Raw genomic sequence first — 123,412 nt, 5'->3', positions numbered from 1 at the left:
CTTCTTTAAATTTATTATTACTTGTTGTATGTGTATGGGTGGTGTTTGCCTGCATGCATGCACATCACTTTTGCTCATGGTGCAGGTGGAGGCCAGATGAGGGTGCTGGGTCCCCTAGAACTGGAATTACTGAGAGCTGTGAGCCTGTATGTAGGCACTGGGAATTGAACCCTGGTCCTCTGGAAGAACAGCCAGTGCTCTTAATCATGGAGCCACACCCATCTCTCTTCATCATTCCCTCCCCTATAACACTTTTTGAGACAGGGTATCTCTATGTGGCTACCTTGGAACTCCCCTCCCCCCTAACTTGTTTTGGGTCAGTGTTTCATCACACCAGCAGAAGCCAACTGTCCGTTGAGTGACTGACTCCCTCGCTCTTAATAAAGGTTCCCCACAGCTAGTCCTTGGTTTATGAACTATAAACATTAGCAGCTGACTTTTCTCCGGGGACAGTTGAGGATGTGGCTTGCTTAACTTTCATCTTACTCTCTCCTATCATCCCACATAATTATCTCTCCCTTTGCTACAACTTTAGGGAACAAACTTCGTTTTCTGTCTTGTTCCAGCGACTACAGACCACTGCTGTTGTGGAGAAAGAAAATGCCCTGTTCTTCCCCTGAACTCCATTTCTCACTCCCCGTTTCTGTCTTCTGTAGGTTCAGGACCATCATATTTACTTTCTGTCTTGTAGCTGTTACATTTGTTCCCTTTTCCTGGTGATTCTGAAAACTGAAAGTCGACAAGTCATGTTTACATTCTTGTAAATCGAAAGAGGCTTCCCTCAGTGTGGGCCTACTTGGTGGTTGACTGCCTGGGACAGACAGAGCCCAGCAGACAAAATCAGTGTCCTCTGAAAATGATGGACTCACTACGGAGACCCTCTTTTAGATCTGAGGCAGTCTGGTGTGAGGGTAGACGAGAATTTTGGCTTTAACAGGACACAGTGGCACTTGTATGTGATCCCAGCATCTGGAAGTGGAGGCAGGAAGATCCAAAGTTCCATGCCAGCCTGAGCTGTATATAAAAGATATGGTTAGTCAGGCATGGTGGTGCACATCATTATGTCCAGCATTTGGGAGGCACAGGAAGGGGGATCTCTGTGAGTTCAGGGCCAGCCTGGTCTACTGAGTGAGTCTAGAACAGCCAGACCTATCTAGAGAGACCCTGTCTCAAAACAAACAAAAAACAAAAACACCCAAATAAGTAAAAGAATAAAATAAAGGATACTGTTTTTTGTCACTTTCTAGTTGGATTAATTTGAAATTGAAAAATCATGTGTGTCTCTCCTTTTTTTTACCCTTAAAATAGAGATATTAATAGCTACTACCTTCTAGGGTTGTTAGGATTAAAGGGTATTTATAAAATCTTTAGAATAATGACTGATACATTTTAAATGCTTTATAAATTTGAAAAAAGGAATCCTTGGGGGAAAATGAGGAAAGATTAGAAATATTCTTGTTTAAAATACTATTGTGTCTGCTGTCTTCATCACAGAAACAGTCATTGAATGCTGTTGTCTTAAGAGGTTTGATTATGTTAGGACATGAAGATCTGGCTCTTTAGTCTCACTTCCAGTCATTCAAAACTCACCTAAGACTTAGTTAGCCCTAAGACTTTGTTGTGGGGAGGCTGAGGATCAAATCAAGGGCCTTACAAGTGCCTGGCAAGGACTGCTACTGAGCCACCTGGGAGCCAAGATGTCAATCTCAGGCTCTCTTAAAGAGGTGGACAAATGCTAAAAAGATGTCAATCTCAGGCTGTCTTAAAGAGGTGGATAAATGCTAAAATTCCAAGGAAGGTAGTCCCGACTTCCACTTCCTCCTAACCCTTAACCAGGGCTGACTGGACTAGGGACAGCTTTTGACAAAACACAGGTGTAAGTGATTCACCCCTTGCTCTGGCACACTCACAGAGTTTTAGGTCAAAGGGCATTCTCTTGGTAGCTTCAGAGAACCGCCCTGCCTAAAGCAAAGAGAAAAGTGACCTCCGGATGCAGGGCAAAGGGAGGAGCGAGAGAGGGAGTGCAGGGGAGGGATTCCTTATCACATCTTAGGTCTGGGAATGGCCTTAGAAGCCACACTTCGGAAAAACCGAAGATGCATCACTGACCTTTACTTTTCTTGGGACTTCCCTGGCTGTTAGCTGTGATTTTTAGGGACTCAAATGCAAATGTTCCCATTTCCTCTGGAATTGAAAAAAGACTCTGCTTCTCCAAAATGTGTTTTTTTTTTTTCCAGACCTGTTTCCCATCAGGTTCTGAATTTCCAGGCTTTAGAAGGTGGAGCTGAGCTCTGTATTACATAATGCACTGCATATTACGATGCAAACACTTCTACCAGAAAGACCATTCTAGAAAGTCACACATGATTTCATTGACTTATCAAGTTCAGAATTCACTTACTGAAAAATATGATTTTATGGGATTTCCTTGTTTAAATTTATTTATTTATTTTTTACTGAAACACCAAAATGAAAAATGTGGCCATGGAATATGAAAGGAACCCTCCCTGAAACAAAAGAACCAAAGAAATCGTCTTTCCCGTAGGGCTGAAACCTGGGAGGACTCTTCTTCCTTATTCTGCAAACAAACAAATATGTTCGGTGTCTTTATTCTTCTTACATACCCACAAAGAGGACAATTGTTGTTTCCGTCTAACCCAGTTCATTAAGGGCTAATATAAACTCTTCATGTACAGCAGCTTGAAGAGGACAAAGGAGAGAGAAAGATCTTTTTAGGAGCCCATGGTCTAAGAACCAGGAAGCTTGTCCCGGAGAAAAGGAGGCTAGAATATTTAAATAGAAATTAAAGCAACTAGAAAAAAGAGGTGGGGAGAGAGGGAAGGGGAGAGAGGACTATGTTAGTCCAGGTGACGAGAGGCTTTGTTGTAAAATAGTCTTATGTTGTTGAAGACCATTAAACACTCTAATCTACTCGATATTATCACAAGGGCTTGTTTTGGGGCTGGAGAGATGGGCCCGTTGTTGAGAGCACTAGTTCTTGCAGAGGACAAGGATTCGATTCCTAGGACCCAATCTGTAACTCCAGTTCCTGGAGACCTGACATCTTCTGGCCTCTGCAGCACTGCACACATGGTACACAGACACGCATGCCAACAAAACACCTACACAGACTTTTTAAAAAATTGTTTTAGCTACAACAAAGATAACCAAAGGAGCTCCAGCCAACAGGGAATGAAAGTGTACTAATATTCCAATGTAGCATTTTAAAGGTTGTACACCAACATCTATTATGTTAGAGAATCAATTTTATTGCCAAATCAATTTAGAAGATTATACTGGTATTTTAAAAATCAAATATGGTTATGGGAGACTTACAGCAAATATCCCAGGGTATTGATCAGTAAACTCTGCTGCAACTTTTATTTTTGTTTGTGATGGGGTGTGAGGTATTTCTGTGTATACCCATTAGGACATTCACTTTGGAAACAAGAGTGCTGTTGAGAATAAATTCTGGGGAGAAAAAAAAAGAATAAATTCTGGGACTCGATGGCTCGATGCTGTAGGCTCAATCTTAGCTCAATTTCCTATTTGTAACCCAAGGCAAGTTTTATTACTATTTGGTTTTTGCTTCCTCATAAATGAAAGGAAGATATAGTATTAGCTTTATTGTGATGAATAAATGATATATTTACAAACTGCTCAGAGTTATATGACAAGCTGTGTTCATGTGACCAAGAGCCTCAAGCAAAGAATCCTGGGAATTATTCTTCTAGGTGGGTCTGAGTAAACCCCAGTACTTCAGAATTTGAGAAGAACCACTTGGTTGTTCAGTAATCATTTTAGGTTGAAGACATAGTCTATGATATAGCCCTGGCTGTTCAACTCCCCCCTCAAGGAGGGTACAAGGAACAGATATTGAACAAGTGAGGGAAAATGTTTCTGAGGGAAGTTAAATAAAACTCCATCCTCGGGGTTGGGGATTTAGCTCAGTGGTAGAGCGCTTGCCTAGCAAGCGCAAGGCCCTGGGTTCGATCCTCAGCTCCACATACAAAAAAAAAAAAAGAAAGAAAGAAAGAAAAACAAAACAAAACAAAAAACCTTCCATTCTCAAAGAAACAGCTCTGGGAGAGTGAGTGACTTGCCTAAGAAGACACTGCCTCTCAGAAGCAGGGTTAGGATTAGTGCACAGCATTTTCAAAGCGGCTTCTTGAAGTAACAGTTCATATACCATAGCATTGGCTTGTAGAGTATATAGCTCAGCGGATTTTAGAATGCCTTTGGAGTTGTACGATCATTACAAATCAGATTAAATTCCTATCTTCCCACAAAGAAACCTTGGGCACATTAACAGTCAGGCCCCTTTCTCTCATGTCCCCATCCTCAGTGTAACAAGACCATCACTGGTCATTCTTTCTCACTATAGATTGGCTCATTCTGAGTATTTCATACCATGCAATCACACTGTCAATATAAAAACTACTCATAAGGAAATAAGAAAAGAATTTATTTTGACCTGGGAGTACAGAATCAAGTTATGAACTTGATATGTATGGTACTATGTTCCAACTTAGAAGAACTAAATAAATTTGGCAATAGAACAGAACAGGTCATAAGTCAATATATTTACCAATTATGTTGATGGGGCATCAGGCCAGGTGAGCCATGAAGGGGCAAACAATTCTCCTCTATATTTTCCTGATGTTATTGCATTCTTGGCTTTAGGGTTGATGCAAGTTAAAAGTCTTAGACTTAGTGATATGATTCAGAAGGCTTATCTAGACTTCAGGAGGCATAGGTCAGACAGAGGTTGATCATGTAACGTTGGCTCTTGTTCTGAAATATTCCATTTCTTCATCACTGTGCTGTTTAGATAGATTTGGTAGATTGCTCTCAGTCAAATGTGGCTTCTGTAGACAACTTTGGTTCACAACAAAATAACTTGTCTTTTTGTGACTGATTTCTTCCACTTGCCAGAGTTCAAGGCTGTTCCAACCCTCTTCCTTCCTCCCTCTCTCCTCCATTCTTCTCCCTTCCCTGAATATTATTCCACTGAATAGCTACAGCACATTTTGTTTGTTGGCTCATTGAGGAATATTTAGTACATTTATAATGTCTGGCTATTATTAAGAATTGTTTCTACAGGGACAGCACTATGGCTCAGTCGATAAAGGTATGCGGTTCCCCCAGACCTCACAGAAAAGTCAAAGGAGATAACTACCTCTACTAGGATGCCTTTTGACCTCTACATATGTGCCATGTCGCATGTGCCCACATACACAATAAATAATTTTAAAACAATTTTAAGTGATTGTTTAAAAATGCCACTATGAACACTTATGAACAAGCTTTTGTGAGTCTTCAATTTCCTAAGATATACACACATATGTACACACAAACACACACACACAGAGGAATAGAAGTGTAGGCAATATGATAATATGATATCTGTTTAACTCTTTGACTATTTTATATCTCTACCAGCAATGTATGAATGAATTCCTCCACATTATGACTTACATTTGTTATTTTCTGTTTTAAAAATTATTTTTTAATTTTTAATATTAATCCTGAGAAGATGATGTGGTTTTCCATTGTGGTTCTGATTTGTGTTTCTTCAATAAAAAATGATGTTGGATGTAGCAAGCTTTTTCTTTTATGCCACCAGCCAGCTCCCAAATCATAACATGGAGACAAGTTTTGGATGCTTGGCCTTAGTTTAGCTCTTATTTTAATCTGTTTCTCTTTATCTATATTTTGCCTAGGCCTTTTTAACCTTTCTTTCTGTTAATATCTTCCTTTCCTGCTGGCTGGTGGCTGCCTGGCTTCTGGCCCTGGGCTGTCCCTCTCTTTCTCCCCTGTTCTCTTCTCCTTCCTTCTCAAGCCTAAATTTCTCCTTCTACTTATTCTCTCTGCCCAGCAGCCCTGCCTATCCCTCTCATGCCTAGCTATTGGCCATTCAGCTTTTTATTAGACCAATCAGGTGCCTTATGCAGGCAAGGTGAAACAAATACAACACATCTTTGCATAATTAAACAAATGTAGCACCAACAAATGTTGTTGGAGCCCATCTAGGCTTCCTAGTGGCTTTACCCAGCAGGACTGCCTAAGAGGATGACTAGACCACAGGCATGAGTACCAGGTGTTTGGAAGAGTCTACACTGGCTGTATCTAGCAAGGGGGAGGTCCTTTGCCCCTCCCCTTGGCATTGTTATAAAAAGCCCTTTGGAATAAAGTTCTGGGCCGGTGGATAAGGATCCAGGTCCACCCGAGTCTATCCTGCGTTTCTCTCTGTTGTTCTCCCTCTTTATTTCTGTGTAAATTTCTTATCCCTCATTCCTCAAGAGTCCCTGGGGTAAATAAATGTGGGAGCTGGTCTCCCACAAAATGTAACATATCTTTACATCATTAATAAAGGCAGCAGAAACAGATACAACACACCTTCACATAGTTAAATATTCCACAGCATAAACAACTGTTAACACATCTTTGCCCAGTTGAAATAATATTCCACAACATTTTGATATGTTTTCAATATGACATTTTAATGAATTCTTTGAGAATTTTATACATTTATTTTGATATATTCACCCCATTCCTACTCATAAATCCTCTCAGACCCAAGCCTCCCCTCCCACTCCTCTCAGCTTGGAGGACTCCTCTGAATGTTTTTATTGGCCATTTGTATTCTTCTCTGACAAGTGTTGACTCAAGTCCTTTGTTTATTTTAAAAACTGGGTAGTCTTTCAGTTGCCGAGTTTCCAAAACTATTTATATATTCTGGATGCTCATATCTGATATTTACTTTGTGAATATGTTATTCCATTCCATAGGTTAATTTTTTTCCCTTTGTCAGTAGAGTCCTTGGTAGCACTAAAAGTTTTTAAGTTTGGCAAAGTCTAATTTATCTTTTTTTTTTTTTTTTTTTCCTTTCAATCCTCTACTTTGGGTACCACAGTGGCCTAGTAAAGAAGTCATCTTGGCTTTAACTTTTACAAGGAGAGCGACTTGGAAATGATCAGTCTTCTTGTTCTCTTTCTGTTTTGGTCAGCCATTCTATAGACCTTCTTTTCATCCTGGGGATGGAACCCAGGAAATCATTATGCTGCTTATGCTGTGCCTCTGTAATAAATCTCAGATTAGTCAGTATTTTTGTCTATAAAATCAACTGCTTTTGCTTAACTCAACAGAACACTTTCATAAAATGAGATGTCTCCTAAGCCTAGAATTGCACATGAAAGTCAGTTTTAAAATCTGCTCTTACTTTGTCTTTGATACTGTCTTCACTTTGCAGGTGAGGTCAACTATAGAGAAATGAAACATTTCTCTGTGTCCCGTGGCTCAATGTGGGGACCCAGGACTCAGGGACTCTGAAATGTTATGCTCTTCCCTTTGGCCATGAAGAGATTATCAGGTTTTGACAAACTGTTGTAGAGGCTCTTTCCCTGGGGAGACACAAAGAAACAGCTGCCTCCTTTGGAGAACCAATGGCAAATTTCAGGAAGAGTCTGTGGAAGTTCACCTTGGGCAACCAGTGAGGGTACCTGCAGTGCAGGGTGAGGGGGTTACCTACAGCAGCCACATCACCGAGACTTCTCACCCAGCATAGATGACTTCATAGCCGTGTAGGTGGAGTGGCCTTTCAGTTAACCTCACACACACACACACACACACACACACACACACACACACACACTTCAGTGCCTTCCAAGACTACAGAGATTGGGAGCTGCAGTAGGAGGGCTGCAGCTCAGGTAGGGCCTGGAGTCTCTGCATGTACTGGATTCTTCTAGGAAGGAGCATCGTCAGTCAAGAGGCCCGATGTCAACAATGTTTACAAGTAGTCACAGCTACTGTGATGAAAATAATGAAGTGACTGTTTATGCTAGAGGGCAGCTTCTACAACACACTAGGAAAAGAAGGCCCACTTCAAATAGGTAATCTGGCTTCAGAAGGTCAACTTTGGCAGGTGCATAGAATGGCCTTAGAATATTAAGAAAGCATTAACAACAAAACATTCCTCCCCCAACTAACTACAAGAGAGTTACAGAGACAATCAACAGACAAATGTCTAACAAATGGCTGGGGTAACAGTCCATCTGCATGCTAAGTTACATCAAGGCTAACAGGCCAAAGACACAACTTTTATATAGTTTGGCATTAGTATCAACAGCTGGGAATGGTTCCCAGGTAGGCGTCAAGGAGGCTTCCACAGTGCAGTATTTTCAGACCTGTATTTTTGCATCTAAGAAATGATGAGAGAATTCTTTTTGAAACACCGGCATGGATATAATTATTTTTGGTTCATTGAATTAATTTAATGTTTAATTTTTGAGAATTTCACGCATGAGTGCTGTACACACATGCACACACACACACACACACACACACACACACACACGTTTTTTAAGCGAGGTTTCCCCGTGGCCTTTCAAATATCTTTAGTGTTATTTATCTCTTCTGCCTTTCCATCTTTATTACTTCCCCTCTCTTCTCCCAATTAACCCACCCCTTGCCCCATCTCCCACTCCACATTACCTGTCCTGTTATCACCCCCCCCCAAGTTCCTTCTTCTCACAACAGTCCCTTTCTATTTTCCTTGCTCCTAAGGTTACCCCAAGTCGTATACTCAAACCTAAAGTTTGGTAGCTAGGAGCCACAAATGGGAGCAAGTGAACATGTGGCACTTTCTGAATCTGGGCTACCTCACTCGGTATAACAATCTCCAGTTGGGGATATAACTTCAAAAGATTTATTTTTATTTTATTACTATTTGTGTTGTGTAACACAAACACAATGGTGTACACATTCTGCATGGGGCATGTGCAGGTCAGAGGACAATTTTGGAGAGTCAGTTCTCTCTTCACTGTGGGCTCTGGGGAATGAACTCAGGTAATTAAGCCTCCATGGCAGACACTCCTACCTGCTAAGCCATCTTGCCAGCCCAACAGGACTTTTACAAATTTCATGACATATGGTCAAATGATGACTTCCTAGAAAATTAGTAACATATGATCCCATTAAAAAAATTAAAAATAAAGAGTAAAAAAAGGGACTAGTAGAGTGTTTGTCCAACATGCATCAGACCCTAGACTCAATTTCCATAAACAAAGCAAAATAAACAAAAATACATAAATGAATAGATAAAAGCTATGATTTTTTTAATCGTATTGATCATAAGTGATAATGTGCTCAGATCTCTAGAAATGAGATGATCAGGTAAATTACAGTTCACATTCTCATGTATCATTGTAATCAACAATTATAATGTGAACATTCTCACAGATATATCTGTGCTAGTTAGGGTATCTTTTACTGTTATAAAGCCATGACTAAAAGCAACTTGAGGAGGGAAGGTTTATTTCAGTTTACAGTTCTATATCATAGCCCACCACTAGGACAGGAACTCAGCAGGGCAGGAACCTGGAGGTGGGAACTCAACAGGGCAGGAACCTGGAGGCAGGGCAGGCCATGGAGGGGTGCTGCTTACTGGCTTGCTCCTAGTGACTTGCTCAGCCTGCTTTTTCATAGAACCGAGGACCACTTGCCCAAGGGTCCTGGGCTTGCCTTCATCAATAGTCAATCAAGAAAATGCCCCACAGGTTTTCCCACAGGCCAACCTGGTTGGGACATTTTCTCAATTGAGGTTCCTGCTCCCAGGTGAATGTAGCTTGTATGAGGTTGACATAGACTAGTCAGCACAGTATCTTGGCACTGAAGGCTGAGACAGGAGGATCACTAGTTCAAGGTTAGTCTGATCCTGTCTCAAAAAAGCAAGGGTTGGGCATACAGCTAAGTCCCAGAAGGCTCACATAAAATCCTCACACGCACCACATCTCATACAGTCTGCTTTACCATACCATTTTGTATTTTAATTAAAATCCTTAACAAATTTGCATACACAATTTTGACAATTTGTATAGAGAATTACCATCTAAAATATTTAAATGAGTCAGCATGAATGACAGGAGGTCAAATATCAAACACCAGCTTGAACTGAAACACCGATGTTTGACGTGGAGAGGGGGGACGGGGGGTGGGGGGGAGGGGGGAGGAGGAGCGAACAAGGCAGAGAATGGAACTTTATTTCCCACCGCGTAATGAAAAGGTACTGCTATTTAATCTCTATTTTTCCTAACCTTGGGCAAAAATGCTATCTGTGGCTAAAAACCGTAAGCAACAAGCGATCTGAGTTAAAGACCAAGAAAATACCATTGCAGCTTGTTTCTCTTCATATTTTTGCATAAGCTGTACAAACTGGGACATACCAAATAAATCCACTTGATGGCATATAAACCATGAAAGAAAATAAAAAGGCAATGGCGGCTAGTCAATGAGATGCTAATTTGTGAAAAGGTTAGTTTCATCGTGTAATTACAGCTGTTGTTGTTTCTAGGAGACTGCAGGTGGGAGAGAGGGACGAGTGGAGCTAACTGTCTGTGGGGTAGCGTCTTGGGGGTATTTTATATCTGGACGCAGAGAGAGAAATAAACCCACTTTCACTTCGAACTTCCCACAGAGTTAAAAGGAGTCATTCTCACCGTGGGCAAAAGAGACACGTGGCTCCTCTCTCAGCCTATCTATGCCTGTGCTGCTATTAGCATAACAAGGTCTACTCTAGCCTCTAGGCTCCCCCAGCCCCTACTTGCAAGTACCTGTCACAGAGTCGTTCTGACTCTCCACCTCCACCCTAAACCTCTCCAGCCCCTGAGCTTCCCTTCCCCCCAGCTTCTCTGCTTCCCATATAACCCAGCCAGTTTGGCTACACACTTGTGGCTTCTCTGTTGGTTCTTTTGACTCTGCTCCTGGACCTCTCTTCACTGTCTGTTTGTCCTCTCTCCTCTTCCTTTCCTCTCTCTTCCTGTCTCATTTTCCCCTCCTTTCTCATGACCTGGTTCAGCCTAAACCCTTCCGGATGCCTGTGGCTGGGCTCTCCCTCATATCTACCATAAACCTTCTCCTCAACCACACCTAGGAGCAGTTATGCCCTCATTCCCATTCTCTAGCTGGTGTTTAAACATGCTTAGGGCATTAGCATCCATGCTAATTAGCTCCATGCACATTTACTATGCCTCTGGTTTAAGGTTATGGATTATCCAGCAGTCATGGTTCTCTCTTTAGGGGCATCTTTGTTCTACCCTCTGGTATTCTTTAGCCTTCATTGAGAAGCATGTATCTGAGCTTCACAGGATCTCAGCTGTTTGTGGCAAGGGCAGCTTCGCTTATATACTATATACAGTGCATCTCCTCTTAGGCAAACTCTTTGAGAGCTATGTTCTCTCTCTGGCAAGTCTGATGAAAACTCCTCACTGTATTTGTCCTCACACCCTATCATGCCTTAGCTACAGGTGTGTTGACAACATAAGGGAAGGTGCCCACAGGCCACACCTTTCCCTTCATCATCAGCTGCTTCAATGCAGTTTATAGCATAAATTATTAAGGAATTATATTCAACTTGTTTGTGTATGTGAGCATGTGTATATGCTCATCGGTGCACTGGTGCATGCATGTATACAAACACTGTGCACTGGTGTGAAGGCCCAGAGGCCAATCAACCTTAGACGTTGTTCCTCAGGGCAGTTGTCCATCTTGGTTTCAAGACAGGGTCTCTTCCCTGGGACCTGGGACTCACGCATTAGACAAGGTCAGCCCCAAGATTCTTCTTGTCCCAGCCTCCTCAGCCCTGGGATTCAAGCATGGACTACCATGCCCGACTTTTTATGTCAACTCTGAGAATTGACCTCTGGTCCTCATGCTTATGTGGCAAGCACTTTGAAGACTGAGCTGTCTCTTCAATCCTTAACTGTGTTGTTGTTGTTGTTGTTATTATTATTATTATTATTTTACTTTTTTTGGTTGCCCCCCCCACCCTTTTTTTGGTTTTTTAAGACAGGGTCTCTCTGTGTATCCCTGGCTGTCCTGGATCTAGCTCTGTAGACCAGGCTGGCCTCAAACTCACACAGACCTGCCTCTCTGCCTCCTGAGTGCTGGGTTTAGAGGGTTTAGAGGAATGTGCCACCACTGTCTGGCTAACTGTATTTCTTGATAATGAGGCAACAACTAACTTGAGGCAATGAATAACTTGTGGGTAGCACTTTGGAGTATAGCTGAAGTGTCATTCCTCAGGTTCTTTTAAAGTATAGTACATTGTCACTGACCCAATGATCTGTGTTTTAAAGATGGAATCAGAGAAACAGTGATCACATGAGCATACATGTTAAACATTTTGAAGACTAATTCAGCTACAGAATGGTTTCAGAAAACTATGATCAGGTCCTAAGTATGGAAATACTTCCCAAGGACATGCATCGAGAAAAGTAAATTAAATTCCTGGCTGATATCCTACAGCCATGAGGCCAGAACTGAACTAGATATATAAAGATCGAGTGTGACATGAATTTAAATATGGACATCTTATTTAAGAATTCCACTCCACCAGCTGTCCAAACTGTACCTTTTTATTATTTTGTAGTACTGGTACTGGGGTCAGACTACAGGCTTGAGCACGCCAGGGAAGCACTCCACCACTAACTGGGTGTCTTTGTCCAGTGTTTCCGCTCTGCACCAGCACTCATTGCTCTGCCTGTGTAAATGATCCAGTTTCTGTGACTTGCCCTAGGGCAAGCTCTGCATGAGGAGGAGGGGGTTTCCACCTTCTCCATGGTCTCCTCTTGTTATCTTGTTCTTCCTCTTGACTACGGATATTCATTCTAACTTACTTCATATGAGAGCATTTCCACTCAGGGAGGCACAAGAGTAGAGGAAAGGCAAAGGGCTCAATGGCCTCACCGTGTTGCCTGGGGCATTAGTCAACGTTAACGCAATTCCTCTTTCCTGCTCTAGACCTTATCTTTCATGGCACTGAAATCACCTGACACTCAGGAGCCGTTTTCCTTTTAAAGATCACCTTTGTTATTTGTAGCCTTCCAAGCTCCTAAAGACTTATCTGCTTGATTTCCCGAGGGCTTTAGAGAATTGCCAACCCTCTGTCTTTGCCCTTTTTCTCTCCACATTAAATAAGGTGACTTACAGGTGTTAACTCTCTGCCACTGATGACCTGTAATAACCTTTCCAAGTTCACTGCTCTTTGATACATGTGGGGAAGGTGAAGCTCTGTCTCTGAGCTCTCTCTGTTACACAACCATGAAAACATTGCACAATATTATGCATTAGAGGTCAATCTATGCAGGGGAGTATAAATAAGGCAAAAATTATAGTGGACCTCCTTTTTATCTGATTTTATCATTTATGCTTCTATTCATGACCTTGAACTTTCCCAACTATTGTACTGCTTGCTCTCCAGTTTCAGCTTGGAGCCCCCACCTCCACCCACCCACCCTCACTCAGTACCCCAAATCCTCTAGCTCACCCACTTGAATGAGCCTACTGGAGTTTCTGCTTGACTGGCTTTCTCTAATAAAGAGTCACTTCCATGTCCCATCCCCAGACTCCTTCCCTGTTCTCCTGAGTGGACCCAGGCTGGTAGTCCTAAGTGTTCGTGAGGCCCCAGCCATTCTCTCCTATGATCTGCTGCAGCAAGCTGAACACTCCCCATACCAACCCACCCCCTCAGGCACTATGGAGGGAGGAGACCCCAGGCTGCTGGAGGAACTGCTGCCACTCTTCAAACTCCCTGTACTGCCTTTCCCACCCCCACCTCTGATGACATCATGGCCTCTGACAAAAATAGAACTGACCACAAGAAGTCTCCTCATCCCAGCACCAAATCCACCTGATCCTGGGAGCTGTCTCTTCCATTGCTGCCACTGAGAGGCTATATGTCTTGGTGTACACACACACACACACACACACACACACAGAGCGAGAGAGTGAGAGAGACAGAGAGAGAGAGAGAGAGAGAGAGAGAGAGAGAGAGAGAGAGAGAAGAGAGAGAGAGAGAGAGAGAGAGCGAGCACTTTCATTTGTTGGGGTTAGTTTTTGTTTTGTTTTCAAGACAGGGTTTCTCTGTATAGTTTTGGTGCCTGTCCTGGATCTCCCTCTGTAGACCAGGCTGGCCTTGAACTCACAGAGATCCGCCTGCCTCTGCCTCCTGAGTGCTGGGATGAAAGGTGTGCGCCACCACCGCCCAGCTGGAGTTGGTTTTTAAACAGCAGGTGATTTTTTTGTCCTGGAAAGAATCTTTCTTCAGAGCCCAAGGGGTTGGCTGTCAGAGAAAAAAACACTTTATTCTCTAGTGTCCAATATTTGGGGGCCTGTGAATCAAACTGATCAAGGACTACTGGGAGAATATTTTGAATCAGAAGGATGTGATTCAGAGGCAGGGTTAAGGGCACATGGGCACTGGAGGGGGAGGGGCCTGGTGTGCTTTTCTGTTACTGTCATAAACATTAGCCAAAAGCCCCTTGCGGGAGGAAAGACTGACCATCTGACAGAGTTGGGAAGAGCACTTGTAGTTTCCTTAGGCACTAAGTGTTTTAAATAACATGCTGGTCATTGTCACTTGAGTTCCCCTGGTTGGGGACTGGTAGTCTACTAGGCTGTGTAATAGGCCTACAACTGATTTCCAAATAGCAAATATTTCTGTACCATAAAATTCAGAGTTCTCTCCACAGCGACAGGGCCTTTTGCTCTTTACTGTCCACTGGAAGATACCTTACAGCCTCTTATCTGCCACAGATAACTCCTGGGTCAAGAACACATCCTTCAGCACAGGCTGGCTTGACCTAGAACACTGCGTTCCTCTGGGTTGTACTCAAAAGTGGACGTGTTTTGAGGTAAACAATAAATACGCCAAAGCCATTTACCCAATGGTTATCTATATTCACGATATTCAAATCCAAAGAGGCCACAATGTCACCTATTCTCAGTAGAACATGATAGAAAGAGCAACACTGTACATCTACCTTCAAGGGATGCCTCAGATAGTTGGCCCTCTATACATTTCATAGAAGCAACAGGTGTTCAGATTCCAATGGAGTTTAATCTCCATTTTCTGGTACTTGTATGTTTCATTAGCGCATCCGGATCACAAGCTGTTTGCTGACCACAGAGTCCACGAAAATTGATGTTAACAGCATGAGCCAGAATAGTACTCTGCAGAATGTCATTTTATGTAAGGCCTCAATGAGCTCTATTTGTGGAAGACAGCTGAAAGGTTTACAAAGCCCTAGAATGTGTCTGCCCTTTGTGAAAGGAAACTACTTCCCACTTCTTAAAATGACCAGTAGTGGAAAGAAAACATGCACCAGGTCATTAGTGCCATTAGGACACCGAGTGCCGCAGATGGAGTAAGATTGGCACCACAGTGGAAGAGCTCTTCAGACTGGAGCTTCTGTCTGATTAACTGACTGAGAGTCTACCAGCATTCATCACATGCACCTGATGTGGAAAATGGAACTGAGGAGAGAGAGATTCTAATGGAGGTATCACCCCTATACTATAGCATCTCCTGATAGTGGTGCTGATCTTTGCTTACTAAATGAGATTACCTCTGACTCACTTGGCCCTTCTTTTCCCAGTGCCCCTTCCAAAGATCAGGTATGGAAGTATTCCTATCCCAATTTCTATTGGTGATCAAGGGAATAACTATAGGGTGGGCTCAGAGAGCCAAAAGATCTGCTGTGTCTTGAATGTAGGTCAAGATTCCATTTATCACTTGGTGTTAGTTGAGTGTCTAGCAGAGAGGCCATGATAGCATTCCAGCTTCCTTGATGAGTGTCAGTGCAAATATTACAAAGTCTGGATATTACCTTTTGCCTAGTCTACAATTGCTCTGTTGAATAGTCATAAACATATTTAGAAAAGTAATGGAGGAATATGTTATCTGTATTTTTGTGGTGTCAGTATAGCACTCCCCTTTGGATAGTGACTCTGGATCAAAGAACAGGTTCATGTTGACAAACTGGGTGAGAGGTCATGATTATCTATTAGGGCTTGTCAACCCAGCTTTATGTGGGAGTTGGGAACCTGAATTCCTGTCCTCAGCTTGTGCAGCAAGCCACCTGCCCATCCTCCCTTTCTGGACTCCTTTCAATGTTTTTATGCTGGCCCCTCACTTATTGCTTTTCACCCTTCTCCCCCTGTTCCACAGAAACATCCGATTCCTCTAGATTTCTTTTCTCTGCTAGCTGAAACAAGCTAAGCCTCATTAAGGGAGAACACGGCTAAGTTACATGAGGAAAAGAATGAATTCCTAATCCTGACTTCTTTCCTTCAGGTTCCCGAAGCTCATCCCCCTCTACTGTACCTGTTTCCTGCACGGCACAGGGGCCAGCTGCCAGAAGCTAGAACATTCACTGTCAACCCTAGGGAAGAACTACCCACTGAAGAGACTTTTCTGCTGGCCTAGCTGGTCTACTCTCCACAAGACTCAAGGGGTAACCTCCAGACGTTTCTGTAGGTGGACAAAGATGGATAACTTATCTTTCAGTAAACCACAGCTACCACCCTCTTCAACAAGACCTCCATCTTTTCCTTGGACATTCTGTCCCTGCTGTATTGGATCTTGCACATTTCTGCTGTACATCCTTCCTTAGAGACCTCCATCTCTCAGTAGCCAATCCTGTATCATGCTGGTCCCCTCTTAGAATTAGTTCATTTTGTTGGTTTTGACTTGTCCCGGAAGTTCTAGGTTCTTTCTTTTACCCTAAAAACCATCTCAGCTCTTGAGATCTTGTTCTTGTTCTACTGGGACCCAAGTTTTGACCTCAGACACCTAGCAAAACTGCATTCATCTTTAAATTTCCACTACCTTTATAATTAAATCTAAGGCCTGCACTTTAGTTCAAAGTACTACATGGTTCAGTGATAAAAGGTGTTCTTTAAATGGTGATATAAGACTCCTGAATTTGATATCCTAAATTGGATAGATGACTGATTGATTTGTTCTTTTGATTTTTCTTTTTCAAGACATCTAAAACCATTTCTAAACCAGCCAACTTTATTCCTTAGCCTAATGATTTCTCCTATCATTGGAGCCAATGTCTCCCACATGAGGCAATGCTTGCCTTATGTCTCCACAAATGAAGTCTTGGTACACGTCTTACTGTTGCTTTCTGTCAGTTATCTCTCAATTTAACCATTTGCCATGAAGTCCTCATACTGAATCAGGATCCTATCCTTAACATCTCACTGCCAGGCTACTTCTCTTATCAACTTCCACAGCTTAGATGCCAGAAAAGCAGAGCCCAGGACACACATGGAGAGCTTTTTAAGTGATTCTAGAGAAATGAATTTGGGACCTGTGAAACAGTGGAAAAACTAAAACTAATGAATACAAGGGTATGTTATTTATGTGTGATGCTTTAGGAGTTTGAGACTTGTGATTCTGATGAGTCATATGGTACTCAGAATTTTCCATCCAAAGGATGAGAGAGAACTCATCATCTATAGGTTCTTGCTTTCCACTGTTCAATGGGTTGTCTGTAGAATGTCAATTTGCACCAGGAGGGCAGGTGGCCTCCAGTACAGCCGCATAGGATCCTTATGGGCTTATCTTGCAAACTTGGCATCAGAAAAGTCCCATAGCAGATAGAGAGATATGTTGTACAGGTGTTTATACACGAGCAAAACTGACTGTGGCAGCAATAACTGCTTAAAAAATATAAGAGAAAATGGCTGACATAGTGATCAAGGAGGAGACTACTGTCAAGTTCCAAAGCTAAGCAGAAGCCAAACTATGGAAGATCTTGCAAGCTATGGTAATTTGAATTTAATTTTAAAAATTATTATTACTATTATTATTATTATTATTATTATTATTATTATTAGTGTGTGTGTGTATACACCATGGTGCATATGTGGAAGACAACTTTGTGGAGCTGATTCTCTCCTTCCACCTTTACACAGGTTCTGGGGATTGAACTCAGGTTATCAGGCTTGCACACCAAGCACTTTACTCACCAAGCCATCTCATGGGCCACTTTGAATTCTCAGTGCACCTGAAAATCACTGACCGGGGGGGACTGGAAAGATGGCTTAGCTGGCTCTCAGAACCCTCATGGTGGCTTACAAAAAATCCAGGGGATTTGCTGTCCTCTTCTGGCTTCTATGGGCACTGCATGCATATGGTGCACTCATACATGCAAGCAAAACACCTAGCATATACGTAAAAAATTTAAAAAGTGGAGAGACAGAACCATTGAAAAGGTTCTAAATAATACAGTCATGTGTTCTGACTTCAGGTTATAAAAAGACCCATTCTGTGGTCAGTGTGGGAAATTGGCTTCTGGAAGAGAAGGTATAGAAGACAAATAGAAGTGATCATAGAGTACAAGAAAAAGCTGATGGTAGGTTTAGTCAGGGTGACTGAGGTATATAGAGTGGAAACAAATCAGAGGAAGGACTGCTAAGGGCCTACATGTGGAATAGGAGTACTCAAGGATAATTGTCGGGGGCATTCCCACAGGCTATATACTATTCATGGCTTATGGCTCCATTTAACTGTATATACTCAAAATAAACGAAGTGACTCCAGTTTTTTGAGACAGGCCTTTTTGTACAGACTAGCTTTCCTCAGGATCATGATCCTCCTGCTTCGGACTCCTGAGTGCTGGAATTATAGGTGCATATCCCATGTTTGGCTTCAAGAGGTAGTTTTTTATGTGATGTGGAAACTCCTCTAGTTTTATAAATACTAATGTATTGATGGGAGTTTATAGGACACAATAGAGGGAACAAAATTATTAAAAACATAAAATTCATGCATATTTGTTTTCAACTAGCTGCTTATTACACTTATTACACTTATTTCTTTCATGTAATAAATGTTGATAAAAACATTGGAAAATACTTTCAACTCAAAAGCACATTTTCTGAACTCTCTCTCGTAACACATAGCAACACATTTGTAAAAATTGTCCTTGAATGAGTTTGTCTTGCTTGACAACTTATTTGAGAATCAAGACTTATTTTTTTTTTCTCTAATGGCAGAGAGTTTGTCAGGCTCTTTGAACATCCTTAATCATGTCACATCTTAGAACATTGAGTAACTGAGAAAATGCTTGTCTCTTGGCACAACAGACTGTTTCCTTTTTGTTTTCTGCCTCGCTTGAGCAATGTGTAGTACAGGTTTATTAAAATCATCTCAGTTATTTCCTCTGGAGACAATGTTGTGAGGTCTGCTGCAGTGCAAGTTAAAAAGACTCTTGGGGAAAAGGATGTTCCACAGCCACACTGTATTCTTGATGTATTGATCAAAATAACCCTGTAGCTGCCCTAGTAATTTTATTTACATGTGTAGGAGTGTTTTGCCTGTATGTATGTGTGTGTGTGTGTGTACCATGTGCCTGCTTGGTGTCTTAAGAGGCCAGAAGAGGGCTTTGGATTCCTTGGGACTGGAGTTACAGATAGCTGTTTACTACCATGGGAGGGGTGTGTGTGTGTGCCTGGGAATTGAACCCAGGTCCTCTGGAAGAGGAGCCAGTTCTCTTAACCCCTGAGGCATCTCCCCAAGCCTGCCATAGTGGATTCCTTAAGGAATAGAGGGGAAGAGGGGACCTGATTTTCTGAGTATGTAACATGCTGCATCTTCTGCAATAGAGGTGTTTTAAGGCTTTGCTTATTCTCTATGTCCAGTGACCCTTACTCTGCCTTAAGATCTCATATCAAATGCTGCTTCTTAGGGGGGCTTTCCCAGCCTTGACCAGGTCTGCCATCATCCCTATGTAGAACAACCTGACTCTCCAGTCAGTACATAAGTTATACTTGCAGCTTGACATTTATTTGTGTGATTATTATTTTGTTTTTAAACTATCTACCTCCTCAGCTAACCCACAGGTTTGTAAGGGGATAACTCATGGTGATTGTTTCATTCACTTCACACCCACAGTATCTGCCACTGTGCTTAAATAATTCAGGCATTTAATAGTGAACACGTACATGTTCGGTTAGGAAGTGGATTTCACAGTCATTCAGATCTAAATTTGAATCATGATAAAGTAAGCTGAAACATTATTCCCAAAGGTACCTGTAAATAGTAACTAATACAGAAATAAGGCTTTTATAGACGTCATTAAGGGTTTGGAGATGTAGTTCTTATCCTGGATTGTCTGGACTGGCACTAAATTAAATCAAAGAGTGAGGCTAAAACAGAAAAGGTAGAAGGCAACATGACTACAACAGCAGAGACTGGAGTGATGTGACCACAAGCCATGGGATGCTAGGAGTCACAAGGACCTAGAAGGCAGAGAAGGCTAAGAACAGACTCTTGTAGAGCTCTCCGATAGTGTGGTCCTGTTGCCATCTTGACTTTGGAACTATGAAACTAGTTTCTGACTTTTAGAACCATGAGATTAAAAAATTTCTAATTCAAACTATTGATCTGTTACAGCAATGAAAGAAAATGGACACAGTGGGCTGCAAAAACTATTAGATATGTTGTATGAACCTGGACAAGTTACCTAATTTGCAACTTGGTGCTGAGTCTGTACCCCACCCCAGGGAAAACCACAGCAGATACCCTAAAGGATGTGGTAACATGTATAATACAGGACAATTTGTAGAGATTATGTTGTAAGTGCTTGAAAACATTGTTATTATGATGTTTCTTAGGCATTTTATAAACTGTTTTGCTTAGTTCTCATGGACCCATGATGTTGACTATCACATCTCCTCATTTTACAGGCCAGGAAACAGAAGTTAAACCATTTGCTCAAATTGCATGATCAAAATGAAAAAATACCATGGGAATAATTTTTTGAAATATTTTAGATGTGTTTTTAAAAAATATTCTCATATCTTATTGCCGGATGCACTCCATCCACGGAAATAATAGTTCCAGTGTTTCAGAGGGAAGAACAGATAGGTCAGAACAAAGGCGTGACTGTCAGGGGGACTTTCAGTCTCTAGCACAGTCTCTAGCTTGAAAGCCAAGCTTTGTTGAGTGAAGAGTTTTAAAAATTCTTTCATTGCCCCTAACTCATCACAGAAGCAGAACCCGTGGGGCAAAGCTAGAGAACCCAGGAGGCGTGAAGAAAGCCCTCCGTTTGGGAACGGAGAGGGGAGCTAGGTTATAAGACTGAAAGGAGAAATGAGAGTGAGGCCCATCAAGAAGCCAGTCACCACTTCTCACTCCGCTAGGGCTTGGGTTTCTGAATGTCTCCAGGAGGCCCATGTGCTCAAGCCGGGTTTCCAGACTTTAGCACGACTGGGAGATGATGGTGGACCTCTGGGAGGTGGGGCCTCTCAGGAAGAGGTTGGGTCACCGGTGACCAACCTTCAAGGGCCCCAGTCCCGTCTTCTCTCACATTCCGCCCACAAAGTCAACAGCTTGATTGTACTCTGTACAGTGTGCTGCCTGGGCATAAGTCCAAGAGCAACAGGGCCAACCAGCCCTGGGAAACCATGAGCCAAACAGAACCTCACAAGTTCATGTATCTCGAGATAATGGAAAGCTGACGACTGTGTACTCAGGCCACCATAACTCACGATCCCACCATGATAACTCAGAATAAACTTCTGTTTATCCACTTTCAACATGGGTAACGTCTTCTTCCTTTTCTCTTTTTTTTTCTTTGACTGCATCTCACTGTGCAGCCCTCACTGGCCTAGACTTTGCTGTGTAAACCCAGCTGGCCTTAACTCAGGTCTGCCTGCCTCTGCCTCTGCCTCTGCTGGGATTAAAAGCAACACTACTACTCCCAGCCATGTCTCTATTTTGTGAAGACTAAATCCGTGGAGTTTGAATGGCTTCTCACAGCATGGGATCTGGAAAAAACTAGACCAGCAAATGTTTCACTGTCTTGTCAGATTAAAAAAAAAAAAAAAACAAAAAAAAAACCCCATGATTTAGCCAATTGGAGATTTGTTTTCCAGCTGGGCAGTGGTGGTGCACACCTTTCATCCCACCACTTGGAAGGCAGAGGCAGGAGGATCTCTGTGAGTTCCAGGACAGCAAGAGCTCAACAGTGAAACTTTGTCTCAAAAAAGGAAAGAAAGAAGTGTTTTCCTGCATTCTGAAGCAGCTTGTCCAGGCTTGATGCAAATATTCAGGACCCACTGAAGCTCCAGTCTCCTTCTTGTACTCTACTTGGCACAGTGTCTGACAGGGCAGCCTCCAGTTTTAGGAGAGCTGCCCTCCCTCCTTCCCAGCAGGGACAAAGTGAAGGTGGAATGGACGTGCGGAGCGAGTCAGACCCTTTCACCAGGGAGACAGCATGTTCTCACAAGACCCACACGGCAAACTTACACCTTACTCCACTGACCACAGAGGACCACGTGGCTCCTCAACTGCAGGGAGTGCAGAGAAGGTTCCATGTTAGTAGGTGTTTTCCACAGGAACCATGGCGGGAAGAAGGCCAAGCCTCACTGCTCACAGTGCTTCAGTGTGCTGGCCTTCTGCTGTTAGCAGGCAAGCTCTTTCCTTTCCTAGAGTGTACTCAGTTTCCAGTCTTCTAGAGGGACTGTTCTTCTCTTGTGCCGTGGCTAGCAGCTTCCTACCGTCCATCTCTGCTCTACTGAGTCGGGCTCGGGAAAGCCTACTGCACGGGAAAGTGACTCCTTTCTCCAGCAGTGACTCTCCCACAGGAGACCGGTTCCTCCCCCACCCCACCCTTTTCTCCTCCTCCCGCCCTTCCTATCTTTTCCCTTCTCCTTTCTTGAGGCAGCGTAGCCTCTGAACCTTGCTATGTGCCAAGGATGACCTTGAAGTGCTGGTTCTCCTGCCTCCTGAGTGCCAGGATTACAAGATCACCACCACAAGTCCTCAGTGCTCTGGGCATGGTAGGTGCACACTCTAATAACACAGCTACATCCCCAGTCACTGAGCACTGCCCTAGTCAGATGTCACTAGCTTATTACTCATTTCCCTCTACAAGAGGGCAGCCCTTTGGGAGACGGGGTCTCTCTCTATAGCCCAGGCTATCCTAGAACTCTCTATGTAGACCAGGCTAGCCTCAAATTGCAGCGATTCATCTGCCTCTTGAGTGCTAGAATTAAAGGTGTGTACAATGTCCTGTTTGATATATATATACTTTGAGACGAAGTTTTACTATAAAGCCCAGGTTGGCTCTGAACTTCTGATCCTTCTGCCCCAGCTTCCTGAGAGCTGGGATTTTTATTTACAAGCTACTAAGATCTGTTTTCAAGTGCACATTGAACTGAAGTTCCTAGAAAAAAAAAAAGCCACAACTACATCAATATTCTACAAGGTTGGTTAACGGAAGAGGGGCCAATGACTGTGAAGAGTTGGAATGTTGCAGGTCCAGAGCCAAATATTTTTGGGTTATCTATCTAAATAGCTATTTATTGCCCTCACTGTGACTATTATATAAATCCTGTTTTAATGCATAAAGAGATCTCATCCCAAAGAAGTTCACATAACATCTGAGGCCCAAATTAGAGATTTCACTGATGTGCTGTAACTGGGACCTACTTGGTGTTTTATTAACGTATCTAAAGTGTCTTGATTTGGGATTTTCTTTGTTCTATTACAATAGAAACTTAATGAAATTGTTACCACCTCGGAACACGATATTTGGGGTAATCTAAATCTGTGTTCTTGGGGCCATAGGCATTCACATTTTGCTCCAGAAGAAACTCTGAGACCCGTTGAATTGAGAGCTATGCTTTTTATGTCAACTATATTTTAAGAAAAATGCTATCGGAAAGAGCTGTCAAAGATAAATAATGCTTGAGCTACAGAGATGGCTCAGAGTTTAAGAGCACTGGCTGCTCTTCCTGAGGACCTGGGTTCAATTCCTACCACCTACACAGTGGCTTACAACTCTAACTCCAGTCTTGAGGGATCCAAAGCCCTCTTCTGGCCTATGTCGGCACTACACACTTGAGATGCCCAGACTTTCAGGCAAAACACCTATACACATAAGAGCAAATAAATCTTAAAAAGATAAGCCTATATGAGGACATTAGTTAAAGACACAAGGAAAGATTTTATCGATGGCAGCTGCCATAAGACCACACTATGAACTGGATTCTATTTTCATGAAACAAAAGGGTAGAGATTTTTAGAGGTGGGGATGTTGCTGAAAGATCTAGCATGCTGGTGAGTGCTGATGGCTATGATGAGGCCACTTGTCCAGTAGAGAAATAAACTTCTCTCATGACAGGAGGCAGTGGAACAAGCTGAAGTAAGACAACCGTCTCTCAGAGGAAGCGGATCCCAAGGTGAATTATCTTCCTTAAATGCTGGCAACTCAGACGGATGGATGGCTATCAGCTCCAGGAAAATGTTAGGTTGCACTCCAAAGTGCAGAGAAGGAATATATAGTTATAATCTTTATTTCAGGACCTACCTACAAGGAACCAGGTTTGGGCTGGGAGAATAAAAAAAGGAAAGTTCCCATACTTCGAGGGATTTTAAGGGGTGTAGTATAATCACAAAGACAACACCCTACACTGCTGTAATCTGTGTTACATCACAGTCAAGTTCCTTATTGCTGTTCCATCCCAACAGTCCCGCAGTTTCCAGGATATAGCTAAAATCTGATTGACCTGGCTTTAAAAACTGCCAACACCTTATGGTATGTTTCAAAAGTGCAGAGGCCGAAGTTGACTATATACTTAAAACTTACAAACTTGGTCTCATTAACAAATAAAACTATGAATGCCAGGCCGCAAGCTGCTCTACACACCGGGTTTTACCACTTTAAACCTAACTTTTGCCCTTCGTTAATTAGTTTACTATCCCGACCTGTGCCAGTTTCACTGTGTGCTTGTTTTAGGAGGGGTTTGGGATCAAGTGGGCCAGAGGCTGGCTGTCCTTTGGACAAGAGGATTATGGGAAATACTAACACCGTGGAAAGCAGCACGCAGGGAGCTCTAGGGGGCTCAGACCGGACTCCAGGCTTCGGATCCCTCCGAGTAGGTCCCAGAGGGGAGCAGGTCACATGACTGTGCGGACCACGTGACCGCCGGGATGCTCCCAGTTACTGCTCCCAGGCGGTCGCTGAGTCCGCGAGGATCGTACGATTCGAAAAGCGAGTTAGTTTTACTTCTGGAAACCAACCCGCTGTCGTTTCAGGAACCGTCACTGAACCATTCTACGTCTCCTCCTAACCTCGCACTGCTCATGTGACTCTGTATCGCCTTCCTCTCCTGATTCCCTTCCGCTTTGGCCTCGGTTCCTCCGCGCCCAGCCGCTCACCTCCGTGCGCCTGCGCACCCTCTCTCCGCGCCCAGCCGCTCACCTCCGTGCGCCTGCGCAGACGGGGGGCGGGCCCAGGCCTGGCAGAGAGGTTGGTTTGCGGCGTCGTCGTAAAGCGCTGTCGTGCACCCGGTGCGTCGTGGGGCTGCGGGCGCTGCGGGCTGCGGACAGCCAGCTGGGGGGCGGGGGGGGGACGTCGGCGTCCCGCTAGGGGCAAGCGCGGCCGGGTCCTAGTGCCCGCTGGCTACCCGGCGCGGGGCTCGCTGCGGGGCTCGAGCGAGGCCGGGCGGCTTGCAGACCCCTCGCCGGTCCCGCGCCAGGCGCCGATGGCCGGCCGCTCCCTGGGGCAGGCGGTAGCCACCGTGTCGCTCTCAGTGGCCCTCGCGTCCCTGACTGTGCGGTCCTTAGGCTGCCGAGGCATCCCCGCGTCCAGGTACCCCGTTTCTGGGACGGGCTGCGGCTCCCCCAACCTCGGGTGGACTGCGACCCCCACTTGCCCTTCCTGAAGGTTCTGTAGGCTTTGCCCGCGTACTGGATTTTGGGGGAAAAAGAAACAAAACAAAACTATCAGCAAGGACCTTTCTCGATCTCTGATTTTTAAATTTGCCGTCATAGATACGCCGCCACTGTTAATACATAGATCACCAGAGAGTTTAAAGAGCGGTTTTGTTTTTTCTTTTCGTTGCTCTGTGTTAGAGGTAATACTGGATACCTGTAATGGAAACATATATTCTGTTACTGTGAGTAGCAGATACTGCTTGCTGTGCGCAGGAAGGCGATTGACTATTGGCTTTTGGTTCTATTGATAGACTGGAGATCGAATGTATCCTCGCTCTTTCTGCTGGACAAGGTGGCCGCGACTTTCCTAGTGACTTGGGAAGTTTGTAAGCCTGGTTCTGTTAAGTTCTCCCACACCGGTGTCTGTAGCAGGGGTCCTAACCCTCACCTCCTTAAAACACATACACCCACACCTCAAACTTGACTGTATCCAGGAGGTAGACTATCACCAGGCTTCAGTTTCGCAGAGGAAAAGAGGTTAGTTAGTTCCGTGGCCGGCTTATAAGACCAAACTTGACATTTCTGAGGGCTCCGCTTACAGGAGTGACATCTTCCTTCACCTTTTTGAAAATAGAATCACTTCTACTGTAGCTTGTAGGCCTCTTTCATGGTTTCATCCGTTGTCTGTCTTCCTGACAGGTTAAAACCCCTCAATCAGAGTGTCCTCTGCCTGCTGGTGTGAATGAACTTCCTTTTATACATCTAGATGTCTTCAGTGGGGTTTACAGAGGGAAAAACTCAGCTCCCTGGAAGTCACTAATGCCATTTTTGTTGGTTGTTACCAGAACAATGTAAAGCTGCTTGGTGTTTATTCTTTGTTTTAGTAAGATGGGGAAGGGAACTCTAAAAGTAGTGTATCCAGAACCGAAACTGTGTGTTCAGAAGGAAAGCCCAAAGCTGAGTCAGCAAGAATGTGTTGCGTGCCTGCTACTCTAATATTGTAAACCATCTGGGGACAGGCAAGGGCAATGTATCATCAAGAGTTTGTGACTATAGTTTTCTTTAGGGGTGTGGCTGAGCTTAGAGCCTGGATCTGGATTCTGACTCAGCTGAGAATATATGACCTCAGTTGACCTATTAAGGTTCCCGAGTCTTTATTAGACTTATTTCCAAAATAAGGATTTTTGAGAGTCAGATGAGTGGGCAGAATTCCGTTGCTTAGAACAGGGCCTAGCAAGTGCACGTTTATCTCTCATAAGTTATAACGTCGAGATTTTCTTGAGTTCAAAGGAACATGCTGCTATTGAATTTCTCTTATTGCCAGTCTTAGGAACTGGTCTCTTCTTTGTAAGATGCATTCTGTTAGTTTCCTAATTCCTATTTGTTAGGGCAAAAATTTCTTGCCCAGATCTGTTATTCAATAAAAAAGATTTAGGCTCTGTATATGTGTGTGGTAAGTATCTTGTTCTAGTAGTCGTTACTGTCTCACATTGGGGAGCAGATGTAAATGGGGATCCCCCTGACTCTTCCTCCCCTCGCCCCCAGGGGAGGTCACAGGTGTGCGTGGAAACCTGGCTTTTTAGATGCCATGCGTCCTGGGACCCGAAGGCCTGACCTCTAGTACTCAGTGATCGGATAGTGGAAGCGCTGTCTCTCCAGCTCCACCATTTTTCTTACGGAATTCAATTTCCTTAGGAAAGTAAGTAGTCAGGCATGTAAGACCGAGACCAGAGAGCATGTTGACACAGTTCTGCTTACTTAGTCTAAATTGGGGAACAGAGAACCTCAGATTACTTAAATGCTTTTGGTATGTGGTTGGGATAGAATAATGAATTTTTCCCCCCTATTCCCATCCATGTAACTTATTTCTCATTTCAAAGTAGAGAACAGGTCTCTGTTAACTTTTACTTTTTAAAAACATATACCTGGAATCTGGTTAGATAAATACACATTTTTACATTTATGTATTTTTGAGTATGAGCTTTGAATGGTTTTTATTTTTCAGAGGATTCATAACTTGGATTTGCAAATCTTTAGCAGCTGAAGAAAGCATGTCATCAGATAGGAAAATAATGAAAACCCACCAGTTTTATTGGTTTGTGAGGCAGTCTGCTGAGCAGCCTGGCTGGCTTTGACCAGGTGGCCTTCCTAGCTGTCTCCACTGCTCGGGAATTGTACTTGTACTTTGCACAAAGTGAGTCAGGTTATATATTCTCCTACTTTTCACTGGAGCCCAGCCTCCCTGGGGTGGGAACCTCCTCGTTAGTTGGGCATGCCCTGCAGGTTGGGAGTTTGACAGTACCTCATGGATGCAGAGTACTTGCAAAATGAAGTGGTCGTGTTTTGAAAGCCTCTAAATGGGGTGACAGAACACAGCTTGCATTACACTCACAGCTATAGACGCAGACAACGGGGCAGAATAGGACCTACTAAAGTCAGGCGGAACAGACAGTCTGTCGTCACTTTCTTACAAAAACAGTCATCTTGTGTTGGTGTAACTCAGCAGTCACACCACAGGTAACTCATGCCCACAAAAACTTGCACATACCTTTTTACTCGTAAACTCCTGTTTGCATTTTTGCCCATGGCTGATTTCTCGTAACACTCCTGCCCCTCTTCTGAGAGGAAACAAAACTAACATTCTGCTTCTGTTTCCTCAGCTAAAATAAGTGCAGTCAATAGGCAACAATTATAAGATTAACTAGTTTGTGTGTGCATGCTGGTGCGTGTCAGTGTGTGTGTGTGTGTGTGTGTGTGTGTGTGTGTGTCCATATGGGAGCCAGAGGTTGATCCTGGATGTCTTCTTTGGCCCCTGAGATAGGGTCTCTCTCACTGATGCTGGAGCACACCCATAGGCTGGCTGGCTATTGAGCTTTCCCGGCCTGCTTCACCTCTGACGTGGTGGTGACAGTGCTTAGGGGCTCACCTTCTGTGTTGGTGCTCCGGCTCTGACCCGAGGTCCTTGTGCAAGCATTTTACTAACTGAGTTCTCTCTCCAGTCCAGATTCAGCTAATTTTCAAAATCTCAATTTTTGGAAAAGCCCCTTGTGGATGCTACATGTTCTTAACTTGAATTTTTTCTTTTTAATTTAACAGTGTTCATTCTGTGTGTGCATGTGTATGCACAGATGAGTGCGGGTGCCCTCAGGGGTCAGAGGCCTTGGATACTCCAGAGCTGGAGTTGTAGGTGTTTGTGCGCTGTCTGACTTAGGTGTTAGGAATCAAGCTTGGGTCCTCTGGAAGAGCAATATATGCTTTTAACCGCCAAGTCACCAAGCTCTTCAGCCCCAATTTTCTGATTTTTAAGTATTTGAAATTGAAAAATGTTTTGGGAATCTTTGAACTAGGTTCTTTAATTCATATGCTTTTAGAATGTTCATAAGATGCTTTTCTTATTTTCTCCTTAGAAACTCATTTCCATCCTGTGGATTTCACCTTAACGCCAACATCATGTCTGGTTCTAATGGTGCCAAAGACAATTCCCACAACAAGGCTCGGACATCTCCTTACCCAGGTTCAAAAGTTGAACGGAGTCAGGTTCCTAATGAGAAGGTGGGCTGGCTTGTTGAGTGGCAAGACTATAACCCGGTGGAGTACACTGCAGTCTCTGTCTTGGCTGGCCCTAGGTGGGCGGATCCTCAGATCAGGTGAGAAGTGATGTGAGCTGGGTGTAAGATGTCTACAGGTCATGTGTTTTCAGTTATGATTTGTCCCTAGAGAAATCATTTTTATCCATTCTGGGCATTGTTACAAGTCAGTTTCTACGTTTCCTTCAATCTGCCCAAACCAAATAATCCATGTTTGTTTACTCTTTGCTAAGTTTTGCGAGGATCTCTCCTAATAGGCATATCTATTTTGGTTTGAAATACCTGCTGTTTGTTTTGAAATGATAACAGTGGATGGTGTCTGTAGACAGAAGTTTCCCTATGTTCCTCCCGGCCCGCAGCAGCTTATAAAATAGTCTCTCAGAGGCTTAATATTAATTACAAACTCTTTGGTTTATGGCTTAGGCTTCTTGCTAACTAGCTCTTTCATCTTAAATTAACCCATTTCTATTAATCTATATTTTGCCACATGGTTGTGGTATTACCAGTCTGCTGGCATCTTGTTCCTCCTTGGGCAGCTGGATCCTGTCTCCCTGACTCCGCCTCCTTCACCCTGTGTGTCTCTTGGATTTCCCACCTGGCTCTTATCCTGCCTTACCATAGGCCCAAAACAGCTTCTTTATTAACCAATAGTAAGCAACACAAATTCACAGCATACCGAAAGACCATCCCGCAGCAGGTGTCTGTTTTTGCATGTCCTAGTTGGGTTAACAGTTGTACACCTCTGTTGTTTCTAGCAGAGCTAGGCTGGTATTTGAGGTTGTGAAAATGTTCGTCAGACATTTTTACAGATTATCAAAAACAAATGATGAGCGTAATAAAACAGGAAAGGAGAGAGACAAGTGAGGAAGGAGGAGAGGAGAGGCAGAGTGCTTTATGTTCCTGGAAGTGCTGGGTTGGTTCATGTTTCATGGTCATATTCTCTTTTATTCTCTTGCCAGCTTTGCCATGCTATAATCGACAAGAATTATATGTATTTAAATGACTAGCTCAGTGGTTTGTTTCACGAGTACACTGTGAAACGATGACCACAGTAACACCAGGTAACATGCCCATTGCTGTCCTGTATACTTCTTTTTGTGGTGTGGTGAGAACACTGGAGATCTGTCTCCAGCAGTGTTGGCTGTGGTCACTGAGCTGGACAGAAGAGCTCCAGAATTGATCCTCAAACGTAACCAAAACCTCGAGTCCTTGCCACATTATCTCCCCTATGTGCCTGCTATTTATGTTTCCTTCAATGATAAATATAACACAGTAGTAGGACTGTTTGCTTTCAGGAGCTAGACGGAGAGCTCAGTAGTCAAGAGTACTGGTTCGTTGTTCTTATGGAGGACTGGGTTTGGTTCCCAGCACTTACATGGTAGTGCACAGCCTTCATAACTCTAGTTTCAGGGGCGTTCTTATCTCCATGGGCAGCCTGGTGATGTATGTAATAAATGCAGGCAAAACACTCATGCATTTGAAATAAAGTCAATCTAAAAATTATTTTTAAAAGTTACTCATTCATTGGATTTATTTTAATTATTTTATTTCTTTGTTGCTGGTCATTGCTAAGTATCCAAGTGGTCTACCACTAAGGTACATTCTCAGCCTAAGTTTGTATTTCAACTTGTGTATAAAAACATAAGGCTGCACCGATGTTTGGATGCATGTATATATTTGAATCAGCTTAAACATAGCTGTCTCCTCAACCCTCCATTCTTTAAGTTGAAAACATTCCAAATCATTTCTTCTAGCCCTTTGAAATGGTCTGTAATGGCTCTGAAGTCACCGTAGTGTACAATAGCTCCAGAACCCATAATCCTATGTAAGTATACCTCAGAGTAGGTTGTTCTCCAACCCCTTTGTAGCAGTTCTTTCCTGTCAGGGCCGCCAGCTCAAAATCACTACACAGAGACTTAGTATTAATTATGAAAGCTTGGTCATTAGCTTAGGCTTATCTCAGCCAGCTCTTATAACTTAAATTAACCCATTTATATTAATCTACAATTTGCCACTTGGTGTGACCTTCTTCCATCTTGTATCTCCTGTGTCTCCCCATGTCTGAGTGGCGACTCCACCTTTCTTCTTCCCAGAATTCTCTCTCTGCTTGGAATTTCCACCTATACCTCCTGCCTAGCTCTTGGCCATTCAACTTTTTATAACAACAGTTACAGCAATACATCTTCACACAGTGTACAAATACCCTATAACATTTCCCCCTTTTTGTCTAAATAAAAGGGGAAAGTTTTAACTCTGATACAGTATAAATATATACAATAGGAACAATTATCAAATAAGAATTACATTTACAGTGTCCATTTGTATTTGGCAAATTTGGAGAATTTGTGACCGTATGTTGGTCTGACATTTACATCTGTGCTGAGCAAAATGACTTTAGGCTGGAGAGATTGGTGAGTGGTTAAAGTGCTTGCTGTAAGAGCGTTTGGACCTGAGTTTGGTCCCTAGAACCAATGTAAAAAGGCAGGGTTATGGGGGCGGGGGTTGGGGAGGGGGACAGGGGCTGGGTGCAGCATGAGCTTGTAACCCCAGTGCTGGAGAGGCTGGGATCATGGGATCCTTGGAGCCTGCTGGCCAGCAGCCCAGGATATTTGGCCAGTTTCAGACCAGTAAGAGGTTCTGTCTAAGAAACAATGAGTGGATGGCTGCTGAGAATTGATCCCCAAGGTTAACCTCTGGTTTCTACACACATAAACATGCACACGTGCATCCCTACCCCAGCACTTCTAACAGCGAAAATCAAACAAGTTGATTGAGGTCAATATTAGGAGAGGGTAACTAACTACAGGCTAGGAAGTGTAAGTGGGTGATTGGGTAGTCAGCAGCTACCCACACACAGTTCCTTAGGGAGTGAGTGCTGCCATCTTATGGCTCAGCGGGGGTTACCATTCACAATACTATATTTTATATGATTTATATATATAGGAACTAGAAAAGAGAATTTCAAAGTTCCCCATGTAAGGAAGTGGCAAATATGTAAGACGATATAAACGCTAATGACTTAAATTTGGTCATCACATTTTTATAAGTGTACCAGATGGTCACTGTATCCCATGATATGTACAGCGATTATGTATCAATTAAAAAGACAAAAAAAAAAAAAGCGGGTGGGAGTAGTGGCACACGCCTGTAATCCCAACACTCAGGAGGCAGAGGCAGGTGGATCTCTGAGTTCAAGGCCAGCCTGGTCTACAGAGTGACTTCCAGGACAGGTACCGAAACTACACAGAGAAACCCTGTCTCAAAAAAACAAACAAACAAAAAAACCCCCAAAAGCCAAAAAACCAAAAAACAAAACCATTTGCTCTGCTGGTGCCTGCGGTTTAGAACGTACTTTAACTCAGTTGCCTCCCGAGTTTATTCTCCTACACTCTGCTAAACTGCCATCACAGAGCCTCAGAAGGACAAGCCCCAGGCCTCCCTCATACAGAATCTAGCAAGTACTATATGCATATATGTAAACAGTGGACGTGTGGGTGCAGCGTCATCTGAAGAGAACAAGAAAGGCTGCATGTGAGGGCGGGAAGGGCTGAGTGCAAGTGCTGGGCATGATTACGGGAGAGGACATACAGCTAATTGTCATTCTATTCTAACTGATGCCTTCTTTGGTTTGGTGGTGGATAAGTGCATAGGAATATGTTTGATACAAGAAAGTGTAACATGTAATGCAGAACTTCTTGGCCTCTGTTCTGAATGCCCACGTTAACTGTATAGAAGGCCATTGAGTTGTCTGGGTTCTAGGTCTGGTTCATCTTGGTCTTGTTTTAATTTATTTGCAAGATTTTACATACTGTTTATTATAAAATCTTTCTGTTGAGGCGTGACATAAATGCAGTCCAAGTGCATTTCCGAAGTGTGCGGGTGCAGTTTAGTAAACGTGCAGTTCAGGTCATGACCTCCAGCATTTCCAGAGGACTATGACTATTTTTAATATGCATCATATTTACTGTATAATTGAGGGGATGAATTCACCTTTTGCGAATTTTGATGATATGTGGGTATTTGACAGCATTAACCAATATGCATTAATTTAAGGTATAGTCACTTGGAGGCAGTAGAGATGTCATGCTGTTCAGAAGGAACCTTTGGTTGGGAACCCTGTGGAAGCTGGCTGTTGGCGCAGTGTTCCCACAGAAGGTTCTGTGTTGCTGGTGTGATGTGGACATTTTGTTCATGTAGGAGGGGCTCCCTTCCTTCTTTCAAAAGGGTTAATAGGCCTCATACTATGACATCTTTTTCTGCTTTGGCTAAGAGGGTCTTTGCCCACCCCTAGAGCCTATTTTGATTGAATAAGATGATTTAGAAATCAGAACTTACTCTTAAATTTTTTCAAAGATACTGTTTATTATGAAAGCAGTGAGTTAGGTTGTTAAGCTGTAGGTGGTGTTTAATCATCGCCATTCTCATTGCAGTGAAGGCAACTTTTCTCCCAAATTCAATGAAAAGGATGGGCACGTGGAGAGAAAGAGCCAGAATGGCCTGTACGAGATCGAGAATGGAAGACCCAGGTGAGTGCTGGTATGGAGTGACTTAGCCTAAGATCTCAAGGGAGAGGAAGTGTTAGCAGTCTACAGTTAGCGTATCTGTAAGATCCAGGCACAGTATGTGACTACGGACATCTTCACAGAACTCCTCGTGCATTCACATATCTTTAGTTCCATTTAACAGGTTAGGAAAGAATGTTAGCAGTTTGCACACAGCTAGTAAGTGCTGGAGACAGGATTTGAATGTATTGCTTTATTATTTTATCTTGAAGGTTGAAATAAATGATTAAGTATAAAAAGGACTAAAATTTATATTTTCAATGGGTATTTATTAAATGAGCTAATAATGGCTTATAGTAAGAATTTATTCAAACATGTAAGACATGAGAGATAGTAAAACTCTTTGCTGGGTAAAATTGCTCAGTGTATAAAGTCTCCACTACAGGGCTGACCACCTGCCCCAGGGGACTCATGTTGGAAGGAGAGCTTGAGTCCTGTAGCTTGTTCGCGCTCTCTCTCTCTCTCTCTCTCTCTCTCTCTCTCTCTCTCTCACACACACACACACACACACACACACACACACACACACACTAAATAGAATGCAATTTAAAAGACAAGTAAAACGGAGCAATTTAAACATCAAGGCTCTTTTTGCCCATCTCCCGTTCCTGTCCTTCTATGAATTTAAAAAAAAAAAATATATATATATATATATATATATATATATATATATATATATATATATATATATATATATATATATATTTACTTGTCCAGGTGACTTAAAAAAAGTTTGTGAGTTTAGTGCAAAACAATATAAAAATGCATTCAGTTTCAACAGCAGTAATGCAGGTGGGTGTGAGTGCGGATTCGGCGATGATCATGGGGCGTGAGTGCAGATGCGGTGATGCAGATGGGGCATGAGTGGGGATGCACGTAGCTGACATTTTTTTCTGGGCTGTGGATTAGATTAAGAAATTAGTTGGGCTGAGTGATGGTGGCACATACCTTTAATCCCAGCACTCGGAAGGCAGAGGCAGGCAGATCTCTGTTGAGTTCAAGGCCAGCCTTGTCTACAGAGTGAGTTCTAGGATAGCCAGGACTACACAGAGAAACTCTGTCTCAGAAAAACAAACAAAAAGTTATTTGGGGGCTGGGAAGATGGCTCTGTGGATGAAGCTCTTGTTGTATAGGCATACAGACAGGAGTTTGGCCCTCCAGAGCCCCCACAAAAGCCAAGCAGGGGTAATCTCGGGACTCAAGGAAGGGACTGAACAGGATATCGCAGGGGTAACTGGCCAGCTAGGCAACCTCAGACTAGCCGATTGGCCCTCCCTTGATAAACTGGAGAGCTGTTGATGAAGACACCTCAGGCTGGATGTCTACTTCACGCCTCCACACATGTACATGCATACCGCCTGCACACATTCAAACGTGTGTACACACATGCATGTGGTCTCAAGCCAGACTTTAAATAATGAGTGCATTTAATTGATTGTGTGTTGTTTGTGGTCTTGTGTTCTTTTCCCCATAGAAATCCTGCAGGAAGGACAGGACTGGTTGGCAGGGGTCTTTTGGGGAGATGGGGCCCAAATCATGCTGCAGACCCCATTATAACCAGGTAAGGACCAAGTAAGGTGTTTGAGTAGCAGAGAGCTAAGTGATCAGAAAACACACAAATGTCAGCTCTGTGTTCGTGTTTTATGTGTAGGTATAGAACTGTGTTTGTACGTACACGGGACCTCAGGTGACATTGTGGTGTGCGGTGGAAGAACAAAGCTGTGGTTTTATCGAGGTGTTGTGGCTTATGCTTTTAATCCCCGTACTTGGGAGATTGAAGCAGGAGGATTGCCATGGACTTGAGGCCTGCCTGAAAGCCTCAAAATCAGTCAGTCAGTTGATTAAGCTGAGGTTTTATGTGGTAGGTGTACATCAAGCATTATCTACCAGGCATGTTCAACTTATTGCCTGAGAGCTGCATTCTGTGCCCAGTGATGGCTGTGAGTGTGGCCCAGCACAACCCGGGGTGATTTTTTTTTTTTTTTTCCACTCAAGAGCCTGTTTTCTGCAGTGTGGGCCTTGTAAATGACAAAGTCATGTTTTACATTGTCAAAAGCTTGCATATACCAGGCAGACATCTATTGAACATCTGTTTTTTTGTTTTGTTTGTTTTTTTTCTGCATTGAGTATGTACTTTGGAGAGTGTAAGAATTAAGGCTGTGGTCATGGAAGAGCTATAGCTTCATTTGTGAGGTGGGAAATTTAAAATAGAAAAGCATGAAATATGACGAAGTGCGGTCATGGATTGCCCAGCATTGGAGACACATCCTATGAAATACACCACTGTGTGTATTTCCTCACTGTGTGCCTGTCACACACTTGTACAAGCCTAGATGATACAGGCGAGTCACTCATTGTGGCCTCTTGATTCAGGAGACTCACTGGACATAAGATGCATAATATAGCCAGAGTAACATGTTGCAATGCTTTATAGTAAACTCATTTGTCCATAAAAACACTGAGGAAGGCATGATTGATAAAGAGCTTGATGCCATTAAAAAGGATCCAGGAGTTTTCAGTGGAATGGTGTAGGAAAGACCTGGGGGGCATCTCAGAAACAGACAAGTCACTCCTACCCCCTGGCTTCCAACGTCTAAAAGGGTACACTTACTTACAGTCTTACCTTAGAAGCTGTGGAGCACCCTTTCCAGAGGATGGTATCTATGAAAGCCGCACTTTAGTTTCAAATGAATGAGTTTATTAAGTGTAGCAGGTAAAAGGAAAAGGAAAAAATAGCAAGTAGAAGATGGTAACAGCGTTTTATCTGGTCTTTGAGTCATTTTGTTTCTTTAAGTGATCTTCATGCCTCTGTGAAAGTCAGTGAGCTCTCTAAAGTGCTAACAGGCTGTGGCATCGCCATGTTGAGCGGTATCCTCTGGCTCTCTTAAGGACACAGACTTGAGGATCCTGCTGTATGAACATTCACTGGTTTCTTTAGCCTCACACTCCACCTCCCTCTCACTGCTTAGATGTTCATTTTCTTGGACTAGTATTTTATCACTTGGTTATTTCTTATGTTATTTTGGGTTTTGCACTAATTATTTTATTTCTGTTTACTCTGCTCCTCAGTCTGAAACCTTTTCTTTTCTTTTTTCTTTTTTTCCAGAGCTGAGGACCGAACCCAGGTCCTTGCACTTGATAGGCAAGTGCTCTACCACTGAGCTACATCCCCAACCCAACCTTTTCTTATAATGTGCCACTTTGGGGTATAGCCCTACTCCAGAACCATGAGCTCTTTTGGGAGGAATTGTGGGTTAGATGAAACCTGGAGACCCATCTAACACTAGTGTGCTTTCACATTTCTTCTAGAGTGAGGATTCTATCGTAGGCTCTCTCTACCCATTTGTTATTGGAAGTACAAAGTTCTTACCTTTGTCTAGAAGACCAGTTTTAGAAAAAGTCTTGAAATTGGGGCTGTGGATCAGGAAAGGGAGGGGAGGTTTGTCTTCGAAAAAGAGGATGTGGTTAGAAAAATGTTTTCTGAACTGACTATTCCCTAACCACATAATTTAATTCAAGACATAAAATTAAAGTATAGGATGGAGGCTTTCCTCCCTCATAGTCTAAAGGTGGTATAAAGATTAACGAGCACTACTTTACACTCAGCTGAAACTACTTGGTAGCCTGCTTTTCTCATATCCCAGGGTGAGGTGCTCAGTCCAAGAAGTATTGCCAGGCCTTTTTATCACTTCAATTTCTAAAAGGGATCCTTGGTGGAAAATACCTTGCAACACCTTGAGAACCTTCCTTCAAATTATCTTCTGCTTTTAAATGTTTTGTGTTAAGGAGTAAAAATTGTGTGTAATCTAAATATTCCTTACAAAGAATACAGCATCCTCGTGTGAAGTAAACTTCCTTCTGGTTTATAACAGGGCTAAATAGATCATTTTTCTAATAAAAACAGGCTTAAACCGGCTGATTTTGGGTAAACAAGTACTTTGGTATAGAGAAAGCACCTTTATGGTGTTGCCACAGATGTAAGCTGGAATCTTGTCTTCTGTCCCCGCTCACAGGTGGAAAAGGGATGGCAGCGGTAATAAAATCACACATCCTGTCTCCGGGAAATGCATCTTGCAGTTTGTTGCAATAAAAAGGAAAGACTGTGGAGAGTGGGCAATCCCGGGGGTAAGCATGGCCCCGCCCTCTGCTGATGCTGTCACTGTTCATTGCTTAGCTCACTGGGAAGCTCCTGTGTGAGGAGGCCGCTCCTTACTCCCCACCAGTCTCTATACCACCGTGGAGTTTTACTATCACCAGGTTTAGAATGATGTAAGCTTTTAGGATCACGGACAGCTATAGCATCTTTGGAAGAACATGAACTTCGGGCTAGGCCGAGGCTCATGCTCTGCCCTGTGCACTTGCTGTGGGTGATGGAGTCCAGGCCCTCATTGTTAAAGTGAAGGTAGCCCTATTGACTTCAGAGAGATAGCCAATGAATGTTTGACATATGGTTGGCACTCCTATGTAAGGTCCATCTCAGTCCCCTACTCTAAACTCAGTTATATTTCAGTGTTATTGATTGAATTCTTCTTATTTTTAATCATAATGCCACTGGTTACAAACTTTTCCTGAAGTTCCATATCACCATCAGGAAGGGTGTACTTGTAGCCCGTGTTGACTTTGTGCCATTGATATATTTGAATACATTAAAATATGTATCATATGTGTGGTAGAGGCCTTGTAGTTTATGTCTTGCTGTATGAGATGGAGGTAGCTTGAGTGAAGATGAGTTTTTATGAATATACTGCTGTCGGCAAGAATGTGTTTTTCTTTGTAGTATAAAAATGGAATGGAATTATAGACTGTAGCTGACTGATCCAAGCTCAGGCTGATACCATGAACCAGTTCACTCATGCTAAGTGCAATAACACAAGAAAGGTTTTATTGTAGGGCATCACATTTTTGTCGTTATTTGAAATTCTGATCGGGAAGCAGCTGGTGTCACTGATCCGTTTCTGCGTACATCGATACAGTTTGCATCTCCTTCATTGACGACTTCCTGCCTTTGTCAGTTAATATTGTAGACACTGAGACAGAACAGATAGATACCCCTGTCTTCTGTTACATTTCAGTTGTGTAAGAAGGTAGCTGTGTAATAAGATGGATCCGTTAAATCTAAGTTTTATGTCAGAACAAGAAAATCTAGACCAGGACTGGAAGTAAACAGTGATTGAGAAATTGAAATTTTAGTTACAGCTGGAGAAGGCCCTTGGGGAAGGTGACATTTAAATGACATTATGAAGGAAGCGAATGAGTCGTGCCGGCTGTGGAGAGAACCGCCAGCAGGAGCGGCAGCTCTCAGCTGGAGTGTTGCTGGTGCCGTCTGCCAACGGTGCAGTCTGCAAATGCTGAGGAGCCGCTGTGGCTGGCAGGGACTAGTCAGTGCGGGAAGGGTCACTGTGCTGTTTCCTTTCTCCGGGCCTCGTAGTTTGAGTTTGGAAAGTCTGAAGAAATGAGTTTGCCTGGAACAGTCTGCCATAGCCTAACCTTGGACCAGTCACAGTGCACGCGTTGCCTTTCTTGGCTGCTGCTTCTGGAAACGAATGGTTTAGGAAGGGCTGCCCACAGGGGGTGGGGTAACTATGGTGGGGAAACAGTGCTACATGCCTATTGTACCAGTCAGTAAACATGTGTCCAGTAAGCCAAAGCTTAACTTCTTAAACAACGTGACTGTAGGGGATGGTGGACCCCGGGGAGAAGATCAGTGCCACACTGAAGAGGGAGTTTGGTGAGGAAGCCCTGAACTCCTTACAGAAGTCCAGCGCTGAGAAGAGAGAGATTGAGGAGAAGCTGCACACACTCTTCAGCCAGGAGCATCTCGTGGTAAGGGCTCCTGGGAGGCTCAGGCCCGAGTGCCGCAGCCTGTCAGCGGGGCCGTGGGATCTGCTCACAAAGCAGATTGTGCTTAACGTTTATATCCAGGCTTTAGCTCATCTGATCATTCACTACTTTCTACTACTTTCTTCCCTCTGACTTTTCTTCAGCTGAGGACCGAACTCATGTGACAAATAAGCTATTTTCTTACACATTGAGAAGCCATGGAACAGATCTCTCGTTCTCTCTCTCTCTCTCTCTCTCCCTCCCTCCCTCCCTCCCTCCCTCCCTCTCTCTCTCTCTCTCTCTCTCTCTCTCTTGTGTGTGTGTGTGTGTGTGTGTGTGTGTGTGTGTGTGTGTGTGTGTGTAAGGTTGGGGGAGAGAAGACTTTTTCACATGCCATTTACTTTGCTTTTTGAGAGAGAGGTCTCATTTGTTAGCCCCAGTTGGCAGGTCCGCAAGCCCCAGGGATCCATGAGTCTCCTGTGTTTGCCTGGCATTCACCTTACTGACTGAGCTCTCTCCAGCCCCAGGCTGGGTCTCCTAATTCCCTGCCTTGGCCTCCCAAGGGAATTTTCTGTTTGTTACATATGCTGTCTGGATCATGTTACATTTGTGCTGGATGACTAGATCCAATATTTTCTGTTATTAATAAGCTCTAAATTTGTTTTTAGATTTCTGTTTCCTAGGTTTGTCAAGAATAATATACCCTCCAATCTATGAAATTATAATCACAGAAACTTTTAAAACAGAAAAACACATACTATGGATGTGGCCCAAATTGACTCCCATGGTGCTGTTGAACTTGGGTGTCCAGCATACTAATCATATTCTACCACTGAGTTACACCTCTAGCCCCTCTCAGATTCTGTGGTGCTGAGGATTTTGTGAATTTTAAGTCTGCCTCAAAAGAGAGTATTGTACCCCGAAAACATAAGACAAGTCTATGAGGCTATGCTAAAGGTTGTATGTGTTTCCATTTTTTTGTAAGCGTTTTTTTTTTTTTGTTTGTTTGTTTGTTTGTTTTTGTTTTGTTTTTTTGGGGGGTGGGGGAAGTAAAGCCATGTAATATAACATACAACTATATGTGCATCAGGATATTTCCACATATTAACATAGTCTCTCCTGCTCACTCCCATCTCACCCTAGACCATTGTTTTTCTGTCCCCCTTGACAACAGATATATAAGGGGTATGTTGACGATCCTCGGAACACTGATAATGCATGGATGGAGACCGAGGCTGTGAACTACCACGATGAGACAGGTGACTTTAGTCTTAAACATGTTCCATTGGCTAGAGTTGAGGACCAGCTAAAGCCAGGATGTCTGCTAGGATGTCAGTACAGCTAGAGAATCTTAGCTCGTAAACCAGTTAACTGTTGAGTTTAGGGCTGTGCTTTTTGGCAAGTGAAGTTGTTAGTATTAGAATATTTAGAACAAAATCTGCAAAATTCTATCAGTGACTAAAATGTCCTTAATCTGTCGATGGCACATGAAGTTGGATTTGTAGGCTAAAATAATGCGGTTGAGAGCCATCAATTATTTAGTTATTAAACTGCAATTAAATTTGTGTAAACAAAAGCAAAAGCAAGTGGGAATTCGGATAGGGCAATTTGGCGGTGAAGGAAGAGATGACATTTATATTTATCTTGTTGTGTGATGTGTTGCCTTGGGATTGATGGGTCTGTAATAAGTGTGTGGTACATTTCCTCACCTGTGGGTCTTAGGGCTCTGGGAAAGACAGTCTGTTGTTACAGAAGAGAAGGGAACCTGCTGCCTTCAGAATGAATGACTTAGGATGTCTATGCATCAGCTTGCTCCTCAGAACACCCTTTCTTGCTAAGCTGAGTGGTGTTTTTAGCATTTGGTATTCATTCGAGGAGTGAGGAAATAAGCCATGTTCAGAGAACTCCCTGTTCTTCTGGCTCTTTGCTGAGCCACCTGATCTTATGCTGATCACTTGTCCTTGGACCAGCAGCTTAGACGTGGGAGGTCTCCGTTCACTCTGCCTTTGCTTGGCCTTGGAACTCCAGCACCAGTTAATCCCCTTCACAATTCATTGCTTATTTGTCACGTGCAATTGGAGTTTAGAAGGGTTTCTTGTTTAACTGCACACAATGCATTACTTATTTGTGAGGCTAAAAACAAATGACCTTTTTTCCAAAGATTGAAGGTAGATTATGTACCTGATGGGTGGTTGATATTAATTTTTCTGTAAAAAAAACAAACGAAAAAACTCTTTGCTTAAATTCCAAGTCTTTGGCCTATATAGATTGGCCATGGTTTATCTAACAAAAGGAGTTAAGGCAGACAGGCCTGTAGCACTAGGCTCCTCTGTCCCTGGTTTGCTGATTTGCCTTCCTCACACCCTTGGGCATCTCTAAGAGACTCCTTGGTAAGGTCTAAGGTGTGCCCTTCTCTCAGCTGATCCCTTGTTGGTGAAAGAATTGTACCCGAGGGCAGTGAACGGTGTGTTCAGGCTGGTTGCTGTGCCCCTCTCCCTGCTGTGATGGGATTTTCTACCTGAGCATGTGGCAGTGTGGCTCTGAGAACTGTTTTCGTTCGGCTTTCTTCTAATGAGAGTGGGAGAAGTAGCTGCTGAACCCTGTATGTATTTAAATATCAGTGATCAGTAGAAGAAAGTCTAGATATTATTAGTTCAGATAAAACACAGCATGCTAGAGGACTGTCCTGAGGTAACGGGACACTCTTAAATCAGTGGTTCTCCACTTTCCCAGTGCTGTGGCCCTTTAATACACTTCCTCATGTTGTGGTGATCCCCAACCATAAGATTATTTTCGTTGCTACTTCAAAACTGTACTTTTGCTGCTGTTATGAATTGTAGTGTAAATACCCGTGTTTTCTGATGGTCTTAGGGGACCCCTCGGAAGGAAGGGGTCATGACCCACAGGTTGAGAACCACTGCTTTAGCTTTGCACCAGTTGTGCATCTCTGTGAAGGTGTTGGTAGCTGGAGTATGGACAGATGTGGAGCTGGGATGCCAGCACTAGCACTTAGAGCCTGTGGCCACCCGTTGTCCTCTTTAAGAAGGACATCTGCTGTCTTACTGTAATGGTGATTTTGACATAGGTAAAATAGTTGGAACTTAGAGAATAGAATAGTTGACGTAAAGAGGAAAATATAAACCACCACCTTCAATTGCCGGCTTGCCTTAGCTTCTTCCAAACTTGGTGTAGCTTCACAAATAAATAGATAAAAGGTGCTCGGGCTGTGTGTTTTGTTTTGTTGCCTGGCATTTCACTTAAAAGCATATTATGGCCACTTGATAGTATAGCTTAGTCTGGTCACGAACTCATGGGCAGTCTTCCTGCCTTTGACTCCCAGATGCTGGGATTGCAGTCACGGACTACCATTTCAGGCCCATCACCTGCCTGTTTAATGACGTGACACTCCATTGTGTGTCTCTGTCATGCTTAACCTGTGTCACAAGGCGATAAGTTTGATTCTGCCCATTTTTAAGAATGAGAGATGGTGCAAGGGCTCAGCAGTTGAGAGCATTGGCCGCTCTTCCAGAGGGCCTGGGTTCAACTCCCAGTACCCTCACTGTGACTCAGGAGAGCCCATAACTACAGTTCAGGGATCCAGGGCCCTCTTCTGGCCTCTTCCAGCACCTGGCACACACATGGTGCACAGACATTCATGTTGGCAAAACACCCATGCACATTAGAAATAAATAAAGAATGTAGTATATGATGCTAAATGCTTATAGATGTACATAAAACATGCACATATGTTGCCTTGAATAGTTTATTCTCTACTTCCTTTGAATATTTTTTTTTTTTTGGAGACAGAATCTCTCATTATGTAGCCCAGGCTGGCTCTGAACTGATGGCAATACCCCTGCCTCAGTTCCCTGGGGTGCTGGAATTGGAGCACTAAGCCATCACACCTTGTTTAATGTAACTTTTGTTTTCAACATTAAGGATTTTGCCTGGAGATTCATGTATGCTAGGCAGGCACTGACCACTGAGTTGAATCCCAGCTCTCTAAACTCCTTGTACTTCCACCCGGAGCAGAGTCTGATACAGGCATTCTGAAAGTTATTAATTATATGCTCATCAGGGAGAATTCATTTTTTAAAGTACTGGGTAAACATTGGCAATTTATCCTATAGGAAGAGCCATTCACATTTCTAGCAGTGATGGCATTTATACATGTATAAATATAATTATGAATATATTATATTATAGTTTCTGATTTGGCATTCAATTATATAACAAACTACAAAATGAGTTATAAATTTGTTTTTTAGGTTTTCTTATATTTAACTCAGTAATCCTTCTGGAATTTATTTTTGTAAAGGGTTTCATATAGCATGGTATCTCTCTCTCAAGGAGAATAGTCTTTAAAGAGAAAAGTTTTCATCTAATATTTAATCAGTTAGAATTTAGGCATTTTGGAATATTATGGTTTTTAATTCTTTGGCCACCTAGTAACAAGGATTTAATCTTATTTGTAGTAAGACTTTTTGAAAATACAGAATTACATTGATCTTGGTGCGTCTCTTTGGAAACTAGGGGATACCATGGACAGCCTCACCCTGGAGGCCGGGGACGATGCCGGGAAGGTGAAATGGGTTGACATCAGCGATCAGCTCAAGCTTTATGCCAGCCACTCTCAGTTCATCAAACTCGTGGCAGAGAAAAGGGATGCGCACTGGAGTGAGGACCCTGCTGCTGACAACCATGGGCTGTAGCTCATCCGTCCGGTAAGCCAGAGACCATCTGGGAGTGCTGCAGCCGGCAGGGACACAGAACTGACTCCACAGAGGACGCTTGGGAAGGTCTGCAACCAGGTAAAATGAGCAAGTATGGTGAAGAACACTGAACTTTCAGCTTTCTCAAAGGATTAGAGATCGCCAGATTTTGTATGTACTTAAGCATGGCTGAACAAAATTTAAATAACGAGTGGTCTTTAGAGAATTGTAGTTACAATAAAAATTTAAAAACCCAACTGGTGGTGACTCTAGTTCTTACTGTTAACTCCTCCACTGCCCTTGGAGCTGAGTGGTGCCCTGCCGAGCTAGCCTTCCTCCGGAGGGTGCCGCTGCACGTGGGCAGTAGTAATGCCTGACCATTGCCTTTCAACTGTTTGCTTTCTGTTTCGTTTCCTGTGCGTGCAGTGCTGCCCGGGGAGGGCAGACCGGGCGTGGGATCCCCCGGAACTAGATTTACAGGTGGTTGTGAGCCTCCATGTGTGTGCTGGGAATTCAACCCCTGTCCTGGAAGAGCAAGCAATGATCTTAACTGCTCAGCCATCTCTCCAGCCTGAGTTACCAATTTTACAATGGAGTTTCAGTTAGTGCATTTATTTATTTATTCATTTTGAGGCAGAGTCTCACTGTATCTCAGTTTTTCTTGTGGTCAAAGATCAAAGTCAATGAATAGAAGGTCTCATTTTTGGAATTTTAAATTGTAAGAGTATACCCAGGTAAATTAGTAGTTTATAGAGATGTCACTTTACTGTGACTACTGCATGACAAAGAATAGACACAGAAAGGAATTAATTAGTCAGGATCAGCAGGGAGCCTTTGTGAGTTCAAGTGGTTTTTGGTGGGAGGATAATATTAAGGATTGAAGTAGTTTTTCTGAGAGATGCGGGGTAAATATTATAAATCCCAGATGGAGAGAATGTGTGGGTAGGGTGCCTCCGAAAGAAGAAAGGGAAGTAATCTAATACTATCTCACCTCAGTGAACCCAGGGTGACACATGCTGGCCAGGGCTGTCCTTTGGCAAGTTGAGGATCACTCGAGCTAGAGGGTGAGACAAAGTGGGTGGGGTATATGTTGTCAGGACCCTGTGGTGGTAGATGGGAGTTGAGCTGAGCTGGTTGGAGCCTTTGTAGTGTGACAGAGTCTGCTGAGAAACTCTGAGATGTTTGATTTCAAGATGAACTCTCTTGACATGTTATTTTTAAAAGCCCAGAAATGCCTGGCCCTCGGGTATGTCATGGGCCCTTGGACTTGATGAGGATAATTGCTCAGGAGGCGCTGTGTGAACCTGGAGAGAATGCCACTTCCCAGCACTGAGACCAAACGATTTTCAAAGGCTCTCAAGAAACTTTGAACAGCCACTAAAACACTTGCACTGAAATCCGAACATGTAGTGAAAGTTTTATTTAGAGCAGATGGTCTGTAGGTAGTAGCCTCCCCTGTGTTGTCTGAAGTTTCCCAGAACTTTCTACAGAGAATACAAGATGATAACCCAGTTCCGAGCTGCAGACTCTGGAGCAGGTAACCAGCACCACCTGCAATAGAGAAAACAGTTAAATCTTTAGCTGCTGGCCTTCCTGTCAGGAGTGTCTGCCCCAGGTCACTGGTGGGCCCCCTGTCCTTGCTCATGTCTGCCCCAGGTCACTGGTGGGCCCCCTGTTCTTCTTCATGTCTGCCCCAGGTCACTGGTGGGCCCCCTGTCCTTGCTCATGGTCACTGGTGGTCCCCCTGTTCTTGTTATGTCTGCCCATGGTCACCAGTGGCCCCCCCTGTCCTTGCTCATGTCTCCTCTAGGTCACTGGTGGTCCCCTTGTTCCTGCTCATGCTCACTGGTGGTCCGTCTGTTCTTGTCATGTCTGCACATGGGCACTGGTGGTCCGTCTGTTCTTGTCATGTCTGCCCATGGGCACTGGGTGGCACCCCTGTTCTTGTCATGTCTGCCCATGGGCACTGGTGGCCCCCCTGTTCTTGTTATGTCTGCCCATGGGCACTGGTGGTTCCCCTGTCCTTGCTCATGTCTGCTCATGGTCACTGGTGGCCCTCCTGTCCTTGCTCATGTCTGCCATGGTCACTGGTGGTCCCCTGTTCCTGCTCATGCTCACTGGTGGTCCCCTGTTCCTGCTCATGCTCACTGGTGGTCCCTCTGTTCTTGTCATGTCTGCCCATGGTCACTGGTGGCCCCCTGTCCTTGCTCATGTCTGCCCACGGACACCAGTGGCCCCCCTGTCCTTGTTCCTGTCTGATCACGATCACTGGTGGTCCCCCTGTTCTTGTCATGTCTGCCCATGGGCACTGGTGGCCCCCCTGTTCTTGCTCATGTCTGCCCATGGGCACTGGTGGTCCCCCTGTTCTTGTCATGTCTGCTCCAGGTCACTGGTGGCCCCCCTGTCCTTGCTCATGTCTGCCCATGGGCACTGGTGGTCCCCCCATACTCCCTCGTGTCTGGTATGGGGAGTGCTTTCTTCTCTTAGAGACCTTAGTAGAACCAGTAGGAATACTAGATAATTCACTGCATATTGCTCCATCCTCAGGTATTTTACAAATGGAGCAGTTGGTACTTGGAAAGATTGTTCAAGAGCTTCTCCCCCAAGGGACAGAGCTAGCATTTGATCCCAGTCTCCCTCATCCAAGAGTGTCCTCTTTGTCTGCTGTCTTCCCTCCCAAGGTTCTGCCTCGGACTTGCTCCTGAAGGGGACAGTCATGCACACTGTGTAGTCATCTAAATTCTGTTACAGCGGGACTCACATGAGCCGCGGCAGTGCGTGGGATTTAGGCTCTGTCTGATTGGCGAGTGCTGTTGAAACGTGTGTAATTTTGGGTCAAAGATAGCCTATTTCGTAATTCCTTAGTCTGAGGATAATGGCCATAGTCAGTATTTGTCTGATGCAGGCACTCTAGAGTTTTGGAAAACATTTCAGATGTAAATTTTTATCCTAATTTTACTTAATGTCATAGTTATCTTAAAAGTTAAAAGTATAGTAGATAAGAGGGAACTTGAAAATTCCAGCTATTTTTCAAGACTACCCAGGTTTAAAATGGCAAGTCTTAGTGTATTCAGAACTTCTGTGATACATTTTCTAAGATATTTCTGGAGTTTTACTATATACATTTATATTTGATTACATTGTGGTTCTGCGGATTGGACACAGGGCCTTACACAATGCTAGGCAATCACTCTGTCCCTCCCCTGAGCCACACTCTAGCCCACTTAAGCAATTAGGATCCATTCATTGAGAACCGTACCCTCTGTAGTTAAATTGGTCTTCTGAATTCCTGCTTTTATCATGGCATTAATTTACTAACACAGACACTGTGGTGAAAAACTCTTAAAAAATACATACTAGTTCATGGGAGAGTTCTGAGGATTTTACTCACCGTGTGTGACTTCTGATGTAACAGTGAAAATTATTTCTGTTGAAATAGCCAATACCGTTACAGTTAGTATGTGAGGTATCTTCAGAGTTCCTCCGCCACCTCCACCAGCCTCTCCCATTTCATGGTTATTTTGTTGTTGATGTATTAATATTGGTGTGATTGGGGGAATGGCATGGAAAATCCCGTGCTTTGGTTATATGTAAATGCTGAAAAACAGAATCCTTTATGATCTTGCCTATAACATAGAAGCTTATTTCTTCCACATGGTATGTGGTGGCCTGGGGGAGGGAAGTTGTCACAGTGATAAAAAAATTAAAAAATGCTAGTAATATTCCAGGGCAGCATACTTATTACAAGGAAGCCTAGTGGGTGAAAACCCAATTTTTTTTTTTTTTTTCCTTTCTCAAAATTGGGATTGAAAGTTGCCTTGAGGTCAGGACATAGCTACATTTTACAAAAGGCTTTTCTCATTCTGTTACCATGAATTGTCCATTAGACAGAAGCAAGTCCGAGGTAAAGTACAATTACTTGAAAGTTCGTGACCTAATGTGTTGGTTTCTAAAACCTTAAATTTTGTAAAACCTCCGTGGGAAAGGATACTCACTGTTAGAGATGCAGAAACTTTGATGGAAAGGTCTGGGAACTGAATTCATGAAGCCATGGGTTGTAATGGGCCTAATCCATTGGGTTGATTCTGTCTTATGCTTCTATAGAAGAGTTACTCTTACCTTCCCTGACATTGGATGATGTCACTTTTATCAGTACAATCAGAAATAAAATCTTACCCCAAGGAAGCCCTAAAAATAAGGAAAGAAAAAAGTTAAATGCTAACTCCTGTTTACTAGTGAGTTTGTAGTTTATGGAAAAAAGATTTACCTGCAGTTGGTTCAGAATAGAAGTGATTAGCTGTAAAAGAAGAAAAGGGTAAGTACTATGGGTGGGCCAGACTTATTTACCGTAGTATATGTGTCTGGTAAAACGTTTTGTATATAAATGTTTCGTTGAAAATTATATTCTGTTTATATAAGATTTTAAACTGAAGATATTTAACTGTCTTTGATTTATAAACCAATACTTTCTCTACCTTCTAACTGTATTTCCTGTATGTGAAAGGTAGAGAGTTGTGGAAACTCTTGAAGCAAGTGGCGTTTCGGCCATGGATGTGAACATCCTGTTGAATGAGTTCTTTCAGAACAACTGTGAATGCGTGTTTTGCCCTGAGGATTTGGCTACACAGCTGTGTCACAGGAAGTGTGTTGCTCTGTAGCTTCCTTAAAAACTCAGCAGCTTGTTCAAGAAATTGACTTGGTCTATGTGGTGAACCCATCTATATGTAAAGTCCTAGAACATGTAGGCATGCTGAAGCTGACTGAACACCAGCCAGCCTCCGCAGTTCTGGTGGATAAGCAGGCTCTGGGTTGTGAGTGTTGGAGTGGGGCAAGAAAGGGGGAGAAGAGAGACAGGGGGGCCAGGAAAAGGGAGAGAGGAGAAGCGTGTGGTGGTCTCTGGCTATGTAGGGCAGTTCTCTAAGTATTGTTTGAATTTTTTAAGAAGGCCTCCAGTAACTTGAATGAGTCAGATTCTCTGAAGAGAGAATATTCTCAGGGTCTGGCAGGGTCTGGCAGGGTCTGGCAGGGTCTGTATTTTCCATGCTGGGGGACTTGGCAAAGCCACAAAGCCTGTTCACCTCTATAGGTGAGATTGGGACCCAGCTTCCCTCCACTGGCTGCTCCGTGCACCTGCAGCCAGGCTGGGATGGAAAGGTGCCCGGCTGATTTCGTAATCACTGGCACTTAGTCTGAAGGGGTCCCTGAAGCACGTTTAGTAAAAGCGTGCTTGGAGTATTATAGATTTGATCTTTGGGAATGCACTCTAACATTTAAACAGGGTATGCTGTAGGAAGAGCACCAGTTGCTTGAACTGAAATTTTGACTGTAGGCTTCCTGGTACATGTAAACAGTCTTCAAGGATGACTTGACCCAGTTTGTATTTTAAAATCCTGGGAAAATTTTTGTCACACATAAACTATTATGGACCAACTTTCTAACCTTTAAAAGAATACTGCATGCCCATGTTTCCAAGACACTGTTAACTATGAAAATATTTTATTAATAACTTTTAAAAGGATAACATGCATTTTGTTCTTTGTGAAATATGTTCCCATTTCAGAAATGTTATTGTGTTTTAGACAGAGAAATGGAACTTTTTAGTTTTATCTTTTGTAATTATATTCAAAGTGTTCCTCTGATATTTTCTCAAACTGATACTCTAAAGTACTTACTAATCAATAAACAGTTCATTTAACAGTTGGATTATGTGCAGTTGATTTAAAAACATCTTTTGGGCCAGACATGACCTTTAATCCCAGTACTGTGGAGGCAGAGGCATGTGGATTGCTATGAATTTGAGGCCAGCCTGGTCTACATAGTGAGTTTCAGGCCACCAAGGACTACAGAGAGAGAGACCCTGTCTCAAAAACAAGCAAGCAGGCCTCTTCAGGGGTTTCGATGTGGTAATGTTTCACGTGTTTGTGGCAGCTCATTAGTAATGGAATCTGTTTTATCTTCCTAAAATGCTTTCTCTGTTCCTCTGTTCTGACTCCTCACTCATATCACTCACTTGCATCAATAGTAGAAGACATTGTCTTGACACTTTATATCTCAATGACTGAGTCAAAGGAAAGAACTCTTCTCATATGCTGGGTTGGTTTTGCCTTTGGGTTTAACAGGTGCCTTTACTCTGTGTCGGGATGAACTGAGTGGGTGCAGTGGTTTTCAGAATGAACTGAGAGGGGGCAGTGGTTTTCAGAATGAACTGAGAGGGTGCAGTGGTTTTCAGAATGAGCTGAGTGGGTGCAGTGGTTTTCAGAATGAACTGAGTGGGTGCAGTGGTTTTCAGAATGAACTGAGAGGGTGCAGTGGTTTTCAGAATGAACTGAGAGGGTGCAGTGGTTTTCAGAATGAACTGAGAGGGTGCAGTGGTTTTCAGAATGAACTGAGAGGGTGCAGTGGTTTTCAGAATGAACTGAGTGGGTGCAGTGGTTTTCAGAATGAACTGAGAGGGTGCAGTGGTTTTCAGAATGAACTGAATGAGTGCAGTGGTTTTCAGAATGAGCTGAGTGCAGTGCAGCGCTTTTCAGAATGAGCTGAATGAGTGCAGCGCTTTTCAGAATGAGCTGAATGAGTGCAGTGGTTTTCAGAATGAACTGAGTGGGTGCAGTGGTTTTCAGAATGAACTGAGAGGGTGCAGTGGTTTTCAGAATGAACTGAGAGGGTGCAGTGGTTTTCAGAATGAACTGAATGAGTGCAGTGGTTTCCAGAATGAGCTGAGTGCAGTGCAGTGATTTTCAGAATGAGCTGAGTGCAGTGCAGCGCTTTTCAGAATGAGCTGAATGAGTGCAGTGGTTTCCAGAATGAGCTGAGTGCAGTGCAGTGCTTTTCAGAATGAGCTGAGTGGGTGCAGTGGTTTTCAGAATGAACTGAGTGGGTGCAGTGGTTTTCAGAATGAGCTGATGCAGTGCAGTGGTTTTCAGAATGAGCTGAATGCAGTGCAGTGGTTTCCAGAATGAGCTGAGTGAGTGCAGTGATTTTCAGAATGAATTCACTCTTTTTTTTTTTTTATGGTATTACGTGTTCTCTTCTCAGAGTCCCTATAGATCAACAGAACAAAATTTATTTACCGCTATAAGTTGAGTAGGCGTCAGAACCTTGAATAAAAGAAACAAAATAATCCAAGAGTTATAATTTAGCATTTTAACTTTGAGTTACAATTCTGAATTAGCCTGGTAAATGGAAACATACTTTTAAGGCCCTTAGCATTCCTAAAATTCCATCATTAAATCCGTACCACTGATAGTTTACAAACCCTCCTGCACACTTTTTCAAACCACCTCTGGAAATGTGCACTCCACAGTTTGCTTTGTGGGCTCAGCACAGTAGGGACTTCTTGTGAAGATCACTCACACAGGCTCACCACATTATACTTAGGAGAAGCTCATCATGAGAAAGAGCCAGTGGTTATTTCTTACAATTTCAATAGTATTTAAAAATTGAATTACTGTGGTATAATAAACACACAACTTTGTTTTTGGGTTCTTAGCTGAATCTATCCTCTTGCAAATCATTATCACCTACTTCAAGAAAACCTTGTTAAAAACTACTAGGTGAATACACCTTTTGTGTTCTGACCATAACCTTAAGTAGAGATTCTAGGACAAATTACATCTCATTGAAGTCATATCCCTGTAAATGTAAGCACAACAGCCCACAGATGAGATGAACGTTAGGATCCCCACTGTCCTGATTCCCCACCAAAGGCTTAAAGAGCAGGCTGCATCTGCCTCCAGGCTGTTCTTCAGTTAGTGCTGGGCCGTGCTCCCTCCCCGCCATCACAGCTTGGCTTAGGCGCTTCGGCTTTCAGATAGGTGAGATTGTAATTACATCTTTAAATCAAACAAAACAAGTTTTAATTTTTAGTCAAACATCTTCTTAAAGGAAGTTTTAAATATATTTACCTGATTTGGATCAAAAGGGAAGGGAAAAGGAATTGGAATCTACAAAAAAGAAAAAGAAAAGATGAATTGTGAGTGAAGCCATGCCTGTTTTCTTTTGTGGTTTTCTTTATTCACTCACCATTTTAGCCTTTCAGTGCACGCCTCTGGGGCTGCAGTGGTGATAAACAAGGCTACTTTCCTTACGCAGCTCTGGATTTGATACACTATTTTCCTTTAGGAGTTATAAGTATTTTGACTAATTAGGTAAACATGATGTTCAAGGTTCTCTGTTGGCGGTTCTTGCAATCCCACGGATTTCTCTACTGCAGATATCGGCGCCCTCTCCTGGTGGAGAGATTCCTCTTCCACACTAAGGATTTCCTTCTGTTGCTCTGGACCTGTCTTCTTTGGGGAGTGTTTGACTCACAGCCTAGCTAGCCTGCGATGCCCTTGCCACTGGGAGCATGTCTCAACAAGACCCTGTCATCCACTTAATATTTATCCAGCCCTCACCGAGAGAGTTATAAAAATCCATCTATTAGGAGACACCGAGGGTGTCAGCAAGAAGGGCAACATAACTTTTTGCTTTGACTTTTGAGGAAAAGTTGGAGAAACCTGAGGAGACTTTTAAAGAAAAGAAAGCATCAGAGTGATTTAGTAACAGCAAAAGAAGGCTGTCACAGGCTACTGTCACCTTCACGGAGCTAAGGCTCCTCATGGTCAACGTCGGCAGCACAAGCACCCGTGGACTAGGTGTGGCAGAACATGGGAAGAAGCCACAGTGCCGGAGGCACGTTTCCCAGTCCGCGGCCACTCCTCACTGCAAGCTGTGCTGGGAGAGGACGGCCGGCAGCTTTCTTTTTAGCATGCCATATTCCTGGGGCAAAATTTGGAAAGTTTGATAGCCATCACCCAACTGCTACACTTGAGACTTCCCACGACCTGCTTACCAGAGGCGCCTGGGGGAAGGGAAACTGAGGAAAGAAGGGCAGGATTTGTGGTGGGTAAAAGTTGAATCTCTGTAAAAGGAAGCACAGTGTGAGTCGTTCTGATTATAAACGACAGCTTTGAAATGGTCAACAACATGCTATTGGAATGCACGAGTGTACCTGTTCACTGGAACTTCCTCCAGATTGTCCAAGCTTTAAAAAGAGAGAGAGAGAGAGAAAAGCACCAAGGTGAAGCAGCTGGCGACAGTACCTTATCCAGCACGACGTTTCATTTCATATGAGAACAGTTAAAAAGCCTTGAGCATTATGCCTGTCGGTCATGTAACTTCACCTCTGAAATAAATTACATATTTAACAGGGAGGTGATGCATTGATTTTGTCCAGTGACTTAGAAGGCCGAGCTCTTTTTGGCTTTTACGTTATATCTAAACCATGTTCTTATTTACTCTCTTAAGATTATACTCTGCATTTCTAGTATTGGTGTATTTGGCACCAGGACTGCTCTAGATTAGTTTTCAGTATGTAGACGTTCAAAGGGAGCGTGAGTGTCAGCTTAAATTTTGTAATCTCCCCACAACCTTTGATGAATGGCCTCTCATTCCTTTGAAAGCCCTCTTGTGGCCAAATGTGCGTGGAGAGGCTTTCACGCTTCCCTGGTGCTAGGCACTGTCCACAGTAAACATAAATTGTTCCTACTGTCTCACCTATTACAAGTGTGGGGGACATGATTAGTCAGTGCACAGCAAAAGGTTAGGCTGCTGGTGGTGGGGTGTCACTGTGCTTGACATCTTCTAAGGTGGTGTCATAAAATGCATCATTATTTCACAGATCACCTGCAGAGCAAATGCTCCTGTCAAATGGACACAGTGCATTACCACCCCCTGGCCGAAACACATACTCAGTTCAGAGCTGCTAACTAAAATCAGGGAGATAATGTGTAATGCAGTAGTTTCATCACCATGGTGTTCCTACAGAGACAGGTGGTGTATCTTGTTTGGGACTTTAGACAGTCGTGTGTGTTCGGGCTGGGGATGTGACTGGATGGAAGAGCATTTGCCTTGCCTGTGCAGCACCCTGGGTTTGAGCCTCAGCACTACCAAGAACACATCACAACAACAGTTCTTGTTAATGTTGCAAGAAGAGACTGACCCAATGCAACAGACTGGTTTGTTATTCAGGCATGCTGCACCTGGGCATAGGTTGCTATCCAAATCTTGTTTTCCAAAACGGAGCAGTAAAGACATCCATGTATAATATTTCAATGATCGGTCACACTCCTGAACTGCGTATTTCAGACATAAGTTTTTAATATTAGCTTAGAACTAGTGTGGGTCATCTTAAATCTTCCTCTCAGTAAAACCAAGTTTATCAGGCATCAGTCGGTGTCAGAGCATCTTTGAGAGGAGCCTTTTAAGAAAACTCCAGGTGATGTAGGGCACTGTATAAATGAAGCTCAAGTCAGCTGCTCACTTTTGACCTGGGTCCCTGTAGAGTGCTTGGTTTATATTGCTAAGTTTGCCAAGAGCTCTCTGTTGCAAGTAGGAAGTTAAGTGTTTTAGAACCATTTCTAGACATTTTTACACTGCAGTTGTTCTTACTCGGTTGACAGAGCATGAGTTAGTAGTTCTTTGCCCAAAGTCACCCTCTAGCTAAGGTCTTCAGAAGCAGCTTTGTGACACACAGAACCTGAGACCCAGGAAGATTTCTGGTCCTGATGCACTCATGGACTCCACTTTCCTCTTCTGTAAAGATGTGAGATGCTTTCTAGCCCAGAAACATGAAGACTCACAGTGGTGATTGACAGAGCAGCTGAGGAAGTACTCACAGGGATGGGCAGAGAAGTGGCAGTGCTCAGCAGGGCGGCCAGGAGGAAAACCTTCATTCTGCAGGGAGAGTCTGGAGTGAAGGATGAGGTGATTGATCTCCACATCCTGTTTCCATGGTGAACAGATGGTTGAAGTAGACGTGCTGACAGGGGCCAGGCTAAATCTTGCCTCTAGATTCACATTTATTTTTTAAAGCTTGGAAAACCTTTAAAAAGCTTTAAATGCCCCTAGACCAGTCATTCTCTGACTTGGTACATTGCCTGCCACCCCCACACTCCTGCATAGTGAGAGTGTGATCTCTGTGCATAGATCTCTTGTCTGTAGTGTTACAATGGGGGAGTGATCATCACCAGCTAATAGTAGAGAAAAGCTTTTACAGAATGTACAGATAAAGCTAGTGCTGCATGAGACTGACCAGTCCATATGCCCTGGATGCAGTTGTTGAGAATTACAGTTCCTTAGAAAGGAAATTACATGAGAAAAGTTTTCAAGGCATCATGGGTTGATAAGAATAAGCACAATGTGAATAAATTCAGGAAAGCAACTCAACAAGGTCTGCGTTGCCCTGCTGGTTCTGAAGTAAACCTTCATTGTAAGGTCACATTCACATAGAACTTACTTACCCTCTGCATTTAAAACTACACCATTGTACTATGGAGTCTGGCTGAGAGAACAGCCTCACCATATTTTCATGAACACTTGCCCCCAACATTTGAGGCAGATTCTGTCTATGAATCATCTGCCAGCTACTGCAATGTACTTAAATTCAACTCTGCTTGAGTTTGTATCACTTTGCTTGAACAGAGACTTCTTTTCATCCTTTCTTTTTCATAGTTTTCCTTTCTATATTTTCTGGATTCAAACTCTAAAAATTCTTTCCTATTTTGATAAGTGGACATAGTAGAAATCATTCAATTACCCAACCCAAGAATGTTCCACATCCTTTGAGAAGTAGAAATTATATCGCGTTAATTACCTGTGCTTCAAACGGTCCTTGGAGCGACAGCTTCAGGAAGCAGTGTGGACGGACATCCCTGCACCTGGCTAGTATTTAAGCTGTGTTACTAATGTCTACATGGTCATGGGCAATGTGACTCACAAATTCATGCCTACACTGAGCAATGGACTTGAGACCAGGAACCCCCGTCGTTAGGAGATCACAATTACCGAGACTGGCTTAAAGACTGATTCTGAAAACACAACTTCATTGCCTTGGCTGGGATTAGAGTGATCTTTATCACAACCAACTGGTCATTAAGAACTAACCATCAAGAACATGGAAGTGCTTCTGTGATCTCTTTCCCAGGGGCCTTAGACCTGTGGTAAGATTTGAATGCCTCCATTCTTAGTATTTTCATTTCAAAATGAAAATGATTTTCAAATAAAAATTTTTAGTAAGTGTTTAGATGGCATCCTTAATATTAAAGTCAGTTTTCCGTATTTTAAAGCATTGTTATGAAGTTCCCTTAGAGTAAAATAAAATTTTAGGCCTAATTGACACCTGCTAGTGTAATTATAAAATATGGTTTCTAAAATCTAACTTCTAAAAATTGGTTTCTAATTAAAACAATTGTGGTATACATAAACATATTCTGAAGTTTAGAATAATTTTGAAAATTAATTTCCTATTTGATAAAAATAAATAATTAGAGTTGGTTTGGTAAAATTCAATCTAATTATCTAGAGAGGATATGATTTAATGTGGTTTTAATTAAAGAAAAAGGGACTTGCTGACCTCATAAAAGATAAAAACAATTGAAGATAATTGTGTCAATAGCTTCTATTTCAATAGAAAACTACATAACCTCCCATTTTTTTCAAATACTATAAAATTGGAATAAAATGAATGCCAGAAACTTTTGGTGCCTCACTTCAGACGTTGGAAAACAGTGTGGTATCCTTTATACTTTTATGCCCCAGTTTTTTCGCCTTGCAGAAAAGCCCAACTGGAAACACAAATTTTCTGAGACACAATCAGGCCACAGGAGTAGTGCTGATCTCTCACAGCATTGGCCATCGTGGCAGCCCATGGCTCATCATCTGCCGTGTTGAGAAATGAAACACACAGAGATCTTTCAGACCTCTTTCTCTCCAATACACAAGGGCTGTTGTACAGAAGTTGGAATAGGTTGATAAAGCAGTGTAGAATCACCCACATTTTTAAGCTGCACTTGGCTAAAGAGCAATTGAATTCCACTTCCCCACTTCCAGTGAAACTTACGTAGTGATGAAGGATGCTGGAGATTAGCTTGTTACAATTTGTTTACTACAGAACACACTCAATCTTTGCTTTAAGTGCACTTTTTATTTTGAGCAGTAAGCAAGCACAATTCCATTTTGATCTCTAGTGTAAGCCCTGGGTTGGTCTTTTACTTTTAATTGTTTAAATAAATAACTGGAAATAAACTTGAGCAGGCATTTGATACTTTATTGGCTCTTTATTAGACATTAAGATAATGAAAATGAGGCACATTAACCACAAAATGCAATATCTCACCTCTTTAACATGCATAAGGTGTTATTCACAATACAATACGAAGACATTTTTTTTCATGTTTTATAATTATCAATTATAAAATTAGATGCAGAGTGACATTATTATGAGTTAAAGTGTTCCCAGACAGTAGAGTCTTTTGTAGACATTGAGTCTACTTAATTTTAAAGTTTTATTTCCGAAGGGAATGTTAAAGCCTAGCACATATCTATATCACCATCAAGCAGTTACTATCATTGTCTTCTCTTACATGCAAACAAACATTTTGCTAAATATGAATCTACAGTGTCATGGCTGCATGTATTCAGAAGTGGTTAACGCAGAAGGAGCCGATGGGAAGTTTCGATTCTTTCACATCTTAATTCAAAACAGGAGGTTTTCATCTATGTCTTCTGTAAAAATAAATGAATGAATGAATAAATAAATAAATACATAAATAGATACATTCTTAGAAAGTCACCTGGAAAGCCACACAACCAAGGAAGGTTAGAGCTGTGGATGTGCAAAACCATCTAAAAAATAATTGGAAGTGATTCTCGACATGGTTTGAACTTTTGAAAATGTCGGTAGGCTTCACCTCTGGAATCAGAATCCCTGGTGGTGGACAGCTATCATGTGGACACCTAGGCAGTTCTTCTGGAATTCTTTGTACAGTTTGAGAAACACCAAAGGAGGACCAGGGCAAGAAGTGCCAAGGATGAAGGAAGGCCGAAGTGCCGTAGGAAGGGTAAACATCTGGCACAGCTCATTCAGCTCTGAACTGAGTCCTCTGCAGACATGCCTGTTGCTGCTGGGATGGCAGACATGGCCTCCTCTGGTGTACATAGACCACTCTGGACCAGGGTAGCCTTGCCAGGACTGCCTGGACATCTCTATTTCCACATCCATGGACCTGTGAACTTTTCTGCCTTTGATTGTCCTTGTCAGCATAGTCCCTTCCCATTGGGACACCTTCAACACGGAACTTTCCTTCATTCTTTCCCTTTAGAGGCACTGCTCATTCCCTCTCTACACCCTTATCCAGGATATGTTGTCTACATGTGTTATTCCTTGGTGTTCAATCCTAGACCTTTGCCCTATAACTTGATAAAGTTTCTTTGTCATAATAATTCTCTTCCTTAATGTTGATTATTCCCTATATGCCCAATCTCTCTCTTTCTCTTGCTGTGGATAAACTCAGGTCCATGCATATTGGAGGTAAGAATTCTACCATTGAATTATATCCATAACTCTCCAAATGTATATTTCAATGTCCAAACTCTCTTCAACTTATGACTCCTATATTGAGCCATGGATCATATTTGTCTTATAAGTAATTAAAAATTCAGCTTGTCCCATTGGAATTTGTCATTGCCCCAAATTCACTCCTGTCATTATGTTTCCTACCTCAGAGGAAAAGTGCCTCTAATTATCTTGCCTGGCCCAAGGCAGGAATGGGGACACGACATGCTTTCTCCACATTCTCTCAGTTGTCTGCTCCCTGCCTAGTATTTCCCCCTAGCCATTGCCTCCTTACACCCCAAACCTGCACCGTGTGAGTATGCTTCTATTTTAAGATGTCTTGACTGCATCACTTATTTCCCCACAATCACTTCTGAGTCAGGTTCTTATCAGCTCTTGGACTTACCACAGCATCCTCAACCATTCTTTACTCACTCTACAGTGTAACCACAGGATTCTTGTCGGATGACACCCCGACACTCCTAAAGTCTTTCAAGGGCTCAGGAGACCCTGTGTGGTCCGACTTATCCCAGTAGTTTCACTTGGAAGGTTTTTTCCTAAGAGTCATGTGAGTAGATGCAAGAGGTGATGTATTGGTTGGGTTTTCATCAGCCAACACAGGCTGGAGTTATCTGAGAAGAAGGAACCTCAGTTGAGAAAGTGGTCCCATCAGATTAGCCTGAAGACAAACCTGTGGGGCATTTTCTGGATTGATAATGGATGTGAAAGGACCCTGCCCACTGTGAGTGGTGGTCCCCACACCCGGGCAGGTGGTCCTGGGTTCTATAAGAAAGCCAGCTGAGAAAACCATGGGGAGCAAGCAGTGAGCAGCATTCCCCCATGGCCTTAGCTTCAGTTTCCGCCTCCAGGTTCCTGTCCTGACTTCCCTCAGTGATGACTGTGACCTGAGAGTTGTGAGGTGAAATAAACCCTTTTCTCTCCATGTTGCTTCTGGTGGTGGTGGTGATCGTATTAATAGAAACCATGACTGAGACAGACGATGTGTCATCATCACAAAGACCCTCCCTCTGCTTTTCTGAGCTTCGTTGTTACAATTAAAGATGCGATTGAGGTGCCGGAGTGATGGCTTAGTGGTTAAGAACACCAACTGCTCTTCTAGAGGTCTTGAGTTCAATTCCCAGCACCCACATGGTGGCTCACAACCATCTGTAATGAGATCTGGCACCCTCTTCTGTATACATAATAAATAAATAAATCTTTGAAAAAAAAGATGAGATTGAGATGCGTGGCATGCCCAGAGCTGGCCAATGGCGGGGCTGTGCCGTTTGAACATCGCTAGTTTAGCTCACGGCAGCTGAAAGTCAGGAAAATGCTGGCGAGAGTTTACCTTCTCCTGTGCTCTTGTTAATGTTCTCAGGGAAGAAAGTACATTTGTAAGGAGATGTCATGCTTTCTTTGCCTTGCCCTGCTGTTTCCCAAAGTGATAACTTGTTTACTTATTCTAACTGAACATTTAATGACTGCCTTATGGGCTTAGTATGTGATAAGTCTTTCCCAACCTCAAAATAGGGCAAGGCCAGCCAGACCACAGTGACAGACAAGACCATTAGTAGCTTTGCAAACACTGGGCTTGGGCCTGTCTTATCTTCCAGTCAGTCCAGACAGGCTGACTGAGGAAGAGCTGCCAGATGTTTTGTAAAGGAAACAGAAGAAAAACTCTTTTCCTTAAGTAGTTACCTTTATTTAAATTTGCCTTTTTATCAGGTCTTTAAAATCCCAACCAAGTCCTGTAAGAGGACGTAAATGAAAATGTCTGGCCTAGCTGAGCTCCTCATATTGATAATAGTGGGCTTCAGCGGCACTTGGGGATGTCCTCTCTTTTCAGCAGGGAGTTGAAAAGACAGGTTTAACCATTTGTGGGGATATATTTGAACTTGTATAAATACTCTGCTTGGAGAGTAGGTGTTAGAAGGGAATTGATCCCTTTGTATCAGTCTGGGTCTCATAGCTTGTTCATTTCTTTTGAGTACTAATGAAGTCCCGTTTCCAAAATGGCTTCCAATGATTCCTGCTTGGCCCATGTTCCCCACATGAGAGCAGGATGTCATCATGTGTGACCACCAGAACATGGCAGAGTGATGTGGACTTCAACCTGACGTTACTATGGGTAGGTGGCTACCACATGGTGGGGTCCTGAAGCCACCTTTAAACAACCAGGTGACTAGAAGTGGATGCTGCAGGTAACCTCTACACTAGCTAACAGATTGGTCACATGACACTAAGCCAGAACTTCCTGACCCTGGCAAACAATCTGGGGGTGATTTGTTATGTAGTATAGCAACTAATGCAGAAGAGGAGGTGTTCACAGAACAGGCTCTCACTGGTGTTTATCTGCAGAGTACCATTGAGAGCAGCAGGGTTGTTCTTCTACTGAACACTAAATGACTCAGTGCTGACACTCTCAGGTCTTGCTAATTCCAAGCCTTGAACACCGGCATGAAGAATTTCAAGGTGAAGGTCCCACATATAACCTCTGAGGGAAATTCCGACTTTTGACGGCCTGTCTTTTCTTGCTGCTTGACTGTATGTTCATGTGTGTGTATTTTTAGACATATCCATAATACATCTGGTGTGTGTGTGTGTGTGTGTGTGTGTGTGTGTGTGTGTGTGTGTGTATACACCTGCATAGTGTGCCTGGAGGCAAGAAGACAACCCCAGCATTGTTACTCAGGCTTATCCTACATTGTTATTATTATAATTGTCGTTTTGAGACAAGGTTTTTCTATGTAGCCATGGCTGTCCTGGAACTCACTATGTACACCAGGCTGGCCTGAAACACATAGAGATCTACCTGCTTATGCCTCCTGAGTTCTGAGAATAAAGGACTGTGTGTGTGCATGGATACACACACACACACACACACACACACACACACACACACACACACACACACCCCTAATAGCAATCTTGCTATTAGGCCACAGGACTCAGCATTTATCTGAAGAAGTAGGCATTGTTTTTTGATAACGAATTTACCTTCTTTAATCCCAAAGCAGTGACCCCATTCCTTCAAGGTGATGTGCTTGTCCTTGTTGGGGTCACACTCCTCAAAGAAGCGTGTTATGCAGTGCTCCATGGGCACCAGGGAAGCTCGCAGAGGGGCAAGTTCGGAATGTGTCAAGATTCTGCAAGAGGACAGTGACCGCCTGTTAACTGCATGCCTTGTGCATGAGGACTTAAGTCTCGATCACCAAGGGCATTTCCTTCCACAGGGTCACTGTGTATGCCAAGTGAACTGTACACAGTGAAAAGCCACAGGCAAGAACGGGTCATGGTGCCCAAAGCTTGCCTCTTGCTGAGAATTGTGTACCCACCAATCCAGGTCTCTAGATGTGCACCCGAAGTCGGGCAGTGTGAGCTGGCTCTCACTCACTGGCTGGCCTGGGATTGTCCCAGAGGGGACCTGAGTTGAGCCAATGAGATCACCTTGTGGATTTAATTCAAGAATGAGAATAGAAGGCATCTCTGTGGGAAACACAGAGATTTAATAAGTAAACTCAGTATGGTAATTCAGAAGCTGTACTGTTGATATCTTCAGTTATTTCCTAAGTGATTTTTAATTAGATTCCTAACCACAATGGTTTGTACTCAGTGTTTGAAAATGAAGCTGGAAGTATCTCCAGTGGTGTCTGGAGTTCTGTTTCACATAGACATCATCACCAGGGAGTGTCCCGGGCTGGGAGGTGGTCTCTACCTGTCTGCAGGATGTTGGTCCAGTTCATTGAACTGCCAGTGCACAGGATACACATACATGTGGTAGTTTTTCTTGAAGTCCCTCAGGAGAAGTTCAATGGAGTGGTCTCCAGCCAGGAGTCTCTTCTCGTCCAGGTAGATTTTCTTGACCTGGGATTAAGAAGATGGAAGGCTGTCAGAGGACCAGGAATGTGTCTCCGAATTGTTAAATCTGGATGGAAGGGTGAGAGCGTGAAAGATGAAAACCTGTCCAGGATGTGAGCCCGACTCAGGTGAGACGGATTCTGATCAATACAAGCAGCCTCTGCTTTCCTTCCCTTCCCCTTCCCTCCCTCCCTCCTTCATTCCCTCCTTCCCTCCCTCCCTCCTTCATTCCCTCCTTCCCTTCTTCCCTCCCTCCCTCCCTCCTTCCCTTCTTCCCTCCCTCCCTCCCTCCTTCCCTTCCCCTCCCTCCCTCCTTCCCTTCCCCTTCCCTTCCCCTCCCTCCCTCCTCCCTCCCTCCTTCCTTCCCTCCCTCCCTCCCTCCTTCCTTCCCTTCTTCCCTCCCTCCCTCCCTCCTTCCCTTCCCCTTCCCTTCCCCTCCCTCCCTCCTTCCCTTCCCCTTCCCTTCCCCTCCCTCCCTCCTCCCTCCCTCCTTCCTTCCCTCCCTCCCTCCTTCCTTCCCTCCTTCCCTCCCTCCCTCCCTCCTTCTTCCCTCCTCCCTCCCTCCTTCCCTTCCTTCCCTCCCTCCCTCCTTCCCTTCCTTCCCTCCCTCCCTCCCTCCTTCCCTTCCCCTTCCCTTCCCCTCCCTCCCTCCTCCCTCCCTCCTTCCTTCCCTCCCTCCCTCCCCCTCCCCTCCTCCCTCCCTCCCTCCCTCCCTCCCTCCCTCCCTCCCTCCTTCCCTCCATTTCTCATTCTTTTTGTTTGAAAACAACTCGGCAAAATAAAATTTCAGTTTGTTGCCAGGCATTTCACACATACGAACTTACTTCTGTATAGTAATCTGTCTCTTTGCCTTGAGTGTAAACTTGTTAAGGTGTAAGTTTTATGTCTGCTACTGTATCTCTAGAATGTGGGTCAATTATGGTACCTGGGATACATTCAATAACTACCTGATGAAAGAATCTTCTTTTAAAACTTTTGGGATCAGTGTTCTGTACTTACAAATCTTAATGTGTGCTGGCATAATGAGAAATTTCCCTTATAGCAGAACCTGTGCCTGGCCTATGAGGCAAAAAATGTTAGATTTAAGCATGTTGGGTCTGCTTTATCACAGATACAGTGTCCTCTAAAGGCCTATGAGTTGGAGGCTTGGTCCCGAGCCCTCGGCACTAATGGGAAATGGTGTAACTGTTCAGAGGTAGGGCTTAGTTGGAAGTTTCCTGTCATATGGGGTCATCCCCTTGAGCATGCCCTTGAAGGCGATTTGAGGAGCCCATAACCTCCTCTTTTGCACTTTGTTCCTTGGTCCACTGTGAAGTGAATATTCCCTGCCACAATGTGCTTATCTCAACACAGGCCCAAAGCAACACAGTCGACATTGGTCACCGACTAGAACTTTCAAAACTGTGAGCCAAATCTTTCTTCTTTAGTCATGTTATCTGAGGTATTTCTTTCAGTCAGGGAAAGCTGATCAGAAAGCTGAATTTGTTAACTTTGCTTGGTCATAGAAACTTACAGAACACTTTCCAGGCTACTGCCCCGTGAGCAGAAGGCAGGAGGTTGGTTATGTTATGGAAGCTGTGGCATGGATGGTGACCATGATAGAATGTTAATGCATGCAGGCTAAGCAGATGCAGAAAATGGGGCAGACTCTGCTACTGTGTAAGGCAGTGAGCTCTCACCACACATACACCCCTCGGGTCCTGCAGACATGCCAGGCAGTAAGCTCTCACCACACATACACCCCTCGGGTCCTGCAGACATGCCAGGCAGTGAGCTCTCACCACACATGCGCCCCCACTCGGGTCCTGCAGACAGGCACTCAGGTAGCAGAGCATGGCACTTACTTTGCTTCTCTGCTTTTCATTTAAATAACCATCATGTTTGGGATTTGGTTCGTAAAGCTGCATGAGGATGTTTTTGAGCCAGTCTCTCATCCGCAGGGGAAACTGAGCCACTTCAAAGTCGGTACAAGCAGGAATAGCTGGAAGATGTAGAAAACACGAGATGACCGTACTCCAAACAAGAAGTCCTCCTCATCACCGGAGGCTCAACACCTGCTTCCGCCTTACTGGTGGCACAGTAGAATCTCCTGGGACGTCTTAAAAACATCCCAATCAAATGCCAGAGTTTTGGGGGTATTTTTTGTGATCCCCCTGCCTCAGTTTCCCAGGTGCCAAGTGATAGACTCACATTACTATGCCTAGTAGACGACAGTTACTATGGAAAGAAGATCTTGATGATTTTGTGGTGGGACTTGGGCATCAGGATGTCTTAGAAGACCCCCAAATAATTCTGACATGCAGTAAAGGGCTGAGAATTAGTGCTGTAGAACCAGGGACCAGGTATCTGGAAGTGGAGGGCATACAGGCTGTTGATTAGCAGCAGAGGAAAAAGCCGAGAGGAGCCCCCTCTGCAGCAGCAAATCACGTGACATCTCTGCACTCAGAGAAGCCCACGCTTGTTTCCAGGCGGCCCCACATCGGACACTGGCTGCCGAGAGGGCTCAGCTCATCACCGTCTCCCTGGATCTCGAGGCTGTGGCTACTGCCTCAGTGCAAAGCTGCAGAGTGTGGGGACAGGCCGAGGGAACACAGTAACATCCCAGCCTATCTTCATGGGCTTCTGCCCAGAATGCACCTGGATGATTTTGTCCAGCTCAGTGGACAGAGCAAGTCAAACAATAACACTTAATATCTTGTGTTTGGAGAAACTGAGGAGAAGCAGAAACACGCCTGGGCTGTACTAGTGTGGAACTACTGACGTACCAAACACACCTGAGGATATCCTCGGGCAGGAAGATAGTGCTAAACAACCTCTGGAAGAATCCACTGCAATAAAAGTCTTGACAAAGACTTAAGTGAAATTGGAAGGAAAGTGAGAAATTCAGAAAACCCCAGTCTTTCAAGTCTTTTTTAAGTGCACATCACATTGGTGCCTCTGAACTCAGTGGGGAGAATTGGAATTGTTTAGGTTTCTTGAAAAACAAAACTCTAGTTCCGACATAACCTCATGGGTTCAGAATCTCCCATGATGAAGGCCTGGGAATTCCTGAGTTGGTGTTAGTTTCATACTGATTTCATAACTATGTAAACTCTTTTGTTTGTATAGATAGAATTTAGAGAGGCACACAAATCACCCGGAAATGATGTTTGGCAGTAGTGGTCTGTGTCTTACATTTGCAAGCTCCAAAATAATCCAGCTGTAGTTGGTGTCCCTTTTTGGTCCCTTCCAGCCTGCACTTGGTGGCAAAGAGGTGACAGGAGCTGGCATAGGTCTGGTTGTCAGTGCCACAAACCTAGGGAAGGGAAATAAGAAGTGACGGAACCCAGTACCCCCGGAGAACACTTCCCTGGGACTCACGGGATGTCTGGTAAGTGTGCTGGGCCGAAGATGTGCTTAGGTAGAGTCTATTAAAATAACAAATTTCTGATCTGGCACCAAGAAAAAAAAACTACTAAGTTAAAACCATGATGATAATTTAGCTCCAGATAGATCTCTGTAGAACTGTAATTGTGAATGTCCCCAAGACAGAATGAATTTGAAAGTTTGCCTGCTATCTTTTAAAATTAAATTTTAAATAGTTTATGTGCTATGGTGTAGTCTGTGTTTTTTTTTGTGTGTACCAGTTATGCATGTACATGTATGTGTGTGTGTTGGGGGGGCACTGATGCCAGGTCATCTCTGACCTCTCCTCACCGTATTGTTGAGGTGGCATCTCCCAATTGAACCCAGAGCTCATCTACACCACTAGTCTTGCTAGTCAGCTTGTTCCAGCAGGCCCCACCTCTGTCTCCTGAGTGTCCTGGAGTTACAAGGACACCCCACTCTCACCTACCATCTATGTGGGTGCTGGATCCGAATTCCCCGTCCTTAGACCTGCACAGACCCGCTGAGCCATCTCCTCAGCGCCATTTAATTTGTTATGCCCTAACTGAAACACTTTGATTTCTCTGGTATCTGTTCCCACGCAATAATGCTTCAAATTAGATATCAATTAGATAACCTATGTACCCACTTAAAAATAGATTAAATTGCAAACTATTTCCACTCAGGAAACTAGAGTTTTGGTGTATGTTGAGGACTATTGTGCAGAACACTTACTTGGTCAAGGATTTTTGCAGGGGGACAAGTCTCTGGATCTTGGCAAACGCAGTGGGGTTTCCCCTGCTGATCTACTTCGCAAGTGTGTCCCCTCTTACATGGGAAGTTCGTGCAAGAACCTAACAGGAGAGAGTGAAAAGGGAACACAGACACAGAGAAATTGTTATTATTAAACATGACGTCATCCAGACGGTTAGCTTCTTTTTCACGCATCAGACAGGAAAACCAGATTCTGAAAACGTGAAAGCAGGAAGATGCTGGAAAGCACCTTAATGACGAGCTCATCTGCAGATGGACTCTGGCCTCTGGCCTCAGACATGTGCCTAGGGCTTCAGCAGTCTTCTTACAGCAGACTGCAGGGTGCTGGAAGAGGACAGCAGTCCCCTTTGACCTGCCTAAGACAGAATCTGAAGTGCACAAAACGATGTGCAGAAGCCAGAAGCTAAGCCAGGGGAATTTAATTTTGTTGATATTAAAAATGTTTGTGGTTGGGGTAGGATGGATTTGAGAGTAAGCAACAGAGTCAGCCCTTCTCAGAACTGAAATCAGTGTTAGGACTCTGGGGAGGATAAAGATAGCTTTCTGTAACATCTCAACAGGACTTTCAGTATGTAAGCACATTGACCCACAGCCTATCAAACACACACAAGAAATACCAACACTTTATGGAATATTTCCTTGGGGAGATCGGGGATATGGCTTTCTGGGTCAGAATGGAGGGGGAGTGCTAACTTAAACAGCAGATTCCACCCTTCCCTGGACCTGTTGCGGCTTGCATAAACGTCCACTCACCAGCACTGCGTGCCCTCAAGTTGCCTTCCTCTGAAGGTTCAACATTCGGTGAGCTCTCTGCTTTCTTGGCCTTTGAAAACAAGAGCAGAATTTCAATGAGATAAAGAGATCAGTGATTTGCTTTCTGTCTTACTGTGGGTACTGCCACTGAGCTGTGCATACTGCCACTGAGCTGTGCATACTGCCACTGAGATGTGCATGCTGCCACTGAGATGTGCATGCTGCCACTGAGCCGTGCATGCTGCCACTGAGCTGCGCATGCTAAGATCTCAACAGGGAAACCCCTGCAACTGCAGAGGGAGACAGTAACTCTTGGAGACTAAGAGTCGTTCTGTGTGAGGAGGATCACCCCTTTGGAGTTGGGTCCAAAGCACTGTCCCTATACATTGTCTTGGGATTCTGTCATGAGGATGGAGGTCCATCAGTGACCTCTGTGGAGGTGTTGGTAAAACTTTCTTAGCAGGGTTTGAGGGGTAAGAAATTTCCTACCTCAGAATGGCAGGTGAAGTCTTGGGACTTGAGATTACCTGCCACTCCAAACGGGGTCAGTTCCTCTTGTTTGGGGGGCCAGATGGGGTCAATTCCTCCAGGGTAGGGGGAGGGCAGGCAGTGTGCTGGGAATTTGCCTGAAAGTCCCAGGTTATTAAGCAGCCAGATCAAAACAGAATTCCCTCTTTCTCCCAACTGCAATTTCCATATTTTCATGTGGGCATGTGTTTGTATTTTAAAGGAGTCCTTCAATTTTTATGGTTAATTCAACAAACATACTGGCTTTGATCATGCTGGAGGCATTCTGACAGACAGTGGTTCGGCTGGGCCAATGTAACGCCAGCTTTAAAGACAGCAAAATTGCAGCTGCCGCTGTCTCCCATCTTCAGGTCTGTCAGAATTTTCCAGCCAGCTGCAGCGGATTTCAACTCCCCTCTCTGCATTTCTAAGCCCCCAAGCCATAGAAATCTACTTGGCTTATTTAAAGGACAGACTGGATGTGTTGGGGGAATTGTTACCTCTCTAGCAAGTCTCAGGCAAAATAAATGTCCCAGCTCCCTTACTCCCAAATGGAATAATCCTTGGGAGTTTTTTTTCCTAGTGAATTTAATTTTAATGAATTTAGTTTGTTAGCTTCTTTTCCTTCCCTATGTATTTTTTTATTGTTTCTTGTACTCCTATAATAACTGTCATTCAGATTGAAGGTCTGCTTCTAATAGGAGCCCAAATAAAACATGTTCTCAGTCTAATGATGGAGACAGGCAGACAAATACATAATTGAGCAAGGTGAGCATCCATAATCTGAAACTTGAATATATTCTCCAAAATCCAAATACTGTTTAAGCACTGACCCAGCCCCAAAAGTAGAGATTTAACACACAGAACTCACGCGACAGGTCACAGTTAAAATACAGACACATTAAAAATATTGTATAAAATTATGCTTAAGCTGTAAACACACATAGAGAGTGTTTGTGAAATTAATGAATTTTGTGCTTAAACATGGATACTATTTTCAAGATATCTCATTATGCATAAGCACAGAGTCTGAAACAAAACTGCAATGCTTTTGGTCTGTCACTTCAAGCTCAGCCTGCCCTGTATTTTAGGGACATACTGCCAGAAGCACACACAGTAGAGTGTCTGTTTCTTGGCTGATTGATTGGACAAGCATCATTGTAAATAATCTCACCCCTTGGTCGTCTCCAGCCTCACTTCTATCTACATTCTCATCCTCATCTGTTGCTTTCTCAACATGTTTGACGTGATAGTCAAGGGAAGCCGTGTCTCCAGCCTCTAGGAATTCCTGGCTCGGGATGAAATAGTCGTCACTTGTACCGTGCTTAGAATCCTCACTGCCCACATTGTCACTGGCTCCATGATTCCTGGTTGTGATGACACCGTCATCGGTAGGTTCTGTGGAAACTGTCTTTTCATCCATGTCCTTTTGGTTACCAATAGCTTCAAGGCCAGCCTTTCCTTCCTGGCCCTGCCACTCCATGTGCTGAATATGCTTCCTGCTGCCTGCTGCCCTGTCAGCCTCCCCTTGTGCATTGGAGTTACCCTCCTGCCCTGGGTTTCCTTGCTCAGGTCCATTCTTCTGCATCTTGCTTATCTGAGTTGGTTCACTGGACTCTTCTAAGGTGCCGTCAGTCTGGTCACTGTTCTCCTCCTGCTTGCTGGCAGGCTGCTCCTCGGGAAGTTCTTTTTCCCTTTCCTGGTTCTCGCTGGGAGCACCAATGTCTCCTGGCTCTTCTTCCTCGTCTTCATCGGGAGCTTCTTGTTCCTGGCTTTCTTCATCCGGTAAGTCTTGGTTATGCTCGCTGCTCTTGTTCAGCTGTTGGTTCGTGTCACCTACAGGCTGCTCTTGGCTTTCCTCCCACTTTGTGATGTCTTCATGTTGGTTAGAATCCACAGAGGAAGTTGAAGCAATAGCAGGGATTTCGGTGTTCTCTAGGAGCTTTTTCTGGCCAGGCTCACTTGTTCCTTCTTGTACATCCATCGTTCCTTCCGTGGGTGAATATTCCAAGTTCACACTTAAATCACCATTACTGTCCTCCTCATCCTTCAGGTCCATCTCATGGCTGTAGGCTTCGTCCTGTTCTGTTGACTGCTCGTGGGGTTCCTCTTCTGACTTCAGTGCTGAAGGTTTTTCAACCTTAAGAGAACAAAAGTTTATTCTTGAAATAAATGACATGATATTCCTATTTACCACTACAAAGCTAGCATTGAACATTCTTCCTTCTTTTTCTCCATACATTATCATGTAAATATATTTGTGTTGTTCTTCACATTCCAAAGCACAGGTTTATCCTGAATTTGAATTTTGTAAAATGAAATGTTTTATATAGAGGTTCACTACAGGGAGTACACTCATTAGTCACTATAATGTCTAGTGTTTAGAGATAGTTCACGTGATTATTGTACTTACAAAATTAAACTGAGAAATGAATATATTAAGCTTTAAGCATGCCTTGATACTGAAGTCTCTGGAGAAATAAAAAGATGACCCTCATATAACAATTCTTTTACCTTATCATTAGCATGGTTTTCTGTATCTGCCGCAGCTTCAACCCCGATACTGGGGGCCACAGCATCATCGGGTGTCACGAGTGTTGAAGTAGTTGGGTTGGAATGATCAGAGAGAAACCTTGCATTTGTCTGAAAAAAATGAAGACTTTGTGTTACTAATATACAGATGCCAGCTTAAAAAATATGAATTATTTTTGTCATTATCACCACTACTGCGATCTTTTTATTTTTATTTTTAATTTTAATTTAATTTAATTTTATTTATTTTTTTTGCCAGAGCTGAGGACTGAATCCAGGGCCTTGCGCTTGCTAGGCAAGCGATCTACCACTGAGCTAAATCCCCAGCCCCCACTACTGAGATCTTTAGTGATAACATTAATGAACGATAGTCTCTAGAATTTTCTAGGCTACAAGCAAAAGCCTGCAATATACTGTTACCTGAAAGAATTATGGTCACATTTATGTATATATACAAAGACTGGCTGAAAATAAAACAGAAGACATTTCAATAAAGATTATCCTTGACTTTTGGAATTCTCAAACGTTGACACAAAGCTGGTTGTATCCTTGAACACAGAGAGATCCTGCCTTGCTCTGCCTCCCAAGTCCTGGGATTAAAGGCATGCACCACCACCGCCCAGCTTCTGCTATGGCTTGCTCTGACCCCAAGGCAACTTTATTAATATACAAATAAAATCAAATTTCAGTACAAATAAAATATCACCACACCTCCTTGCTCCTCCTACCTCCAAGGAGTGAACACTGGTATGGCAGAAGTATCTGGTAATTGAAATCTAGCTCATCATCATGCCCATATCTATGTTTATTTCTCGTGCCGTCTTGAGAGTCTGCTTGGAATCTCTCGGCCACATAGAAACTATTAGCTGCTAAAGACGTCAACCAGGACTGGAAAATGCTGCAGGATTTTACAGTGGCCAGTCCTTTGAGAAGATACTTAGGTTTTCAGAATTTGACTGGGTCTGCTTATAATAACTTGCCCCAGAAAAGAAACATCTGGCTTATGTCTATATGTGGGAGTGTCACCAGACATTTGGTTCAAAGGCTCTGGATGTCTGTTTACAAAGCTGAAACCATGACCATTCCAAAGGGAAAACGTATTTTCAGGAAAAAGCAAAAATTTTGTGGGAAATCAGTTCTATGCTAGTTTGTCCCACTCTTGTAATTTCTGTGTAACGTCAACTGCCCTACTTCACACGAGTTCATTTACAGCATGATTCTTGGTGTTGTCATAAACTCTTTCTTTCTATGAACTGCTGGATCTGGGTGGCATGGAGTTTGTTTTTGCCAATACAGCTGTCTGGAACTAGCTCCCTTCACCTAAAAGGAATCACAGAATCTTGGGCTAGTGTAGAGGGGGCAATGTGGTCTATTTAAAGGAGTTTGGTTCTTCCATTGGGTGAAGAAAAACAGTTGGCACAATAGTGTCATGAAAGATGACACAGGTCATTTGTGGAACATCAGAAGTGATCACAAGGCCATGGATCTGTTTTAAAAGGAAATCTTCCGACAGTGTTGAGGCTGCTGACATGTCCTCCGGGAATATGACTTGCACTCAGTGGTTTTATTACTTGTAGATGGTGGTGGGGTGAGCGCGCCTGACTGTGAAGTAGAGGGAGCCCTTGTCAAGCCTGCTTGGAGCATACTCTCTTGGACAGCCTGGAGATGAGGTGGCAGCCATTGATTAACATAGCCATTTATGGTCCTACTACACTGATTCCTGTTTTTATTATTGTAGAGTATTTGGAGAGAGTCTCAATCTGAGAAATCAGATAGCATGCGTTTGGTCTTGAAGAAAATAATGGAGGAGAATGGTTATGCAGTACACGTTAAATTCTTTATTTTATTTTTTTTTTTTACAGATCTACAAGCTAATTTATTTCTCCATGGCCATTTCTTTGGGTACACTCTGTCAAATAAGACGATAGTCAACATTTTCTGCTACATACTTATTTTACCTTATTGTTTGGAAAAATATATTTAAAGTATATTATATTGGTTTTCTTCCTTTTACTTATTCATTTATTTCTTGGACAATAAGGAATGTAATTGGAATTAAGAAAGATCCAAAGAATTATTCTTGGTGGGAGTGTCTTTGTTTGGGAGTGTTTTTTTTTTTTCTTTCTTGTATTAGTTATAAGCTTTTTTAAATTTAAGACAAAAACAGGGGAAATGTGGTGGTATTGTGTTCCCCCAAATATTGTGCAGGCTAATAAACTTATCTGGGGTCAGAGAACAGGATGGCCACAATATTAAACATGAGGATAGGCAGTGGTAGCACAAGCCTTTAATCCTAGCATTCCAGAGACAGAAGTACCTCTGGATCTCTGAGTTCAAGGCCATATTAGAAACAGCTAGGCATGGTGACACTTGCTTTTAACCCCAGGGAGTGATGGCAGAAAGTAGAAAGATATATAAGACCAGAAACTAGAAGCATTAGGCTGGTTAAACTTATAGGCTTTGGAGCAGCACAGTTCAGCTGAGATCCATTCTGGATGAGGACTCAGAAGCTTTCAGTCTGAGGAAACAAGACCAGCTGAGGAACTGGCGAGGTGAAGAAGCTGTGGCTTGTTCTGCTTCTCTGATCTTCCAGCATTTACCCCAATAACTGGCCTCAGGTTTGATATTATTAATAAGACTTTTAAGATTCTTGCTACATTTTTTTTTTTTTTTTTTAGCTGAGGATTGAACCCAGGGCCTTGTGCTTACCAGGCAAGCGCTCTACCACTGAGCTAAAACCCCAACCCTACATTTTTTTTTTTTTTTAATACTCAGCTGGAATTGACATGGATCTTCCTGCTTCAACACTTCAAGTCAAGAACATTTTCTTCTAAATACAGAGTCAAGAGGTGGAGACATAACACAGAAGAGACATAATACAGAATTTACCGGGATTGCAGCTGCAGTCCCCAAGAGGTACAGGAAGAAAAGCGCAGTTACCATTTTGTCTGGACCTGTGAATCAAGGAGACAGTGTCAGTGATTGTGGGGGCTTCCTTCAGGAGGATTACCACGTAATTTTACAAATACTAGTTGGCTATTATCCACTCTAGAAGTGACTGTCATTTTACCAGTCTCGCACATCTGAATGGACAGACTTATTTCAGTTCTTACCTCGTCTTAGTCCTATAAAAACAGAGCTTTCATTTGTTTCCATTTACAATGAGAAAAGTCACAAGCTGCCAGGGCACCTCCAGCTCTGCTCCAACTGTAGTGTTTTACCATGAAACCAAAAGTAACCCTATACATTTCACAACCCCCCAGATGCTCTTTTCTCCAAAATATATTTTGACTCAAATATCAAAAATAAATATTTAACTAGGAGGAGGAGAAACAGAAGAGGAAGAGAAAGAGGTGGAAATGATATAAATATAGTTAGTACTCATATGTGAAATTCCCAAAGCATAAAAATTTAAATAAAATGTTTCATATCTGGAATTAAGAGCAAAAATAACACAAATTTCAAGTAAATAAACAGTAAATTTAGAGGGAATTCAGATTTGATGATAATCCAAAAATATTTTATTCTCTCAGTGAGTGCTAATTGTAAAGAACCATTGAAAAATGCATTTTCCTTTTTCCTTATTTCAAAATTTTATGTTTAATACGATGCAAAAATTGCCTGAGATAACATACTGCTAGTAAGCCATTGGTAAATATTTGCTTGTCCCATATTAGAAGGCAGGAGATGGTTCTAGTGTGCTCTTTGTCCTTTAGATAAGTCCTTGGGCATGCTGCTGTGTCAAGGTCACTGTATCTGTCCCACATGGACGGGATCAACTCCATGGTCTGTAGGTTCTTATTTGAATGTGCTGCTTGTAGGAAGAAGTGGAGGGCTGTACTAGGAAGTGAGAGATGCTGTGAAAACTAGTGCCATACTGAAGACTCGGGAGGCTTCATTTGCTGATGCTTGCAATGAATGTACTTTGAAAATGAAAACCGTGATGTCCTCACTCAGTATGATGAATACCATTTATTCTGGGATAAGTGAAACATCATTTATTTTGAGTCAGTCAGACTTGGGGTGCTGTTTCTACAAACGCATACTTTATTTTCAGAAAACCAGTTGAAACTAGATGAAAGATGCTGAGAGAGACAAAATTTCACGTATGAGGAATTATACTTGATGACTCAGTTTTGCGCACTGACGGGAGACGATAAAAGTTCTTCTCCAAATCTACAAGCTTGCTCAAAGCAGCACAGTTTGAAAAGAACTGTTGGTAAGGAAGTGGAATCTGAGCTCCAGACCGGAACTGCCTTCCAACAGCCCAGAGACCTTGGTCAAGTTGTTTCTTCATCTACAAAACAGGGAAGGGATAGTTTTCCCTTGAGAGTACCTAGCCATCGGAGACACCCAACACCTGTGACAATGAAGAAACTATCAATTTCTTGAAGCACTCCAAGGCAGAAAATGGCTTAATAATTCTGGTTGTTAGAAATGCACAGATTTGGAATCACCTTGTCACTTAGTGCTCTCCAGCTCGAGAGGCTGAGATGAGGAGTGGGAAAGGAGGAAAAGAAACCTTTTCCTTGTGTTAGGAACTGGATGGCTCTTACCAGATGGAGGACATCAGCTGAAACTTTCAATGATGCCGGCTAGACTCGTGTGTAAAGCCTTTCTGAGGAAACCAGCATTTGGAATCCAAAATGTCTAGAATTCTCCTATTGGCCAGCCAGTCTGAGCCATTTAGACAAACTTCCAGATGAAAACATTTGGCAGCAGAAAGAAATATCCTACGAAGAACCGAAGCTCCACAGACACCAGCTGTACCCAGGTGATGCTGCTGAGCTGCCTAGAGAACTTCTCTCTGCAGGCTGTGAGGTCTTTGCGGCTCTTCTCACTGAATGTAGTCTTATTTCTTTCCTCGAATTTGGGCTGTCCTCAGTGACTTGCTTGAGCGTGTGAGTAAGGTAGAAGTGACATTCCAGACTTCTGGATCCAGGTCACAGAATTTTAATACTTTTCTCTCTGAACATTTGTTTCAGGAGCCACTTGTACTAGGCTGTTATTGTCATTGAAGACACCGTTTACCAGTCCTAAGGATCCCAGCTTTCCACGTGTCCTTGACAAAGCACACTCACTTGTGAGTGACATTCCTTCATCAGGTCAGTACTCCTGATGAGACTAGATCCCTGGCCCACAAAATCTTTGGACGTTATATAAGGGCTTCTGTTTTGGGTAAATATATTGGTATTCAGCAATAGATGACTGAAATGGAAGTTGAGTCTCTTAGTATTCATTGTGTTGCCCAAAGTATAGTTTTGTCGAAAATGTATCCTCTTTTCACTGACTTTAACACCAGGTAATGTGGTAAGCACTTTCCCTGTGTGTCACTCAGGTCCTCCACCTGTGACCTCACCTCCATTCCTCAGCACCGCCCACCAGGGAGAACCTCCCCAGCACCCTGCTTTGCAAATGGGCAGTCTCGCTGCTGTTGCCGTTCCAGTCATCCCAATGGGTGCTTCTGGGGACACTCTCAACACTCCGTCTCTCTCCCTCAGATGAGGACAGTCCCTCTCTTCTAGGGCCTGTTATTGAAGGATTACTTTAATTATGTTTAGAGGATCCCACAGGCTTTTCAGGGAAAGACGACAATGGGCACTTTTTCACGATTCATCATCCCTCTTGGGGCCCTCATCTTATACCACAGACTAATCTCCACGTGTCTCATTCCCATCCTCCACGAGGCACAGTCACAAAGCAGTTCTTGGTGGTTTTGCCCTCAAGAATTTGCCTTTAGAATGCTCCATCTTGCCCTACCTCATAGTGTAATTAGGGAAGTAATTTTGGTCATATTTACCCTTTCTCTGTGAATGCCAGGTCTCCTCATTTTTACATTATTTACTGCTCAACAATAGCTTTGCATATTCTATAAATATCTGGAATTATCTATCTCTCAATCTATCCATCATCTGTCTATCTATCTGTCTGTCTGTCTGTCTGTCTATCGTCTAGCTAGCTGAGGGAAGGATCACAAAACTAAGAAGCTCAAATTTCAGAGCCCTCTTTTGCACAGGATCCACATGAGGTTCAGAGCCGGCTCGTGATTCCTTTATGTTAACAAAGAAGGTTCCATACATTGCACAAACTCCTGGCTTCATGAATCTCACATCTGCTTCTCGGCATGCCTCCTCTGAAGGCCCCTCACACGTGATACTATGGGGGCTTAACAATACAGGTGCTCCATATCACTAAGCACATGGGAGTTTCTGCCTGATGCTGGCTCCTGCCATCATGTCCTGTTTTTCCCTTTAGTTCCTACCACCACCACCACCACCACCACCACCACCACCACCACCACCACCACCGAGCTTCTTTTCTCCCTTGAATGCCTGGTTCTGGCTTTCTCATCTGACTGTTTTTCTTTGGCTTTCTCTTATTGGCTAAATTCTGTGAGTATACAGTAAAGCTGCTGGCTTCGGTGGAAATTGTCCCTTTCATTACAAAGTCAGTTGTTCAGTTCTAGTTGAGAGGGATTTCAAGTGTTTTCTTCAACTGTGTGAATGGACCAAGAATTGTTCACTGAGAGAGTTCTCTTTCAGGATTAAGAAAAACAGCACATAATACCTAAATGCCGTTCCAAGTAGCCTGATTCTCATGGTACTGGGCCCCTCCGGGGAATAGTGGTGTGCTTTGAGGAGGTTTTGGCTCTTGTGTAAGCTACAGATGAAAACACTCATTCCAAGGAGTCCCTCCAGGACTTAGCACATGGGGGAAGCCTCTCATGTAGCCTTGTCAGGGCCAACATTTTTTATGAGGACTGCACTGCTTGCCCAGTGATGTAACATAGCTCACCCCTTATAGTTGCAGATGCAACTAATCCTAAGGAGCTTCATGGTTGGGGCTAGTGAGAGAAGTTCCTTGGGAAAAGGGGAGAGGCTGAGGTTTACTTTTGCCTTTTGAGAGAGCCCAAGGAGAGCTGCAAAAGCACATGGTTCACAGCTGGCTCACAGCTGGACTGTGGCTGTTCACTGTTTCCTTCCCACTCTGGGAAGAGATGTTCCCCACATATCTGGCACAGTCTTTGTCCGTTTGTGTCCCCACACCCATTCTCTCCTTTCCCATTTTCAGCCATTCGGAGTCCCTAAGGGTGGGATCAATGGCTGTCTTACCCAGTTTCTGTTGGGTTCAGCCAACAGGGAGCCCTGAAAGGGGGAGTCAGAGGTAAACAAGGCAAGGGCCTGTGGTTTTCAGCTCCCTTCGGGTGCCTGTGCTCCTTCTTGAGTGTCGTAGCCCTTCATGATGGCTGTCTCAGGCGACATTTTAAATTCGGGATTCAGAGATTTTTTTTTTTTTTTTTTTTTTTTTTTTAACAAACTTAGTTTTTTCTACACTGTTCCTAATCACCCTGTATCGTCTTCACAGGCTGCCCACCTGTTGGCAAATGACTTCTAATGATAGTCTCCCCAAGTTCTCAGATTTGAGTTTCTTGCTGGGAACCATCATTTCCTTTCTGTGTTTTTGACTGATAACAACTCTGAGTAAAAATGCAGGAGTCATGGGTTTCCGTATCTTCAGAAATCATCATATAGCAAGGGATGGCACATCTTAGGCCTTCTTGATGCTACTTAGCTCATTCAATTCCAGTTTGTATTGTCCCTTTTTTCTTTCACTCCAGTCCCCTTTCACACTAGGCTTAGTCCTGGGACCCATACAATTTTATCTAATCAGGAGTAGTACAATTAGCTGAATGCAAATTATATATTGCAATGAATAATAGTGGACATGCAATCTTTTTTTTTTTTGGATGACACATATTTCTGGCTTCATAACACAAAAAATGCACCTGCCACCTTCAAGGACTAAACTATGAATTCCTGGACCTCTTAGCCTTGTTCTCAAGATGCTGGAAGCAGTGGGGTAAACTAGACATCTCCAATATGACCCACTCTGAGACCTTACTACAGTCATTCTTGAAATGCATAGGGCTTGAGAAAAGAAAAAAACAACAACAAAGAACCAAATACAGTGTAGCATAGGTTGGTTCTCTGCATCCCTTGTGGAGACAAAAAAAATGACAACATCTAGATTTCAGGCCCTCGATGTACATTCTTGCCCAGAAAAAAACCTCAAATGGTAACGAAACGCTTAGAGAAAAATCAATCACTTCATGTTTCTTCAGATCACAGTAGACATGGATGAACCCTTCCAAGACTATTCAGAAAGGTACTGAATAAAGATAGCTGGCGGCACTGAGGTCTGAACAAAACTTTTCTTTGCTTTAAACAGGTTTCTAGTGTTTGTTCTCCCCAGATTTTAGGAAATTGTTGGGAAGTTTTTACAGAGAGATTAAGCTGCACTCCAGTGTAAGGTCTTCAAACACATTGATGTGTGCTAGAGCTCGGGGCAGGAAGGAAAAGAACGAAAGACACTTGGGGTTTTGTTCCTTCTGAATGCAACAGAATGTTGCATTGATTCAAGAGCATTAACTCAACGTTGTTTGGTGGCTAATAAAAGGTTGGTGGCATTCACTGAACCAGGGCTTGCTCCAGAATTACCAATGGCTCCAGTGTGAGAGCACAGCATGACTATTTGGCCAGTATGGTGGTATGAAACCAATTACAGGCCTTCCACTGCCATAAATAAAGTACATTCTTGTCTTTTTTTTTTGCTCCTGAATCTTGGGTCACCTCCCAGTAAATTGCTGTCATATCACATCAGTAGGTTGCCAGCTGAAGCTGGATCAATAGAGAAATACTGCTTTGATTTTAGAACTATGGTGTGTGTGTGTGTGTGTGTGTGTGTGTGTGTGTGTGTGTGTGTGTGTGTGTGTGTAGAGCAGATTCTGTCAGCACTCAGGGTAAAGTTTATGTTATTATGAAAAGCAACCACTTCTTATCCTGCATTCTATTTGTCTTTGCTTAAAACCCAGTAGTAGGCTGGAGGCTAGTTCCAAAAATTTGCCTACTCTTTTCTTAGTAAGTTATAAATCTGCATACTAGACCCATTCCAATGATTAGGTTGTGGTGACAGAGATTTGAATGGAATGTACAATGTCATTTATTTTAGCCATCTTATAAATGTTTATGTCCGATACTTATGAAATATACATTTCTAGTATATGTGCCACTGATGTGAATACAAAATACGCATTTCTATAAATAAGCATGTCTCCATTTATTTCAGCTGGGCTTTAAGAAGTCAGGGAGACCCTTCTCCAGACAACACTGCTGCTTCACACTGTCTGCTAGTAAGCAGATGGGCTATAACTATGGCTCATAGCGTTAAGGATGTTAGAAACAGATATTGGCCTAAATAGCTTATTCTATTTATTCCAAGTTCAATAGGGAAAGTTACCATTTAAAAATATTCCAATTTATTTATTTTTATTTGGAGTATTTCTGTTTGTCTGTAAGTGCCAGTTGAGGCCAGAAGAGAGTATTGGATCCCCTGGAGGTAGCATTACAGTTGGTTGTGAGTGTTAGGAGCTGAACTCAGGGTTGCTGGAAAAGCAGCAAGTGCTCTTAGCTGCTGAGCATCTCTTCAGCTCTGGAAAGTTGTCCTGCTGATTGAAAAAAAATGTATGGAGGGACTAGATGCTGGCTCAAAATTTGCTTTGTCATAGCTAGTAGATCTTTAGAAAATTCCCTCAAATTCTTGGTATCACGTATAGAATTCTTTCCCTTTTCAGGGGCAAAGGGATATGGATAGGTTATGATGATTATCCTGCAAGGTCTGTGCAGCCTGACTGCATAGTCTCCTCTCAGAGAAGAACACAAACATACTTTCTGTTTGGCTTCTTTTTTTTGTGTTAAAAGGATTGGCTTTCACCATGGGAGAGGTTGTAATTGGATTTTACCATGAAAGGAAGGACTAATTAGATTTCTCAGCAGCTCCTCAAGCTCCACGCTTGGAAAAGCAAGCCATAGAGCTAGAATGTCCTATTCTTCAGCTGTAAATAGAGTCCAGAGGAGCCTGGAGACATGGGGCTGCAGGACACAGTGCAGACTCTTGGTCTCTGAGGGAGCAATTCTAGCTTTGGCCTATGAGAACATGAGGAGGGTCCTCCTTACTAAAGATAGAATGCTGGGCCTCCAATGGCTACATAGCCCTTGTTCATTGCATTTGGTAGGAAAATGGGGCATTTCTCTTAATGAAACCCATTTGAGTCATCTCTATCTCTTTGTTTAGAAGTGTCTGTCTCCTAGAGAATGAGGTGTCTAAAATTTGGCACACACTAGAACATCATTCTCTATCCAAATTAAATAATGAATTCATTGTGTATTCTTTTTTGGTTACAATTGCTTCCATTTCTGTTTCTGTAACATTTTGTAGAGGTTTATAGTAAGGGTAGAGCAGGGTAGACTTTTATATTGATTTCTTTCTAGTTTGGACAGTTTTTAGAACATTGATTAAATCATCACATTAATTTAGAATATATATAAATTTAAATCAAGTTAAATTTATTTCTTAAGTTCTAGACTATCTCATCACTTAGACCTGCTTCGCATATCCCTCGTGTCCCCTGCCAGCACCCTTACATTATTGCCCTCCACTCTCTTCGACACTTTAAAAGCCAGACCATTAGAGTCACCCACACCTCTGAAAGATTCCTCTCTTCTACTGATCATGTCGTGCTATACGTGGACATTTAAGTGCTGGTAGTTTTGCCTCCTTCTTGAATTGATTTCCTTTTGCCTTGAGTCATCAAGCAGCTAATCCCTATTCCTTCCTAACCAAGGAGACTGGCTTCAGGGGCTGGTCTTGAAGGCTGACAACCATTCGGTCTGTCCACCTTTGTTTCAAGTTAAGGAGCCTAAGAAGGACTTCCCAGAGACCCTAAAAGAGGGAGACTCCTGCCCTGACAGTCCCTCGACATCTACACTTCCAAATAAGGCCAGGTATCCTCTATGGAGGTTCTCTGTATTAGAGGAAGCCTGTCGGCCACTATTTTTAGTAGTTGTTGTAGCTATGGAATATTTCCTTTCTGAGAAGGTAGCATACAAATTAACTATTGTAGGCACTTCATGGTCAGACTCAAATAGTGCTCTCTAGTCTTTCGTGAGAGTCACAGGCTTGGCTCTCTGAGAGCAAATCCTTTAGTTGTATTTCACCTGCCAAATGCATGCTGCTACTTGATCTTGAGTTAACACTGATGCTTTGGGGCTTTTAAAGTATTAATGCGTCTCCAGGGAGAGGTCTGCAGCTTGGCATTAAAGTCATCTGAAGGACGCAAACAAAGCTCTTCTATTTTGAGTTTTCTGCTGAGTCACCATCTGACATCAAGGTGCGCCTGTCCTGGGAGTGCGGTAGTCTCAGACTTTCCTAGACCACAGACACCCATATCTTTCCTAACTGAACTACTATCATGTGGACCTTCCTTTGGGGTAGATGAGGCTCGTGGCCACGGAGGCTTTGAATCTAAACCAGAAATCCACAGAGCTGTTGACAGGCAACCTGAATCTAGCAGAGTCCCCCAATTTAGTGCTGATGTACTTCATGGGGAATTAGAGATTCAAATCTCCTTCTCTCTTCTTTCTCAGATGAGTTGATTGCTTGCCTATCAAATTGTCGAACAGGCTATGGTCCTTTCTGCTCACATTTATCATCCCCTCCCCACAACCCTGCAACACATAACCTCTATTTTCAGCCTTCAGATGGGGGAGGTGGGGAGGAGGGGAGCAGGGAGAAGCCGCTTTGACCTTGAGTAGAGGTCAAGCTCTTAGAACAAACACACTTTAACCATGCAACATACATGTCAGCCTACAACGACGTACGTACACTATGTGTTTAGAAACAGGTGAATTCTTTTCACCCTGAAAATCATGGTGTATAAAAAGGCAGATTCATTGTAAATTCGGTGCCTCTGTCGTCTCCCTCGTTAGAGTGCACGGACTGAATGACTTCACTTTAAGCAAAACAGTGCTATTGAGGAAATCAATCTGAAGTGGCCTCCAGCACTGCCTGTTTTCATTCCTAGGAAGCCAACCTTGACAAAACGGGCGAGCAAAGAAACAAAGCGGATTGAATCGCTATTCTGAAGGCATGACTTCACTATTGCAAGTGTTGAAATCACACAATCCTAGAGCCTCACTTACAGATCTGAGTGGTTTTACATAAACCCTTTAAAGAGCACTGGAAGAGGCAAACAGTAAGTAATTAAAATGTGGACGGCATCACCACAGGGGGGAGAGCTTGTGCCTGGAGCTGCATTCCCAGCGTCAGCAGGTTTTGAAAGGTGAATCATGGGCTGCAGAAGGCTGAGCAGGCGTACTGTCAGGCAGCGATAGAGTGGAGCCAGTCCACACGGACATGGATGTTAAAGACACATATGAAGACTCGCCACAGAGGTCAGGAGATGTGAGATAATAAAATACATAAAATGATGAAAGTGAAATGATATTTAAAATTTGTACATGAAATAATAGGTTAGAAACCTTAAGTACACATGATCCTGCCTTGCCCATTGCACATTTGGACTGGCTAAAACCATTAGAAAATGAAGTTGGCTTTGCCCTCAAGGTCACCTTGCATATGCAATCTGTTCCTGTGACAGGTTGATTAATGACCATGTCACTACACACAGGCCTGAGGAGCACAGCCCTGCTCCAGGTCTGCTCTGGGCCCCCTCCCTGGCATCTCAGAGGACAAGGAACATCGTGCTTCAGTCGTTTGGGGGCATCAGTTAAAAGTAGCATTATGTAAGTAGTTGTCTAACTAACCTGAGGTGTTATGAAAGCTGCTATGAAATGGCTTATCCCATTTGTTTTAGTACTAAGACAAGGCTTTTATATTCTTTAAAATGTAATAAATAAATAAATATCAACCAACCCCTAAACCGATAATTATTCATTTGCTTTTTTCTTTACAAATTCCCTGGTCCACAACTTAGCAATGATTTTTCTGAGGCTATTTTTACAATTTACTCTCTGGGAGACTCCCAAGTTCAGAAGGGCTGCCTTAGCCATCGTGAGACCTCATCTTGAAAAAGATGGCAAAACTAATCCTTGCTAAGCCCTCATCCATCACCTCAGTTAATCTTACAGTGATCGGTTTCTCCCTTGAAAAACAGGGAAGCTAAGGCTTTTGAATCCAGCAACTAGCTTTAACACGGATTAGATGCTGAGTAACAACTGCAGTGTGTGTGTGTGTGTGTGTGTGTGTACGCATCCTGAAGGAGGGTGACTTCTATTTCTCCTTCCCTTCCCATTTTTTTCCCCTTGCATCCCACAGGAGATGGCTTTTGCTTCAGCTGCTTGCTTAATACCTCCTATTCACCAAATCTTTAAAGGAAACATTTAGCTACTGCTGCACATAAGCTGGTTGCATAATCGGCAAGAAATGAGCCAGGACTGGGCACTTCATCTCCACAGAGAATTTTAAGACTAACAAGAGCTGTTTCACAGAGCTGGTCATGACTCGGGACTCTCTCTATCCCCTTTCATCACTATGACAACAGGCAGCTCCTACTTTACATAGCCATAAAGAGCAGCTGACATCTCAGTGCTCGGAACATAGGGGAGAAGTTTACAAAAAAAAAAAAAAAAAAAAAAAAAAAAACCACAACACCCTGCCCCAGAAAAGCCTTTTTGTCTGAATGTCAACAGAGAGAGGAAAAAACACCCCCAGAGCAAGTCAAAACCTCTATTCTTGCCTTCAAGAAAGGTCTCAAAGGGAAAGTGTTGGGGTTTCCCCCCACTTGTCCAAGGAGACCCCTCAGACAGAGTTGGCTGCAGGATGGCGTGGCTCCTCTCTGCCTCCGGAAGGGCTGGCGCTGGAAAACGCCCCCTCCCAGATGACTCGGGCTGTTTCAGAGCCGAACTCATAAAGCATGGAGTAACAGCATCTGTGCTGGCGTTCTGAAAATGGTTTCTTTTACATGTCTTTGAACACAGGAAAGTTAACTCAAAGGTATTTCCTCATTCATGTCTAATTTTGCTACCGGATGCCTTACTCTAATCTTATAATAGGCAGCTTAGGACATAAGATTTCCTATGGTAATTGGTAACTCTACTGGTGAGCCTAGTGTTCTAGCTGGTGCCATACACACTTGTGTTTAATAAATATCTCATTTGACCCTTACAATAACCTCACCTACAGGAATCATTTGCCTAAGAGATGGTTAGCTGAGGCCTAGAGGTATGAAGCGATGGGCCAAGCTCACACAGCTTGTGAGGGGGAGTTGGGGTTGCAACTCAGGTGCGTCCGTCTCTTCAGCCCATGCTTGCCCACTCTGCTCTGCTGACTTGGAGACTTTGATTCTGAGGAACTGTTAGAGCAGAGTGCATAAGGACAAGGGAAAGCCTGGAGTCCATCGCTTTCCAGAGTTTACATAGTGAAAAAGAGCTAGACCAATACTTTCACGTTTGCTATGATTATTTAATGTATACTAGGCATAGACACTTTTCCACTTAATTCTCACATCACATGTCAGCAGTATCTATCATTTTTACGATTCTGATGGCATCACAAAGGGTTCTATAGCACAAAAAGGTGAAGTCATTTGTCCAGGGTCCCTGAGCTATTTAGTGTGACAATATGCATATAAACCACACCTATGTGGTCTTATGTAAGTCAGAGTTACATGATCAGCATGGATGACCCGGAGCCCAGTGTCTTTCCCATGCTAATTTTATCGGCTGTCTTTGAAGCAGCCGATCTGTTCCAGGAGTCTGCAGGTCCTTTGATGTCCACAACAAAGACAGAGGCTGTGGCTAGGTGGAATGCAAACACAAACACAGCCATGGCAGAAGGCATCCTGGGAGACCCGTAAGAGGGGCTCCTGGATGTAAGGGGGTCCCTTTTCCCCCACTGAAGATTGTTCCGGGATAATAAGGAAGTCCAACATGCCTCAAACCTTGTGACAAGTTTTTTCTATCATCCCTGATAGGAAGAAAACATTCCCAACATGTTTCTGGACATCATGCTAAACTTAACAAAGCAGACATGTTCATGTACAGCTTCAAATCAGCTGAGAAAGAGTCGGAGTCAGGAGGCTCCGAGACAAACAGCATTTGGAGTCGTCCAGATGCTTCACGGCACACCTCTTTCTGCCGTTGCTGGTTCTCGGTTTCCTGTGGCCATAACAGCCTACTGAAGATGAAGCTGAGGGAAGGGAAACAGCCCCAACCATCTAACTGCTCAACGGCTTCCAAAAACTCTTTGAGTAAAGGGAAGGGGGGCACGATCTTCCAACAACACACAATGTCTTTCCCCAGATGTGGGAAGTAGCATCAGCTGATTGAATGACAAGAAGATAAAATAGACTACCCTACCTTGTTAGACTTCACTAGATAATCCAAAATTTAAATATTTTCTTAGAAGGGGGTCTTGAAGAAAAACAAAGAAAACCATTCAGAACCAAGAAGATTTAGCCGAGCAAGCTGTGGACTCAAAAACAAAAGCCTGGTATCCAAGAGAAAGGAGAGAATAGCTTAATTTTTTTGACTGTGGGCACATTTCTATTCAGTGTGGTCAGGGCCTGCCCCAGAGGAGTGGCAGATACAATGTCAAGGTGACATATTTAATGTCTTTGCAGACAAAAGGCAGTGCAAATGAGATTCTAGCGGGACTTCTCGGGGTACCTTTTCAACTGTGTAGCTCTGCAGCTGAAAGCAGGGTGCAGCTTTCTCCTGCAGGGTGATCTGTGCCTGGAGGAATGAGCAAGCAAGGCTCACAGGAAAACACTGCATTTGAGAAGAGCCAGGCACGAGAACCTTCTGAGAGATAGCATGGTTGCTCTTAGCTTCTAATTGTCTTTCCGCATTTTGCTATTCTAAAGAAGACATTATCAGGAATTGGACACATTCCTTGTCCCCTTGTGTACATCTTAAACGGTGACAGGATGAGAGAAAAACCTGCTAAACTGTTAGAGAAAGGAACCAGGAAAGGGCTAAGTTGAAAATAACAGAAGCAGAATAGATAGAGTTCCCAACTCTTAGAAAAACAAAACATTCCAACCCTACATTGCTGTTAGGTACACGGCGATGATGGATAACTTTAGATAGTTTAAACATGGAAAACATGCAGATTGTTTGATTTTGAAATCTATCCTTCTGGTTTGGTCATTACTAAAACTACGGTTTATTAGAGCTTAATATTTAATTTTGTAGGAGGGAAAGAAACATGACTAAATAAAGCAAAATTCTCTTTCTTCCCCTATAAACTATTCAAAATGAATTTTTAAAATAAATAAATGGCTAGGAATTTTTAATCAAAATCATTAACCAGGACTTTCAGATAATAGAAGTCAGTTTAACACATGCAATTGGCCAGTGTAGCGAATTCATTAACATTTACCTGCCGAGAGGCGGCTGGATCCAGGGCCTTGGGAGCTTGCAGCTGATGTTGGATCCCCTCTTCCCACACAACAGGAAGTAAAAGTCTGACAGACGCCCAAGAGGAACTCTTTCAACCCCCTTCCTCCTTAGCTTGGCTTCTTTGCCTAGAAGCACATTCAAGTTTATTGGAGTTGAAATTCTGCTGCCCTGTGGGCCAGGCAGGGTCTGACGTGACAGATGAGAATTTGGAGGTTGGCACCAGAGGGTCTTTCAGACTGTCATCGTTTCTGTTGCAGATTCCTGGATCTCTTCCCTCGGTGCTGCTGAGCTTTGCAGGCAGCGCAGACCCAGAGGGAGCGAGCTAATTCTGCTGCGTGTGTGGAGCTAGCAGCCCTCCCCTAAGCTCTCGTTCTCATAGGCTCCTAACTTGGCCAGAATGTAAGCTCTTGGCTCTCTGTGCATTTTTTTTCCTCCTTTTTTCAAACAGTTCTGAGATCTTATGATTGGGATCCCTCGGGGTGGAGGGGGTGTGATTTTAAGACGCTGAAAAGAGACTCCACGCTGCTGTTTATTCCTGAGGCAATTGGAAAGTCGGGGTTAAAGGAGAGGAGGACCCTTGCCGCCCATGCATTATGATATGCTCGATTGGAAACTGTCCTCATAAATGCAGCCTGAATGTTAACAGCCAACCGTTCCAGCTACTTAACACTCTCTGCGTAAGCAGCTCTGGAAATTGAGGTTGCTGCTTACAGAGTACAAGTGTGCTGATTTAGGGAGGCTGCAGTTCACAGCCTGCTCTTCCCAGCCATCCCCTTTTTGTAAGCCCAGGACGATGGAGCTTGGTGTGCCAGAAGAGATCTTCCTGGGAAGAAACTGTAGCTGTGCTTGACTCTGACTTTGCATTGTGGCACTTATTTATTGAGACAGGGTCCCACTATGTAGCCCCGGTTAATCTAGAACCCACAGAGATCCATCTGCCTCTGCCTCCTGGGATTAAAGGAAGACACCAGTTTGCCTGGCCCTGCATCCTGGTGCTTTATGCGTATGTGCCTAATCATTTCAGCGGTTCTGTCTATATTTAGTGCACATTTGTTGTGTGTCGATCCTGGGCTAACAGCTTTCTGTGCATTGTGTCAGTTGATTCTGACAAGTCTTTGGAGGTTTTGCTATGTTCCCATTAGAACGGTAGTTCAGTGTAATTAATGGTTAAATCTACAGGCTTTAAGACCAGGGAGCTTGGGTTTGCCACTCGGCTTCCTCACGCCCTAACTGTGGACCCAGGAACCGGGTTGTGATGTCTCCAAGCTTCAGCTTCCTTGTCTATAAGATGAGGCTACAGATGTGGAAATGATCAGAGGCTCCATCTCAGGTAACTGTCCTGAGTTTGAACAATTTAATGCAAATAAACTGCATAAACTCACTACCACGTAGTAGACACTCAAAACATGTTAACTGTTCTGGGGTACGTCAGAGAACAACAAAGCTTGGGAAGGCTAGGTGCTGTCTCCAGGGCCTCCATTGTAACCAGTGGAGTGGAATTCTCCCAGCTTCACACCTGTGTTAGTCAACTGGGAAAGCAACCGTGAAGTTCCCTGCAGGTGGGAATGATGCCCCTCTATTCTCCAGGGGTTTAGCACTAATGCTTTGGATACTATACCTTCTTCATGAACATTAGACGAGCAGCTGTAATTTAATTTAATTTAGGGTTTCTGAATGTATGACAAAGTCATCAGGAAAGCAGACTCATAAAAACCAAAGCAAAGCAAACAACAGAGCTCTTAGCTACCACGTTAGAAAGCACGCCAAGGACCCCAGAAACATTTGCCTCATTTATTTTCAGAACACCAAAAGAGAAAGGTAACAAAACTTATCTCTGTTTTGCAGTGGGGAAGTCTGGGAGCAGAGGAAGCTGGGCAGTTTGCCCAAGAGAGAGAGCCCTCACAGGTGGGAAGGGGCGCACGTGTCCAGGATCAGGATTATTGCTCCTAATGGAAGAACTGAGGATATGACGTCCTGGTGCCTCAGACAATGGGATGTTTTTCCTCAGCTCAGGCCTGGAGTGTGAGCAGCTCCTCAGAGGAAGGAGAAGGGGCCTCTGGACAAAGTAGCAGAGTAGAGGACCTTGGCACCATTTCTCCAATAGTGTCCTGTGGGGACCTAGGAGAGGAGAGACCATTCAGGTTGTATAGAAAAGCATTCCTGAGGATTTGACTTTGTTGGTTAAAGAAATTTCTCAAAGACCTCAAATATTAACTTATTTTAATTGGCATTCCCCATTTGTTTAAGGTGGCTTTCTGAGGTTGATTACAGGCAATGAGATTAATCCAATGAGAATAAAGAGAAAATTTCAGCTGGAAAGCATTAAAAAAAAAACCAACCAACCAAACAACAACAACAAAAAAAAAAAAAAAAAAAAAAAGGAAAAAAAAACTCTTGACCAACTAAATTTTTTTTCTAATACTGAATTTGATATATTTTGGTGAAATGATAAAAATGAAATTCCTTATAGACAGATTGTTTAAGGCAAACTGGAATCATGATTTAAGTGTAATTTTATGTATGAAAAGAGTTAATTTAGCTTGCAAAGCTTGAGGAATTTGACTCAGTTTTGTGACTAGAAAGAAATTCAGAACACTGTGACATATACTTACAAATGAAGTAGAAGAAAAAATGACTAAAAACAAGTCAAAAGTGCTTTGAGTCCATGATGTCTTTAAAGTGTGGCTTTATTTTGGGAATGTTCACTGGCAGATATCCAAGCTCTTATTGTTTATTCAATGTCATTTCCAAAACAGTTTACAGCTTTCCCAGCTGAGGACAATGAACCTGCAACACCCACCTAACAGATGGAGCTGGACTCCAGACTCAGAAAGTTTGCACGCTCTCTGTACGAAGTAGCAGAACTGTGACAAAGGGCAGACTTTATGATTGCGTAGAAGATGCCACCAGGATGTCACTGCTGGTCAGGAGATCTGACACATGCCACCATTTAGTGTTCTGTTCAACCGTCAGTGAGAAGCTGTCTGTGGATCACCTCTAGCTTCTTGACCTACTCTGGACTTCCAGGAAGGTTAAGAACCCTATTTTAGGGGAAAGATTAAAGAACACATTTCAGTCAAGGTTTTCATTCCATAACCATGGTTACTGGATCTGTAGATTCCACCAACTACAAATAACAAAAAATATTCACAAACTTTGTCATTATTAAACGTGTGTAGACATTTGTCTCATTGTTTCTATCCAGATCAGTTTAAGGACTATTTACTTGGCATTGACATTGAATTGGATATTAAAAATAACCTAAAGTTGATTTAAAGTGTGTGAGAAGATGTGCATGGGTTACATGCAGACACTCCCCAATTGTATAAAGGACCAGTGCACCCACCACTTGGTATCTGTGGGTGCTGCACAGAGTGCCTGTGGATGCAGAGGGATGGCTGCAATCACTCTTTGAGCTTACAGTGGGCCTCTTTGTTCTTTAAGTATCTGAGTGATTCAAAAGGAATATCAAGATCTTGCCTATTAGGAGCCTATGAGGTAAGGGGCACAGACATTGTTAGAGTGTGGTACTGTTTCCTTAAAGGAGTAACATGTATTTGTTAGGAAGTGAGTAGGGGTGAAGGAAGGAGGCAGGGAAACAGAATGTCTACAACAATCTTGGCTAGGTCTTGTCCTCTAGGGTATTCTTATGTGCTAACACAACATACTACTTTGCTAGGACTTGCATAATGAAATACCACAACCTGTGTGGTTTAAACTACAAACCCGGAGGCTGGAAGTTGAGATTCAAGGTATTGTCATTTCTCCTGAGGACTCCTTCCTTGGCTTTCAGGACCATAACTTTATAATCTCATTGCTTATCACCACTTCAATGTTCCTGTCTCTAAACACAGTAACTTTAGAGATTAAAATGTCAACATGGAAACTTGGAGTGAGGAATGATTTTTTTTTTTTTTTTTCTGTAATTCTGCACTGTGACATTGATACTTCCCTTGGTATGTATTCTCTGTGGGCCTTCCTTCTGAGATTGCATTTAGGTCTTAACTCCAGCTCAGCTGCTAACCTGTGCCTACATCCTCCACTGTAAGATCCTACACTGAAGCATTTCGTTTCTCTCTGCTCACTCTTGGTCGTCAGTCTCCTGGGTGTTGTGTGATATTTTGATCGTGTTCTGATAATAAAGCTTGCTTGGAGTCAGAGGGTGGAGCCAGTCACTAGCTGACCAAAATTAGCAGGCACTCTTGAATCACCACTCAGAGTCTTAATATTAATTATAAATACTTGGCCAATAGCTCAAGCTTATTACTAACTAGCTCTTACAACTTAAATTAACCCATTTCTATTAATCTACACTCTGCCATGTGGCTTTTACCTCTATCCCATTTTGTGTGTCTGACTGTTTCTGCCTCTGGCTGGCGATTCCTGTGACTCGGCCCTTCCTCATCCCAGCATCCTTAGTTTTGTTGTCCTGCCTGTCAGTTCTTTATTAACCAATGAGAGTAATACATATTCACACTGTATAGGAGGATTATTCCACAGTGTTGCTGGGTCCTAATGGCTCCCTTGGGGGAGGGGGTGAGAAGGCACAGAGTCAATGACACAGACAGACACCAGGAGTCAGGTGAAAGGCAAACAGCAGATGCATTTATTCAATAACGAGGAAGGCTTCCTCTTAGTCCCCCAGGCTGTGTTTCAATCTGGTGACATTGTGTGGTCATCCCTCATTGGCTGGGCACAGTGAGGAACTCTAACAGTGCCTGTTGCTAGGCCCTCAGACAGACTCCAGGTTGGCTCATAAGGAAGTACATTATGTGCATTCCATGGCAACTGGTTCAAGCCAATTTCCTTGACCCTATGGGCCTGTTCTACTACACCACAGCCCCTGAGTTAGTTTCTGACTTTGTGCTCTGTAGGAGTTTATTAAGGTCATCCTCTCTTGGCCAGCCTCTTCCATGAGGTCATACTCTCTGTCAGGTCTTATACAAAGCCTTGACCCAGAGGAGGCAATCAACAAGTAAAGGAACAGCAGGATGTATGCAGTATTTTGCTGAGTATGATTGGCTCTTGTGCCTAACTGCTGTTTTTCTAAAACTCATCTTCAAAAGCAACATATAAATAAATATAAGTAAAAATAAAAGAAAAAGGCTGGTTAGAAACTTTTTAGATAACAGACTAAACAGTTTGGCCTTTGTTAATCAGGTCAAGAGAGCTCTAGAAGCTCTAGAAGTGAAGGAGGTACTTAGTGTGAGAAATGGCTTTCCAACATGAGGCACTTACAGTGACGTGGGCTCTGAGTGCTGTTGTGTGTAGCACGAATCTTAAAAGGTCTTATTAATAAAAACAAACCCAGGGCCAGGTATTGGGGTGAATGCTGAAAAATCAGAGAAACAGAACAAGCCATAGCCACCTCACCTCGCCAACTTCTCAGCTGATCTAGTTTCCTCAGACTGAAAGCCTCTGAATCCTCATGAGAAATGGATCTCAGCTGAACTGCTGCTAAAAGGGAAAAGCTTAAAAAGGCTCTAGTTCCTGGTTTTCACGCCTTATATACTTTTCTGCTTCCTGCCATCACTTCCTTGGATTAAAGGCTTGTGTCACCATGCCTGGCTGTTTCCAGTGTGGCTTTGAACTCACAGAGATCTGCATGGATCTTTGCCTCCCAAGTAATAGGATTAAAGGTGTGTGTGCCACAGTTTTCTGGCCTCTATGCCTGTCTAGTGGCTGTTCTGTTCTCTGACCCCCAGATAAGTTTATTGGGGTGCACAATATATTAACCACAGTTTTGTTTTACTTATGCTTCCTGGAATAGTTTCTCATCTTCATTCTGTCAACCCACCAGGAGGCATGTGTGCCAGATCACAGACCCCAGAATGTCTTTTGCTTCTGTTGTGCCTTTACATGTCTGCTGCTGCCATCTTTCTCTGGTATCTAGCATGGTGGGAATGGGAGTGGGGAGATCCCCATTGCCTATACTGAAGTGTGTTTATCTCATGGAAACATCCTGTTCTACTGGGCATTTTTACCTGTGGATTATTATGAAGATGATTTCTTCTTAATCTGTAATGTCTAATTGGTAATAATAATGTTAGTTTACACAGAGTTTTGATGATTAAAAATAAATACAAGGAAATGCTACACAGCTAGAGCACATGAGTTTCACCAAAGAAGCTGCATAAATCCCAGTTCAGGTTAATGATTAAGGAAAACAATTGAGTCCCCAGGAGCCAGGCTGGCTCGAATTCTTTTAACCTCAATGTTGGGAAATGTGTTCACAGGTTTCAGAGTGCATCATAGCTGAAACAAAGCTTTGAAAATAACTTAAAATTAGACTAAGATGTTTTTGTTAAATAGTTTTAAGGTGAAAAAATCCAAGAAGACAATCTAAAGTTTTAGAAAGGCACATAGTTGAGTGAGAAACTTGTTAAGGTCAGGGAACAAGAACAAAGCAGCCCAATTATTACTAGATGATACACTTTTCTTACTAGGATTGGTTGGTGACCGAAGGTGATGATTAATTTCTTATACCCATTTCTGCCCTTAATCTCCTGATATAAGAAACTATTGATGAGTGGGTATGTGTCCTAAAGATTTAAAGTAGAGCTGACTGATTCTTTTTCATATATAAAAGTTTATGTTTGTGATTCCTTTAAGATTCCTTATAAAAATTACCTTTCAAGGTAAGTAATAAAGTAACTGGTCTGCCGGGCGGTGGTGGCGCACGCCTTTAATCCCAGCACTTGGGAGGCAGAGGCAGGCAGATCTCTGTGAGTTCGAGGCCAGCCTGGGCTACAGAGGGAGTTCCAGGAAAGATGTAAATCTACACAGAGAAACCCTGTCTCAAAAAACCAAAAAAAAAAAAAAAAAAAAAAAAAAAAAAAAAAAAAGTAACTGGCTCTTTCTTTGTAACTACAAAACATAGCCTGCCAGTAAAAGAATACCGAGCTCGCTTACACTGTTGATCTATAACAAGTTGCTTGGGTATAAATGTACACGGGTTCTTGGGATAAATTGTTTTTCACCTGGAATATGTAAAATGTTTAATAATGTAATAATGCTGTTTTGTTATACTGGTATTCATTGTAATCACTCACTTGAAAAATAGAATGTGACTACACTGTCATTTTTATACTGCCTGAAAGCTTTTGCTGGGGCCTGTAAGCTGTAAGGGGAAGAATAAAGACAGAGTTAAAGAGACGTAGAAAGAAAATATCAAGAATGAGAGAACAAGGAAGAAAAAAGATAGAAGTAAAACATCAAGAGAGACAGAAGGACATTTCTGGACAGAGGTAAGAATAGAGAATGGAGAATGCAAAAGAAGAATAAAGAGGTCTGAAGGAAACCATCCAGAGAGAGTGTGGGAGTGTCTTATTCCCAACCCCCTCAGATAAAACAGTAATAGTACACGCCAACCCGGTGGGTCTCCCTTTCAGACCTGCGCTGCTGGAGGCTGGCCCTCCAGGTAGTGGAACGAACCCTCAGGGTCGTCCTAGCTTAGAGAAATGGCAGTCACATGATTCTATGTCATTTGAAGAGCTATAGACCAATTCCCTAGGGCTGTCCCAGTGGGTTTTTCCAAAACAGAAAGCCTAAGGTGACAGAAGTTAATTTCTTTTGAGTTCTGAGAGCTCAAAGGCCATAGTTGCGATGCCTGCAGGCACATGCTCCTCCCACACGCCCCTCCCGCACGCCCCTCCCACACGCCCCTCCCACACGCCCCTCCCGCACGCCCCTCCCACACGCCCCTCCCACACGCTCTTCCCACATGCTTTTGGAGAATCCTTTCTGTATAATCCTCACCTAGTCGGCTCTTAGGACTCCGTGATAGTCTTTGGCTTGTAGCTGCACTACGCCCATCTTTGCTTCTGTGTTCATATGGCCTCTGTCCTTTTAAGGCTCTCCTCAATCTCTGTGGGTTTCTTTCTCCTATGTGGACACAGGTCATTCGAGTGAGTTTGTCATAATTTAGTAATGACTAATTTTACCTGACTACATTGTGAAGATCCACTTTCAAATAAGGTCTTATTCACAGGTTCCAGAGTCAGAGGTTAGAGCACACATTTGGGGGTTACATTTCAAGTTGCCCTCTGGTCCCCCAAATTCACCTCTTCCCCACGTGCCATGGCACATTCCTGCCACTTCAATGTCCTTAATGTGTGTGCTTTTTTTTTTTTTTTTAAATTTCATTCTTAAGAGCCTTTTATTTTATTTTATGGGTATGAGTGTTTTGCCTGTACGTACGTATGTGGACCACATGTATGCCTGGTGTCCACAGAGGTCAGAAGAGGGTGTTGGATCCCCTGGAACTGGAGTTGTAGATGGTTTTGAGCCACCATGTAGGTTCTGGGAATTGAACAAGTGCACGTAAAAACTGTGCCATCTCTCCAGCATCCTTCGTGTGTTTTAAATGCTTAGTCCAATCCATAGCAATTCCAAGTCTCCCATCTCACAGAAATATCAATTCACAAACATCCAACCCTCACCAGCTGAGACATTTAGATTAGTGGTGTGGGAGGTTTATTCCTGAACAGAAGATATTACCTGCTTTCCAAAATATGGTGAAATAAAGGAGACATTCTTATTCTGAGAGGGAAAATGGGAGGAATTAAAAGATCGTTTGTCCCCAACCAGCTCAAAACTCACCAGGACCAAGTGCTACTGCTCTTCAGGCCAGATGATCTTCAAAGGCTTTGTGCTCTGGCCTCTGGCCCACAAAGGCATCTTATGCCCTCTGGACCTCCAGAGGTCCCAGGAGCCCCTGTGTCCGCTTTGACGTTGCCAGGACTATCAGAACAAACATGGCTGCCTAGCTAGCTTAAAACAACAGAGACTTCCTTTGTCTTAGGTCTAGAACTTTGAGATCAGGGTATGGGTCTAAGTAGGGCCTTCTGGTTTGTGGAGGTCTGCCCTGTTTTGATGTCCTCACATGGTCTTTGTTCTGTGTGTCCTGTGTTCTAATCTTCCTCTGAGAACAGCAGCCGCATTGGGTCAGGGATTTTACCTTACTTACATACATTAAAGGCCCTAACTCCAAACAGAGTTGAACTCTGAGGTGTCAGAGCACACAGATTTTGAGGAGGACAAACTAATCTCAGCAGGAGCCACTCTCTCTGGACAAAAGGAGTCTTGGGAACGCCATAGCCCTCCTTTTGTTGCTTGCCTCTTCCGCTCCAGGCCAGTGTTTCAGCTGATGTCACAGTCTTGCTGACTTCTTCATGGGACCCGAGCTCCCGACAAGTTGTATCGCTTCTGGTTTCTACTGGAGAGGTTGCCCAGGTCCCCTGGTCAGTGTCAACACTCGCTTGCTGTGGATATCGCTCTGTGTAAATAAAGTTCTGATTGGCCAGTGGCCAGGCAGGAAGTATAGGCGGGACAAGAGAGAAGAGAATTCTGGGAAGTAGAAGGTTGGAGAGAGACACCGCCAGCTGCCTCCATGAGAAGCAACATGTAAAGACATTGGTAAGCCGCAAGCCATGTGGCAACGTATGGACTAGCAGAAATGGGTTAATTTAGGATAGAAAAGGTGGATAACAAGCAGCCTGCCACGGCCATACAGTTTGTAAGCAATATAGGTCTCTGTGTGCTTTCTTGGTTGGGTCTGAGCGACTGTGGGACTGGCGGGTGAGAGAGATTTGTCCTGACTGTGGGCCAGGCAGGAAAACTCCAACTACACTCGCTCTCCACTGGGACATGCTGTTGAACTGCATCTGTGGTGTTCTCTTAATCTTTTGCTGAGAATTTTCAAAATCGCCAAGTTGCTTAACGGTTTCTCGCTCTGTTTGTATCCTTCCTCTCCCTTCTCACTATAAACAGCAAATGGAAATCAGGCCACACTTCCCACGCCTTGTTTGGAAATATCTTCAGTTAAATAGTGAAGTTTATCACTTACAAGTCCTGCCTTCTATCCAGCAGTTGAACATAATTCGGGTTTCTGATGCCTTCTAGCAAGCCTGGCTTTTTCCTCCAGGGTTCAGCAATACTCTGCACTTCTTTATTAGCTCTCCCCGGAAGCACACTAATATTTCTGTGAACATTTGGGTCGTAATAAAATGTAACTGAGATGACTATGAGGACAGAAGATTTATCTTTGCTCTAATCTCTGCTGTGGGACTCTCTTTAAGGTCCATTGGTGGATCTCAAAGGAACTCAGGACAAATGGCTGAGGTGCCTACATATCAAAGCAGAGCCTGGCCGCGGGGCTCTCAGCATCACACCCTGTTAAAGTCCTGGCTTCTCCCAGCACTTCTCACCCCAGCCCTACCCTAAACCTCTCCAGCCCCTGGGCTTTGCTTCCCCCAGCTTCTCCTCCCGTATAACTTCAACCACTTTGGCTGTAGCTCCTTTGGTTCTTTTGATGCTCTTGGCTCCTGGTCCCCTCTCTTGGCCCTCTCTCTTCTCTACCTCTCTTGTTCTCCTCTCACGGCCCGGTCTATTCTGCTGGCTATGTTCAGTCTGCACTCTTGCAGATGCCTCTGGCTTTTCCCTGTCTCTTATCTACAATAAAAGTCTTCTCGACCCTACCTAGGAGTGGTCCTGTCCTCATTTTCAATCATCCATATTTCTTTCAATAATCCTTCAAGGTCTTCTAAGCTTTCCTTAGGTTTCAAAATTTTTTCAACTACTCTAAGTACCCAAAGCCACTTTATTGGAATTTATTTTGGTAGCTCCTATGGTGGTTGGAATGATAATGGCTCCCATGGTCACATGTTTGAATACTTGGACCCTGGTATTAGGTGAAACTGTTTGGGAAGGATTGAGAGGTGTGGCCTTGGTGGAGGAGGTGTGTCTCTTGGGGCTAGCCTTGAGGTTTCAAAATATTCTGCCATTCCTAAGATGCTGTCTGCTTTCTGTTTGTGGAAGGGCATGTGAACTCTCAGCCACTGCTCCAGCGCTGTGCCTGCTGCCTAATGCTGTGCTCCCCACCATGACGGTGCTGGACTCTAACCCTCTGGAACTGGGAGCCCCAAATGATCTGTTCCTTTTATAACTTGCCTCGGCCATGGTATTTTATCACAGAAGCAGAAAAGTAACTGAGGAAACACACTGTTCTCAATACAAAAGTTGATGTAGTTTGGAAGGATGTATAACTTATTACCATACGTTTGCCTGGTTTCAAAATGTAAGAATTTACTTTTATTTTGTTATGAATCCTGTTGGCTCAAAAGCTGCACTCAAAGCTGTACTGCCCCCAAAGGTTGTGTGACTCTTCCCCTAACCCTTCCTGCCTGGAGGCTCCTGGTGGTCTTCTGTACCTGTGACAATTCCGTCTTCATATGGCCTTTCCCTTTGGGTCTCCTCTAAATCTCTGTGTCTTTTTGATTAAAACATATTTATTTTTATTTATGTGTATGAGCATATGTCTATGTGAGTGTACGCCACATTTGTTCAGTGTCCATGGAAGCCGGAAGAGGGTGTTCGGTCCCCTGCAGCTGAAGTTACAGGTCACTGTCAGCTGCCTGAGGTGGGGGCTGGGACCCAAGCCTTGAACCTCTGGAAGAGCAGGAAATACTTTGAACTCTTGAGCCACCTCTCTTGCCCCTGTCCTCCTCATATTTTTTTAAATTAAGGATGCCAGCCACTGAAGTTAGAGTTTACCCTAATCTAGTCCAATCTTAGCTTGACAATATCTACCAAATTCTATTTCCTTATCAGGTCACATTCACAAGCCCCAGGAACTGAGGCCTGAACACGTATTTCAAGGACACAACTTAACCTACTACACGATGGGCTGCAAATCTAACTCTAAACTTGGTTACTGAAAAGAACGAAAAAAATGATTCATAATGTCCTTGCATTAGTCACCAAGTTCCTGACAAGAAGCTAGAGAGGGGAGGAAGAGCTGATGTTGGCTCATGTTCCAAGGGTACAGTCCATTCTGGTGGGGAAGCCATGTGAAAGGAACATGAGGTGAATGGTCACGTGTCTATGGAAGTGGGGGAGGGGCCGTCTCTTAGCTCTTAGCCCCTGAGATGGTGCTGTACACATTTGCTGTGGAATGTTCTGTATGTTAAATGTGTTGTTCTGATTGGTTAAAATAAATAAAGTGCTAATTGGCCAGTAGCCAGGCAGGAAGGATAGGGTAGGTGGGACAAGGAGGAGGAGAATTGGAGGAAGTGGAAGGCTGGAGAGAGATGCTGCCAGCCCCCACCATGTCAAGATGTAAGGTACTGGTAAGCCACGAGCCACGTGGTAAAGTATAGATTAATAGAAATGGATTAATTTAAGATAGAAGAACTAGATAACAAAAAGCCTGCCACAGCCATACAGTTTGTAAGCAATATAAGTTTCTGTGTGTTTACTTGGTTGGGTCTGAGCATCTATGGGCCTGTTGGGTGAGAGAGATTTGTCCTGACTCTGGGCCAGGTAGGAAAACTCCAGCTACACACATTCATGGTGGATCTTCCTTACTCATTAGATTTTTCTGGAAACACTCCCATAACCCTACTCAGAAGCATGTTTCCACGGTGATTCTAAATCTAGCCAAACTGACAAAGGAAGGTCACCCATCATACACACACACATAACCTATTGTGGAAAGCAGCAGGTCTTTAGAATATGAAGTTCATTTTGTTGTTTCCTACAGTATTCCCAGGAGGGTGGGTAACAAGGCTGAAGTCCAAAGCTGTGAAAGAATTACAAGTTATGGTTTGGTCTTTTTTTTTAGTTTAGCACTTAGCAAAATTCCAAATGTTATTTGTATTTGCAATTAGGGTTGGATCTTCACTTTTGGGCCAGTCTGAGCCTTGTTTTGCACATTACTGCATAAATTTGGACTGGTCTGAAAGTTGACTGGGATGGCCAGTTAGGAGGAGGCAAGGACTCCTTGGAAAGGCTCATTCTAAATGAGCAGGAAGCTAAGCAGACATGATTAGCTCCATAAGGTCTTTGCTAGAGTAATCAGCTTGTTTAATTCTCCTAGATGTGACCCCGCCCTAACTCTCAGAGGACTGGATCACTTCATCCTTGAAAGAAGGATACAACACTTAAACAGGGCAAGACATTTTAACTGAATCTCTTGAGAACTTTCAGACATATGGGACCCAGTATGAGTACACATATGACTGAGTGTAACAGAATTATAGCAAGCTTCTGCATATAGGTGATTCCAAGCTTCTGCATACGGGTGATTCCATTCCAAGGCACTTGGAGCCATTTTGTCATTGAAGCTCTGTTCTGAGCTTTGGCGAGGTCGGTCTGTGGGTAAGAGGACATGATGTCAATGCTGGTGGTGGAAGTCCTGACTGGAAGTGGCAGAATGTGGTGGAGGCAGAGTTCCTGAGGAGGCTGCCAATGGGCAGCTGGGAAAATGGTGTTCATTGGAACTGATGGTATCTGGAAAACGGTGGAGCTTGTCAGGTGGGGGGGATGGCTGGTGGTAGGTGGCCTGAGTGCCAAACTCATGTAGGCAGATGATCCCCAGAGGGGATGGGGCAAGAAATCACAGGACAGGAGACGCCATGTGGGGGCACATGAGACCCTCTGAGGGTGTTCAACAAATGATGGTTGAGTGTAACTTGAGGCGAGGGCTAACAGCTGAGGAAGACACAATTTAATACATATTCCCCTTGTGGAATGACTTAAGGTCGTTCTCAGTTGCATCAAAGTCCACATTCTGCTTTCTGGATGACATTTTGCACTTGTGTGTGAATGGATTTTTACTGAGTGTTCTGTTTCCTTTTGTTTTCCCTGGACTCTTCTATTATAATAGTAAGAAACCTTTTCTGTCTGAAAGTTTTGATGACATTTGGCCCAAAACATTCTCTGTCAAATCCAGTGCCAGCGTGCATCAGTCCAGCCCAGGGACTTACACAAAGGCAATGTATCCTAGCGCCTTGATTTAGAACCTGGTTAATTCTGCATTTAAGGATATTTGGAGTTGAAGTGCCATGTCCGTCATTCACTTGTCCTTTAGTCTTTATGGCTGCCCTCATCAGAGAGGCAATTGACTATGACCGGGAAGAAAGTGTGCCAGCTCCCTAGCTGAATTACACACTCAGCTTCCCCAAGGGCATGTCCTAACCAATGTTTTATCTCAAAGATGTTTAGCAGAAAATGATGAATCACAACTGCCTTCACTTCTGATGCTCTGGAGCTCTGTGACCTTAGGCTACTTATTCAGCTCCTCTGTGCCTAGATGCCTCCATCTGGTAAATGTGGATGATGATGATTTCCATCTCCTAGGGCAATTGAGAGGGGGAAGGATGGAATTCCTGTGGTGCTTTGCCTGATATGTTATAATAATAAGTAATGAGAATGACAATGGCCACCAATTAGGAGGCCAAACATTGCTGGACACTGTCACAGTGCTAATAGGATATAGAACGCCTCCTCTTTTCACATGAATGACCTGGTGCATTCTGCAAGGAACACTTCTTTCAGGCAGAAGGGATGAAATGCATCCTTTCGGCCAAGCTCCTCAGTTGCAGCTGCTCACAGAATCCCTGGAGCCCCATGCAGTCTCTTCTGAGACAGAACCTCATCGAATTTGGAGGGGGTGTTGGTATTGGCTGTGTGCTGGCAACATGAACTACATAGCTCCCCTCTGACTTTATGGGATAGATTGCCTATCTAGCCCCATTTATCAGCTCACCCAGTGTTTTAACCTTTCGTTCAAGGGAGACGCAGCTGGATTTCGTTGTGTCTCTGTGAATTTGATCAGCAGGATGCGTTAGACACATGGAGACAGCAGTTTATAGTTGAGCCTTCTCATGGGTGAGGTCATTTTGCTGTTATTAGCCAAATGCTTCCCTCCTCCAAGTCCGTCTGGTGTTTTCTCAGCTGTAGTGTTGGTTCCCACAGCACACTGTTTTAGACAGTGGAAGGCTGCTTGTAGCAGAAACTGGCTCAGGTGAGCTTGGGTTTTTAGTTCTGAGAGAGCGAGGGTGGGTAGAGAGATTTTGCTGCTCCAGTGCACACAGCTGCCGTAGCTGAGCTGGGTCTCCTGCAAATGTTAGGGAAGCCAGCTAAGGACTTGGTAGCATCTATGCTGGCATTAGATGGCTACTAGAAAGGAGACCAAATGAATGGTTTATGTAACACCCATACTGGGTGTCTAGTGTTTTCTAGAACACTAGCCTAGTGTTAATTTTCATTTTCATTCCCTAAGGGGCTTTTTGAACATTTTCTCCAAGTGTTCTCCAACTCCTGCCCAGTGACATTTGAGGACCTCATCCATCTCATTTCTATTTTAAAATGCCCGCTCTCCTCCTGCCCACTTCTGCTCTTTGGCTAAGGAGCCCCAGCAGTGAAATGAAATAGGTCTCACGCTTTAAAAACACACAGTGTAGGTCGGCGCCATGGTCCAGCTGCTGAAGGCATGTCCTTCATAAGCCAAGCAACCTGAGGATTCCCTGGAACTCAGCTCAGGTTGAGGTGGATGGAGGGGACAGTTGCCACAAAATTGTTCCCCAAGATCTTCCCTCATACCATTGCACACACACACACACACACACACACACACACACACACACACACACACAAACCATGCAAATACACACACAGAGTAATAATATGTAAAAATTCAATATTGAAAAAGTCTTTGAAAACACACACACAGTTTGCTGTGTGGTGTCATCAATTGGCAAGTGCAACTTATAGTGGGAGAAACTGAGTCTCGTGTGTGTTCCTGTGGAACTCTGTTATTTTAATATCATTCACTGCTCTATAAACTCCAATGAAGGAACCATACAGAGAAAGGATTTTTAATTATTATGATTATTTTTTAAACCATTACAATTACTTTCACCGAGGAAATAAAATCACCTTTCTGTAACTACAATCTTTTCCCGTCTCGGCTGAGACTTGGAGATGTAGTGAGGTAGCCACCAGAGAAGACTACCGGGACAGGAGTTTAAGCCTATACAAAGTCTTGACTATCCGGCGAGCAGCTCTGCTCTGTGTTCAGGGTCTGAGTGCAGTCCCGAGCCTTTCTCAGGGTGAGCTTTTAAGTATAAAACCGCATCTTGGGTTGTTAACATACTTCAGTTAATAAGAACATCTAGGCGGAAGAGGAACTGCAGAAGCCAAAAAGCAAGGTTAGTGTATCCAGGACTTTCCCAGAACCGTGGACTTGGATGGATTAAGTCTTCCTTCCCATTTTGGGAGTTGTGGCTGCCTACATGCTGGGTTCCAAGGCCTGGATGGTACCTTCCTTATGGTGTCAGCTGTGCTAAGGTCTGGTGTTACAGAGATCATGAAGGACAAATCTGTCTGGCACATGCTCTGTTACTCTTACCGAGTCCCTGATGAGAGCTGACATCATCTCCTATCCCACTCTGCTCTGGGTTCACACTCACAAAAGTAGTTCCTCTAGAGGGACTGGGAGGTCCTGTGAACTCAGGAAGAGGGTCAGAAGTAAGAAACACACACACACACACAATATACACACCCACACCACACACCCACATACACAATACACACACACACCACACACCCACATACACAATACACACACACACACACACACACACACACACACACACACACACACACACGGGGGCGAGCATGACTGGCAGCTGACACTGGAGTTTGTGTCAGGAGGACATGAAGGAGCTCACAGGACTTGGGAACTAGGGAGATGTAGTCTCTCTGAAGTTAACAGCTGCCATCAACCCTTGTGGTCATATCCTCATGGAGAAATCACAGTCTGAGCCTGACAGGTAATTTTACTATTTTAAAGAGAAGTCAGAATCTGAAAGTTCAGTGTGGTGGTTTGAAAGAAAATGGTCCCCAAAGGGAATGGCACTATTAGGAGGTGTGGCCTTGTTGGAGGAAGTGTGTCACTGCGGGGGCAGGTTTTGAGGTTTCCTATGCTCAGGACACCATGAAGTCAGACAGTTGACTTCCTGTGGCCTGTAAGATGTAGCTCTCTGAGCTCTAGCACCATGTCTGCCTGCATGTTGCCATGCTCCATCATGGTGATAATGGTCTGAACCTCTGAAACTGTAAGCGAGTCCCAGTTAAATGTTTTCTTTATAAGAATTGCCGTGGTTATGGTGTCTCTTCAAAGCAGTGAAAACCCTAACTAAGATGTTCAGCTGTTCAGTTATTGACGGGTCCACTTCTGGCCAGAGAAGAGAGGTTAAGGGTTGAGGAGGGCCACTGAATACTCATTTTGACCACAGTTCCAGGTGCTCTTCCCCATTCCAGATCTAACCTGTCTGTATGATCTACTGTTCTCATTTGTGTGACAACTTGAAGAAGAAGGGAAAGGAGGGTTTATTTTGGCTAATAATTGGATGTAGACTGTCATGGTGGGGAGGTCAAGCCAGAAGGAGTGTGAGGCAGGGTCAGGAATTGAACCCTGTGCCTCACACATGCTAAAGCCACAGCTCTTTAAATTGAATGGAAGGGTGTGGTGACATATTGTGTATTGTGTACCCTAATAAACTTGCCTGAGGATCAGAGGACAGAGCCAGCCACTAGATTAGACATAGAGGCCAGGCAGTGGTGGCACACACCCTTAATGCTATTACTCAGGAGACAGAGATCTGTCTGGATCTCTGTGAGTTCAAGGCCACACTGGAAACAGAGCTAGTACTAGGAAGCATACATGCCTTTAATCCCAGGAAGTGATGTCTGTACACAGAAAGGTATATAAAACGTGAGGAAACAGGAACTCACTCTCTTTAGGCTGAGGATTTCTTAAAGGTAAGAGCTAGTGGCTGGCTGCTCTGCTTCTCTGATCTTTCAGCTTTCACCCTGATATCTGGCTCTGTTTTTTTTTTTTTTTTTTTTTTTAAATTAAAAGACCACTTAAGATTTGAACAACAGGAGGGTCTTTAAAATTTTTGCAGCAATAAAAAGTTTTTGAAAGTGCAAGGACTAAAACGTTAGTTCACAGTGAAACCTGTAACGAAGCTGAGGAGTTCCAGCACACAGCTAGCTTCGTCATAGCCCCGGTTCTGGAAGACACAGACAGTGAGTTCACTCCACACGCCCTCACACCATGCAGCATCAGTGAACAAAGACCCAAGGCTGAGGTCTGTTACCGACGGCAGCACTTATGCTTTGCATGCAAGGCTTCCTGCTCTGGCTTAGTGACAGAAGACAAAGTTAAATTTTCCTACCTGTGTTCCTTAGCATGTAAGTGCTGTGTCTTAGGGTATCACTACTGTTGGAGTTGTTGACTTGAGTTTCATTAAAAAAACAAACAAACAAACAAACAAAAAATCCTTAAATGAATTTTGGGTTGGAATTAAGGCAGAAATTTCAAAATTTTCCTTGTAGTCGGAGACCTTCTCTCCAGCCCCCGCCAAGCCCTGTTAGTCCAACAACCCACTTATAAAATAAACACATAGACATTTATATTATTTAAACAGCTTGGCCATTAGCTCAGGCCTACCATTGTCTAGCTCTTACTCTTATATTTCCTGTTTTAAAAAATTAATTTTTATTTTTAAAAAGAAAAACATAATCACATCATCTTCTCTTTCTCTTTCTCTTCAAACCCTTCCCAGGTTTCCCTACCCCCTCCCTGCCTTCCCTCTCAGACTAATGGTCTTTTTTCTTTGTTACTGTTACATATATAAATGAATAAATATGTAAATCAACCTGCTGATTTTGGAATAAATTAGAGGGCTCATCCTTGGGGAAGACTAAGTTCTCCTCTCTCAGCTGTCCTTAGTTGCCTGTATTCCAACAATTTCTTAAATGGTCCTAAACATACTTCTGCCCTTTTGTAGTATATATTCATGTGAGGTAGTATTCTTAGCATAGGTGACTGTGAAATCAAAATGAGAATAATCTCTGAAAAACTTTGAAGGTACTCTGTGTCCTGCAGTATCAAATATTCAGCTGAGATTTAATTCTTAATACATAAAATAAACAAGCATACCCATTTCATTATTTTAAGTTTCTTTATGATTTAATTATTTTAATTTAATTATCATTAAATGTTTGACTACTATAGGTATTTCATTTTTTGCTTATTTAGGTTTTTTTTTTTTTTTTTTTTTTTTTGTGTGTGTGTGTGTGTCTGTAAGTGTGTGAGTGTTCAGCTGTGTGCAGAGTCCCAGTGGTCAACCTCAGGAGTCAGCTACCTTGTGTTTTGAGACAAGGCCTCTCACAGTATCCTAGGCTCACCAATGAGGCTAGGTTGGCTGGCGACCAAGCCCCTGGGATCTTCCTGTCTCTGCAATCACACACTGCCATGGCTGGCTTTTTGTGTGTGTGGGGGGATTCAATTCAGGTCTTAATGCTTGATTGGCTAGTACTTACTGACTGATCCACCTCCCACTTCTGCATGCCTGTTCTATACATCCATATACCTGGGTCATATGAAATTCCCTCAGGTTGAAAGCAGTCCTGAGGGAGTTCAAATCCCTGTCTTAGGTAAGTAAGGGCTCTACGGCTCATCAGTCCTGCCAAAAAGCTATTTCTGATAAAGTGCATGGGACACCCAGTGCAGACTAGGGCACAAATGACATCCATATTTGTCCTGCACTTGATAGGTTGGCTCAGAAGAAGCAGTTCATCAGTTGTGCCCTTCACTTTCCACCCAGACCCTGTCAGGTGTCACAGCAGGATGTCATTGTTCTTTCCCCTTGGAGTCCCCACTTTCTGCCCTGTGACATGGTCATCTGTGCAGGCGGCCTCTCTTCCATACTAAGTGTTTTCAAGCAGGGGTTATCTCTCACAGGATTTGACTCCTCTCCAATGTCCAGCTAGTTATCTGCAGTGGACCAGAATGAGGAGGCTAAACAGAGTCAAGTTCAGATCAACCAGGCTCCTTGTGTAGTGTGTGTTTTCAACATTTCCACCTACAAGTTAAAACATCGGCCAATGAAGATTTAATACAAGCCATGGCCCTTGCTTTCATGTGTTAAACACCAGCAGATTTATTTTTTATTTTTATTTATTTATTTATTTATTTTTGTTTTTCGAGACAGGGTTTCTCTGTGTAGCTTAGCGCCTTTCCTGGATCTCGCTTTGTAGACCAGGCTGGCCTCGAACTCACAGAGATCTGCCTGCCTCTGCCTCCTGAGTGCTGGGATTAAAGGTGTGCACCACCAGTGCCCAGCACCAGCAGATTTTTAAAAGCGTCTGAAATCATAAAAGGACCAAGGCTGGCTAATTCCCCTGCCTCCTGACTTCTGTAAACATACTTGCTTTCTCATGTCCTCCCATGTACGGGCCAGTATGTTTCCAAGTGGCCACAAGAGGGGAGTATGAACCTCTGTCTTGCCTAAAAAAACAACTGGACTACTGAGTCATCCCTTTACCTGAGTGGAGGAAGAAAGGTCATTCATTGTTCTGATTACACTCTCTCCAGCTAAGGATGAGCAGGCCTGATCTCTGTGCTCATGGAGAATATGACCTCACTTCTTCACTGTACAGGCAAGCCTAATCCTGACTGGAAAATTTATTTGCAAAGAGTTTGAAGGAAGTGTAGTTTCTGCCACAGTTTCTCTGTTATTTTCCATTTACATTAAGTCAGAATCCTGAAGAAAATCTCCTGTCTTTGGAATCTTTAGAATTCTTCATTCTGAACTATGACTTGGCATTCTTCAATCCAGAAACTTTTTTTTTTTTTTTTAAATTCCAAGTTGCATCACATGCAGACTGCATCTGGAATGAAATCAAGTTTCACACACCTCTGCCATCAAGGCTCCCTCAGGCCCACGGGTCACTCATGGCTGCAGGTGTACTGCTCTGCCCTGGGGAGCTCATGGACCCCTGAGGTGGCCTGGCCTTGCTCTGATGGAGTGCCCCAGTCATCCTTCCCTCAGAGCATCAGCATCCAGGGAACTTCTGAACACACAGGTTTACTGGTGTTTGGAAAAACAGCTCTGCTTTCTGCTCCTGGGAATGGTTCAAGGCATCAGCCTCTTTAAAAAACACATCGGGTTCAACAATTCATGCTCTTGCAGACCCTCCTCTTTCTCTACAGTTGGACACCTGGAGCTCCACCTGGGGCCTGGCTGAGGATCTCTGCATCCACTTCCATCAGTTATTGGATGAGAGTTCCAAGACGACTGTTAGTGTGTTTGGCCATCTGATCACCAGACTAGATCAGATCAGGCTTTCTCTCGACCATTGCCAGCAGACTACAGAGGATGTATCATTGTGGATTTCTGGGGACCTCTCCAGCACTCTGCCTATTCCTGGTCTCATGTGGTCTTCATTTATCATGGTCTGTTATTCCTCATTCTCCCTTTCTGTTCTTGATCCAGCTGGGATCTCCTGCTCCCCTAAGCTTTCTTTCCCTAGCACAGGGTCAAATAGCCAAACGAATGGAAGCACATGAATTATGAACCAAAGGCTGTGGAGCCCCCAGCTGGATCAGGCCTTCTGGATAAGTGAGACCATTGAATAGCTTGATCTGTTTGGGAGGCATCCAGTCTGTGGGACCAGGATCTGTCCTTAGTGCATGAGCTGGCTGTTTGAAACCTTGGGCTTACACAGGGACACTTTGCTCAGTCTGGAAGGAGGTGACAGGACCTGCCTGTACTGAATCCACCAGGTTTAAATGAATCCCCAGTGGTGCCTTGATCCTGGAGGACATGGTAATGGAGGGGAGGGGCTGGGGGGAAGGTGGGGGTGGGGGCGGGAGGGGGAGGACAGGGGAACCCATGGCTGATGTATAAAATTTAAAACTCATAATAATAAAGAAAAAAATTATATATATATATATAAAACCACATCGGGAAAGAGCAGGAAGAGGCCAGTGAGACAGTACTTTGTATCTGTTGACTGAGTCATGAAGGTTTTGGCTGGGAGTTGCCTGTGTTGGTAAAGGGCTGTGGGAAGGTGTGTCTGCGGTCAGGTGGTCTCGTCCTCATCTGTCATCTCTGTTCTTGGTCCTGAGTCAAACCCAGGCCACAATGGAAACAGATCAAAACTGATGCTTCTTATCTTCCCTAGGGCAGGAAAGAGCCTGTCTCGGAGCCCTTCCTCATTAGGGCAACACAGTTTCTTATTACTAAAAAAGGGAAAACCGGAAGGAAGTCAGAGATGAATTGGAGACACCAGGTGGGAATGGTGATGGGTAGGCTTGCTCATTCATTCCGGCTCAGCCAGAGTCTCCCCTAATGTGGAAAACACACCAGACATGTCTCTGCAGCAGGACTTTCCCCTTGAATACTCTGACTCTGTATGAACACAGACCTGATTTTTTTAAATCTTTTTTTCTGGTTTTGAGAGAATATTCTTTTTTTTCAATAAGACCCCAATAACCTCATTTAAATCTGTGATTTCCTTGAGATCAGGATCTCCCCCCCACCTTTTAAAAAAACTTTATGTCAAGGCTTAGCAAATTATGACCTACAGCCACCTGTATCTACAATTAAAGGTTTCCTGGAACAAAGACACACATCTATTTTTAGACCTTGGATATGACTGCAGAGTTGAAAGACAGTTTGGTCTACAAAGTCTAAAATATTTTCCTATTATCCATTTATAGTAAATTCTCAGTGTCTTCCTGTTGGGTTTTTTGTTTGTTTGTTTGCTTGTTTTTTCACTTATGACACTGTACACTATAGATATTTCTATAATTGTAGTAATACCCATCCCCTTACCTATATATTTTATTTATTTTTTTGAGACAGGGTTTTATGTAGCCCAGACTGGCCTCAAGCTTACTACGTAACCGAGGCTGGCCTTGAACTCCAAATCCTCCTGCCTCCACGCCCCAGTAGCTGGGCTGACAGGAGCATACTGCAGTGTCTGATTAATTTCACTTTTACTGAAAGTTTCTGCAAGGCCAGGGGTTTTTGTTTTATTCACTGGGATATCACAGGGAGCAGCAGTGCCGGGCCGTATCTGATGAATGGATGAACCAAGTGAGAATCAAGAGCCCCCTGAACTGTGGTCACTGTCCTTTCAAAGGGGAAGGATGTGCACGATGGCAGCATGTGTGCCTGTCCTCACGTGTGACCGCCGGCACCCCGCTCTCAGCAGGAAACACACTCACAGCTTCGTCTCTGAGCCTTATATACCTGCTTACCCCTGCCGGACACCTACATAGTCCCAAAATTATCCCCAGAGGAAAGGACTTTTTCACAAAAGTAAACATCATTCTAGCCCTGAAACTTTTGGCTTTTGTTGGGGAAGGGCTATTTTCATGTTCAGACAGAGGAATACCTATTTTTACACTACATCCAGACAGGACTTAATTATTGAGCGAAGGAGGCAGGTGTGTTTCCACATTGTGTCTCTATTTCATGTAAGACAGGAAGGGATAAGCTAACCTTTGGTCTAAGGGCGGTAGAGGATGCCAGGTCCTTTCTCCCATTGATTAAATTGTCTCATAGGGATTAGAACTCTTAACCACATTAATAAGCCCCGACTAAGTGGTTCCTCCTTTCTGCAACACATCCACAGAGTCGTGGCAAAAGCATTGAAGATGGAGAGTGCCTAATCAGAACTCTGAAACCTAGTTTTTATCTTTCTTTATTATATTTTATTTCCACTCCAGTTGTCGTTTCAAAGGCTCAGATTTATCACCCTCCACAGTTAATATTTAAAAATTAACCATCATGTATCTAATTTTGCGTCTCTGAATGTATAACTGTGGTGTATGTGTGTAGTGTATGCACACACAAACACATACATACACATCCATGGGTGGGTGTTCAGTGTCCTCCCCATCACCCTCTGCTGATGACTTTGAGGCAGAGTCTTGCTGAACATGGAGCTTGCTGTTTTTGACTAGACTGGCAGGTAGAAGGCCCCATCGATCTTTCTGTCTTTGTCTCCCATCGGTACTGAATTACAGGCATGCAGGGCCAGAGCCAGCTTGCTTTGTGGGTGCTGCCATCTCCACACAGGTCCTCATTCTTGGGCAGTGAGGGCTCTTAACCATTGAGGCAGCTTTCCAGCCCAGAAGATAGGTTTTGAGATTGAGAATGAACTATGTAAAGTATGACACACCAGGATCATTCTGTGCCTGCTGGCTCTCAGAGAGGGTGCTTTGGTATTGATCAAAGTCTGGAGATGTTTTTGGTTGTTTTGATTGGGAAGATTCTCCTAGCATCTCTGTGGATAGAGACCTTTACTTAGGTTGAGTTCCCCTAACCTAAACCGTGAGCTTCCACACCGTTCCCAAAGCTATGCTGAGAAACTTTGCAGCATGATAGGGCCAGCACTTTCCCTTCAAGCCACTAGCTCTCTTGTTACCATGGTGACGGTATTACAGGAAGTGACAGTGACCACAGAGCCCTGTGAGCCTCTGAGAGTCTCTTCACTGTTTGTTACTCGGAACTGTGTCTACAGGCTGCACAGCTGGATTTTAAGGCTGCTCTTGCAAATGGCTTAGGAGGCAGCGCACCTGTGTATCAGGTGTCCTTCAGCAAGCTTGGAGAGGGTCACAGAACGCGCGCTGCAGGCATCCGCTATGGTGTGCTCACCACTCTCGCTCTCTTCTTGTCCATTTTATCAGAGTGTTCTCTATGTCTTGCTCCCCGGTGATCACCCGGCATTCTTTTCTTCTTCTTAAGGAACCCCTATTGTACCTCGAAATTAATTGCATTTGATGTCCTATCAGCTACCTTTTAATTAATTAAAAATTTGGCAATATACTTACTTGTGTAAGAGTATGATATATGCATGTGCTCATGTTTGTATGTGCATGGGCACATGTGTACATATGGCTTCTACATAAATGGAAGATACAGTTGGCGAACCCAAAGGGTTGGACACTCATTAGCATGTATGGCAGATAGCATCTCACTCTGGCTATATCTTTTGGTGGGGTTATAGGCACTTCTACACAGATGTCTAGTAGGTAAGGGGAGGTGAGTAGTTAGGATAGACTCTTCAGCTGTTAGGGAGGACATTTTAGGGGAGACTCTTGCACTCTGTGTGGCGAAAGCATTGAAGATGAAGAAGATTAAGTTGTCAACATTGTCCCTTGCTACGAAGTTACTGATTAAACTGTATATGCTACACACACACACACACACACACACACACACACAACCTTTCTACTGGCCTACAAAACACTGTGATCTAGGATCTTGCAGATTTTATCTTCTATTTTGCCTCTTCTCCACCACTCACACTTTCTCAATCCATTCTCTTTCCTTTCGGATCTTCCAACCCTTCACACCCCCTCACCTAAGGCCTTTCTATCATCTTTTCCCTCTGCTTCAAATGCTCTTCCCTCTTATCCACGTGGCTTATGCTCTCCTTAGCCTCAAGTCTTTCCCCAACATTTTCTCAATGACACTCCCTCTGATCATTGTACTATTAATGCTACAAGACACACCTGTCCCTTCTCTTCCTTCATTCTATATTCAGGGCCCAACTCCACCTCATCTCTCTACACGGTACTAATGAGTTTCTAACCAATTAAACAATGTGATCATTTATACTGTATTGTGTTATACTTCCTGCTAGATCCCACTAGAATGCAAACTTACCAAGATGAGGGATTTTGTCTGTTTTGTTACTAATGTCTCAAAAAACTAATGCTGCATGAGCCGAAGTAGGGACAGAGACAGGAGGCAGGGACCATGAAGAGGGAAGCTTGAAAATGCCACCAAGCTGGTTCCGAAGGGACACAGTGGTGGTGTTGACAGGACAGAATGCACTTTATAATTATTCCTAAGATTTGCCTTGCTGACAAGTGTCCAGAGTGTGGGCACATGCCTGGACACAGGGAGATCTTTCCAAGTGGGATGGAGGGTGCGCATGTCACAGACACAGCAGGAAGAATGGAAGGCATCGCAATGGTTTGGCTGAGAAACTTCCTGCCATTCACTTTACTTCTCATTCCTCCCACCTGCAGGCATTCACCCTTCATGCGGGACCTGCAGCACGCCATGTGGCTTTATTTTTATAGTCAGACAAAGATGACAAACTCAAGGTATCTCTAGATATAACCTTAAATACCACTGAGGGCCTCGGGGAGACAAAACAATGTTTTTACCAGACAGAGGACAAAGATGACTCATCTTACAAAACAAATCCACTTCCATCCCCCAGCTCATGGTGGTTGAGCTGTTTTAATTTTATATTGTGAGGTGCTCTTGCTGAATTAGAAGGCAGAATAGGAAGATCGTTAGAAGATGAAACAGAATTGTGCTGGCTTGCACTCTTTGTCCCTGTACACAATGCTTTGGGTGTGTGTACATCTGGGCCTTGGCTCCGTTTTGGGCTGGGGAAAAGGCCCAAGACTGCCTGGGATAAAAGCTGCTCTCTCTCATCTACTGGCTATGTGACTTCAGAAAAGTTATTGAATGTTAAAAATCCAACTTCCCACCTGTAAATGTACCAGGAGATTGTTGTAAGACTAAAGTAAACTTGCACACATGGAAAGGGAAAAAGTTGTAAGGATGCTTTCTCTTCAGTAGGCACGGGGAGACTGCACAGACTCAAAGTCTGACCCTGTGACTTACATGCTGGACAGTTTGGGGCAGCTTTTTCATTTTGCTTCACTTTCCCTATTTTTTGAAGCAGGCTTTCATATCTCAGCTTCCTCAGTTTGGAAAGAGGCAAGTGCCTCATCTCATAGGATTATCAGGAGCCTCCAGTGGAAGAGTTTAGACTTAAAGCTTAGGAGAGACTGGGCGCCAGCCGTGAGCAAGAGAAGGCAGCCTCCTCCTTCTTCTTCATTTCATCCTGAGAAGGTAGCCGTCACACAAGATGCACCACCTGAACAATTTTAAGTGTGCAGTCGGTGGCATTCAACAGATTCAAGTGCACAACCCTCAAGAGCCAGCCATCTTCAGGACTCTTGAAGCATAAGTTCTCCACACAGTAAGCGGCAACGCCAACCCCTGTGGTATTGACTTCTCAATACACCTCGTGTTGAGTGTCCGAGTGTATCTGTGTGTATTGGCTTATCTCACAGCACAGGGCCCCCAAGGTTTGTCCATGTCATAGCCTCTCCTTCTCAGAATTCCCTCCCCTTTTAAGGCTAAATAATAATCCCATTGTCTGTGTATACCACATTTTAATTGTCTGCTCACCTGTTGATGACACTTGGGTTGTTACCAAATTTTAACTATTGTGAATGATGCCACTATGTACAAGTTATAAGAACTCACTCCAATTATCTTGGTTCTTTGTCCAGAAAAGGAGTAGATACACTATACAGTGCTTCTATTTTAACCCTTTGAGTGGCTACCATTGTGTTTCCCACAGCGCCTGTGCCTTTCCACGCTCACGCTGACTATGCCCAAGAATTCAAATTCTCTTTAAAACTTGGCATTTTCTGCTTTAAAAACCTAATAGCCATGTTAATGAGTGTAACATAGTAAGTTCTGTTACACTCACCTCCAATTGCAGTTGCTATGACACGGCAGCCATGGCTACTTGCAGATACATCTACTAGGCAGTGTGAGAAGATCAAAAGCACCAACATCATGACCAGGGATGCCTGCTTCTTCTTTCTTCAACCATCAACCTACTGGTTTGTGGCTGGGATCTGCTTTCCTGCTGGGGATTATTTTTCAGGTTTACTTGCTGCAAGCTGTACCTGTATAATCAGCAGAAGCCTATGAGCTGTGTCCACACCACATCCTTAAAAAAAAAGTGGGAACTGCAGGCTTCTTCCCTTACTTCACCCTGCCTGAGATACAGATGATGTGGAGGGTGCTGGGGCCACTACTTAGGCCCCAGACAAGAAAGGGGCATGACATGGATGCCAGGGACACCCTGTCAATCTTGCATTATCATTCCTGGGTCCTCCTATTCAGGAGAAAAATAAAATTATACTTTGTATTAGTCACTAAATTTTGAGATCGCTTAGCTTATATCATACATGATCAAAGTAATTCAATTAAAAAATGTCAATTTAGTCAGCCACAAAAATAAAGGGAAAAAAACCTTCCAAGGTTCTGAGTGTAGTACAAACATTTTCAGGGAGGAACATCACCTTCCCAGGCAGATCTCTTGGATTCTCTTCTCATCAGGAAGCCACTTCGAGCTGGGACTTCCAAGCCCTTCCAGTGTTCTGCTTCTTTGCCACAGTGGCTCCAGCGGTCAGAAGTGACACGCAGCTATAACGTAATGACATCAGTTACCAGAACACCTTTGAGTTTGTGCTTAGATACCATTTTGCATGATTAGAAACACTAGTAAGTACCACTGTGATTATCTACATAGCTAATACTTAGAATTTAAACATATTCAGTTCGTGGAGAGATGGTGTAGACATCAAGGCATTAGGGACTCCAAAAAATCTAGAGTAAAAGATATCTGTGTTAAATGCTAATAATATAATTATACCAAGAAATTTCATGCTCAAAACTCATGTATTGCTCTTTTACAGGAATTCTTTCCCAGTCTCAGGCTCTCTGTCTCACTGTCTTTATCTCCCCCACCTCATACTTCCCTCTGGCTATGAGGCTATGGTAGTAGTTAGTTATTTAGAAGTTATCAGATCATATCCAGCTCCATAAGAGTGGACCTTTGAAAGCACCCTTTGTTGGTTTAAAATGCAGTTAATTGATATTAGTACATTTTGGGGGGGTAGCATGGTCATAGAAGTTGAAGGATGAAGGGTTGTGTTGCAATTCTATGTCCAAAGGAAGGGAATTAAAAGGTAAGTCTTTCTTCCCAGCACACTCATAGCCCAAGAATGATTTAATCTTCTGGACAAAGACTTTGACTCACCAAGAGCTATCTAAAGAGAAGGGATGTTCTCATCCGGCCAGGCTTGCTTCATAAAGATTCCAGTGAGAAAACCACACACCCTGCACTTTTCTTCAGTAAACATTCACCCTGCTGTTTGGGTTTCTGAGAAGACCCGGGAAGCCAGAAGAAATGGGTTCCCCTTCTGTGGGCAGCTTTGTCCCATATTGTTATACTTGATGTTCTAGCTTAAAGAGCAGTCTCTTGGGAGCTTGGCATGGCTAATGCCCATACATCCTTTGGTTTCTATATCAATATATAAAATAGTTTCTGAATTGCTAAAGCTGAGATCAGATCATTGACCATGGCATAAGCCACGGGGAGATTCAGTCTGAAATATACTATCCCTGAATTCACATGAATTCTCTGCAAAAGAATTATATGTTTTATAAGTACTGGTTTCTATATGTGCTCATGTATATGTTTAGGAGCACATGTGTATACAAGTATGCCAGCATGTGTATGTACTTGGGCATAAGGACAACTTTAGATGATATCTTCAGGAATCTTGAGATAGGATCTTTTGTTGACCTGGAGCAGATGATTTAGACTTACCAGGCTGGCCAGTGAGCCCCAGGAATTCTCCTGTCTCTGTCCCTCCACACAGCACTTGGATTGCAAACACATGGCACCACACCTGGCTTTTTATGCGACTTCTGGAGATTGGGGTTAGGTCTTCAAACTTGCAAGACAAGTGTTTCACTGACTGAGCCAGCCCCACAGCCCAATTAGCATAACTTTTTAAAGGAACACAACATATATTTGTAGTCCAAGTTTATTTTCAAATTGATAGTTGCATATTTCCCTCCAGTTGCATATTTTGCAGACCACACTCCATTCTGTCTCCCTTTAACTGAGCAAAAATACTTCATTAGGAGAAAAAAGCCCCAGCCGGAATTCTGTGCATCCTGAACTCATAGAAGGGTTTATTGTGGAAGACAATGTTTGCCCTGTAGCCTGTATTGAACAATTAATGTATTCTCCTCCTAATTCCACCCAGGGTACTATGAGGATGGACTTTCCATAGCCATCGGGGAATGTAAGAATGCAGTTTTTGTCACTGTGACATAACCCTATCCTATGTTATGCACCCCCTGACATCCCAAGGACTTTTATTTAGTCCACATATGAGTCATGGATTGTCTCTTGTTAAAACACCCGGCAAATAGGACTTACCGTGGGAAACCCTTTCAACCACAATGCTAGAATTTGTGGGAACACATGGACCTGAGCCTTCTGAGGCTTGCTGTGTTCTTTGTATCTTCTGGTGATGTCCATTGACACTGAAGGGTATCACCCCAAATGGGGCTCATGGTCTTTTGGCCACTGAGCCTTTCCTTCCTGCAGGGCAGACTGAGAGACACCATTTTACAAACTAAACAATTTGGTTCCCAGGATACTTCTGGTCACCAATGCTCAGAAACAAGTCCAGATGTGCAAAAAGTCTGCACACCTTTCTACCAGAGCCCTTGAAGAATACATGTTGGAAGAGCTACCTTAGTGAGATTAATTCAGTGTCTAACCCATGACAGGAATTGCCTGATGATGGGCTTGTCTTCCTCCACCAACCCTGCCTCTCCACCATAGACTCTGCTGTCATGTGACCCTCTTGCCTCAATGGACACAGATGATTCAGTGATTTTTGTGATATGTGAGTGACTTAGATTATTTCCTAAGCTGCTGCCTGTCAAGACTAGGCAGATCCAGAAGAATTTATTTTGCAGTTTGGGGTTGAGCCGTGTGGATAGAATTCACCAGCATCATAGAAGCCTCCCCTGCTAGAGTAGGAAAATTCTCGGCCTGTGTCTGGAGACACATAGACATGGCTAAGAGAATGAGAATGCTAACGGGGGTGAATGCTACTGTCTGAACTGTTTGATGTTGGAGTCCAGTGATGTCCCAAGGCAATGTGGGGTGGAGAAGGCAGTCTCTGCTCTGCCGAGTGTATTTTAGAGGTAGGATAGTCTGGGAAGATTGCGCTGATCACAGGTTCCAAGGGACCAAGCTGAAAAATTGCATCTATAGGATTAATGGAATTTGCAGTTCCATTGGCATGTTTTCTGCTTCACCGTGGTCTTCAGCAATCTTCAGCTGTGCAGTGCAGTACTTAATCGATTCTGCTCACTTAAGATGCCATTTGTCGGAGAGGTTCAATTTTCTTTCTCTTATCTTCATAGTTTTGAAGCTTGTCATCAAAAAGCTTTCATTGTTCTAACAATATTCGTTGGTAAATACCGTTCTCCATAAGGTTATTGTCAAGTAGTGCACTAGGAACAAATCTTGAGTTCAAACCACAGAAGGCAGTGTAGGGGGGCGAGGAGAGTGTGGCACCGTCACCCTGGAGAACTGAAGGTGGGGGCCAGGCATGCTCCCAAGCTCCCAGCCTCCACCCAAGCTCCTGTGCTCTGTGTCTCCCGGGGAAGGAGCTGGGGCAGCACCAAACCACCCTCCCCACCTCAGCTGGGCACAGAGCAGACCTAGTCAGCGCTTAGAAATATTTACATAGTTCTCAGTCTTACACAGGACACACAGATAAAGCAAGGTAGTTATCCTACTCATGATCACAGGAAAATATTGAGGATTATAAATGCTGGAAAAGCGTGTTCTGCGTTTCTGGGTATGGTAGTGTCTTCTAAGGAAATCAATTGTGTAATGCCAGATAGTACAGCAGGAAAACTTTTGACCATTTATCCCGGAGGAAGGAAAACTTGTGTACAAAAATATTCTGGCAGCTTTATCTGTAACAATGCAATTCTCTCAAAAGGTGAATAAAGAAACTGGTAAATTTACACAATGTAATGTTAGTGACTTGTTTATTTTGATGAAGAGTTATAACATCCAAGGAAAGTATAAATAGTTACTTATTTAATTTAAAAATTACATCTGTCAGGGTTGAGGATTTAGCTCAGCAGTAGAGCGCTTGCCTAGTAAGCACAAGGCCCTGGGTTTGGTCCTCAGCTTCGGAAAAAAAGAAAAAAAAAGAAAAAAAATTACATCTGTCTGTCTTTCAATTTGTCTTCTATCTATCTGTCTGTCTGTCTGTCTATCTATCTATCTATCTATATTCTATTTAATATATCTATCATCTATCAATCTATCTACCTAATTTAGAGGCAGAATCTTAGTATGTAGCCCAGGCTGGCCTTAAATTCATGATCATCTTGCCTCACTTGCTGAGTGCTGGGGTTATAGTGGTCTGTCACCATGACTGGCTTAGTCACATAGTACATATGTGATATAAGAATTGGTTTCCTTGTTATGAAATTGCTATGTTATGAAATGCTAGCATATGGCTTGTTCCACAGCAGTGGAAGGGAATTTTTGGGTTTGTTTTAGTCATTTAGAAGGAGCAGTTTGCTCAGGCATCAGGGAATCTTTTATCTGCTGAAGACCTTGTACATGCTGGGCCATGCAGGACATAGAGCTATATGTCTGCCTAAGTATTATTATTATTATTATTATTATTATTATTATTATTATTATTATACTCAGGACTCTGACAAACAAAATAGGTCAACTATAAAACGACTTAGTTTATCCCAGCTCCAGATCAGTGGGCAAATGCACCTCTTTCCCAAGTACTCATGCCTCTTCCTGGCTTCCTCAGGAACCCCACCCTCTTCTGATATTCTGAACTGCTGAACATTTTTGGTGGTCATCAGTCACCCTGTGTAGACACTTTCCTTTTGCAAACACCTTTCTGATGGGATCTGTATTCATAGATAAGCAGTATGAACCCCTTACTGTTCACATCCAGCCTCTTCACCAGAGCACAGTACATCTCCTCTTCCGGTGATTGAGGCCTGAGACACTGTGGTGTCTAGGCAGGGCCTCTAAGTAATTACAGTGTTGGCCTGTGGTCTTTTCCAGGAAGTGCCAAGTACCACTTGCCCTAGTGTGTCCCGGCTAACTGTTCGAGAGACAACAGGAAACAGATGCCAAATAAGGACATCCGGAAGCAGCTGCTGCTGTTCTAGGGTGAGAGCAAGGTAGACAGGTTCCCTCTTTGCGCTTCTACTGGCCCCAAGTCCTCCGGAAGCTCAAGGCTAGGAGAAGAGACCTGTGCAGGCACTGGGATGAGGCCTGACTGGATTAAGGCTGTTCATGCGGTGTCTGTCAGACTCCTGCTATTGACTCCGACCCTGGGAGTGTTTCTTCAGCTCTTCCGAACTACTTCTTCTTCAGAGAGAGTCTCTTCTTTTATAATTTATTGGAGAGAACAGTAGCCTTATCAGCTTCTAGCCAGGAATGGATTTCTAAAATTATAACTCAATATCTAGAGTTTAACTTAACTGCTTGCAGAAATTCAACTCTTCCCCGAGTGTTAAATTCTGGTGTGTAACGTGAAAGTGAAGCAGGTAGGACAGGGGCACAGGATCTTCTCCGGTGTCCTTGCGTCTGTTTCTCTCAGATCCCTGTCCCATCTTCCCACGACAAGTGGAACTTTGCTGAAACGTTAAAGAGCTATAGAGATGGAACACTGTGTGACCATTAAAAACATCGAATTAGCTCATCCAAATGATTTTCAGTAGTTTTGACTAATGCCGAGTGAGGAAAAGAAAAGGACACTGTGATACGTACATTCCACATTGATTCCTTTCACCTGCAGATTGCCTTTGGCAGGGTCATGTTATAACTAAGTCAGCCTTGGTGAGTGGGAGCCCATGTTACATACATCCCCTCTACCTGCCCCAGTGGCCACTCTATCACAGCAGTGAGTCACTGATGGTAGAGACTGACAGGTGTCAACTTGTGAGGTCACTTTGTCTAGCTGGTTGCTTGGCACCTCTGGGGTTTGGTGTTGACCTACATGATGGAGAGCTTCCTGCCTCTGCTCATTCTCCACTAACTTATTTCCAGTATGTTGTTTCCCTCCCTGATAGTTGAAACATTTTTCTTTTCTGTCAGTGCTCCCGCCTCACCTCAGGTACTGTGTCCCACAACCTTAGAATGTGGTCATATTTGGAGACAGTACCTTTGCAGATGCAATTGTCCGATCTCTAGAGATCCATTTAGGAAGGGACTGAAACTCAATGATTGGTGCTCTTGGGGGAAGAGGAGAGGACCCAGAAGTACATTGAGAAGTGACGTGATGACCGAGAAAGAGATGAGCCCACAAGACAGGAGTCCCAAGAGGTGCTGGAAAGTCCTGAGATGTATCTGCCTCAGGCTAAGTGAGAACCAACTCGGCCAGCCCCTTTTGTTTTGGACTTCTAGGCTCTTGGACATAAGGCTGGTAAAATCCAGGCCACACACCTAGTAGCTGTCTATGTGGCAGCTCTCAGAAGTTAGTGTGGTTTCTACCCAGCTGGTCAAGGGTTTGCTACCGTCCATACCTCTGTTCATATTCCAGCCATGGTCCTTCATTTGTCACATGAAGTGGATATCAGACATCCACCCTGAGGAACTGTCCTCAGTAATTATGCTTTGAGGTTCCCCTGAACGTATGTGACAGCAGGCGACTCTATATTTATAACTAAAACGCACTCCCATCCAAGTGCTCATCAGGCCCAGCCCGACTTAGCTTCTGAGGGGAGGTGAGACTGAGCACGTTCATCTGTAGACTAATAAGAAAAGGTTATAAAGACAAATGAAGACACAGACAAAAAGTCAGGCATAGCTGTTTCACAGAAGAGCTATGGTCAGCAAACCTGAGACGTTTAATGTCACTAGGGGCGGGGACACGATGGCACAGTGGACCCTATTTCAAACCCAACTACAAGTTGCAAATGTCTAGTCCTGCCAGTGGCTGGAGAGACAGCTCAGCACTTAAGAGCACCTGTCACCCTTGCAGCGGACCTGGGGTTCAATTCCCAACACTCACATGGCAGCTCACATCCACCCATAACTTCAGTTCTAAGGGATCTAAAGCCCTCTTCTGACCTCCGTTGACTCCATGCACATACATGGTTCACAGACATACATGTAGGCAGAATACTTATAGACATAAAATAAATACATCTAAAAATTAAAAAATCATCTATTACCATGAAATATTGAAGAGGCTATACATTAATGGATTAACAAATTTCTGGCAGGATTCAACCATTTTGAAAACAATTTGGCATTACCTCCTAAACTGGAAGTTGAATGATTCACTCTATAAGTAATTCTATATTTAGGTATAGTCTATGATAGAGAGAGAGGAGGGGAGGGAGAAAAAGAAGGAGAGGGAGAGAGAGAGAGAGAGAGAGAGAGAGAGAGAGAGAGAAGGAAGAAGGCAGATAGAAAAAAGAAAATCTCTAACTCTTTATGCACCTTTACGTTAGGAGTCATACACAAGAATTTCCATAAAGACGTTCTTTCTTACTTGAAATAGCAACAATTTTGAAAAAAAGCAAATCCAAATGCCCAGTTTCAAGAGAGTCGATAAACTACAGTAGAGTTATATAATGAATTGTCTTACTGTAAGGACAATAAGCAAACATAATTAAATATTAAGAGTATAATATTTTTGTGTGTGTGTGAAAAATAAGCCCCTGGAAGTTGAGGAGACGGCTCAGATAAAGCACATGTTGTGCAAATGTGAGGACTAGAGTTTGGATCCCCGGAACCCACATACATGCCAGGTGGGTGTGGTGGCCCACTGGTAGTCCCGAGAGACAACAGGTGATACCGGAAAGCAGAACACGATGCTAGCCAGAAATGAGACCAGCCCAAACAGTGAGTTCCAGTTCATCAGGAGACTCTGACTTAATATAAGGGGGTGGGAGAGAGAGAGAGAGAGAGAGAGAGAGAGAGAGAGAGAGAGAGAGAGAGATACCTGATGCTAACCTTGGGCCTCCGCATGCACCTGCACAAAAATGCACCCACACACATGTGAACATTCATGTGCATGCATACCACACACACATATACACACAAAAAGGTACACCCTCAAAATTACATTATACTACAGTACTTCTTGAAGAAAGCTATAGGTGCTCAAACTACCCTATATACTTTCTTAAATTGTCATACTATGCTAAAACAATATTTTTTGAAAAGCAAAGAGAAGAAGGAAACAAATTGGGAGGTCGTGGTTACTTTCAGTGGCAAGAAGCTGGGCACACACAGTGAAGACAGTGCAGGCAAACGCCGGAAACTGCCAACATTCCACAGTATGTGCATGGGGTACTTACTATTGAAAGAATGACATAAAAATTATTAGATACAAGATAAAATGAAAGCATAGCCGAACCAAAAATGAGTCTGTGCCGTAGAGCAAGCATTGTGATGAATCAAAATTTAGGCTCCGAGCAGGAGAAGCTCGGCTGCTGGGGTTTCCGTTGTACAAAGAAGTTCCTAGTTGAATCAACATTGGGAGGAAGGAAGGGTCTGCCGGGTGTGGGATGGAGTAAGATTGGTGTTGGCCTGAGAGAAAGAGAAAGGAACGCCAAGGGGCTTACAGACGTGGTCTGTGGAGAAAAGCCTGTGAAAAATTCCCTGTGTTGGGTACAGGAGTCCAGGAAACACAGCTCCCTAAGGAGCCGAGCTGTTTCCTGTGCTGAGCCCTGGTGCAGACAACTTCCCTTTGTAGTGGATAGCCATCCCAGCATTGGCCTGGAAGTTCCAACCCCCATTGAGGCTTCGGTAACCGTCAGGCCCACAAGGCGGGGCAGAGAGAGGAGGCTGAAGACCCAGGATCAAAAGTAGAGGCATCTCTTGGTTCCAGGACCCTGGACGCTGGAGGTAGACCGAGCAGAGTTCTCCAGAGAACACCACCGGACTGCGCCATACCTTTCCCAGACCCTGCAACCTATCCCTTCATTTGTAAGCTACCCCACAAAATAAACCTCCCTTTTAACTACGTGGAGTGGCCTTAATAATTTCACCAATATCCCTTGTCCAAAATCCCACGTTAAAACTTGAGTAGTTAGTAGTTAGCATAACTGTAAACAACAATGGTCTGTCTGGTCAGTCATATGGCATCACACCCAGTTACTGCGCTTCTGCATTGTGACCCAGAGTTATCAAAGGCAGGTTAGCAGGGAAAAACAACAAAGACTCTGTCTGTGTGGAATTAAACCTTGGAGACCAGACTGAACGCCTTGGTCAAAAGTGAAGCCAAGAGGAGGAGACAGGGACAGCCAAGCCAACGTGGCTTACTGGAGTGGTGCTATCTAGCCTTGGTTTGACTGTGATGGAGAGATGCCATGTGTGTTTAGGAGAACTCTGTTGCCAGTGCTCCATTCCACCCTTTTCTGTGACAGGGACATATGGAGCAGCACACGTTAGCAATTTGGAACAGTGGTAGTGAACCACCCCAGTCAG

The 123,412-nt window shown here is 43.5% G+C and overlaps 2 protein-coding genes across 4 annotated transcripts; one reads left to right on the top strand and one right to left on the bottom strand.

Annotated features, from left to right (window-relative positions):
- The first annotated feature begins 25,057 nt into the window (after positions 1-25,057).
- Positions 25,058-44,457, top strand: Nudt9 (nudix hydrolase 9). 3 transcript variants are annotated; one of them, XM_036200626.1, is made up of 10 exons: positions 25,420-25,454; positions 27,065-27,218; positions 27,525-27,713; positions 28,927-29,166; positions 33,537-33,632; positions 35,143-35,229; positions 37,682-37,793; positions 39,345-39,491; positions 40,663-40,747; positions 44,022-44,457. In XM_036200626.1, exons 4-10 carry the CDS (start codon positions 28,970-28,972, stop codon positions 44,198-44,200), a joined length of 903 nt encoding a protein of 300 aa, XP_036056519.1. In that variant the 5' UTR covers positions 25,420-25,454; positions 27,065-27,218; positions 27,525-27,713; positions 28,927-28,969; the 3' UTR covers positions 44,201-44,457. The 3 variants fall into 3 exon arrangements, with proteins under 3 accessions (XP_036056520.1, XP_036056518.1, XP_036056519.1); XM_036200627.1 differs by lacking the exons at positions 25,420-25,454; positions 27,065-27,218; positions 27,525-27,713 and adding an exon at positions 25,058-25,112; XM_036200625.1 differs by lacking the exons at positions 27,065-27,218; positions 27,525-27,713 and having other exon boundaries at positions 25,208-25,454.
- A 12,809-nt stretch (positions 44,458-57,266) lies between these two features.
- Positions 57,267-87,010, bottom strand: Sparcl1 (SPARC like 1). The gene is made up of 11 exons (XM_036200294.1): positions 86,604-87,010; positions 73,254-73,318; positions 70,347-70,475; positions 69,007-69,972; positions 67,326-67,395; positions 66,534-66,652; positions 65,607-65,727; positions 64,277-64,413; positions 62,290-62,438; positions 61,572-61,720; positions 57,267-57,745 (listed from the first exon to the last, which is right to left on the bottom strand). The coding sequence occupies exons 2-11, from the start codon at positions 73,305-73,307 to the stop codon at positions 57,717-57,719; spliced, it is 1,923 nt and encodes a 640-aa protein (XP_036056187.1). The 5' UTR covers positions 73,308-73,318; positions 86,604-87,010; the 3' UTR covers positions 57,267-57,716.
- Positions 87,011-123,412: the final 36,402 nt, after the last annotated feature.

This window comes from Onychomys torridus, chromosome 10 (genome assembly GCF_903995425.1).
Source record: "Onychomys torridus chromosome 10, mOncTor1.1, whole genome shotgun sequence".
NCBI lineage: Eukaryota > Metazoa > Chordata > Mammalia > Rodentia > Cricetidae > Onychomys > Onychomys torridus.
Note: the sequence above shows the minus strand (reverse complement) of the source record. Positions and strands in the feature narration are given on the sequence as shown.

Excerpts from the sequence above, each read along its gene's own strand:
- Nudt9 (XM_036200625.1), top strand. The coding sequence starts at position 25,348 with ATGGCCGGCCGCTCCCTGGGGCAGGCGGTAGCCACCGTGTCGCTCTCA. Across the intron at positions 35,230-37,681 it reads GCAGACCCCATTATAACCAG|GTGGAAAAGGGATGGCAGCG; the intron begins GTAAGGACCAAG and ends CCCCGCTCACAG. Across the intron at positions 39,492-40,662 it reads TCAGCCAGGAGCATCTCGTG|ATATATAAGGGGTATGTTGA; the intron begins GTAAGGGCTCCT and ends CCTTGACAACAG.
- Sparcl1 (XM_036200294.1), bottom strand. The coding sequence starts at position 73,307 with ATGGTAACTGCGCTTTTCTTCCTGTACCTCTTGGGGACTGCAGCTGCA. Across the intron at positions 69,973-70,346 it reads AAAACCATGCTAATGATAAG|GTTGAAAAACCTTCAGCACT; the intron begins GTAAAAGAATTG and ends TGTTCTCTTAAG. Across the intron at positions 65,728-66,533 it reads CTGCAAAAATCCTTGACCAA|GTTTGTGGCACTGACAACCA; the intron begins GTAAGTGTTCTG and ends TCCCTTCCCTAG.